Here is a 144179-nt window from a genome sequence, read left to right on the forward strand (position 1 = left end):
TCGCAAAGATTCATGCTGACTTTCATCTGCCTACGTGGCCGCTGCCCAGTAGATCGTTGCTGACCACAAACAGAATATGTGCAGAAGATAATTTTGGCCGATCGCTGGAATCGGCCTCCACATTGCTTGTTCGATGAAGGTTTTGTAATGTCCCTCCATAAATTTTGGGGCCGATCACAAGGATCAGCCTCGTCTGGTTTGCTCATTAGCTTAATCTTGCTACTCGGTCAGGCTGGATAAAACCAACCCAACCTCTGACTTGATGCGCCTGCTGTCGTCCACCTTGAGTGCATCATAGACTCGTGGAGTACTAAGCTCTGTCGGCAAGACGAGCACCATGTTTGTGCCAGCCGATGTTTCATCATCGGCTTTCTTTTGCTTGGGACGCCACTCCATTCTCCGTGGACGACCCTCTTCATCCAGGGCTCGCTGAACCTTTGCAGCCAGATCAGGCCGTGCCTTTCTTAGCGTATGCAGGTATAACCTTTCGGCCTCCTCCAGGCCGCGCAACCGCTGGACCCTGCGTTTCTGTGAACGGCTGAGTCCGTCAGGGCACCACCTTGGACGGTGGTACCTGTCTTCTTCTTCTTCTAGTCCCTCGTCTTCGGAATCCTCAAGATCTGCCCAACGAGGTGACTCAGCACGTTTGCTCTGTAGCGGGAGAGGCCCTAAGCGCTTGAACACAGACACATTGGCTGCCTCCTTCTTCTTCTGGTTACATTCTGGGCAATTGCCGATTGTGGGCAATCGGCTCATTCCTGAATCCCAGCAGTGTCTGAAGAAAGGGCAGTCCCAGTGTCTGGCGTTGTCATCCTGCTCCCTTGATGTGTCCGTGGCACGGCGCTCGTGCTCCTCCTCATCGCGATCCTGCCGACGATGTCTTCTGGCTTCTCTAGCCAGACGATCTCCTTCATCATCATAGTTGGACCGTCGGCGTTGGTCGTACTGATTCACATATTTGTTGAGGAGGTGATCAGAGAGAGGTCGTTGATATCTTATGTTCTTCACTTCTCCCTCTGTGACGTAGCGCTTGCCATCATGATGGAGCCGATCGCGTGGAGCGGCCTCCTCTGTGTCCTTGCTATGAGAGCAGCTGCCCTCATCCCCATCTTTGCCAGAGTGGTTCCCAGGCCCTACCATGTTGATGCTGAACGTGGGACCTGGCTGGCAACCCTCAGGGTAGGTGACTTCCACCATGTTAACGGCGGGGAAGGGTTGGGTGTCGACCTTCATGGCGTACTGGTTGAAAATTAAACGTCCCTTCTCTATCGCCGCTTGGATGTGCTGACGCCACACCCTGCAGTCGTTGGTGGCATGGGAGAGCGAGTTGTGGAACTTGCAGTACGGCTTTCCGTTTAGCTCTTGCGCCGTGGGGAACTTGAGACCTTCAGGAATCGTCAACTGTTTCTCCTTGAGCAGGAGGTCGAAGATTTGTTCAGTCTTGGTCACGTCAAAATCAAATCCCCTGGGCGGCCCTGGTGGCTTTACCCATTTGCAGGATACGGGGGTTCCTCCCCGAGTCCACTCAGCCACTGCTACTTCTTGGTCTCCCGCAGGCACTTCATCTTCCTCTGTATCGACCATGACTACTGCACGCTTGAACTTGTCTTGGTACAGGTCTGGGTGGCACTGTTCATATGCTGATAATTTCTGAACCATGTGCGCCAGCGAGGGATAATCTGCTTGGGAGGCCATGTCCTTGAGCTGTGCTGCAAGGCCTGCTACTGCCAACTCGACTGCTTCCTTTTCAGTTATACGAACCGAATAACATCGGTTCCTAAGATTTCTGAAGCGCTGGATGAATTCTGTCACCGTTTCTCCGCGCTTCTGGCGTAATTGTGCTAGATCGGCAATGCTGGACTCGGAAGCTTCTGAATGATATTGCGTATGGAACTGTTCTTCCAATTGCTTCCAAGACTGGATGGAGTTTGCTGGCAAAGAGGTGTACCATCCAAAAGCCGATCCCGTGAGGGACTGCGAAAAGAGCCTCACGCGTAGCTGATCCGACACTGAAGCCGGTCCTAGTTGCGCCAAATATCGGCCGACGTGCTCGATGGAGCTGGAGCCATCTGATCCACTGAATTTGGAGAAGTCAGGGAGCCGATATTTAGGTGGCAGCGGGATCATCTCGTACTCGTCGGGGTACGGCTTAGAATAGCCGATTGCCCTTCTTTTCGGCACCATGCCGAACTGGTCTCTCAGTATGGTACTGATCTGATCCGCTGTGCTGGCTGCAGGAGTTGCACTCTGAAGATTCGCCGGGGTGGCGTACTTAGCCAGCCATGTTTGCTTTTCCAGCTCTGAGCCAACTGCAAGAGCTGGGCTCGGGAGTTTCGTCGGGGTGGCGTACTTAGTTAGCCACGTCTGCTTCTCAAGCTCTGCTGCCGACGTTCCTCCTGTTTGCGCCGGAGTCCCTGACGTTGTGGCCTGGTTTGAGAGTGCCCAGTTGCCACAATCTGGCACATACGTGCACGCGTATCCTTGAGGGATCTCCTTAGGCGCCTCAGTCAAGAACTGGTAGTCAATAGGGTCACCACCAATCTTGTAGACGACGAATGCCGGTGTAGCCGGCACTTCAGGTGGCGCTGCCAACGCATATGGCAGCGGTGGACGGGACTGGAGTGGCAACTCTCCTTGATGCGTCCCGAGAGCTGGTCCTGACGGCGAGTACTGGTGGCTCATGATCTCCTGGATCACGCGCAGAGCGAGACGCTCCAACACGTTGACCAAGTTTTCAGAGTGGCGGTGTAGCGAGTGAGCCACCAAGTAGTTGATCTCCTGCCGCAGGCCCCTGGTGCGTTCCTCCGACGGGGCAGAGAGATCTATCCCATCGAGTGCACCTTGCGGTGAGAATCCCTTCCATCCGATGCCATGGGAACGGGTTCTTCGAAAAGAGCCGATGAGGTCGGCTTCGAGGGTGACCTTGATCTCGTCATATCTCTTCTTGAGCTCGTCGAGCAGCTCCTCGTAGGTGATCAAGGCGTGCCGTCCGCCATCTCGTATGTAGATGGCGATGTGGTTGATGTAGATGATAGTCCCACCGGCGTGCTGAATGTGTTGACTGCCAAAACCCACCGGCGGGCAGCGGCTGTCAACACTAGTAGAGCCGGGAAGAGCCTAGAGCTGCGGCTGGCCGAGACCCTCCGCGCGACGGCCCGCAATGCTCTTCTGGTCACACGCGGCGATGCGAAGTGCAAGGGCGTGCCACCTGACCTATACCGGGTCAGGAAGGTGATGGGGAGGCCTCGCTTAGTTCCTGCATGGCATACACGTAAACAGTAATTAAGAGCGTCGATCGGCTCGCGGGGTTTCCTGTGAATCGGCTCAAAGAGCCGATCCACCCATGATTCGTACGGGGTGCACGAATACTTGGTGATCCTGCTTGATCAAGATATAGCTAATGAGATCTACGACGATTTAGGGTTTTCACCGCATAATCGGATCATCCTACTCCAGGTTGGGCCTCGCGGCCACGCACGGTGCTCATAAGCCGATCCTAAACAAGGCCTAAAAACCAACATGACGTTGATCCTCGGAACATCCTGTTTAGGACTTGCGAACGCCACCCTACGTGCCGCTGGATCCTCCCCCCCTTTGTAAGGCCTAACTATTGCAGATATTAAACTAATCCTTGCAGAACAAGGAGCAATCGTAACGGATCAGATCTACTAGATGATGAACAAGCAGGGTGCCGCCCCCACACCTGAGATAGGCGTGAGGGCGGCTAGACATGCAAGGGTTGCACTACGTAAGCATGTTATACGAAGAACTATGCTAACCCTAACACATCTATGATAACTACGTTGCTCGCCATCAAAGACGCTTCAGTACGAGCAACGCATGAACAACGTGGAGCTTGTGCTGCCTAGATGCGATCTAGGCAGCATGTCGCTTACCTGATTGAAACCCTCGAGATGAAGGAGTTGGCGATGCGCCGAGATTGGTTTGTTTTGGGTTGAACGTGAGTTGTTGTTTATTCCATAAACCCTAGATACATATTTATAGTCCAGCGGACTTTCTAATTGTGGGAATAGTCCCCACCGGGCACGGGCCCAATTAACTAACCGACACGTATCCTACTATGTTACAGATACAAGGGCAAACTAGCCCAAACTTGCTAAGCAAGGCCGATTCACGTATATTCTTCAACATAAAATCTTCAAGTCCACCTTGATCGCGGTCCACCTCTGACTTGGTCAAATCCTGGTGATAACAATGTGGTCGGCTAATCGATGAGTTATGCATGACGTACTGTGCATGTATCGTGTCCGCAGGTTCCACTGGATTCTGCTAGTAATTAAAGTTGACAAATCAGAATGTCTCGTCCACGACTCTCTGAATATGGATAAGGCGCTTTGGGCCGACATGAGACAAATGATTCAAAAGTAATTGTTTTCATTCATTTGCGCTCTATATCGATCGGCCTATTTCGCTCATTTTCTAATTAAGCTTCAAGTAATTAACTAATAACTCTCTTGTTCATTTAATTTTCTTTGCCTCGTAGGGTTTGGAGACGGTTCTCAGATACAAAGGTCGGTGAATTCAAAAAAGAGCTACATTTCATGCGGTCAAAGGCTAAGAATGGTGGCGATATTCAGCCACCGGGAACCAATCTGTGTGGATACTATGTCTGTGAGTGATCCGGAGATACACCTCTGAGCGCGTTCCGAGTGATCTCAATGCTCAGAGGAATAACCTCCGGATGATGCTTAGTCCAGAAGCTCGCTTCCGACCACTTCAAGAGGAACTAGCTGGATGGTTCAGGAGGGAAATCCTCGATCCTAAAGGAGAACACCATTGCGAGGACGTAGAACTATACATGCATTAAATTATGTATGGAAACTTGTTCAAACTTGTATATGGTCATCCGATGATATTAAATATATATTGTATATTCCTCTTGAATTCTTTTTGGTTCTAATTTCAAATTTGTTTGAAATTGTACATTCATATGCATGTATATATGTAGTACCGTAGAATATGTGAAACTCCTTCAAAATTACAATAAAGCACAAAAGAAATAAAACAATACAAATTAAACAGAAAACAGGTTTAGGGGGGGGCAGGTTTAGGGGGGGCCTAAAACCCTAAACCTGCGGCGGCCTTTAGTCGCGGTTGGCCAGAAGAACCGCGACTAAAGGTCCTCCGCCCCGACGGTCGCCTGGCGCCCACGTGGACGGGCCTTTAGTCGCGGTTCGTAAGCAACCGCGACTAAAGGGGGGGCCTTTAGTCGCGCTAATTTGGTCGCGGTTGCGCAACCGCGACTAATGGCAGTTGCGAACCGCGACCAAAGGCCCTTTTTCCACCAGTGCACCGGGCGTTCTGCCTGCAGCCGTGAGCTTAGCCAAAGCAGCTAGAAATTGGCAGCTGGAGGCGGTTGTACGGACGACAGCGCTGGAAGAGTGGTGAGAATTCCGTTCATTTTTGGGCTGTACTGCCCTTCGGTATTAATAGGGGTCTAGTGTGAAGTTTCCCCGAGAAAAAATTTCGGCCAAGCAGCGAGTTCAGTTGTTCTGCGCCACTTTCTATCCGAAACCGTAAATCGGCCAGAAAAATACGGTTCCGGTTTGATTTACGGACTCTGTTAGAGTTGCTCTTACAACAGTGCTGCCATCAAACAGGTAACGAAAACAAGTGACATGGCTAACCCAGTATACAGAATCATCTGGATAATATTTACGACATACAATACAGCTTAAGCACAATTCAAATGCTATTACAGCACACGGCACAGCCCAGGCCACACTAGATGTTGTGACAAATTAACAAGTCAGGCACAAAACAGATAATACTACATGACTAGACAATGGGTCGTTCAAGGGGGGGAAAGCACCATACATGCAGCGAACAGATCAGCTCTCACCGTTACAAGTCAACTCAAACATGTTAATAAACTAAGACAGGATATCTTCTGCACGTACATTGATAGTCAAGTTCATTCAGATTCAGACAGTCAGAGTCAGAGTCCCACTCAAATTCAATCAGATAGCCGGGGCTCTTGGTTGAGCTTCAGTCTCAACCTTTTCCAAAACATCAGGATCATACCAACATGGACTCGGTACATACCAGCTGTCATTCAGTAATTTTCCAGCAATGTAAAGTGATTCCCAATTTAATACGAAATATTTAAGTTGATACTAATGAGATGTATCAGGAATTCAGGATACCTATTGCAGAAAACACTGTTATCTCCTTCCTTTGTCCAGTCAGGCTTATCAGATGGATTACCACAATCATCACCTTCAGCAACAGCCATATGATGGACAATAAAGAATACATCAAACTGAGGCTACGCATGACAGAACCTGCTTCAGTACGACTATAAGACCCTTTAATTGAAACCTAAATACATCACACGACACGGGCACTTGAATACCCAAAAGGAAATCTAGACCATACCCTTTTGTCTTGAAATATTCCAAGAGAGGTAGAATTTCCCACCATGACAGGTATTGTGTGTGACCTACCTACTTGTCGTAGAAGTTCATGCCAACAAATTTCCCGTCAAGATCAAGAAGGGGACCTCCAATCCCAGCCTAACCAGGAGACATGGAGAACTTGTCAGTCATTGGTAACGCCAAACAGGTATGGTAGTTTAACCCATACTCTGATCGAACTATTTAGTTCAACCGTGTAGAACTAGGTGAGAGAAATAGAAGCCATACCATAGTGATTTTGCAAGTGGAGTATCCAAGATATTTGCAATCAAAGCTGCCGTCCAGCCTGCTATACCTTTGCCCTTTTTGCAGCCATCAGTCTGCCCGAACTGAAACAGCGTCCTACAGCTAGCACTTCACCAGAATCAGGCCGCCGATGTTGAACTTTTACTGGTTGGCAATCACAGAAGTCCTTGACGCTGACAAGAGCGACATTGATGTAAATTAACATGTTCTAATTTCCCTTCTGCGCGATCGTTGTTTGGAAGCAACACTTCAATCTGTGAATGACACAGTTGTCACTTAAACATCACACTAAAACAATAGGGGTCACCGAAAAATTAGAAGCACCAACCCTCAAGTTTTTAACAATCTTCTGATCTTTATAACCAGATTCTCTAAGCAAACTCGCTTAAGTCAAGATTGTTGTACACCCATTCCATTCAATAAAAATACCCGTGGATGCAAAAAAACCTTTTCTTTCCTGAATGTCATAATTTTCATCATTGTTATGATCAGATACAAATATGAAAAGTAGTAACTAGTAAACATCACAGTACTGTAGAATCACCAAGGAATGAAGCAAGTGCAACAATATTTCTCTTTATTATGTCAGAAGTGGTTTCACTTAGTTTTCTCCAGACTCGTCCACCACATTCAGCGCCAAAAGGCTCTTCAAAAGTATTAACCAAGATCATGCCACCTGGTTGAACATACAATGTAAACAGTTTGTTAGTTGTACAGAAGAATTGTAAAAGGGCGCAATACATGAAAAGCCACAATATTTACAGGCCACTCACCACTTGGAGGCTTGGGATAACCCAAGGGTTCTAGATCCCCAAGTTGATCCTTGTTGAGACCATCTCTGTGTACAAAGGTCAACATGAGTACTAACCCAAAAGTACAAAGGATGAGCAATATAGAGACAAGAGGACCTGAAGAAGTATGTATTTAAGTATTTGAAGAAAAAAACAAACAAATTGAGCAAATATAATAAAACCTATAGTCAGGAGACATCATAATACATTCTATTGTGCACATTATATCTGGACAAAAAAAACCTTATTAAACTAGATAAATACATTGCTTCAACACTGAAACAATATGACTAAACTAGTCCAGGGCTGCAGTGGTGCCACTAGAACAGCAAATATCTTCGTACAAGAACATTAAATTGTTATTAAGGGTAAACCATTGAAACTTTACGAATGAAGCAACTGCCTAAGCTCTAGATTATTGCAAAACCCATATGCATCGTAAATTGTTCAGCATACAAAACAGCTAACCTTATTAAATCGCTTATAGGAGGGAAGAGTGGGATATGGGAATATAAGTCTCCCATTGGAAATGTATGACATACCTTACTCGAAATTTAATATTTTTCAGGGGTCCACACTTCATCAACCATGGAAAAGCTACAATCATTGGAAGGTAAAGGGCTGTTTCCGTATCCAAACAAAGGTTTATGCCAACAAAGTTCCCATCAAAATCAAAAAGTAGCCCACCTTCGCAGACCTAACACCCAAAAAAAGTTAGTGTCAATAAAAGGATATCAAACAAGAAGTGCATAGAAAAAAATCATTTTTTATTTCCTCCGAGTTACACTTTACTGCATATAGTAACAAAAACAGATTAAAACACTCATATGCAATGCAAGTGTACCTCGGAGATTTTACAAGTGGACGACATGTACCAAGATCCGCATGAACCATTATTCAGTATCCCGCATGTGGATCGTCACGGCCTACAGCTACTACGCTACTATTCGGCAGAAATTTCACACCACGACTGAAAACTACAGTGTGAAGATCAGGCAAGTCCATGACGTTGACAGCAACAACGTTGAGATGCGGATCACATTTATCCAAAAATCCAATGACGACATTGTCTCCATGGCGCACCAACACCTTGAGTGATAAAGAAGGAAAAAGTAAACAATCATCACAGTTTTTTTTGTGAAAATAAAAAGTAAAGTATGATTAGCACCATATCAACCTTCAAGTCATAATGGTATATTTTTTGATCATTGAAAGCTTTAACCAAGCTTGCTGAAGTCACAAACCTAGTAACATTCCCCACACATTGTACAGGTATGCCCGAGCATGCAAAAAACATAGTCTCTCCTACACAAAAACGTCACAGAAATGGATTGTAAATTTGTAATTAGTAGTCTTAGATGTATATTTCGGAAAGTGAGAAGAGTATGAATGCACATATAATCACCATCGCACAGAGCAATCGAAACAACACTTTTAGACATATTTGATGCAACTTCTTCGCTGAGCTCACTCCAGACAACTTAAATTGGGTTTCGGTGCAAGCGGCCTTGTTAAAATAACATGATACACCGCAACTATGAGTCAATGAGTGCTCAGATAAAGCTAAATATGAGAAACATGTACAGAAAAGAGGAAGGACGATCAGACCTGCAGTCACAGATTCGGTTGGTTCTACTTCATTGCAAATTCTATTTTTCGTAGTGGATGTTCTTGTGAGATCATCAGTTCTTTCATTCCTCTTCGAGCTTGTTGGGAGATTCTCCCCACCCTTATTACTTCCCAGCATGTTTTCAACACTGAAGCAGATGCTCTTTAACCAAAAAAAAAAGGTGCAAAATGTGAGTCACAGCTCCAAAAAACTAACACTACATGTCTACTGAAACAAAGATCGCAAATATAGGTTTACTGTCAAGGCTGATGGCTCATGATAATCAATTCAAAAGTGGTAGATCTATCAGATATGCACAAACACAAAATTTGCCAACATTGATAAAATTGGTAGGTTCCCAAAAGTACGTGGATGTGCAAGCTCCTTTCTCACCTCAACTTTACCATTGATGAAAGGTCTGAAATTGCAGCCAGCATAGTTTAGAGTACAAATACAAACAACCATAGAAGCATCAAAAGATGGGAGTGATGTTTTGCCTCATCGGAGCATATGCATGTTTTATTTTGAAATGCATCTTAGACACATTTTGAAATATCTATTAAACTGAAATAAAAAATTCACATGTACATCTTCACGTGGTACAAGCCCACAAAGTTGTTTCATAAAAGAATTGACTTTTCATGTGGCGTGTGTAAAAAAGTCAAAATTCGATGCTTAAAATAAGGCTTTTCAGAAAATAAATTTTCTCTTTTTTACATAGACCATAATAGATATTGGCTTTTGTGAACCTTGACGAACGCCATATATTGTGGAGATGTACATGTAGAACTTTTTTGCAAAACTTTTATACACTTCAAAATACGGAGTATGTTTTTTCGGTAGAGGGAGCATATGCACACATGAGCCGAATTGAATTTCCGCAAAAGATGCATTGATCTTTCTCATATACTATTACTCAATCGAGTGTGTCAGCATTGTATATGAGTGTCGAGAGGTTCCAGCTCCTAATTCTAAACCAGGTCAGTATAAATAAATTACCAAAAGGAACAGTATGGAGTTCTCTGTATAATCTGAAAGTGCACAAGGATACGTCAGCTGCGCTGCTGCTAATTGTTTCATACTACTAAATAACATTAGATATCATTCATGCCAGATTACTTAAGCAGATTACTAAATAACATCCAATGGAGCGATCATTTCCAAAGTGAGTAGAACTGCTAACCAGATCTATTCAATTTGACCTACCTAGAACAAACGCCACCCAACCTTCATTTGCACCAAAAATTGAAGGGGATTTTATTTAGGGTTTCAGGTGCAGGGCGTATGTCGCAGGGCGGGGGCGGATGTGGAGCTGTGTACGTACCTATTGTCCCGCCGCCAGTGAAGGATCCGGCTGACGGCGTCGCCGTGGTATCGCCGGCGGTGGCTTCCGGGAGAAAGGCACGATAGATTGTGGTCGTGTAACTACACACACACCAGGTACATGAATATGTACCGCCCATAGAGCTATGTTTGGAAAGGGAAACTGCCCAGCTAGTCTTATGGCAGGGATCGAGCGCACCCATCCCGCATGCACGCTCAGTACTACACACACCTCTCTTTCTAGATGTATTTTCAAATTCTGGGTATATCTGAACCAACTTTCTGACGGCAAGCCCGTGCTGCCGTTCGCGCCTTCCTGCTCCACTACAGATAACTACACCGACGGCAGCCAGTACAAGAAGAACCTAGATCAGCTCCTCGCCGGCCTCCCCGTGGCCGCCGCCTTTAACGGCTGGTTCTACAACGGCACGGCGGGAGCGCCGGGGACACCCGATCAGGTCTTTGGTCTCACCATGTGCTACGCGGACCGTAACGCGAAGGAGTGCCAGGAATGCCTCGCCGGAGAAGCGGCAGGGATCAAGTCCATGTGCCCGGGAAGCCGGAACGTGGGCGCGGCCTACGACGCATGCGTGCTCCGGTACTCGCCGACACCCTCCTTCTCCGTTGCCGACCTCGACGTGGCCTTCTACGTGACCGTTGCAGGCACAGCCATCGACCCGGAGAGGATGCGCAACGCGTGGCTCCCGCTCATGACCAACCTCGCAGGGCGCGCCGCGAGCTCGCCGTCCCGTGTGGCGAACGCGACCACGCCTTACGACGCGGCGTCGCTGGTCTACGGGCTGGCGCAGTGCACGAGGGACCTCAACGGGACGGAGTGCAGCAGGTGCCTCTCCTCCCTGGTCGGGCAGCTCAGAACACGCTTCACCAACGAGGCAGGCGGCGCCGTCAAGGCGTACAGCTGCTACGTGAGGTACCAGCTTGGCGCCTTCGACGTCACCCTCCCGCCGGAACCACTTTGGTGATTTAGACCAAGCTTCTACAGCTGAGAGACGGACGTTACGTTCGCGCCAATTAATGAGTTCAAATTTTGACAACAGAAATTTCCTTATCGCCTGTCTTCAAAATTTGCTCATTTTTGTTTATTTCTATTGCCCTTGTAACTTGTAAGCTTATATTTGTTTGATTGTCCACAGAAATAAGAACATTGTTCAATAATTTATTGAGTTGAGTTTGTAACAGAATATTGTTGATTAATTAATCAATTATGAGCCCGTCTAAACCCATATGCAAACTTATTGTATCTACATATCTGTATACCGTATACCGCTTCATATCGTCTACGTTCTCCTGCCGATCGTGGTACTGGTACATCACCGCCACGATCTCATTTCAAGTTAACCAAAAACCCAAATCAGATACATGTTTGTGAATCCACTCACCATAACCAAACCATAATAAATTATCCGGGTTAGGTTACGCGTAGAATGATTACATCTCATACTTATGCATAATAGCATGTTTATCAATCCTTTAAACATTATCTTTACCAGCCGATAATGCTATTTTTAGAATTTGAAGTTATATCACGTTTCGAAGTCTTAGGCTGCATAATTGCAGTCAACTACGCAAGTTCGTCCTTGCTTATGCCATTGAGTATTCATATCATTCCTTCATTTAAAACCAAAGCATTACTTTTCCAATTATGAACATGACTATTTTAAAAGCTAGCAAAGTCAATGGACTTAATAGAGCCCGCATGTGTCCTGGTAGCGACCACATGAGGTTTGCACTGACTTAAGTTTTCTGTTATGTAGAAGAAGGGTGCTCCGTTGTCTACGAAATATAAGTAAATAAAGAGGAAACATCATGATCTGAAGAAGGAAATAATCACCAATGAAGGAACATCGATCAATCCACCTGTTTGCCCTCAGATCCTTTCCTCTTCGCGGCCGGCCAGCCATCACGGATCGTCAAACACACAACACAAGCTGCTGGGCGACAGAGCTCTCCTCTCCTCTCCTCGACGAGTAAAGAGTCTAAGTCTAAGTCGTCACACACGACGCACGCGTTAAGCTCCACCCCTCCTACTATTTATAGAGTGTGACTCAGAGGTTTTCGTGTGATTCGAATTTTGTGGAGGGAAAATGGTGGGGCAGGAACAAGACTACTGGTTTCGTAATTAATCCAATCCTCCTTGGTTGCTGGGAGAAATGGAGCGCTAGGATTAGTTTCTACTGCAGTAGATCAGTGCCCCCGGCAAGCACGGGTGGAAGCCAAACGTCCTCAGATTAATGCGCGTGCGTGCATGCCGGCCGGCCGGCTTCGGTGCTGATTTTTTTACATACTAACGCATGCATAAGAGCAATTTCAATAGTGTAGTCAGCTACTGACTATAAGGCTGGTCATAGTGGGGAGTAACTTAGAATAGTAACATATGCCATGTTACTAGTCTAGGTTACTACCTTCATAAGCATTGTGTCATTTATTATGTTGTAGACTCATTTTGCCTTGAGATGTGTGATGTTATGGTAACATAGCTAGTTACCACATCACTCTCTTTCTTCATTTATTGGCATGTCATGTCACCAAAATGTCTTGGGATGTGTGATGTTACTAGCTATGTTACTTTCACTATGAGCAGTCTAAAGACTGCTCTGTGTGATGTTACTAGCTATGTTACTTCCACTATGAGCAGTCTAAGACTGCTCATAGTGGAAGTAACATAGCTAGTAACATCACACATCCCAAGACATTTTGGTGACATGGCATGCCAATAAATGAAGAAAGAGAGTGAGGTGGTAACTAGCTATGTTACCATAAGACTACCCACAATGGGAGTATCATAGGTAGTATCATGCATTCCATGCATGCAAAATACTGATGTGGCAGTGCAATTAAGGATGAGAGAGAGGGTACTAGTATCATAGGTAGATACTGTATCATAGCACATACTACTAAAAAAATTAATGTCAAGTAAATCTTGTACATATATTTGCATTGAGATTCTACAAAACAATTAATATATGGAGACTATGATACTAGTATATGATACCATGCATTGTGGAGATAGTAACATGTAGTAGTATCATACGCATGATACTTCTATATGATACTATGCATTGTGACTAGTCTAACATCACACATCTCAAGACAAGATGAGTCTACAAATCTAATAAATATAACATGCATGATACCACATATAAGCAACTATCCACTATGGAGGTAGTAACATAGAGTGGTAACATGCACCATGTTACTACTCTATGTTACTCCCCACTATGACTAGTCTAAGTCAAGTGTCATGTCATCTATAGCCAATTTAAAGTCAACATATACAATAGTGAGCTATAAAAATGTAGTACGTAGTAATACTTAATCAATGTGTGACCCACCTTTCACTCTCACAAAGTGCCTAGGAGCACGTGCTAGAGCTGGCTCTTGCATAAGAGCCCACTCTCCTTCTCTCTCCTCCTCTCTCTCCTCCAACTAAGCAATAATATACTATTTTAATCCTTATAGTCAGCTGACTAGGACTTATTGTACTTGCTCTAACTGGCGGAGGACTCTCCAACTAGTATATAGATTAAATTACCGGGAATCACAGCCAGCAATTAAATTCGCATCACCCTACCATATGTGATATAATACATTATAACTCTGCTGGATTTAAATCCCGAAATTGTAGGATCGTGAATCACTCATTCCCTGACTATTATTATCACAGACCGGAATCGTTGATTATTGGGCACAAGATTCATCCACTTACTCTACATTTTTTTCTTAATATGTGCATTTCACGCTGAGGGGGTACTAGCTTTTTTGTACAAGATTGGTACCAGTAGGAAGAAGATGCCGTTTGTTTTAATTTTATGGTTCACTCTACCAAGTTATGTTTAAAATACATATATAGTTACACCGTTTTCCGATTGATCCGCGAGGCACTATTGCACGCACTAAACCATATGGTTCCAAATATCTGAACCTTTGTCCAACATTAGTCTAGCGCGGCTTCTTGCTTCAGGAAAGAAAGAAAAAAAAAGACAACTTTAATACTTTGACATGCATCGGAACACAAACAGGAAGTAGGGAAATTTCCTCTCACAGCATACTTAGCTTGGATATGACTCATAGGTGAAAAAAATTCTATTATCCGTAGCAAACTTTAAAACAAGATTCATCTTGGATCGATACAAATAATAACGACAATTCATCCTATGCTAGCAACAACATCTAACACAATGGCTAAGATATTTTTTTTTTTTAAAAGCATCACCTCCTACCTTCCTACACAGACCCTCTTCCCACCTTGCCACGATACCAGCCTCCAACTCCATCAGTGACAGGATGTAGCCTCCGTCGCCTTCAGCGCTGACAAAAGGCCATCGGCCATGCCTAGCCACCAGGCAAACCATACATCAGCATTTCCCCCACGCACCAGACTTGGGGACACCTAATAGCTTGAACGTAGTCGTTCAAAGTACCACTGGTCTCCCTGTTACCTCCTTCCCTTGCACTTACCTAGGGATGCCCCTAGCGTTGAAACAACTGAATAAAGCTGATTGGCAAGCGCTTCTTGACAAAGTCGACAGATACCTCGCCACTTGGAAGGCTAGGCTTTTGAGCAAGGCCGGACGCCTTGAGATGCTTAACTCAGTGCTTTCTTCTCTGCCGGTCTACCTCATGACGATCAACGATATGCCGGCATGGGTTAGAAAGGAGTTCGACCGCCGCCGTAGGGCATGGCTGTGGGCGGGAGAGGCAAACTGCAATGGAGGGAAGTGCCGTGTCAGCTGGAAACAGGTTTGCAGGCCCAAAGCTTTGGGTGGCCTGGGGGTCCACTGCATAAAAGACTTTGGCTCGGCACTCAGACTTAGGTGGCTATGGCAGAAGTGGAAGAAGCCCAACAAGCCTTGGGCCCATCTACAGATTCCGGCTTCTACAAAGGACAAGGCCTTATTTGCTGCTGCAACCAAAATCTCCTTGGAAGACGGTGCGAAAGCAACCTTCTGGACTGATAGGTGGCTGTTCGATCTTATTCCTGCTGAGATTGCTCCAGACTTATTCAAAATCTCGGTGAGAAAGAACCGAACGGTCAAGGATGCCCTCACAAATGAAAAATGGATGATTGATCTTCGCCACCACCTGGATGTGCAACATCTGCCGCAGCTCATCAGGCTTGCACAACTGGTTGAATCGGTCAGTCTCACAAACGTGCCTGACGATATTTTGTGGAGATTCGGGAACAAGCCGGAATACACTGCCAAGTCGGCCTACAGGTTGCATTTTCTGGGTGCAGTCGGCTCTGATTTTAGCAAGCTAATCTGGAAGGGCTGGGCCCCTGCTAGGTGTAAGTTTTTCATATGGACACTGCTGCTAAACAGAGTTCTCACAGCGGACAAGTTGCTTCTGAGACAGTGGGACAACGAGTACTTCTGCCCTCTCTGCCGGCGTAACCTTGAAACGGCCAACCATCTCTTCATGGATTGCCCGTACAGTACTAAGGTTTGGGACCACATGGCGCGTCTTCTTGACCTTGATTCCCTAAATCCCTCACAGTGGATCGGCAAGGACATCACCATTCATGACTGGTATAAGGGCATGGTGGGCAATCATCCCAAAGCCCAAAGGAAGAAGATCTTCCCAGCCTCCAATCTAATCTGCTGGGAATTGTGGAAGGAAAGAAACAGACGGATTTTTGAGAAGAAGGAGATGCCGGTGGGTGCGTTCATATCCCGGCTAGAGGATGAAGCTGCAACCTGGAGAATGGCGGGTGCGCCAATCCCGCTTGTCGACCTGTCCGGTGGGACTCCCTTTGACCCGGGTTGATTGTTCCTTCTTTTTTGCTTTTTAGGAGGACCATTCTTTGGGTCTTCCTTCTCTTTTGTATCTCTTCTACTATTGCAATGAAATAGCAGCTCTCCTGCTGTCATTCAAAAAAAAAAAAAAGTACCACTAATGATTAATGCAGCTAGCATGCCACAAACCTGCAGGAATAAATATCTTCGCAATACAAAAATGCATTTTACAGGTTGATGAAACTACCAGTTCAGCTAGCCATTAGGCCTTTTTTTTCCTTGAAGCGCCCATCTCTCGACTTGGTCATCCATTGTTTCCACCATCTCAACTCAGTGAGAAGGAAACATGTATATCGAGGGCGAGTTGGAAAACTGGTGATTAGAGAAATGGATTGTTCTTACCTGAGGTGAACGCTTGGACAACATGTCGATGTGACGCCTCTGTGACAAGTTTACACAGGGGAGGGGAGGAGTCATCGGCCTCCCAACCATAGCCCAACAGTGATCTTATAATCAGGGTCCCAACACTAGAGGTCGTAGCAGATGTCCTCGATGATGAGTTGCACAGAAAATTCGGCAGATAATCAGATAAGGTTTCTTGAATTTCGGCACAAAAAAATAGATCACCCAATGGTAACAGAAAACGAGTGTTGGTTCACTTCTGCCATGATGACCAAGTGAACCAAGAATATATGTGAGTAGCAAAGTACTACTGAAATTGATCTGTAGAATGAGAGATTGGGCAGGTAAAGTGTTTTTCTTTCTTACATCAGCGGTTCTTCAGAGTACTTGGTATGGAGCTTGTGGCGCTTATTCCAGGACTTGAAACCTTTGATGGTGCACTGGGCAGTGTATATTGCATCCACAACATACATCGACGTCCTTAACTTCGTCATCACATAGTCGCCGAGGCTCAGCTAGGTGATGAAGAAACACGGGAGCTCCAGCTGATGATTCAGAATCCAAGATCCATGTATATACAAGTATAATGTGAAATATAAACTTACGTTATTGTAAAATTTGGGTGCCTTGAGGAACCTTCTCATGAAGGAGTATGGGGTTGGAACGAACATGTGGAACTCAAGAATGTCCACAATTTCTCTCTCCTGTATATTCCTATTGTTAGTTCTCTGAAGATGCAAGATATTATTGGGGCTGAATCGAGGATGTGTAGTAGTAGGACTATTAGCATTTCAAGGATATCTTCCCAGGTTAGGCGCGGTCGCAGATCAGGATCAGATCCACCACCTCAGGGACATTCACTTCCTCTTATTTTGCACGCGACCAGCATGACAGTCATACCAACCAGCTGGATTTCTCCCTCAATCTATTTCCATGAGCTAGATATCTGTCTAGGATGTTTCAGTATGAGGAATAGGGTCTCTCCAAGAAGCTCAAGTTTATAGTGAATCTGCATGGGACAAACAACATTGAGGTATGTAAGAACTTCACAAAGCATGTTAATATTACTTCCTGAATCCACCAAACAACAAGTAAAATTCTTACCTCTATCAGCCTATTGATAAGAATGCCGCGAGTCTTCTCATTGATGTCAGTCTGATGAGACATGTACCTAGGAGAGACACAACTCAAATCCTACAGAGACAAAATCACAATGAAATTTTCATTGCCATAGCAGGTCATATACAGACCTTTGTACCAACAGTAAAACATCACAGGAGTTTGCAGAATAGTTACCTTGCTGGAGATGCATCGGCCTGCTGGAGATGCCCTCATTGAAATTTGTTCCACATTTTTTTTGTAAGGGTAAACGTGAATCTACCCAGCTTATAACGGCGATTTTTTTAATAATATTATTTTTTTCGTTAATTTTATAAATAATACTTAATTTTGAACTTTTTCAAAAATAATACACCGTCGGGTGAACTAATCGGGGAACACTAACCGATTAGCATCAAGCACATGCATGCATGCACATGCAGGCTAGGGGCCGACTAGTACTAATGGGGTTTCTTTAACCCGATTAGTATTAATCGGGTTTCCCTAACCCGATGGTGTATTATTTTTGAAAAAGAATAAAATCGAGTATTATTTGTAGAATTAATGGGAAAAAATATTATTAAAAAATCGCCTTATAACGGAACACTAGGAGAGGGTGTGACGCCATTGCTTTTCAGTGAACAAGCGCTGCTGACCTGCTGTTGGTCGGTGCTTGATTGCTGGTAAAATATTCCTAATATACCCTTTGGTTTGGATCAGACAAGTTGAGAAGGATAGAAGTAATCTGTTGTGCACGTGCTGCGTCAATTTGTCAATTCCTTCACTGGGGAGAAGCAAAGCTTCGAACGCTGATGACACAGTCAGTCAAGCATGACGGCGTCCAAAACTTTCCCCAACCAATACACTCGTCCACGCTGCTGCTTTGACCATATCTCGAAGCTCTAAGCTGATGAGCTCTCATTTTATCTGAACTTTGTATAGTTAAATGCTTTGCAGCAGTGATGGTGATTGGATCCAGAACTGGACTTGTTCTGACTTGTGCATCATTCAATCAAATGAGACGAGTTGACACGGTCCAGAGTCTAAAATTCTAAGTTAGTACGTATCTGCTGCTTAAGACAGATTCTAAGCAATCGGAGTTTATAAATCTACTGTATTTAAGTAGCAGCCGAGCCGTCAATCTTGATCACCTGCTCATAACAAAATTCTGCGGCCAAGGAGACAGAGAGGTAGGTGAAGACTTTCACCTATGCAACAAATTGGTCGATCGGAGAGGCGCGTCAAGACATTCAGAAACCAAACACCTCGATCATCCTGGCCGCGACCGTCCATGGCATCTTCCCGGCGTGTTCCTCCACTCCTCGCCCTCCTCGTCGCCTCGCTCTGCGCCGCCGCGGCGGTTGCTCAGAAGAACAGCAGCATCCTGCAGCCGGCCAATCCTACCTGCTCCACGGCCGCCAACTACACCGACGGCAGCCAGTACAAGAAGAACCTCGACCAGCTCCTCGCCGGCCTCCCCGCGGCATCACTAAGCAACGGCTGGTTCTACAACGGCACGGCCGGCGAAGCGCCCGACCAGGCCTTCGGCCTCATCATGTGCTACGCCGACCGCAGCGCGGCGCGGTGCCGGGAGTGCCTCGCCGGAGCTCCCGCCGGGATCACCACCGTGTGCCCCGGAAGCCGGAACGTGCGCGCGGCCTACGACGCGTGCGTGCTCCGGTACTCGCCGGCGCCGCCCTTCGCTGGGACCGCCGACCTCGCCGTTCCTTTCCTCGTGCGCGCCAGCGGGCCCGGCGTCACCGTCGACCCGGACAAGATGCTCAACGCGTGGCTCACGCTCATGACCGGCCTCACCGGGCAGGCTGCGAGCTCGCCGTCGCGGGTGGCCAACTCATCCACGCCGTACGACGGCAACGCCACGATGCCGGTGTACGGGCTGGCGCAGTGCACGAGGGACCTCAACTCGTCCGAATGCAGCAGGTGCCTCTCCTCCCTGGTCGGCCAGCTCAGGACACGCTTCACCAACGATACTGGCGGCGCCATCAAGGCCTACAGCTGCTACGTCAGGTACGAGCTTGGCGCATTCGACATCACCCTGCCGCCTGAGCCGCCGCTGCCTCCGCCGCCACCGACGTCGTCCTCCTCAAGGACAGGGCTTGTGGTCGGCATCTCCGTCGGCTCTGTGGCGTTCTTGGTCATTCTAGGCTCCTTGAGCTGCATTTCCTTACGACGGCGGCGGCGGCGAAAGCAGGCTAAACTCCTCGAGGAGGCAAGGGTGCAGCAGCTGGAAGAGGGCAGCTTCTTCGACGGTGACGATCCTGCCATGGAAGACGACTTCGAGAAAGGGACAGGCCCAAAGCGGTTTCGCTATGGCGAGCTCGCCATCGCCACCGACAACTTCTCCGACGAGAACAAACTCGGCGAAGGAGGATTCGGCTCGGTGTACAGAGGACACCTCAAGGACATGAACCTTGATGTGGCCATCAAGAGAGTGTCCAAGGGCTCCAAGCAGGGGAGGAAGGAGTACGCGTCCGAGGTGAGGATCATAAGCCGGCTCCGGCACCGGAACCTCGTGCAGCTCATCGGTTGGTGCCATGGCGGCGGTGAGCTCCTCCTCGTCTACGAGCTCATGCCCAACGGCAGCCTCGACACGCACCTCTACGGCGGCAACAACGCCGCCGTGCTGCCATGGCCGGTCAGGCATGAGATTGTGCTGGGACTGGCCTCTGCACTTTTGTACCTTCACCAAGAGTGGGAGCAGTGCGTCCTGCACAGGGACATCAAGCCAAGTAACGTAATGCTGGATGGCTCATTCGCCGCCAAGCTCGGTGACTTCGGACTCGCCAGGCTCGTCGACCACGGCCGTGGATCGCACACCACGGTGCTCGCCGGAACCATGGGGTACATGGACCCGGAATGCATGATGTCGGGCAAGAGCAGTGCTGAGTCGGACGTCTACAGCTTTGGTGTCGTCCTCCTGGAGATCGCCTGCGGCAGGCGGCCTCTGGTGATGGCGCAGCACGAGGACGACGCGGTCCACCTAACACAATGGGTTTGGGACTTGTACAGCAAGGGAAGGATCCTTGACGCTGCCGATGAGCGGCTTCAAGGAGAATTCAGTGGCGAGGAGATGGACTGTGTGTTGATCGTTGGGCTCTGGTGCGCTCACCCCGATCGGAGCCTGAGGCCGTCGATCAGGCAGGCCGTCAACGTGCTGCGCTTCGAGGCGCCGTTGCCGAGCCTCCCGGCGAGGATGCCCGTGGCGACTTTCATGCCACAGGTTGGTGCTTTCACTTCCACATCTTCGGCTGTGACAGGCAGCACCAGCAGCAGCACTGGAACATCTTCGGCTGCAACAGGCGTCAGCAGCAGCACTTCAGTTGTAACAGGCGTCAGCAGCAGCAGCAGCGCCGGCACCAATGTATCAGCAACCGAAACATCCTCCTTGCTGAAATGAGAAGCAGAACAGTGGGTCTTTTTTTGGGACCAGATTAGGTGTAGCACTAGACTGATTTTTGACTACCTATAGAGGCAAAAGTGATACAGAATTTGATTCATAGAAGTTACAGAATACAACAGCAGAGACTCCAAAATACGTGTATAAACATTCATGGTGTAATAATTCATCTGGAATACCAGTGAATTTCACCCAAATGGAGTGTAGGTTTGCTTTTGCCCTTGCACATGAATCCCGCATGGAAACCTCCAATCATATGTCATTGCCTTGGTTGAATTTGGCAAAGATCTGCAATTCCTTAATTATCTCTACTGTTGGAAATTTCACCAAGAATCTGTGTTCAGATATTGCCTTGGCACTCCACTTCCTTCCAATGTTGAAAAACCTTATCAAAAACATGTTCCAGTCCTTCAGCAGTCACCTTTTGTTTCTTGATTTCCACCAAATCAATTCCATTAATAGCTGAATTCTGAGTTGGTTTATTGACACACCGAGCCATTTTGTAGCAAACCCCACCATCTTCAGCACTGGCTTGGGCTGATTAGCATGCACACATCGTTCAGTAATGTGCTTAGCACTATCACAGTATTGCAATCTTTGGCAGCATGGTTTGGATCATTACATTTCTAGCACGGAGAGATCTTCTGAAAAGGAGCCCCTTGATTCGAATTGGAAGCCACATGCGGCTGTGGCTGCATAACCTCTCTGATTCGAAGTTGGGGATGCAGTTGCATTAAGTGTTAGCCCCTCTCCCAGAAGCATCACATCTCTGGTTGTTGTTGTTGTTGTTGTTGTTGTTGTTGTTGTTGTTGTTGTTGTTGTTGTTGTTGTTGTTGTTGTTGTTCCCATGTCAGCAAAATAGTCCAGGTTCCCATCCCAAGCAACCACAAAGACTTGAACCCCTTCTTTTACAAGTACAAAACTTGGGTAGCTAGCAACATCTTCCACATTGATAAGTACATCGCCATCTCATGTGGTTGCTTTTTATCTGGACAGTCATGTATTCATGATCTGGTTTCTTGCAAATAAAACAGGCTTTTGGCATGGGGCAGCCCTGCTTAAGATGTCCAGGATTCCCACAATTGTAGCAAGTTATCTCTGCATATTCCATAGCATTGTTCCTCAGATCAGTCCCAGAATCACCAGTTGTTGTTGAGCCTTGCCCAGATTTCGCAATATATTTGCCCTTATTTTGTTTCTTCCCAGGGCGAGTGTTCTGAGTTGCAATAAAATCAGAATTTGTTTCGGCCAGATTGCACTCGCCTGGAAGTGCAGGACGAGAATCACGACAAAGGATCTCATGCAGTCATCCTCAAAACTCGTCAAACCAATGTCTCCATCTAGCCGCCTGGAGCATATGCTCATCCACGGTGGAACATGAACCGGCGTGTGCGGCAGCCATGGATGGCGACGACCAAACTCTTCTGCCACCAACGGCGAGTAGGGGGAGAAATTCAATGTTCTACCTTTTAGGGTGAAAAATTAAGGTCCAGCCTTAGCTGGCAATTAATGAGCCGTAGGTAACCACCAAACTAAATAAGTTTTTTTAAAAGGAACACCTAACTAAATAAGTGGCGGCCGCAAAATCCATGAAATTAATATGTGGCTGAAGCGGGGTATGCAAATTTTCTAGCGGACGGCCCATTTACATTCTGAAAAACATGACCACCTAATCAAGCGTTGGGAGGAAACTGTCACTTCACCTGAACTTCGTAGTTTAATGCTTTGCATGGTGAACCCGCAAAAACTAAATGTTGAGAGATGGCGATAGGAGCAAAGACTGGACTTGTTCTAACCTCTCAGCACAACAAGAATTGACGGGCAAGTGAATCACTAAAATGAGATGAGTTGATACGGTCTACAGACTTGCTCTCGTTTTATCCGAACTGGTTACTACATCCACAAAAAGTGTTTTCTACTTTTGCCTACATTTTTTTATAAAAAAAGGACCAACTTTGTAAAAAGTTATAGCAACACATATGACGTTAAATTGGTCTATTACTCTTGGACTTCTATAAAACAAGATACTCCTTATAAAACAACATCTATAAAACTGCATTCAAAACGAATCTGGTGATACTAGCTAGTGTCATAAATGTTGCTACTTTTCCTTATAAATTGATAGAATTTTTAAAATAATTAATTAGGATAAACATTAGAAATATACTTATTAGTAGATAGAGGTAGTAGATAGGGAAAAAATGTTTTGCAGCAGCACTAATAGTGATTGGAGCAGAGACTTGGCTTTTTCTGACTTGTGAGCATAAGAATTGGCCCGAGTCGTTAAAGCGGGATGATTTGACACGGTCCGTAGTCTAAATCTATTTACATGTCTGCTGAAGACAGATCCTGAGCAACGGATGATCTAACTTTTCCAATCGTCAATCTTGATTTGCACCTGCTGCTAAGAAAAATCTGCAACCAAGACGACAGAGAGGTAGGTGACGACGTGAAGTCACCTATGCAACAAATTGGTCGGAAAGGCGCGCGAGATATTCAGAAAGCAAGCACGTTCGTCCTGGCAAGGGCGTCCGATCCCCGGCCAGTCACCGTTGATGGCTTCCTCCCGGCGTGTCCTTCTGCTCCTCGCCGTCGTCGCCTCGCTGTGTGCCACGGTGGTCGGTCAGGGCGTGCTTCCGTTTGCGCCTTCTTGCTCGACTGCAGATAACTACACCGCTGGCAGCCAGTACAAGAAGAACCTGGACCAGCTCCTCGCCGGCCTCCCCGCAGCAGCAGGAAGCAACGGCTGGTTCTACAACGCCACGGCCGGGGCGCCGGGGACGGCCGACCAGGTCTTCGGCCTCATCATGTGCTACGCCGACCGCAATGCGTCGCAGTGCCAGGAGTGTCTCGCCGGTGCTCGCGCCGGGATCATGACGGTGTGCCCCGGAAGCCGGACCGTGCGCGCCGCATACGACGCGTGCGTGCTCCAGTACAAGCCGGCGCCGCCCTTCGCCGGGACAGCCAACCTCGACGTGGCCTTCTACGTGACCTTCACCGTGCCCTTCCCGATCAACCCGGACACCATGGCCGGGGCGTGGCTACGGCTGACGTCCGACCTCACGGGGCGCGCTGCCGGGACACCGTCGCGGATCGCCAACGGGAGCACGGCGTACGACGCGTCGTGGCAGGTGTACGGGCTGGGGCAGTGCACGAGGGACCTCAACGCTAGCGAGTGCAGCCGGTGCCTCTCCTCCGTGGTTGGCAAGCTGCCGGAGCTGTTCCAGAACCAGTCCGCCGGCGCCGTCAAGGCATACAGCTGCTATCTGCGCTACCAGATTGGCGCCTTCGACATCACCCTGCCGCCTGAACCGTTGCAGCCACCACCACCGCCGTCGTCATCTTCACAGCCTGAAACGCCACCGCCACCGCCCCCATCGTCAAGAACAGGGCTTGTGATTGGCCTCTCTGTCGGCTCTGTAGCGTTCATGATTCTACTGGGCTCCTTGACTTGTATTTCCCTACGACGGCGGCGCCGAAAGCAAGCTAGAATCCTTGAGGGGGAAAGGGAGCAGCAGCTGGAAGAGGGCAGCTTCTTCGATGGCGACGATCCAACCATGGAGGACGACTTCGAGAAAGGGACTGGGCCCAAGCGCTTTCGCTACGGCGAGCTCGCCATCGCTACCGACAACTTCTCCGACGAGAAGAAGCTCGGGGAAGGAGGATTCGGCTCGGTGTACAGAGGACACCTCAAGGAATCCAACCTCGAGGTGGCAATCAAGAGAGTCTCAAAGGGCTCCAAGCAGGGGAGGAAGGAGTACGCCTCCGAGGTGAGGATCATAAGCCGGCTCCGGCACAGGAACCTGGTGCAGCTCATCGGCTGGTGCCACGGCGGCGGCGAGCTTCTCCTCGTCTACGAGCTGATGCCCAACGGCAGCCTCGACACGCACCTCTACGGTGGCAACAATGCTCCCGTGCTGCCATGGCCGGCTAGGCATGAGATTGTGCTGGGACTGGGCTCTGCCCTTCTGTACCTTCACCAGGAGTGGGAGCAGTGCGTCCTGCACAGGGACATCAAACCTAGCAACATCATGCTGGACAGCTCCTTCGCCGCCAAGCTTGGTGACTTTGGGCTCGCCAGGCTCGTCGACCATGGCCGAGTTTCGCACACCACGGTGCTCGCCGGCACCATGGGGTACATGGACCCGGAATGCATGATGACTGGCAAGACAAACGCCGAATCAGATGTCTACGGCTTCGGTGTGGTCCTCCTTGAGATTGCCTGCGGCAAGCCGCCTCTGGTGAAGGCTCAGCACAAGGACGACGACACCATCCACCTGGCTCAATGGGTTTGGGACTGGTACGGTAGGGGAAAGATCCTTGAGGTCGCCGATGAGCGGCTGGAAGGGGAGTTCATGGGCAAGGAGATGGAGTGTGTGTTGATCGTCGGGCTCTGGTGCGCTCACCCTGATCGGAGCTTGAGACCGTCGATCAGGCAGGCCATCAATGTGCTGCGTTTTGAGGCACCGCTGCCAAGCCTACCGGAGAGGATGCCGGTAGCAACCTTCATGCCACAGGTTGGTGCTTTCACTTACACATCCTCGGCTGTGACCGGTGGCAGCAGCACCACTGGCACATCTTCGGCTGCAACAGGCGTCAGTAGCAGCAGCGCCGGTACCAATGTATCAGCAAGCTCGACTGAAACGTCCTCCTTGCTGAAATGAGAAGCTGATCAATGGGACTTTTCTTTTTAGACCAGATTAGCGGTAGCATCAAATTGATTTTTGACTATCTGTACAGAATACAACACCAGAAATTCCAAAATATGTGTATATAAACATTGAAAGTGGAACGTTATGTCATATATTATTGCCTGGGCACAGAGAGGAGACCCTAAGAGAGTCAAGCATTGAGTATTGATTTACATAGCATATATTCGACATTTCTCTGTTTCGATAATTTACATTGAAAACGCCGAACGCGTTGTTTCCCCAGCATACCTCTTCAGTTTACCTGCCTTCTGCCTTCTTCCATAGAATCGCGGTAAAGCGCAAGTACATTAGATGGTCCTCCATGAACTGCACATAAGGCTAAACAGCGGTAGCAACCGGAGTGTCAGGGTGAGCACCCCATTCAGTCCATGATCCATCATATACTGCAACATCTGTTCTGCCAAGGCGATGAAGACCCTGACATGACATCATAGGATTTACTGGTTTAGCAAAACAATTAAGCATCAGCAAAGGAAATCCCGCTTCTGAAGTTCCAGAGATAGCCTTACCAGAGCTAATACACATGCTGTCACACCAGTTCCACAAGAGGTCACAAGGGGTTGATCAAGTGATATACCTGATTTCAAATCACACCAGAGTAATGATTAGAAATATTGGAATGGCTACAACCATAGTTCTATTTCTACATTAAATACCGCTAGGAAAATAAATAAGGGTGGCAGTAAGACCATATTCAATTATATAACAAATCTTCCTGGTCTTATTAATTTGAGAAACATGAAGTTATTAGATTTTACTGGGTGGGCCTCGATCCCCATCAGCAAGCTTTATATTCCAATCAAAACAAACACGGCCTTACTACTGGAGAGCATTCAGCAGGAAAAAAAAATTCAGAAAATCTCCATGGATAACGAAGTACCTTCTTGTTCAAATCGTTTACGGAGCTCATCTGCAGGTAATAGCTTTTGTGAACTGTCAAGCACCTGAGAAAAGTCAAACAAGACTTAGCAACCCTTCATTGCCCCACCAACCAAATCTAACATGCTAGGTAATAGACTTAGGCTTGTACAACATTAATACTGTGTCATAATACAAGTCAATTTGGACATAGATACTTCGACCAACAGTTTCATTGAAAATATGTTGCCATACACAAAAGTTTTATACATTATGGAAGTGTACTTTTCTTTATCGATGGTCAAACCTTAACAATATTTGACTGGTACAGACTCTAAGAAGGCATACAGTAACTAGAAGTAAACAAACATTTACTTTAATAAATCATATTCAAAATAAGCTAAACTGTATCATATATTAGGTAGAATAATGTGAAATATGTACAAGATATACCAATTACCATATTTGTAAGCACAGACAACAAATAACAACATCGCAAGTTGTACCAAAACATCACGTTCTAAAGAACAGCACAAAACGGACTACATAATTGCAAATTTCAACCTGAGGAAAAGGAACGCATTTGCTCCCAGGCACATGCCCACTTCTTATTCCCTTACGTGGCTCTGGAACTGCACCATCAAATCTGATGTACAAGTTAAGTGTCAGAATATAAAAAACCAGTAAACCACTGATAGGAATTGCACACAGCTCAATGAAGCATTGAACTTCTGCAGAAAATATTAAACCAAATCTAGCACAATTAGTAAACTAAAACCACCAGTTCATAAAACAAAAACTTGAACCAACTTAACATTGCCTATAATTTTATTAGGCTAGCGCTACATTGAGTATCATGGTTGAACAGATTGATAGAACATATACTAAAAACGCAAAAGCTGCACTGACTAATTGGCAAATGATATTGTAGATGGATAGTACGATGAATCCTATGCCTATAGAGATTATCTTGTGCTTAATATAACCACTTGGACCACTTTGGCATATCTATGAGGTGCATTGCAGTGATGCAGTATGCAACTTATTTAGCTACTGAAATGTTTACCAAATTCAAAGATTTTTCTGCTGTAGCTAAAAATATCCATGCTACCAGTTGTTAGCAACTCTGGGTAGGATAAACTATAAGTATCTTAGAAGACACCGCGATAGGGATAAAGGAGAAGGCATTATAAACAGCCTACATGTATGACATGGTTTTCCAGCATAAGATATTAGCAGTACCTAGGCTTCCCTCGAGCATCTATAACTTGATGTGTCTGGGTATCGATGTTCTCTTTCACCTGAGTAAATTGTGTATATCGGTTATATCCAACATGCAGAATGAATTTAGTGAATAGTGGGGGAACTTCATAAACATTTTTTGCCAGGCTGAACACCTCTAACCTGATCAAGATTCCATAGAAGATGAGGCTGCAACTTTGCTTCAAATGTGGAGGGACCAACCTACACAGAATATATAAATGATAATATAAATTCTTCCATCAGATGTTGAAGTACACACCCATTACAACTGAAAATTATTTAGATATAACAATTAAGATGTTGGTAAGTCCGTACTCGGTAGTGCTAGTAAGGCTCACTGAGGTTCCTGATGAAGAATTGGTAAAAACAAAAAGAGGAAGATTAAAAGCAATTTACCGATTGTCCCTGGTAAACCTTCTCGATTGCTTCGCTAGCAGCACTAGCTTTTAAGATAGCATCGCTGGAGGCGCTTGATTCGACGTCATACCCAGAAGCACGCCATTGGGGCAAACCACCATCCAAAACCCAAACTTTGTCATGTCCATAAGCACGAAACATCCTGGTATCGAGGAAACAAGCATCAGGGACGTGTAGTTAAGTATCAAAGCCAGTACAAATGAACCATATTGCAAATGTACTGGTAATGAACCTCTAATCATTTAAGAACAGATAAGAATAATTGTTTCTTGTTTCTGCCATACTACTGCTCTAGCTTCTTTTACTTAGTTCCTTGGAAGGAAAGTAATAAAGAAACTTACCACCAAACACGAGCAGCGCTAAATAGCCCCTTCCCATCGTAAACTACTATTCCATCTTTGTTGTAGATGCCAAGGGAAGATACAGCAGCAGAAAATGCTTTTTCAGATGGCAGCATGTGTGGCAACTGAATCAAAAAAGAATACATTAAGTTAATGTGACTGTTGAAAATAGCAAGTAAGAAGACTAACATAGGGAATAGGAAGTTAGGAACTGAGAAACTTTTCTACCACCAAACCAATTAGTGCTATTGCTTAGTTAGCCCATGTAGCTACAAGACAACGAACTTCAGTAACTCTGGCTTTGAATTAACAAATAAGGGACTGCTAAAACAGGAATCGCCATATCACCACACAAACAAAAGAAGGCTATCTGGATGTATTCACTACGTATCATATGGCGGTTGCAGTTTCGGTTTGCCTGTTCTGAATTTTCATTATCCGGAGTTGGCTAAGGCTATTGCTGCTGGTCTGCAAAAGAATAGCACTTAGGGTGTAAGTCTCTAAAATGTTACCTATGCACATGGATTGATGTATGGGGCCATGTGTTTTGGACATTTGGTTTCACTACCAATGGAAATGGGGCTGTTACAATGTCTTTGTAAAAATGCACAAAGTAGACTACATTATTTCATCAGTTAGTGTCCATGCCTACTATTGAAGTGCATAAATGCCATAATATAGTTATGATTTACAGCAGAATATACCGCTAAACCAAGTATCGAGAAAAACAAGGATGTCAGAAGTAAAGAAAAGCAGAACTGCAGAGTGACGTAACCAAGAACTGCCTCCGTCGTTTAGCTTTTCTTTGAGTCAAATTTTTCAAATTTGACCAACTTATACATAAAAGCAGCAACATATGTGACATCAAATTAGTATATTATAAAACTAAATGTCAAGATGAATCTAGTGATACTAATTGGTGAAACAAATTTTTGTAGGGAGTTGGTCAAATTTAACAAAGATGGACTCAAGACAAAGCTAAACGTACACTTAATTGTGAACGGAGGGAGTAGTGCACTTATAAATTTCATGCAACTAATTAGTTATCCGCGAGAAGAACTTACACTAGATGCTCTGTCAGATATCCCATCAACATCGAAGAATAAGGCGCCAGGGATATGAGCCACCTAGGAACAAGATTAAAGTAAAAACTTGAGGATTAGGATTCATAAATAAACAATACGATAAAACATATAAAACCCTCAAATAGCTGTAACGGCATAATAGCGTGCTTGAGAATTTTTCAAACTTCAGAACATGAATGAGAGACATGGTTTTTTAATCCTTGCCTGGTACTCCTGAAGTGGATTCCTTTGCTCCGCAGGCATGTACCAAGAGGCGTCAAGAACCTTGACAAACAATAAGAGAGTAAGATGCAGTTCATGCCAATGGAGATATTTAACAGCGAGAGGACTATCCCATGAATGCTATAGTTATATGTTAGTCCTGCTTGCAGTGAGTATCTGTTTTATTATTCCTGCTGCTGACTTCCTTAGTCTATATGTCAGCAATGATGACTAATTAGAAAGAAAAGCTCCACGATCGGACTTCCTTTTCAAGTAACACAGCTTGTCTTTTCGGAAGCAGATTCAAACTGTAATGTAAATGCGGTCTAAATTGCGCAGAGCCGCAGACCAAGCATCGGAAAAGGGGTCCCTGACTTTTTTAATGTGTATATGCACTTGAACTGTTTTTTTTCCTTTGATGAATAATTGAGATCAGCTAAAACGAAACAAATCCCCACGAGTTCTCGCACACCTAAAATACCAATTCACGTATGTAGGACTATCTTTTTCAACGTCACAAGCTGAACAGCTAGATTTATTGTCCCTACTACTATCAACGACGACTCAAATTGCACACTCCCTCGAGCAAAACAGACACGCTCCAGCGGCCAGTACCTTGACATCGGGGTCCCTGAGGTTGGCGTGCAGCCACTCGGCGGACACGACGGGCTCGTTCCGTGGCACCGTGTGGAGACACGAGGTGGCGGCGGAGGCGGCCTCCGACACGGCGGACGACGACGTGGCGTTGCAGCGCGCGGCGACCCCGAAGGCGGCCATCGGCGACGGCCCGCACCCGAACCCCGCGCCATCCGCCGCGGCGCGCGCCCATCCGACCCTGCCCTGCACGAGACCAAAAAACGAAGTCAGATGGGAGGGATCGAGGCGGGGGGTGCGGCGGCGGGGATTACGACCGCGGGGGGCGTGCCGGCGAGGACGAGGAGTAGGAGGAGGGAGGGAAGGAGGGTTTCCTTGGGGAGGAGGCGCGCGCCGCGGGCGGCGTAGGCGGCGGCGGCGGCGCGCGAGAGGAGCGAGGCCGCCATGGTGGTGGGGTTCTGGAAGGTTCTGTGGGGGAGTGGTGTGGCCTGGTAGGTAGGTTGAAGACGGCGATGTGTTGCCGTGGTGTGGTGGAGTGGGGTTTTGAGGTGGACTCACGCGCAGGTGTAATACTGTGGTCTATTCTATCCAGCGGCCGACCCCAATGCCGCGGTGGACTGCGGTTTTTCCTCCCTTTCCTGTCCTGTGGTTTTTCATCTTCTTTCCATGGGCTCTGCCTTCTTGAGTTCTTGTATATAATTTTTTTTTAAAGTTCAAGCTGATATAAGTTCTGAAATGTTACCCAATACAAGAAAGTATTCGGCAGAAGCCTACAATGAAAACTCCGCGCAAAGTTTTCCAACAAAATTTCGAAGGGTTAAGTGCATTTTTGGTCCCTCATGTCTTGCAAAAGTCTAACTTTCATCCCTCAACTCTTATTTTGCCTAAACCTGCTCTTAAACTCTTAATTAAGTCCAATTTTGGTCTCTCGTAGCGGTTTAACGATGGTTGACCGGTTTTTCACTCTACTTTTTCGCCAACGTGGACTGATTTCGACAGGTTTAGTTCATGTAGGACCATCTCACCTCGAGATCAGTTATGCAATCAACATTATGAACGTTTGTCGGCAAGGTCATGATTATTATTCGTTTGGCGTAGTAACGCTAACTCTTCCCCAACACCTAGCGGCGGTACCTGGCACTACGAGCGGGGATAAGCCGAGCGAGAAAAGCAGAGTCGGCGGACATGCGAGGGCTTTACGTCAGGAGGAAAGGCGGAGGCGGCTGAAGTGGCGAGGACGCCTGCACCAACACACATGTGTGTTAGGAAAAGAGGATTTCTTCTATTTGTTGACTGAGGATAAATGATCCCATGTACACTAAAATCGACTAATTTTGTTCACAATGGCAAAAAAGAGAGACAAAAATCGGTCAACCATCATTATTAAATCGTTGTCAAGGATAAAAATTAATTAAAAGTTTGAGGACAGATTTTGACCAAAACAGAGTTGAGGGGCCAAAATTAGACTTTTGCAAAACTTGAGAGACCAAAAGGGCACTTAACCCAATTTCAAAAACATGCTACTACCTCTGGACGCATTTAATTGACGCACTCACCAGCTAATGGCATACATGAGCAGGTCTCCCTCCGCGTCGATTAAATCCGACCGGAGGGAGTATATGTTACAAAGGTGATGTTCTATAGCCATATGTAAGAACAGAACAAATTATGTATAAATAGTGATGATGTATTGTTTGTCACTATTAATCACCAAATTGGGTTAACACTTTCACACTTCTAAACGAATTTGATGTAGAATTTCAAAAAAAAAATATATATATAACCTGGTCTCCCCAAAATTCTATATTTTTTTCCCGAAAGTTTAGGAAAGTTTGTACTTGGTGTTCACCATTGTCCTCGTGCCGTTGGAATATACTTTGTTTATTATAATTTGTAAAAGTTGACTTCAAGGAGAAATCAAAGTTTCAGGAGAATTGAGAATCAAAGAGAAAGGTGCTACAGTCAATTTTATATAACAAACAGGAGAATGGAGAATCAAAGTTTCAGGAGAATGGAGACTTCAAAACAACACAATACACTGCATCCAGTCAATTTTATATAACAAACAGATGCTACACAAGTCTTATTTGTTGAACCCACTTTATATATCTCATCTGCTTGTCTCTCCCTCTATGTCACAAGAAACAATTACGATGCCCCGCGGAGACAAGATGTAGCCTAGTCATTATGCTGGAAACCAGGAAGAAGTGACGCGACGAACCCTACAACAACCAGCTGGATCTCTTTCAAGATGCCGCCGAGCCAGCTGCGCCGGTTCGCTTCTCCTTCTGCCCCTTGCTGGTTCTCGTCGCCCACTGCTGCTCCCGGTTCTTGGTTCTCCACAGCTTGGTCAGGGTTTGCAGGATCTGCAACATTTCCACCTAGGAAGCAGAAAGTGAATAGATGCAAGAATTAGTTGCATTGATACTGCCTGCTAACTGAGGAATGCAGATAATTGGTGCCCCTTGTTAAAACAAAATATACTAGTAATTAGAGTAAAAGTTTGACAAACAGAAAATATTTAACATATTACAGCAGCAAATATCATTTCATGAGCCAAAGTGTCAGCATGACAAGACAGCTTACACATCTATCATATTTATTGGTGCTACCGGTGGCCACTTTATTATGGTATAATTTATACAAGTTTAGATCGTGCAAGTGCTAGGAAAGTTTCTGCCTTGTAAACCATAAAGAACCAAGCGTCGAACTCCGCTCAAGTGATGGTAGCGAAAAGGATAATGATAACATTTTCATCGTGTTTATAGATTCAAGAGGAATGATTCTAGTCACTGAAATACAAGACACAAACAGGGCAAAACAAACACAACACACAGTGCATAACGCAGATTACGGAGTGCAGTAACAGAGAGCTACCAGGTTGTTGATTATTGCCATCATTCTGGGCAGCCAGAGGAGCGCGGTTAGCAGGAGCCTGTGGTGGACGAGCGGCCACACCTCCCGCTCGCTGGAGCCATCTTAAGAATGGTGTAATCGCTCCAGTCTGATATCTGGAAGAGATGAAACTCCATCGTTATCTAGCAACATAAGAGAGGCTATACTATAGAACTGAAGAGCAAACTGCAGAAAGACAACAGGCAATGAAGCATCGCAATCGAAGCAAGCCAGGAACTCACAGGTAAATCAAGGACGCAAACAGTATGAGAAGAAACAGCCTCTGTTTTGATCCTTCCTGGCTAAACAAGAAGACCACTGCTGCTAACTTGATGATCAGGGCCAGGTCAAGCTGAAAAGCAAAGTGAAACCTCCTCACTACAACTTGTCTTTGGGGGCCATTTTGCTGCCTAGCATCCTGTCCTTGCTCTTCACCAGCCAATGCACCGACGCTTTCACTTGTAACAAAAAAGGATGGAAGAAATAAGTAAAGATCGTACAACCATAAGTCTTTCCACTTTTTGCAGATATTCCTGGATGAAAAGGCAGTTTAACATAGTAGAAAAATGCACAGGCTTTGCAAATTTATCAACAACTGAGAACATGAAACTTATCGCATTTGCAAGTGTGTATAACTGTTCTACGTGGATTCACTTAAACAGTTAAACTTACAGCATCAAAAACAGTACCTAAGCAACGTTCAAGTAAATTTACTTGAGCAAATAGGATAATGTGGTGCTACTGGAGTACTCAAGCAAATTACTCAGTTATTAACAACATGACTGTAATAAGGCAGAAGATGTCTGCTATTTTTCTAGTGAAGTTATTATGCCTAATGTCTTTCCTTAGATGTATTATGACTCATTTCTATCATACACTGATATATGTGCTACTGAAGAACAGAACATTGTCTTAGTGCCCCTAGAAAAAATAAGAAAGACCACTAAAATTTGCACCCTGCCTCTGATTTCTTTTATCACAACTTCAAGAGATTTTGACAAAGCTTGAATAAAGCAGAAGAAAATGTAACGATTTCATGAAAAAACATCACAGTTAAAAGTCCAAAAAGTAATCAATTATTTCATGAATCTCTCAGCTCGTCATTGTTGAATAACAGACCCAAACAGTAGCAGAACTCACTGGAGATCTGGATATACTGTCACACTTAAACATAACATTTTATTCTATACTTTTGTCACAGATCTACTTTTGTTCTGAAAAGAGCTATCAAAGTCAATGGACTGAGCATATGGATCTTCAGATAGATCTTACAAACCCTTAAATCGCACTAGTTGCACATTCTGATCTCCTACCATGTTCAAATTTTTCAACAGCATGACCCTTCTCAAGTTATATGACCACACAAGGCATTTTCATAGAAATTACTACCCTCAGGAGCAAACAACTCACGTTGGAATATTGTAAGTGAGCGGTACGAATGTCTTTGCAGCGTAGCCTCCCATGAACTGATTCTCCTGTATGGCATATATCCCTGGACCCTGAGCCAGATCATCCGCACCCTGCTGGGAGTACATCATCCCTGGCACGAGCATCGGGTACATGAGCGGAAACATCGGAGAAGCAGCATTTGGAGCGCCAACCTGCATTACAACAGGAGGAGACAGCGCACATGTCATCATCACAAGGTAGTATTACTGTCGGGCGCATGGTATTTCCAAAAACTAAAACTGAACAGTGTGGATAAAGTCATGTTAAAGCATTCAGTACAACTAATTCAACCAAATTCACTGAAACTACATAGCGTTCCCTTATCATGAGATCTCAATCGTCCCGATGTACCCAGTGAAACGATCGAAGCAAACATGAAGACCAGAAGGAGCTTAGCTCGTGCATCAGCTGCGACGAAATCTTGGTCGAATCGCCACGGAGACAGACCCAAAAGGGACGGAGATTCCGCCAAGGGCCAAGGCGCCGCCTTCCCGCCCGGCAAGGAAGCAACGGAATCTATACCTCGGAACTCCCTAATTCCACCTCCAGAACACGAACGTACACCGAATCTGAGCGCCGTGGAGCAGGAGCCGATCTCCCGCTACGCCATGGCGCTACTCGTTGGGGACGGACGGGGAGCAGACAAATCGAAGGGCCGGGGAGGAGTTTACTGACCTGGGGAGACCGGATCGGCTCGCCCGTCGCCTCCGCCGCCGGCGGGGCCGCCGGCGGCGAGGTGTGGGCGCGGCTCTGGGTTTGCGCGTCGGCTTCCGCCATGGGAGAGGTCTGTCTCTGGCTCTCTGTGTGTGGGGCCTGGCTACCTGGCGAAGACTCGGGTTCCTCCTCTTCTTGGTGGGTGGATGGACGGTCCAGATCTATTAGAGCATCTCCAGCCGCGTCCCCCAAACCGTCCCCCAAACCGCGCCGGATTGAGCGTTTGGGGGACGTGTTTTGTTCGTGCCGCGTTTGGGGGACGTCGCTCCCCAGCCGCGTCCCCCAAACGCCGCCCCCAAACATTTAAAATAATTTTTTTAGCACATAAACCATTTATATCAAATGTAGCATATGAAAAAAAATGTTTTCGAGGATTGTTTTCAAATTAAATTACAACAAACAATAAAACAAGTAATCAAATATAATAAAAAAGGCTAGATGATACATCAAGGTGCCACGGTATTTCCTTTGATCCTCCACAAATGCTCAACGAGATCAGCTTGAAGTTGCTCATGCACATTGCTGTCACGGATCTCTGCGTGCATGGCGAGAAAATCAGCAAAATCTGCAGGCAACTCATGATCAACCTCCGCGAGAGGGTCTTGACACTCATAGGGACCAACATGTGACCTAACATGATTCTTGCGGTCATCCTCGATGATCATGTTGTGCATGATCACACAAGCCTGCATCACCTCCCACATTTGGTCGTGAGACCAGCTTAGAGCAGGGTACCGGACAATGGCAAATTGTGCTTGAAGCACACCAAATGCCCGCTCGACATCCTTCCTGCAAGCCTCCTGTCGTGTAGCAAAGTGAGAATTCTTCAGACCTGATGGATTCGAGATTGTTTTGACAAAAGTGGCCCATTTTGGATATATACCATCGGCTAGATAATAGCCTTTGGTATATTGGTGGCCATTGATCTCATAGTTGCATGGTGGAGCATGCCCTTCCACTAGTCCGCCGAACACCGGAGACCGCCGCAACACGTTGATGTCATTGTGTGATCCCGCCATGCCAAAGAAAGAATGCCAAATCCACAGTCATAATCTGCCATGCCTTCAAGCACCACACCGCAATATCCATGACGCCCTTTGTATATACCTTGCCAAGCAAACGGGCAGTTCTTCCATGGCCTGCATGCAATCGATGCTTCCAAGCATTCCAGAAATCCTCTCGCAGCATTTTGTGCCATGATCCTTGCGCCTCTTCCTCGCTTGGCCCTCTCAAGTAGTATTTGCCAAACTTTCCCACCACAATTTCTGCAAAACTTGTACATGCACTCAATGGCAGAGACTCACTCATGCGAAGGTAGTCGTCCCGTGTATCGGCAGTGCTCCGTATGCAAGCATCCTCATGGCGGCGGTGCACTTCGAATGGATGAGAACCCGAGAACGCCTACAGCGTCGACCTTGAGCTTGAAGTAGGGGTCGAACTCTCGAACGCCGTGGAGGATATTCATGAACAGGCCCTTGCTCATCCTGTACCGGCGCCGAAAATTGTCGGCATGTGCTGCCCCGTCTGGCGAAGTAGTCGTTTCCGCAAAGCATGGCATGCCCCTCCATCCTCTCGCCGGCTTCGACTTCCTTCTTCCCGGCCTTGATCCTCGCGGCGCGGCCTCTTCCTCTTCTCCTCCGCCTCAGCGTCAAGCATGTCCCGGAGGGACGCGATGATCAGCAAATGCTCCCGCAGGTCGCCGTCGAACGCTTGCTCGTCCTCCGCAGCAGGGCAACCATCTCATCATCGCCGTCCATGGCTAAAGCAAAATCAATGGTTAAAATTGCGCCGAGGCAGACGACGCAACAAACAGCCGACCAATCGCGCCTACTCGGCAAGTCGTCGAGCACCTTCGTGCGCGGAGGTGGGGCGGATTTGACGGCGCGTTCGGGAGGCGCCGGCGACGCGGCGGCGGCGGCACGACGGCGGGAGCCCCGCCACGACAACGGTGCCGACTCGCAGATGCATCGTACGCCCAAACGGCCGGGAAATCCAGCGGCGGCGGTGGGGTGGGAGGCGCGGGAAGGAAGGAGCGACGAGAAAAGAGGCGCGAACCAACGGTTTATGCAAATAGTCGCCGACATGTGGGAGCCCGCCTCGCTTTTCGTTGTGTCCGGCGTCCCCGGAGCGTCCCCTGTGGGACGGGGACGGGCTCGGGGCGCCGGACACCGTATAGGGGCGCGCCGGACAAAAAAGGGCTTTGGGGGACGCGGCTGGAACGCATTTTCTGTCCGGCGCGCCCCAAATCCCTTTGGGGGACGGTTTGGGGGACGCGACTGGAGATGCTCTTAGTGCACGTCACAGAAGCTGTGCGCACCGTCCGTTCGCGTTCCGATGTATAAAGTTTAGAGTTGGGGTATGTTATATGTGGGACTAAAAACTTACAAAGGACTTGAATAGACAAAAAATCGTCCACAAGGTGGGGTAGCCCCTCGTGCAAAAGAAATCCATTTTTCTTCAAATACAATGTTATAGTTATAAAATAAAATTAGTCTTCATTGTAGGAACCAACACTTTTTATTTGCTCACACATCATGATAAAAGTTGTTTTCTCCCTATAAAAGTTAGAGATAGCATGGGCTAGCGAGTAGTCCCTTGGCCGGGTGGGTTGGAGTAAATAACTTCCGTGCATCTCCCTTTTGTCCGAAATTGGAATCTTTCTCCCCACCTCTATCCTCGTACGAAAGGTCTTAACCGTGAGAAAGGGGTAGCCTAAAATGATGAAAGACACTTTCTTTATACTGGATTTATTCCCCGACCAATGTCCTCATGCCACATTTCAATTCAAAAGTATGTCACCTATGTCGTGGTCGAAATTGCCTGTTGAGACCCATCGAGCAAGGCTCGTGGCAAATAGAGTTTACCACTATCTATATTGCAAAAGCATACCTTAAGGTAGACCCACACGCCATAAAAGTTGCCAAAAGATTTATAGTGAAGAGTACTATTTTATCACTTTATATACTGCACTTGGAAACGTATGAGCATTAGTTTATTCTTTGCCGGTAACGTACAAATTTCTGGGCTTCCCACAAGCTTCTGAGCTTGTGGATTGCTCATAGATAGCCTTCACTTTTATGTTATGTGGATTACATTTTGCTTCTAGATAGCCTTGTGGATAACATAGCGATGACCTTGGACCGATTACTTCCTTTAGTGCCATGTCTTTCGCTATCTTTTTTTTGTTGTCAGACCATACAAATATACAATGATCCATATGACACTAAGATAGTCCCTATGATCATGGACATGGTGTTTTGGCTTAGGTGTAGATGCACCTATTATAAAAATTATATTTTAAACAAATTTTAGGATGTCAAAAAAATCTGACAAAAATCAATGGTGTACATCGGAACATTCTTTTGCTTGCACACAAAGGTTCGTAGAAAAAGAACATTTTTTTGGCCTATGTAAAAAAAGATAAATATATCTCGAGAAAAAACTATTTCCGTGCTTCCAAAATTGTGTTTTTTTACCCAAAAGCTGCAAAAATAAACTTTTTCCGCATATTTGATTGTAGCAAAGGAATTTTCATGAGATATGAGCTAATGTTTTTTTTTCTATAGGTGTTCGACGTGATTTTGTATAAGTTACAGCAGTGCTTCATTGCTTGGCAAATTGGCGTGAAAATAAAATAGTTGATCGATTCATGTACTGGTATGCGAAACATGCAAGCTAAGCTAGTATTGAACAACAAGCAATATGCGTAGAGCTGGCCATTTCAGTGGATACGTGAAGATAGTAATTTAGCAATTGATGGATCCATCGAGCTTCATGAGGCTATGACACAGGCAGCTTTCACCTTCACGAGCGCCTAAGCTAGCAACGTGAAGCGACTAACTCATCAATTATGTTTATTATTTTGATTTCTACAGGCATACGAGTACAAGCACAAAAGTAAATACGTACATCCGTGCATATACACCGGCCAGTTCGTGTATACGCGTGCGGGCCGGTACACTGATCGGTTTGCCTCACAAGATATTTTGGCCAGCTGAGAGCGATCTGATAAACATCAAAAACAAGATCGCTATTAGCGTGGGCGTGCGAGCGTAAGATAAACATTGCTGCCGCCATACTCGCGGAAGGAGACTCCGCGCAGCTATCCATCGCCGGCTGCCTATAAAAGGAAGACACAGCTCGTTCTTTGGGGAGGAGAAAAACACACAAGACGTAGCAGCCGGAGGCGCAGCTCGGGGGGTCAGCGACGCACCTGAAGAAAAGGAGCACCATACATCCACGCCATACACGCGCAGATCACACCAACACCCATCCATTGACATCAAACAAGCACTATACACACACGTTATCGATCAGGAGAAGGAAGAAGCGATGGATATGAAGGTGACGTCTCCAAACGGTGAGAATCACGGTTGAATATTTCTCCTCCCTCTATCTCTCTTTCTCTCCAAGCACACGCATACGGCTGCACGGTGACGTCGGAGCTGACGGCCGACGACGGCCACGTCGGGGCTGCCGGCGTACAGCCCGGCGCCATCCGCCACGGCGAGGACGACGACGTCAAGGCTGGCGGTGTGCACATCCGGGCTCCATCTCCGACTCTACACCATGCCACCGACGACGACGTTGGGCTGCCGGCGAACAGCCCGGCGCCATCCGCCATGGCGAGGACGACGCCAACCTTGATGAGGCTGCCGGCGAACAGCCCGGCGTAATCCGCCATAGCGAGGACGACGCCAACCTTGATGAGGCTGCCGGCGAACAGCCCGGCGCCATCCGCCATGGCGAGGACGACGACGTTGGGCTGCCGGCGAACAGCCCGGCGCCATCCGCCATGGCGAGGACGACACCAACCTTGATGAGGCTGCCGGCGAACAGCCTGGCGCCATCCGCCACGGCGCAGCGACAACATCCGTGCCGGGGCTGCCGGCGGACAGCGCGGCGCCATCTCCACGGCGCCCACGAGTTGGACGACGACGACCTTGATGGGGCTGCCGGTGTGCAGCGTGGCGCCATCTTCATCACCCGTGAGGCACGGCGACGACGTCCGTACCAAGGCTGTCGGCGTGCAGCGCGGCGCCATCTCCACATTGCCTGTGGGGCGCGACGACGTCCGTGCCGAGGCTGTCGGCGCGCAGCGTGGCGCCATCTCCACCACCTATGGGACGCAACGACGACGTCCAGGCCGGTCCGCCGACGTGGAGCGTGGAGCCATGAGGCGCGATGACGACAAGTATGTGCCATGGCTGCCGGCGTGCAGCGGGCGCCATCTCCATCACCCGCAAGGAACGACAACGACAACCATCCTGTGAGGCGCGACGATAGCAAGTACGTGACACGGCTGCTGGCATGCAGCGCGGCGCCATCTCCATCACGTCGCCTGTGGGGCGCGACGACGACGTCCGTGCCGCGGCTATCGGCATTCAGCGCGGCGACGGCATCCGTGTAGGGGCTGCCGGCGTGTAGCCCGGTGTCATCTCCAACTCTACAAGCGACGTCCAAGGAACGACATCGCGTAGCCCAGCGACATCTTCACCGCCCATGAGACGCGGCAGTGACGTCCTTGACGAGGCGTCCGGCATGCAGCGCGGCGCCATCTCCACCACCCGCGAGGCGCGCCGACGACGACGAGCCCGCACCGAGACTGCCGGCGTGCAGCGTGGCGCCATCTCCACCACCCGCGAGGAGCGCCGATGATGACGAGTCCTTACCGAGGCTGCCGGCGTGCAGCGTGGCACCATCTTCACCACACCACGAGACGTTGCGATGACGTCCTTGGCGAGGCTGCTGGCGTGCAGCTCTGCAACGACAGCCGTGTAGGGGCTGCCGGCGTGTAGCCCGGTGTCATCTCCAACTCCACAAGCGACGTCAAAGGAAACGACATCATGGCGGCGGGGCTGCAGCCACGTAGCCCAGTGACATCTTCACCGCCCGCGAGACGCGGCGATGACGTCCCTGACGTGGCGGCCGGCGTGCAGCGCGGCGCCATCTCCACCACCTATGGGACGTGATAACGACGTCCGTTCCAAGGCTGCCGGTGTGCAGCGTGGCGCCATCTTCATCACCGATGAGGCGCGACGACAACAAGTCCGTGCCACGGCTGCCGGTGTGTAGCGTGGCGCCATCTCCATCATACCACAAGGCGCGACGATGACGAGTCCGTGCCCAGCATGTCAGCAGGCAGCCTGGCATCATCTCCACTACCAAGACGGCGCCAAAAAGATGGCGCGGCATGATGAGCTTCCAGCTTTTACCTTCTTCACCATGGCGAAACGGGCCAAGGACATGGGCACGGACGTTGTTGCCGCTCGAATCCTGACCACCACATCTACACATAAAGCTATGCATGTTAGTATTAGTATGTACGCGCATGGCAGGTTATATACATTGGCCATGTATGGTACGTACTAGCTAGCTAGTTGTGGCCGGCCAAGCCATGGTCATGTGCCACAACATTCACCTATCTGGAAGCCATCGGAGACGAGCCAAGAACCAATGTTCACACTGTTGGCCACACGGCGATGGCCCTCGACGGGCAGGTGCTCTCTCTGAGGGTGACGATGCTTTCGGCACGCCATCGACTCCCCTCCCTCGGCGGCCGTACCTTCCGACACGCGATGGTTCCTCGGCGCGCCATCGACTCCACTTCCCTGCGAGCCCGTGAGACGACGTCCTTGACTACGCCGACAGCCATAAACTTGGCGTCAGGCTAAGGACGAGGCGCCGACCATATCGGCTACACCGACTTACGTGCGTGCGTTGGTTTTCACACCGACGCTGGTCTCCTCCATCATTTTTTACTCCCGCGAGGCATACCCCTTGCACATCCCGACGAGGCTACTAGTCGTCGAGAAGTCCCAGCTGAGCGGACTCATGCTACTTCAACTCCAACTACATCAACACCGTCAAGACCGACGAGGCGCGACGGCGAGGGCGGGCTTGGCCGGAGCAAAGGCCATGCTACATGCGGCGCGTGTACCGACGAGGACACGGGCTCTGCCGCCGCCCACACACACCACCATCACATCATGCATGCAGGACGTGAAGCGAAGACGACGAAGACGACCACACGGCTTAATCGGAGGTGTCTCGCGGCGTAACCCGCGGGAGTAATTAACCGGGAGTCTTCCGAGGCCCCGAGAACCAGGAGATCGCAATCGCCATAGTCACGCTGGCCGCGCGAGCAGGCCACGGAGCGCTTTGTATTCGGGAACTTGTACTTTGTTTCTCCAAGAGAGATTAATGAAATGCATGCTTCCCTATCTTTTTCTTGTGTACTACGGTACACTGGCACGCCCGCACCTATTTTCTTTACCCGGCGCATAAGGGAAACACGCTACCATCCTTCCCCTCAACGTAGCGCCTATGTCTTTCACAGACGTTTTTCTCGTGTCAAACAAATTGGCACGCCCGGTGGGACCTGGTTCTCCTCCCATCTTCGCTTCGCTGTGGTCGTCAAAGTCGTCTTCGCGAGTACATCCAATCCACGATATCCTGCTTGAGAAGCCACCAGCGTGGAGTTCTGCTAATCAAGAATCTTATTCATCTTGGGGGACTCTCCTGCACCAACGCCTTAGGGCCTTGGGTGTGATCACTTTGGAGCCATGCTGCCGCCCATGGTCGTCATCACGCATGATGCCAAGATGTACATGCACCAGGCCCAGGAGCCAACGCAGTTCCAAACTGCGTGATCCAAAAAGGCACAAAGGCGGGCATCCGCCATGGCATAGAAGGAGCGCCGCGAGCTAATGCTCGGGACACGTGCCCTGTTGAAGGAGTCAACGAGGGCCGGCATCAATGGCAGCGGAGGCCTCTCAACACCTCCATGCTAAGGCCGCAAGCAAGAATGCGGGTGCGGCGTCACTTCGCGCCCCTACGACGACTTGTTGCACCGAAGTGGAGCTCCTCAAAGGCTTGGAGGATGCTTCGAAGAATTTGCGGAGGCTTGTGACGAACGCACGTTCGTCTGATAGCCCGCATCCACTATGCAACTACAGGAGGAAGTACCGCAAGGTGCGATGACTCCACCAACAAATGAGTTCCCGCATCGCTCGGAGCGTGGTGCAAGAGGAGGATTGGTCCTTCGGCGCTAAGGATCTCGCGGACAAGGAGTTCACACGTGACTCTTCCCCCCCGGCGACGGGGCGAGTGGGTCATCAAGAGCAAAGGAGGCGGTGAGACGAGCCGTCATGAAGGAGTTCTGGAAACGGTGCTCCCACAAAGAGCCAGTTCTGGCAGGCTATACGGCCTCCGCCAGATCCGAAGATGCTCGGAGAGGCATGTGTGCGCCATGCTTCCACACTTCGGAGGTAGGCGGATGCTCCATCCGCAACGACAACAGGTTCACCATTCTTCGGAGCGAGGCACCCGCACCACGCGGAGAGGACCTGCGGCAGGAGTTCCATCGGCTACAGGAGCATATGGACCATATTCAAAGGCGGCTCCGCGAACAAGGAGCGCCAAGTTCTTCATCAGCGGAAGCTGGGGGAAGGATGAGGCGCCAGGCCCCTAACCATCGTCCTCAGCACGAGCGCCAAACATTGGGGCCTCGACGACAAGCTTCACCCACTCGACACGTTCAGCGGGGGCATCCTTACATGCCCCCACGTTGGAACCGGTGGTCACGTCACCAAGAGGACGAGAGGAACCCTCGTCCCGCTCAACAGTGGAGACCCCGGGATCCTCCACGAGTTCCACTTCCTCCTCGAGCTTCTTCACCTGCTAGGCGTGGGGACCAACTTCAGGTGCAACTTTTGAGGGAAGCACCCACCTCATCCAAGAGGCGAACTGCACCGCCGCATCCACCTACGGCGTTGGTGCCTCCAAGAACCCATGGGAGATAGAAGAGGCCGCAAGGGGAGCTCGAGACATGCAACCCCCATCCCTCGACGTATATGTGGCTTCTCCATTGGAGAAGAGGCTTCATCAACAATGAAGGCCGAGCCCAAGGTGGCTCGCCTGCTAGAGAAGGCTGGGTTTACCCTTCGGCGAAACAAGAGGATCCCTCCGCCCCCCGTAGTGTGCGAGGCATGGTGGAGGTAATCCGAGGATCTCATCAAGAAGAGGCACAAGGCTCGACCCAAGTTCGGGCTCGGGTACATCGACCTTGGCGACTCCGACGAGGAAGAAGAGGGGTCATCCTACGTCCCACGAGCTATGTGCCATGCTACGTCTGTCTCTTCAGGATACGACACCGAAACTTCACGTCACGGTCTCCAGCGACGGAACTACAACGACAACAACCAAACCAAGGTGGGGGAGCTTGACTCAACATCAGCCCCGCAAGAGCTAGAAGACGGTGGTCAGCCCACAATCGACGAGCTCGTGGAGGTCAACCTTGGGACAGAGGAAGATCCACACCCCACTTTTGTCAGCGCCACACTGACGGAAGAGGAGAGTGAAGGCTATCGACGCTTCTTGATGGAGTATCGAGATTGCTTCGCCTGGAACTACAAGGAGATGCCGGGGCTGGACCCTCGTGTTGCCACTCACAAGATGGCGATTGATCCACGTCATCGTCCGGTCAAGCACCCTTGAAAGATCGAGATGTCGCCTAGAGGGGGGGTGAATAGGCAATTACAAACTCTTGCGGATTTGTCTTGTATGAATGCGGAATTAAACTATCGTTTAGTTTACAAGCACAAACCCTAAATATGCTAAGCTCAACTAAGTGTAACAATAGCAACTAGAGCTAAGCAAGATAGGCACAAGATATATGTAGCACAAGTGATAGCAAGATATATGTACTTCAAGCACGATGGCTATCACAAGGAAAGAGAGCTCGGGTATAGAAATAACCGAGGCACGCGGAGACGAGGATGTATTCCCGTGTTCCCTTGCTTTGCAACAAGGTACGTCACGTTTGGAGGAGTGGAGGTCCCACGAAGGATTCCCCGCGCCACGAAGGCTCACCCTATTCTCCGAACCACACCCACGAAGGATAATGGCCCTTTCCTTATGGTTAGCTTTTCCTCCGCTCCGGAGATGGCAAGCTCCACAACCACTTCACAAGCTCCACGAAGGAGAAGCCCGGGCCTCTTCACAATCTTCTTGAAGAGATCACCGGAGCACCAATCACCAAGCCAACTAGGAGGTCACCCTCCAAGAGTAACAAGCTCACGGTCTCTCACTCGAACAAATCGTGGTGGAGAGCTCAACACTATGCAATGATGCAAAGCAAGAACACCGGAGGTGTTCAAGTCCTTCACACTCAAATCCCACCAAAGCAACGAATGCTAGGATGAGATTGGAGAGGAAGAACAAGGGGGAAAGTCAACCAAAGACTCCAAGATCTAGATCCCAAGAGATTCCCTCACTTAGAGAAGAAATGGTTTGGTGGAAGTGTAGATCTAGATCTCCTCTCTCAAATCCTCAAATATGAGCAAGAATGGTTGGAGGAATCAAGGGGGAGAGCAAGTTCTTCAAATAGCAACAATGGAGGTGAGAGAATGGGAAGAACTAGTTTGGCTCAAGGTGGAAGAAGCCTATTTATAGCTAAGGGGGAAATAGAACCGTTGGGGGAAAAAACAAGTGAAAAACGCATAAAAAACGGCCCAAAAAGGTGCCCCAGCCGGCTGCCAGGCCGGCCGACCGGAGCTGGCGCTGACCAGCCCAGCTGGGCGCCCGGTCGGGCTGGCCCACTGGCCGGCGGGGCGGCAGCAGCGCCGGGCGGCGGATAACGAATGGGCGCGCGGTCCGAGGGGAATCCGGCTGGGCCGGTGGCAGCCCGGGCGGCCCGGTAGGGAAACCGGCGCCTGGGCCGAGTAGGCTGCCAGCCCACGGGATCCGCCCGGATGGCACAAGCCGCCAGGCCGGATTCGGCCGGGTGGGCCGACGCGCGGCCCGGCAGGCCGGGCGGCCGACCGGCTGCCTCTCCTCTTTTTTTTTTCTTTTCTTTTTATTCTTTTCTCTTTTTCCCTTTTTCTTTAATAACAAATGCTCCCGAACTCCGATTCGAATGAAACCAATTTTGTTTGGAAGATAACAACAAATGCTATCTTATAGAAAGTGAAAACCCAAGAATATGTAGGAGGGGATTTTATCATGAATATAAAAGGTAGAACCTTATATCATGAATAACCGGTAAAATCACCCAACCTCGAAAACGCACTAGAAGATGCATGCGAACTCCGTTTTCGATGAACTTGGGCTTGTTGTAAAGCTAACAACAAGCTCAAGAACCTCACACCGAGAAATACCAAGAAGCAATAAGAATATGCAACGCATGCAAGGATTGAGCTCCCTAAGACAATGTGATCAAGTTAACCAACCGAAAGCCCCTCTTAATAGTGCGGCTATCTATCCTATAATCCGGTCTCCCATCAACCACCTCGAGACCGGCAAAAGGAAAACCTATCAAGGTCATACCTTTGCCTTGCGCATCCCATCACTTGATCATTGTCGCTTCGTGAATACTCACAAATGCTCCCCCATACACTATGATGGAAAAGGTTCATTGATGCACATCTTCACTATCACCAAATGGACGGCAAGCTTCAAGCATGTGATCCACACAAGATGCTCATCTTGAACTTGCCCAACTCAACCTTGTATCTTCTCATACTCACTTAAGATAGAGCATGGCTAATATTGAGTTCCACATAAGAACTCCATCTTCATTTCTTCTTCTTGATCATATCACATATATATCTTCATACCGATGATCTTGATGCCAATACACAAGGTATATCTTTATCTTCATGGCATCCATACTTGAATCCAACACATGGAGAGCAAGTAGTACCTATGGAATATTCCTTCATATAAACTCAATGAAAACATTAGTCCATAGGGGTTGTCATTAATTACCAAAACCACACATAGGGGCAATGTACCCTTACAATCTCCCCCATTTTGGTAATTGATGACAACCACAATAAGAGGGTTTATATAATGAATATTAGTGACAAGTACGCAACTTATCCGAGAATAAGTTGTATACAAGAGGTTGTATTTGATATGGTCAAGTAACACAAAGCAACTAGTCCATATCAAAACCGACTCTACTCACACAACTACAACAAATGCAATGGATGTGAGTAGAACCAATATATATAGAGAAAACTCCCCCACAATGTATGCACGTGTGATGAACATGAATTCATTGCATACATTGTCAAGATTAACCTTTGGGATAGTTTCCACTATATATATACAACCATGCAAGACATATAAATATGGAATGCATGAGAGGCAAAACACTTAAGCACAAACCAAGCTTAAGTATAAACCATTCCCTTAAACCCTCTAAACTTCTCCCCCATTGGCATCGATTGTCAAAATGGGTGAAAAATTTAGAAGGCCAATATAATGTGAGTTCCTCCCCAAAGTGTGCACTTCTCATAATTTGAGTGGAATCAAGTGCACATATCCAATGATGAATACTTGAAGGAAATCAAACTATATTGAGGATCAAAGATTGCATAAAGATAACATGGTGAAGTGAGCTTCAACAAATAAAGCAAGCAATCAAAGATCCAACTGGACAAACAAAGATATCATGATAAGAAAGATATAGTGCTCTAAAAATAAGAAGGCTCCCCAAGGTTCGTGCACAATTTATAATGTTTGCATTTGAATACAATATGCACAAACATGGAATCCTCACTCCCTATATATCATTTAGAACACAACTAAGATAAAGAGAGTATGCTTATCAAGAACAACTTGAGTCCAACAATTACGAGATATGAGTGCATGAAGAAAATAAATAAACCAAGCACTCATAAATTTTCTTTACCAACCCACTAAAAACAAAAGGGGTAAAAGATGGCCGGCAAAGATCAAGGATATCAAGGTGATGGATTAACACTCTTATGTATATGAGTTTATAAAGTGGACAAAGTGATCCATAAAGAAACATGCACACACAAGAGGTTAACAAAATAGATAAAACAAGATATCCAAGATGAAGTCATAAAATATACCAAAGGATGTTTGCTTAAGAAGCATATATAGCCAATGGCTCCAATTTTCACTTATGGTATATATGAATGAATTTCAACCAAGTTAAACCTCAAAAGCATTACAACTAACAATAAGGGAAGTAGAGCTAGTTGGAGTGTTTTGAGAAAGGCAACAAGTATCACAAATACGGATTTATTTCACAAATTCATCAATATTGCACACAAGAGCTCTTTGAGGAATTGATATGCAATAAATTGCTAGAGGGCATATTTGTGATAGGTGAATCATAAAATATGATATATATATAACCTATCATATGCATCTTCTCAAATTACTCAAATGTTCAATAAGAAGTTTTACTTTAAAAGGGTTTTTCAAGAACCGCAATATTTTCGAAATAAATAATTTCATGCCAAGATACAACCTACAAGAGGTTGGATGCTATATGAGAGAGCATGAATAAGATACTTGTTACCGAGATGGCAAAGGCTTGATGTAGTAGATAAGAGTTCATCGATCATCCTAGCTTGACTCCAATCCTCATATGGTGACAACACCTTCCTTATAGATGAGACAAGCCTCCATTGCATCTCCAATGTACCTAAAACATCATTCAAGTACATCTTGGTCCCCAAACTCATTGGGTCCAACATGGTTAGACTAACCACAATATATAGGACACACTCCATATAAACATGTGCATATTTAGATGAAGTTTGAATTTCATGCACATCTTAGCCATTTAGGATTTGATGGAGTATATCCTACATAATGGATCGAAAGAAAGCAAGCATGCTACAAGAATAAACACTTTACATATAAGCATGCACCAAAACTTTTAAAGACCCAAGAAAGATATACTTTGGACAAAACACCAAAGGAATTAAATAAGGCATAGAGGTGTCACAAAACAAATTTGTTGTCCAAATTATATCTAAGAAGCAAATCACAAAAGATTTGTTCAACAAAGTTCAACAAGTGAACTAAGAAGAAACCATCGAGCACAAAGGATGAAATAAAGCAAACATGCTCAAAGATATATCTCATTCAAGCAAATAGAATATGTAAGAAGGAATGAGATAGCAGACTCCCCAAAAGAGCAAGGTTCAAACAAATAAACCAAACCCTCTACACTTTTCACAATGGCACAATGTACCGTAAGGAAAAGGTTCATCTTTCAAAACAAACACTTGATATGAATCAAGAGAATTTATCAAAAGGTTTTTCAAAGGGACAAGGAAGACACATGGGAGCAACAAAGATTTCTTGGAAATAAAGTAAGGAAATAGGAAGCAATCCAAGATGAAGATGATCCATAAATTCAACCACATACAAGGTTATCAATTGTCAAAGACAATGAGAATATTGGAATTAACTTCCGGTGGTATATAACAAGGATAGTAAGGATCAACTTCACAATAAAAGGCATAGGATAAGTATATAGAATTAAGCACTATGCATGGATGAAGATTCTTGATAGCTTCAATTAGTCAAACAATCACGCACGGCAATGATTAGAATAACTTGAAGCAAATGGTGTCCCAAATAAGATATAGAGATATGTATTTGAGGAAAACCGTACCAAGAATCTCTTACTCAAACAAGAACCAAAAGATGAGCAATAAAAGCTTTTTTTTTACTACAAGTGGAGCTTGTTTGAGCAAACATGCCACCTAGGAGCAAGATAATTAAGAGCATCAACTCTAAGTGGCAAAACCTCATATGTTCACATTTTCTAGGCTTGTGATATGTACAAAACATATTACTCCCCCATAATGTGATAAAACATTTCTTCTAAACACGAGGCAACTAAAAATCGATTAGAGATGATTAATGGACATTTAGAATTTGAATTTCTCATGAGTATGACACACCACATAGTGACTAGATAATCTTGCAATATCAATACTAAGTGGTGCTACCCATATACACACATTTTATAGAAAGAGAGATGCACAAAGCATATCACTCCCCCAAAATGGGATGCTCCATTAATCACTCAAAGAGAGCCAAATAAGATATCATCAAGATGCATTAGGCTCAAAACAATACATAAGTATATGACGAGTCAAACAAACATACTTGAATACACAAGATAAGCAAGTAAGACACAACACATACATACACATATTTGGTACAAAACCAAACATGCAAAGGGGCAAGTAACTTACAATAAACATGAAGAGTTGAAGTATAAGTTACCGCAAAGAGGAACATTGGATATAAGATATAGATGATAATCCATACGACTTGACTTGGTAAAAATACAATATATGAAGATCCCTTAATTCTTCATGAAGTAGCCAAATCTCCAATGCCCTCCACATGCACCTATTGATCAAGTTTGAGATTGTTGGTCCCCAACCAAGTTGGGTCCTAAGAGATTAGTCACAATAGGCTTGGCAACCCAAATGGTTCTTTTCTTGAAACCACTTTGAGTTCCAACAAACTTGGCAAACACATTGCCATCCTTATCCTTCCCTAGAGAATAATCATTATCAACAATTATAGGGTTAGATAAGGTACCACCTAAGCAAGAAGAAGCAAAGTGCCCCTTCTCATGACATAAGTAGCAAGTGTTCCCCTTTCTCTTCTTTATTGATTTCTTCTCTTGGGGAACAATATCTTGATTCTTCTTGGGAAGTGCCCTATCTTCAACTTGAGGTCGAGCATGAGCTTGACCTTGACCTTGTGGCCGTTTCCCTTGTTGTTTCTCACTCAAGTGCTTCTTCTTCTTCAACGGGCATGATCTAACATGATGCCCTTCAACCTTGCACTTGAAGCAAACCAACTTGGCCGGATCCTTGACTTTGTCTTGGCCCTTCTTCTTGTTGCTCTTGCTCTTGGACTTGTTCTTGTTATTGGACTTGAATCCAAGTCCACTTTTATCATTGGGGGATTGTTGCACACTTAGCATCTTGTCAAGTGCGGATTTCCCTTCATGACGCTTTTCCAAGTCGAGCCTCGAGCTCTTTTATTTCCTCTACATGGTTAGTAGAAATACAAGTACTAGAGGAAGTAGAAGCTTCATTGTTAGAGCAACAAGGCAAAGTGAGTAATCCAACACAAGGTGTATCACTAGTTTGACTAGATGGATTACAAGGACTAGCACATGGCAATATAACATTTGTAGTATAGATTGTGCTAACATCCATATGAGGCTCACAAGATGTTACCTTAGTGATACTTGCCTCATGAGCTAACTTTAGCCCATCATAGGAAATTAGAAGTTCATCATGAGAGCTTGAGAGCTTTTTATGACTTTCTTCCAATTCCCTATAATTGCTAGTTAGCAACTCAAGTTGAGCCCTTAGCTCAACATTCTCCTTTAAGGTCGATGCTTCACAAGAATTAGAGTTAGTAGCACAAGCATCAACAATAGTTTTCTCATTTTCATGCATATAGGATTCAATTTTTTGTGTAAGCATGAAATTAGCATGCTTCTCATCTTTTAGCTCATGCTTGAGGAGAGTGAATCTCATTTCCCCATTTTCAACATGGGACTCCAACTCCACTATGGTTTCCCTATATTTATTCAAGGTATCCATAGAGTGTTTGAGATAAGCACGAGCTTCTTTATTACCACGAAGAGAAGCATATACCATTGCCATATCATGCACCAAGATATTATGTTCTTCATCATTATCATCATCATCACTCTCATCATTAGAGGGTGTGTTAGGAGTCAAAGTAGGAGATACCTTTGGTCCATTTGCCATAAGGCACATGTGCATACCGGAGGATGAAGATGAAGATATTCTTGAATCCTCATTTGAAATCATGTCTTGATCCATAGAGTGTTCGGTTTCCTCTACAATGTTAGTCAACAAGCAACTAGAGGAAATAGAAACATTTTGATTATGGGAGCAAGACAAGGCAAGCATATCCTCATGAGATCTATGTAAGCAATTTACACATGATATGCAAGGACTATCAACACAAGCATGTAGATTATTTTCAATGCAAGATGTGTTTAAGTCCAAAGAGGAAACATTGCAATGAGATAGAGATGAAGAGTCATCACTATTGAGCACAATATCAACATTGCAACTTCCCTCACCACTCACCATATCATTACCTTGTGTCTTGCAACACGTTGGTGAAGTGAAAGAAGATGATATATCATCACGACCGGAGGTGGAAGCAACTTGGAGCTCTTCATGATGTGAAGGGGAAGAGAGCTCCTCGGAGTCACCACCGACCAATTGAGAAGTGGATCCACCAAACATTTCCTTAAGCTTGATCCACATCTCATGAGACGATTTTCGCTTTATATATATCAAGAACCTACGAAAATCGGGTCTCAAAGAGAATAAAAGCTCATTAGATACTTGAGCTTCAAGATGTAAGTTTTTCTCATCCTCTAAAGATAGATTTTGAGAATCCATCGGAGGAGAAAAACCGACATCTAGAAATTGCTCTATATGTGGACACAAGGTCCGAAGCTTACAAAGCAAGCAATTTCTCCACAAAAGATAATTTGTGCCATTAAAGACAATTGTGTCATTGTGCACTATACTAGCCGACATCTTTACTCTCAAGGCGGTGAAGCCTTAAACAAGGAGAGACCTTGCTCTGATACCAATTGAAAGATCGAGATGTCGCCTAGAGGGGGGGGGGGGTGAATAGGCAATTACAAACTCTTGCGGATTTGTCTTGTATGAATGCGGAATTAAACTATCGTTTAGTTTACAAGCACAAACCCTAAATATGCTAAGCTCAACTAAGTGTAACAATAGCAACTAGAGCTAAGCAAGATAGGCACAAGATATATGTAGCACAAGTGATAGCAAGATATATGTACTTCAAGCACGATGGCTATCACAAGGAAAGAGAGCTCGGGTATAGAAATAACCGAGGCACGCGGAGACGAGGATGTATTCATGTGTTCCCTTGCTTTGCAACAAGGTACGTCACGTTTGGAGGAGTGGAGGTCCCACGAAGGATTCCCCGCGCCACGAAGGCTCACCCTATTCTCCGAACCACACCCACGAAGGATAATGGCCCTTTTCTTATGGTTAGCTTTTCCTCCGCTCCGGAGATGGCAAGCTCCACAACCACTTCACAAGCTCCACGAAGGAGAAGCCCGGGCCTCTTCACAATCTTCTTGAAGAGATCACCGGAGCACTGATACGTCCAATTTGCATCACTATTTTATATCATAATTTGCTGTTATTCATTGATATATTTCATATTGGGACACAATACTTATGTTATTTCATCTATTTTGCATGTTTCATCATTATTGGAGGATCAAGCACCGGAGCTAGAATTCTGCTGGAAAAAGCACCGTCAGAACGCAATATTTCGGAAGATCAACTATGGAAGGAAATTATACCAAAAATCCTATTTTTCAAGATGACGAAGGAAGCCAGAAGGAGGAGCCAGCTGGACCCAGGGTGGGCCCACACCATAGGGCGGCGCGGCCCATGGCCTGGCCGCGCCACCATGTGGTGTGGGGGGCCCACAGCCCCTTTCGCCTCCTTTTCTTCGCGAAATCCTTCGTCCCGAAAACCTAAGCCACAGGGGGTACCTCACGAAGAGTTACAGCCGCCTCTGCGGGGCGGAGAACACTAGAGAGAAAAGAGCTCTCCGGCGGGCTGAGATCCGCCGGGGAAATTCCCTCCCGGAGGGGGAAATCGACGCCATCGTCACCGTCATCGAGCTGGACATCATCTCCATCACCATCATCATCATCTCCACCATCATCACCGCCATCTCCACCGCTAGACATCGTCATCGCCGTAGCAATTTGGGTTTGATCTTGATTGTTTGATAGGGGAAACTCTCCCGGTATCGATCTCTACTTGTTGTTGATGCTATTGAGTGAAACCATTGAACCAAGTTTATGTTCAGATTGTTATTCATCATCATATCACCTCTGATCATGTTCCATATGATGTCTCGTGAGTAGTTCGTTTAGTTCTTGAGGACATGGGTGAAGTCTAAATGTTAGTAGTGAACTATGGTTGAGTAATATTCAATGCTATGATATTTAAGTTGTGGTGTTATTCTTCTAGTGGTGTCATGTGAACGTCGACTACATGACACTTCACCTTTATGGGCCTAGGGGAATGCATCTTGTACTTGTTTGCCAATTGCGGGGTTGCCGGAGTGACAGAAACCTAAACCCCCGTTGGTATATCGATGCAGGAGGGATAGCAGGATCTCAGAGTTTAAGGCTGTGGTTAGATTTATTCTTAATTACTTTCTTGTAGTTGCGGATGCTTGCAAGGGGTATAATCACAAGTATGTATTATTCCTAGGAAGGGCGGTACATTAGCATAGGTTCACCCACACAACACTTATCATAACAATGAAGATTATTTAGCCGTATGTAGCGAAAGCACTAGACTAAAATCCCGTGTGTCCTCGAGAACGTTTGGTCATTATAAGTAAACAACCCGGCTTGTCCTTTGTGCTAAAAAGGATTGGGCCACTCGCTGCAATTGTTACTCTCGCACTTTACTTACTCGTACTTTATTCATCTGTTACATCAAAACCCCCTGAATACTTGTCTGTGAGCATTTACAGTGAATCCTTCATCGAAACTGCTTGTCAACACCTTCTGCTCCTCGTTGGGATCGACATTCTTACTTATCGAAAATACTACGATACACCCCCTATACTTGTGGGTCATCAAGATTATTTTTCTGGCGCCGTTGCCGGGGAGTGAAGCGCTATTGGTAAGTGGAATTGGTAAGGAAAACCTTTACCGTTTGTGCTGATTTTATTTCTCGCTCGCTGCTATAAGTCATTATGGAGAGATCTTCTCTTCAATTTCTATTTGGGAAATCTACTACTACTGCAACGGTAGTGGATGAGGCGCCAGGTGAGGAAGTGATACCATATAAAATACCTATGAAAATTATTGAACGTGTTATGGATAACCGCTATGAAGGGGATGGAACTGTCCACCCTGGAGATCATTTATTGTTCTTGCATGAATTATGCGGTTTATTCAAGTGTGCAGGTATTGCTATGGATGAAGTGAGGAAGAAACTATTCTCTTTATCACTGTCTGGTAAAGCGGCGCATTGGTATAGATTACTGGATAATGGGGATTCTCTTGAATGGAATGATATTGTGCCCCGGTTTTATTCTAAGTTCTATCCTCCAAGTGAAATTCACAAGGATCGGAATCGCATATATAATTTTTGGCCTCATGATGGAGAGAGTATTGCCCAAGTTTGGGGGAGATTGAAGTCTTTAATGCTCAAATGCCCCATTCATGAGCTTCCTGGTAATGTTATTATTGATAATTTCTATGCAAGACTTTCTTTTCAAGACAAGACCTTGCTGGATACTTCTTGTTCTGGATCATTTACACGCAACAAAGAAGAGTTTAAAAGGGACCTTCTTGATCGGATCCAAGAAAATACTGAAGGTTGGGAGAACGACAAGGATAGAGAATCAGGTATAATTTATGATTATAAATGCATTGAAGCTTTTATGGATACTGATAAATTTCATAATATGAGTGCTACATATGGTCTTGATTCTCAAGTTGCTGCAAATCTTTATAAAGCTTTTGCCTCTCATTATGAATTGCCAAAGAAGAATTTTGATAAGTATCATGAACCGTATAAAGATAAAATTGATTCATCTATTAATAAATGCGTTGTAGTTGAAACTGCTGATCATGTTATTCCTGAAGCTTATATTGAAAAAACTCCTTTCCCTGCTAAAATGAAGGAGTACTCTGTTATAAATAGTGTGGTTCATAAAAGTGAAAAGAAACCTGTAGAACCTGAAGAACAAATAAAAGTTGAACCTGCTGTTGCAATAGTTAAAGATCTTGTGACCGAAAATGTGGAGGATGGTCATATTATTTTCTCGTGAAGATGCTTCTAATATTGTTTCACATCCTAATAAACCCAAACAAGCTAGTGTTCCTATGCTATCTCGTTAGAATTGGTGATCATTGCTATTATGGATTATGTGATATTGGTGCAAGTGTTAGTGCTATTCCTTATGAGCTTTACACGGAGATTATGCACGAAATTGATTCTTGTGAACTTGAAGATATTGATGTGGTTATTCAGCTGGCTAATAGAGAAACTATTTCTCCAATTGGTATTGTTCGAGATGTGGAAGTTTTATGCGGTAAGATTAAATATCCTGCTCGACTTTTTGGTACTTGGTTCTCACTGCTAGTGATTATTGTCCTATTATTTTTGGTAGACCTTTTCTAAATACTTGTGGAGCTATTATAGATTGCAAGAAAGAGAAAATTTTGACTAAATTTGCTGGTGAATCTTATGAGTTTAACTTCTCTAAATTTACCAAAACTCCTTATAAAGCTGATTTGCCTAGTGATGATTTTAAAATGGAACAGTGTGCATCTATTGTTCTTGTTCCTAACAATCCTTTGCAGCAACATTTGGAGGATAGCGAGAGTGAAGTTTTTAGGAAAGAAAGAGATGAGCTTGAGGAAATTTTTCTTCGCCAACCTATTCTTAAGCATGATTTACCGGTGGAAGATTTGGGTACAACACCGCCACCAAAGGAAGATCCTGTTTTTGAATTAAAGCCTTTGCCTGATAATCTTAAATATGCTCATATTGATGATAAGAAAATATATCCTGTTATTATTAGTTCTAAGCTTTCAGAGATTGAGGAAGAAAGGTTATTGGAAATATTGAAGAAGCACCGAGGCGCTATTGGCTACACTCTTGATGATTTGAAAGGGATTTCTCCTTCTATTTGCCAACATGCTATTAATATGGAAGATGATGCAAAGCCTGTTGTTGAACATCAGCGTCGTCTAATTCCGAAGATGAAGGAAGTGGTAAGGAATGAGGTATTAAGACTTCTTGAAGCTGGTATTATATATCCTATTGCTGATAGTAGATGGGTTAGTCCTGTGCATTGCGTTCCCAAGAAAGGAGGAATGACTGTTGTGCCTAATGATAATGATGAGCTCATCCCTCAAAGAGTAGTTGTAGGGTATAGAATGTGCATTGATTTTCGAAAAGTTAATAAAGTTACTAAGAAAGATCATTACCCTTTACCATTTATTGATCAAATGCTAGAAAGATTGTCTAAAAATACTCATTTTTGTTTTCTTGATGGTTATTCTGGGTTTTCACAAATTGCTGTTAAAGCTAAAGATCAAGAGAAAACTACTTTCACTTGTCCCTATGGAACTTATGCTTATAGACGCATGCCTTTTGGTTTATGTAATGCTCCTGCTACTTTTCAAAGATGCATGTCTGCTATTTTTCATGGTTTTTGTGAGAGTATTGTAGAGGTATTCATGGATGATTTTTCCGTCTATGGGAATTCTTTTGATAGTTGCTTGCGAAACCTTGATAAAGTTTTGCAGAGATGTGAAGAAACTAACCTTGTTCTTAATTGGGAGAAATGCCACTTTATGGTTAATGAAGGAATTGTATTGGGACATAAAATTTCTGAGAGAGGTATTGAAGTTGATAGAGCTAAAGTTGAAACAATTGAGAAGATGCCCTATCCAAGGGATGTTAAAGGTATTCGTAGTGTTCTTGGTCATGCTGGGTTTTATAGGAGATTTATTAAAGACTTCTCCAAGATTTCAAAGCCTCTTACTAATCTTCTTCAAAAAGATGTACCTTTTGTTTTTGATGATGATTGTAAGGAAGCTTTTGAAACTCTAAAGAAAGCCTTAACAACTGCTCCTATAGTTGAACCTCCTGATTGGAACTTACCATTTGAAATTATGTGTGATGCTAGTGATTTTGTCAGAGGCGCTGTTCTTGGACAGCGAGTAGATAAAAAACTGAATGTTATTCATTATGCTAGTAAAACTCTTGATGCTGCTCAAAGAAATTATGCTACAACTGAAAAAGAATTATTAGCTGTAGTCTTTGCCTACGATAAATTTAGATCTTATATTGTTGATTCAAAAGTTACTATTCATACTGATCATGCTGCAATTAGATACCTTATGACAAAGAAAGATGCTAAGACGAGGCTTATTAGATGGGTACTTCTTTTGCAAGAATTTGATTTACATATTGTAGATAGGAAAGGTGCTGATAATCCTGTTGCTGATAATTTGTCTAGATTGGAAAATATTGCTTATGATCCTGTTCCTGTTAATGATAGTTTTCCAAATGAACAATTAGCTGTAATAAAGGTGAGCTCGCGAGACAGTCCTTGGTATGCTGATTACGCTAACTTTATTGTTTCCAAGTACTTGCCTCCAACCTTTTCAGCTCAGCAAAGGAGGAAATTCTTTTATGACTTGAGGCACTATTTCTGGGATGACCCACACTTATATAAAGAAGGAGTGGATGGTATTATGCGAAGATGTGTTCCCGAATATGAACAACAAGAGATATTGAGTAAATATCATGGTAGTGCTTATGGAGGACATCACGCCGGAGAAAGAACCGCGCAAAAGGTTCTACAATCAGGTTTTTATTGGCCAACTCTCTTCAAAGATGCAAGGAAGTTTATTTTATCTTGTGATGAATGCCAAAGGGTTGGTAATATCTCCAGACGTAATGAAATGCCTATGAATTATACTCTTGTTATTGAACCGTTTGATTGTTGGGGATTTGACTTCATGGGACCTTTTCCGTCTTCAGAAGGTAACACTCACATACTTGTTGCTGTTGATTATGTTACTAAATGGGTGGAAGCCATACCTACAAAAAGTGCTGATGGTGAGACCTCTTTAAGAATGCTTTTAGACATTATTTTTCCTAGATTTGGAGTGCCTAGATATATTATAACTGATGGAGGTTCTCATTTTATTCATGGAGGTTTTAGAAAAACTCTTGCTAAGTATGGTATTAATCATAGAATTGCTTCCGCTTATCATCCTCAAACTAGTGGTCAAGTGGAATTATCAAATAGAGAGATTAAATCTATTTTGGGAAAGACCGTTAATAAAACTAGAAAGAATTGGGCTAGTAAATTGAAGGATGCACTATGGGCTTATAGAACTGCTTATAAAAATCCCATGGGAATGTCACCTTATAAAATGGTTTATGGGAAAGCTTGTCATTTACCTTTAGAACTAGAGCACAAAGCTTATTGGGCTGTTAGAGAATTAAATAAAGATCCTAAACTTGCCGGTGATAAGAGGTTGTTGCAATTAAGTTCTCTAGATGAATGGAGAAGTGAAGCTTATGAAAATGCTAAACTCTTTAAAGAGAAAGTTAAAAAATGGCATGATAGAAGGATTATCAAAAGAGAATTTAATATTGGGGATAAAGTCCTATTGTATCGGTCTCGTCTCAGATTCTTTGCAGGGAAATTACTCTCGAAATGGGAAGGACCATATGTTGTCGAGGAGGTGTATCGTTCAGGAGCAATCAAAATTAGCTCTCTCCAAGGCAATGCTACGCAAGTGGTGAATGGACAAAGACTCAAGCATTATGTCTCAGGTGATTCTTATAATGTTGATGTTGATATTATTCAAGTGGAAACACCGGAGGCTTTCATCAAAGGGCAAATTGACAGTCCGCCAGAACTCGACTTTGAATAGGTAACAGTACTGGTAATGAAAAGTACGCAATTTACCTTCCGAACAATATTTTTGCTGTTTTTGGAAAATATGAAAAATTACGAGTTCGAAACGGAGTGGAAAGGACGCACGAGGGGGTGCCACCATAGGCCGGCGTGGCCTGACCTGGGCCCGCACCGACCTATGGTCTGGCCGCCCCATCGCCCCTTTCCGACTCTGGTTCGATCTGGTACTTTCCTTTTGTCGTGAAAATATTTGCTATATAATCCCCCGGACCCCTGGAGGTCCGTATATCGTTTTCTCGACGTGTTTTGTTTCGAGCTGTTTCTGCCAGGATTTGCTTCGGATCTAGAGCCATCATGTCTTCGTCGGAAACTCCGAAGGACAGCTCCTGCAAGGATGTTGGCAACTTGTACATGGAGGAGCTGAGGATGCACCCCAAGGAGTTGCTGCTTGTTGAAGGAGAACTGCAGGTCAAGGATGTCCAGGGTCCTAAAGGAGAAGGAAGCTTGGAAGATAGGATGGAGAAGCTAGAACAGGAGGTTTTCAAATACAAGAAGATGGCTGAGCGTGAGGCGGATATCTTCCACAGGATTGTGTCTGAACTCATTGCTGAACATGAGAAGGAAACTGCAAAGCTTTGGAGCGACATCCTCTCACTTCACGACACCACCAACAAGCTCCAAGCACAACTCTATGATGTTCAGAATCAGAACTGTGAGTATGAAAATAGGTTTAAATACATAAGCCGTGCTGCCAGTTTCAGTATTCCCGAGACCAAGATGTCGTTTCTTGATGGAGAGCCTCTTCCTTGGAAGTTTGATGACGGGAGTTCATCACCACCATCACCGAAGGAGTAATTCATCATCGGTATTGGCATCCCCTTGGTTTGTTCCAAGCTTGGGGGAGTGACGCGGTATCACATCATCACTACCTTTTACTTTTTATTGTCAAGTAGTGTCATATCATGAGTAGGGAAGTTATCATATAAGATGGGTTGCAGTTTGGAAGTATCTCTCCTTTAGTTGGTTATCTATGTATCCCTTGGTGTGAGTTATCGTTATGGAATATTAATGAGAAGTCTTATCATTTACATATTGCACATCTTATTCTAGTTTGCAATCTCTATCATATGATTTACCTTGTTGTTAGTATTGGTATCACTTTGGGAGCATTGAATAAATCTATTTGGTTTTGGCAAACTTAGCATTGGTCAATAGCAACAACACTTTGAGGTTTAAGTAGAAAAGAGAAATACATGTAGATGTTTCATTGTCTTTCTTTCTTGTTAGCTCATAGCTTTTTATTCTGAAGTTAAAACTGTTTGTGCTTACAAGGAAGATGCATGATTGTTTCTATCACATGTATATTTGTTTGTTTCCCTCGACTCTTATGCTTGCTAATTAACCTTGCTAGCCAAAGACCTGTACTGAGGGGGAATACTTCCCGTGCATCCAAACCTTAGCCCAAACCTATGCCATTTGTGTCCACCATACCTACCTACTACATGGTATTTTCTGCCATTCCAAGTAAATACTTCATGTGCTACCTTTAAACAATTCAAAACTTAGTATCTCTTATTTGTGTCAATGTTTTATAGCTCATGAGGAAGTATGTGGTGTTTTATCTTTCAATCTTCTTGGGCAACTTTCACCAATGGACTAGTGGCTTCATCCGCTTATCCAATAATTTTGCAAAAAGAGCTGGCAATGGGATTCCCAGTCCCAAATTAATTAAACTAAATAGACACTCCTCCATGGTATGTGATTGATGGACGGCACCCGAAGGATTCGGTTAGCCATGGCTTGTGTAAGCAAAGGTTGGGGGGAGTGTCATCATCATAATAAAACTAAAATAAAAAAGGCACTCCTTCATGGTATGAGATTGTTGGCAGGCACCCGAGGATTCGGTTAGCCATGGTTTGTGAAAGAAAGGTTGGAAGGAGTGCCACACAAAATAAAAATAAAATGGGAGCCGCTCTTTGAAGGTTGTCTGGCAAGGGGGTTAGAGTACCCGCTACCAGTCGTTGACAACAACAAACACCTCTCAAAATGTTACTTTTATTCTCTTTATATGATTTCAAAACTGAAAAAAGCTCTAGCACATGATTTAATCCCTGCTTCCCTCTGCGAAGGGCCTGTCTTTTACTTTATGCTGAGTCAAGAACCTATTTCCCTCCATCTCAAGCAAGCATTTGAGTAGTTGTGATCAAACCATTATATTGTGATTTGCTTCATCATGTCTTTTATTCTTCTTAGTTTAGTACAAGTTTTATCTGAATGAATATAGCTTTGCAAGTTATCAATGATCATGAAGGGACCTTTATGATTGAGTATGCAAGTTGTGCCTTATAAACTTTAACATGAGAGCGCTGCTCAATGAGATAAGTATAATCTGTTAATTGTTCTCTGACCAAGAACGAAGTTTGCCATCACCAATTATGATTTCTTATGCACCTTTGTTTGTGATTACCTTATACTTGTTTCAAGTTGAGTTGTAAGAGGAAGTTGTCCACTATAATGTCTTGTGCGAATGAATATGATGCTTCTTGTCCGTATTTTATTTATCGACTCTTCACTCCATAAACATGTGGTCCTGTTTATCAAGCTCAGTTTCGCTTGGGGACAAGCGAAGTCTAAGCTTGGGGGGAGTTGATACGTCCAATTTGCATCACTATTTTATATCATAATTTGCTGTTATTCATTGATATATTTCATATTGGGACACAATACTTATGTTATTTCATCTATTTTGCATGTTTCATCATTATTGGAGGATCAAGCACGGAGCCGAATTCTGGAAAAGCACCGTCGTAACGCAATATTTCGGAAGATCAACTGTGGAAGGAAATTATACCAAAAATCCTATTTTTCAAGATGACGAAGGAAGCCGTAAGGAGGAGCCAGCTGGACTCAGGTGGGCCCACACCATAGGGCGGCGCGGCCCATGGCCTGGCCGCGCCACCATGTGGTGTGGGGGCCCCACAGCCCCTTTCGCCTCCTTTTCTTCGCGAAATCCTTCGTCCCGAAAACCTAAGCCACAGGGGGTACCTCACGAAGAGTTACAGCCACCTCTGCGGGGCGGAGAACACCAGAGAGAAAAGAGCTCTCCGGCGGGCTGAGATCCGCCGGGGAAATTCCCTCCCGAAGGGGGAAATCGACGCCATCGTCACCGTCATCGAGCTGGACATCATCTCCATCACCATCATCATCATCTCCACCATCATCACCGCCGTCTCCACCGCTGGACATCGTCACCGCCTGTTGTGGGTATACTTCATGGGTGTACCATCGACAGTGCCTAGATCCGGCAAGCCCGGGTGGCCCACAGATGGTGATGAGGCATGTGGCCCATCGGGCAGCCCAGTTGCTGTTGATCATGAAGGAAGAAGTCCGGCCCAGGATTAGTAAGCCGGATCCGTACCGACATTAGGAGTAACCCGGATCCGCGGAGGCCCATGAGGAACTCGGATCCAGTACGACGTGTATGGAAGGCGGATCCGTGACGTGCACGGCAAGATATTGTACCGTAGCTAGGCTATCTGTAATCCGGCTAGGACTCTCCATGTAAACCCTAGATCCGTGCGCCTTTATAAGCCGGATCCTGGGAGCCCTAGAGGTACAACCACAACTCATTGTAACACGCGAAAGCGCCCAGATAATTCCAGACAAGCAGCAGTAGGCCCTGTCATCGTGCAGGTGTTCCGAAGCTGGGTAACTCGCGTACCACCGTCCCGTGTGCACTCCGCCCTATGGCCCCTACTTCTTCTCCCCCTCGTGAGGATCCCTCCTCCGAGGCACCGTCGATTAGGCAACGACAGTTGGCGCCCACCGTGGGGCCTGTGGCGTCTGGAGGCCGGAACCGGGAGGGTTCCGCCATGGGAAGCTACGACGACACCATCGTTGTGGGACGCGTCCTCTACGCCGGAAGTCTGCCGATCATCCCTCCGGATGAGTGTTGGATTTCGGCTAGGACAAACCCCGTCAAGCTCTCCATCGTCCCAATTGGCGGCATACACATCTTCATCGGGGAAACCGTCGATTCCGACAGAAACCCACTGGTAAGTAACGCTGACGCGACCGCCGCAGAGCTGGACGCTGTCGCGAAGATCCGATCTGAGACGCAGGAGCTTCCTAAGGAAGATTCCACCTCGGATCTGAAATTTTCAAAGCCCACCCAATCCGCCCCTGTGCAGGAAACAACGGTGGAAGACCAATGCAGATCCGCCTGGGTCTCCCAGGTGTTAGAAAAGCAGAGGTGCCACTTCGTACACTTCTTGGCCCATACCGCCGGAACCGCCCCTCGGGAAGACGGAGCTGGTCCTGAGCAGGTAGAGGCACCGGAAAACGGCGCAGATCCGGATCAGGCTGAGCCTGTCGGAGAAAGCGAAGCTCCGGTTGAAGAGTCGATTTTGGGCAATCTGAGCCCAATTTCCGGAGATACCCCCTCCATGGATACTGACGAGTTCAACCGCAAGCTAGGGGAGTACGGTTTCGGTGATCAGCCTGAAGTCGACTCCGCCCAGCCTAAGCAGGTTCTCGCAACGGTAGCAGCGCTGGGACAAACTGGATCTGAAGAACCAACCAGCCAATCCGACCCTCAACCATCCCACCAAGGATCTCCAATGTCTCGGGAGCGACCCCGTAGGGATTCTTCCTCGGAGGAACTCCTGTCAGCTGAGGAGATGGTGGCGCGAGCAGTTCTTAACAAACCTATAACTCCGGGCGACGCCGCAGATCTGGAGGCTCTAGAGGCCACCAGACAGGAAATGCTGGCCACAGCCAAGAAGCTCGCCGATACCGAAGCCGCATTAAGGGAAGAAAGGGAGCAAGCTGCAGGTTTGGCGGACCAATTTGACAGACAGGATCGCGAAATTACTGCCACACTCGAGCAAGTCAAGAGCATGGCGAAAGAGTGGGAAGTAAAGATGACCTATGCGCAGGCGGAGACCGATCGAATTGTTAGAGAAGCAATTCCGCCTCGCAGGATCAACTTCGCCACGCCCGCAGAGCACCGGCCGCTGGAAACCCCAAAGGACAACATGCTAAAAGCCGCGGAGCTGCTGAAGAAGAAGGACGAAGAGGTTGATATCAACTACCTCCGCACACTTGTCGCTTCAGCAATGCAGCAGCAAAGCAAGGCGGATACTTCGCGCAGGTTGGAATCCAATCCGGATAACTGTGTATCTACCGCGCAGAAGGACGCCCGCGCCGATCGGCATCCCGATGACGAATCACATACCGGATCCTCGGAGCGCAGAAGAAGAACCAGGGAACACCCAAATCCAATCCCCGTTCCGTCAAAGACGCCTTCGTCAGATCCAAGGAAGGGAAAGGATGCAATGTATCCTGGATGAGATAAGTATCGCAACCCCTCTCCTCCGCCCAACGGTTACCAGCGACCCCCTCGCCACCGTAGTCCAGCCGGAAACACCAGGCCCCCAGGGCATGGTGGAATTATTATCCGCGACAATGTGCTGCCAAGAAACAGAAACAGGGAGCGCTCGCCGGAACCTCGCCGGAACCAGAACAATGTTCATGAGCCCGAGCCCAGGAGGAGTCGGAATGAGGAGCGCGGCCCAGAGCCTCGCCGGAGCCGCGACCCAGAGCCTCGCCGGAGCCGCGACCTGGAGCCTCACTGGAACGACCAGGGCAGCCAGCGCCATGGCGAAGGCAGCCACAGGAGCCGGAGCCAGCACCGGGAAGGCCGAGGAGAATCAGATGGCGGAAGCAAGAAATCGGACCGCCCACCTCGCAGGTCTCCCTCACCACCACCCAGCGGTGGCGGCGGAGGTGGAGGCGGAGGCAATGGCCGGAGATCTCGCTCTCGCTCAAAATCTCCTCGCCACGGCCCGCGCGACGCGCGGGATCGCCTTAACGAATACAGAACCGACTACATTGGTCCGAAGTGCTTTGGCAGGATGATTCGAGAGGAACCAAAGCCAAGGATGAACCTCAAGCTACCCGGAAATCTGAAGCATTATGATGGCACCGAAAGGCCGGATACCTGGATTGAGGACTACTATAATGCAGTAACCTTTGCCGGAGGAACCCCTAACATCGCCTGCCGCATGCTCCAGTTGTACCTTGTAGGTCCAGCCCGGATCTGGCTCAGTGACCTCGAAACGAATTCCATCTTTTGCTGGTTTGACCTGAAGAACGCTTTCGAGAAACACTTCAGGGGCACCTACAAGAGACCTGCCACAACAAGCGACCTGCAGGCATGTATCCAGAAGAAGGGCGAAACATCGAGGAATTTCCTCACCCGATGGTTGGCATGCAGAAACGAGTGCGAGAACGTCGACAACCGCACAGCAATGCACGCCTTCATTGGGGGCTTGCAGCGAGGAGGATTGCTGCGACACAAGCTAACTTGCTTGGTCAATGCAAACAAACTGACGTTGGACGACATGATCACCATCGCCAGCGATCACACTGCCGCCGATGACGACGCAGGCGGAGATCTAGCAGCAACGGCAATTCCCCTGCATCAACAAAAGAAGAACCGTGACAACGGTAGCAGCAGCAGCCATAAGCGCAAGAACCCTGATGACCAGAAGAGTGGCGGATCCGAGATGGTCGCCATGGCGTTTCAACGTGGAGGTTCAGGAGGCGGAAAAGGACGCGGACGTGGAGGCGGAGCCGGCAGGGGTCAGCAGCATACCTCCGAGGTCACAGCTGGCGGATCCAGCGCCCCGCAAACCTACGAGGAGTACAGAGACATGCCCTACCTGGCCCACCTGGATCCGGTTACAGGGAAGTCCACTCACACCAACCGCAACTGCAAGTGGGTCAATGATCTAAAGAACGACCCGGAGGCAGGTTACAAGCGCGCCCGGAAGCACCGCCCACGCGGCAAAGGTGGCAAGGGCAAGAACAAGGACAAAGAGGAAGATAGTTCCGAGGCGATGGACGAGGATGATAACTCGCCGGATCCCAAGGTAGGATCCGCAGGTAAATCCAATCCATTCGATAAAAAGAGCGTGGGGGCTTACCACACTTTCCTCGGGACACCAACGGTACGCGCCTCCAAGTCAGACACCCGGATCCTGAACGCCATAGTTCCGGCTGTGCCGCAGTACGTCAGGTGGTCGGAAATCCCGTGCACATTTGATAGGAAGGATCACCCCGCAATTGTGCCAAAAGAATACTACGCCTTGGTTGTAAGTCCCCGCATAGACGGGTATGACTTCTCCAAGTGCCTCATGGATGGCGGAGCCAGCCTGAACATCATGTACCTGGAGACTCTAGAGCGGATGAACCTCACCAAGGAACAGCTCAAACACAGCAACACTGAGTTTCATGGCGTGGTCCCGGGTAAGAAGGCGAACTCCCTCGGCAGCATCACACTTCCCGTGGCTTTTGGCGATGTTCATAATTTCCGCGAAGAAAAGATCACGTTTGAAGTTGTGCCCTTCAAGAGCTCCTACCACGTCATCTTCGGCAGGCCCACCTACCACAAGTTCCACGCCAGAGCGTGCTACATCTACAACAAGCTCAAGATTCCGGGTCCTAAAGGTATGATTACCGTATCCGGCGACTACAAAAAGGCTCATGAGTGCGAGTTAGGCGAAGCCGCCTTCGCAGAGTCTGTGATATCTGGAGAAGAGCTGAAAGGCTACAGAGCCGCGGTGGATCCGACTGAGATGCAGACCACCAAGAAGCAGATCTCCGAGCAGAAAACCTCCTTCAAGGCCGCGATAGAAACCAAGAAGCACGACCTCATCAAAGGCGACTCTTCCGAGCAGGTTTCAGTCGGAGCCAACATGGACCCCAAATAGGAAGATGCGCTCGTCGAGTTCCTCCGCGCTAACATGGATATCTTCGCATGGCAACCTTCTGACATGTCTGGAGTACCTAGGGAACTCGCCGAGCACTACCTCAACATAAATCCGGGGGCTAAACCGGTGAAGCAAGCTATGCGACGCTTTGGAGATAAGAAGCGCCGCGCCATAGGAATGGAACTAGCAAAGTTACTAGAAGCAGGTTTTGTAATAGAAGTTATCCACACCGATTGGGTCGCGAATCCCGTCCTTGTACCCAAAAAGAACACTGAAATACTAAGAATGTGCATCGATTACTCTGGCTTGAACAAGCATTGCCCGAAGGATCCGTTCCCCTTGCCGCGCATTGACCAAGTCATTGATTCGACGGCGGGGGCGGAACTTCTGTGTTTTCTTGATGCGTATTCCAGGTATCATCAGATCCGGATGAAGGAATCCGACCAAAAGGCGACTTCATTCATTACCCCGTTTGGTACTTACTGCTATGTTACTATGCCTTTTGGTTTGAAAAATGCAGGTGCCACCTATCAACGTACGATGCAGCGGTGCCTGAAGGACCAAATTGGTCGGAACGTGCACGCTTACGTCGACGACATCGCGGTCATGACCCGGAAAGGATCCGACCTGATCAGCGACCTCACAGAAACCTTCGACAACCTCCGCAGGTACAAGATGATGTTGAATCCGCTGAAGTGCGTCTTTGGCGTGCCAGCCGGAAAACTCCTTGGCTTCATAGTCTCTCACAGAGGCATTGAGGTTAACCCGGAAAAGATCAAGGCAATCCTGTGTATCAAACGGCCAACTTGTCTCAAAGATGTGCAACGACTAACTGGTTGCGTCGCAGCAATCAGTAGGTTTGTTAGCCGTCTTGGCGAGAAGGCGCTACCTCTGTACAAGCTGCTGAAGAAAACAGACAAATTCGTCTGGGACGACGCAGCCGACGCAGCTCTTCGGGGATTGAAGGAAATACTCACCTCCCCACCTATCCTGGCAGCCCCAGCAGAGTCAGAGCCAATGCTCCTTTATCTGGCAGCTACCAACAAAGTCATCAGCCTCGTCATCGTGGTGGAGCGTAAGGAAGAAGGTCATGAATATGACGTCCAGAGACCTGTCTACTACATTAGCGAGGTGCTGACGGAGTCAAAGCAAAGATACCCTCACTTTCAGAAGCTAGCCTATGGAGTGTTCCTAGGCAGCCGGAAGCTGAGACACTACTTCCAAGAGCACCCAGTAACAGTTGTGAGCAAGGCTCCGCTGTCAACAATTCTCAACAACGCTGACGCAACTGGACGCACGGCTAAATGGGGCATCGAACTATCCGGAACCAGAAACATGGGTCATGCACTTCGATGGATCCAAGCAGCATCAAGGCTCAGGAGCCGGAGTCACCCTGAAGTCCCCTACCGGAGAAGAACTGCAGTACGTTCGGCAGATCCACTTCGAAGCTACAAACAACATGGCGGAATACGAGGCTCTACTACACGGTCTGCGCATCGCTAAGGAAATTGGGATCAATCACATCATATGCTGTGGAGATTCCGACCTGGTGGCACAACAAGTAGCCGGAACCTGGAACGCCAGAAATTCCGTCATGGCGGCCTACAGAGACGAAGTTGATGAGATCGCCAAGTGCTTCCTCGGATACGAAGTCAAGTACGTCAGAAGAGACGATAACACAGCGGCAGTCATGCTATCCAAGCTCGGATCCGGCAGGAAGCAAATTCCGCCTGGCATTTTCCTGGAGCACCTCCGGATACCCTCTGTGAAGGGCGCTAACCCGGAAAACCCAGAGGTGGCAGTGTCTCCGGCTAGGGAGGTGATGGCTATCATTCCGGCTTGGACACAGCCTTTCCTGGACTACCTCATCGACCAGAAGTTGCCAGAGGATGAGGTCCTTGCGCGACAGATCGTCAAACGAGTGACAAGGTATCAACTTGTCAATGCCTATGGATTATAGGCTAGGGTTTAGTTGGAAGTAGAGGGCAAGTAGATCTCGAAGGTTTCAGCCGAAAAGTACTCGACGATTATGAAAACTAGGGTTTGTAACAATGATTTTTCTCCCTTCTTCGTCCCTCGACTCCCCCTTTATATAGGAGGTGGAGCCGAGGGTTTCGTTTTGTACAAGTTACAGAGTCCGGGACGGTTTCTAACTCATCCCGCCAGATTTACAAATAACACTTCCTATTATAATTCTAACTTTCCTTAATATATCTTGAACTCCCGAATCTTATTATTCTTCGAGTATTGGGCCTTCAGTAAACCCCGGGTACTATCTTCAGCAGGCCCATTTGGGATGCCTATGTCAGTAGCCCCCGAGATTTTGCTTGAATCGTAGAGTCAGGGAAAATCTCTACTGTCTATTTTTATTCGAGAGCTTTCACTTTTTCTATATTTCTTCACACAAAATTCTATATTGTACAGGGATACTGGTAATTGGGGCTAGTTCATCTGACGGATCAGGTACTAGTTAACTGCTCTAGTGGCAATCCGCAAAAACCTACTTCAAGATCACGTCCCTGGACATGATCTCGGGATACTGGTGTAAACTTCGACAGGTGCCGCTTAAGGTCTTACCATTCTGTCGAGTCCCAGTCAAATTTATCGAGTACCTAACGCGTCCGTTAGGATTTTTCTTCGTATCTGTTGATACGGATAAAAAGTAGCAGAGCGCAGTCTTCGGCGATGCCACGCCCAGCAGAACGGATCTGGGGTCTTACCTTCGCAAATTTGCGGCATTCAGAAATTGATCGCAACTTTGGCGTTCTGAGAATATATTGTCGAGTACTTTTCCGGCTGTTGGAATGGCACATTTTATCGAGTCAAGTATGACTTATATTGCGCTCCCGATGGGAGTATATGTAGAGTTATTTAAAACTCGAAATATACTCTCTTGCTTTTCTATCTTTTTTTCTTTTTTAACTTCATCGGGCACGCGAACAGCGTTCCCGATGGGAGTAGCCCCCGAGGCTATAGCCAAGAACTTGTGCTTGGTTGTAGGCTCAACATTCTAGTCCACCTTGTCGCTATATTGTCATTATTTCCTAATATGATCTTCTCTTCATCTCTCGGGTGCGCGAACAGCGCTCCCGATGGGAGTAGCCCCCGAGGCTACAGCCAAGAACTTGTGCTTGGTTGTAGGCTCCCGCAATTTCTATACTGCCATACTCAAAATTTTACTTTTTGTCGAAGTAGCCCCCGAGCATTTGGGCAAAAACTTGTATTTGATCAAAGGCTCCCGAAGTATTTGATAACTTCTCCTGTCGCCAATCTTCTTTTATTTTTCTTTATCGAGATGCTTTACTTTATTTCTGTGAATAGTCGTGATTTTTCTGTATTGTGGGTCCATTGCTTCCACCACGTTGACACGTCGTGCAAGTGGGGGACACACGTCCTCCGCTTTTCCTGGCGCACGTACGGTAACGCCTATCTCAGTAAAAATACCTTTTTACCCTTTTATCTAGAAGATCTTTTTTCACCACACGATTTCTTCATCCAACGGTGCATTGCTTCGCCCGATTCTTATATAAACCTTTCTTCAACCTCCGTTCACTCCTTCGCTTGCGCCGCACATCTGTTCCTCTTCGCAAAAACTTCCCCTGCGCCCAACTCTCTCTGATCTTCCGCACTCACGAACATTGCTGTTTCCATTGCCGTTGATGCCACCGCGCACGCGACTCACTCGCCACAGCACTCCAGAATCCAAGATGGCCGCCGAAGATCTTGAGTGGGAGAGATCTAAAATCTCCAACCAGGACGTCAACACGCTAAAGAGGCTTGGCCTGATGAAGAAAGAAGACGCCATCCGCTTTCTCAGCGAAGAAAGCTACCCCAACCCTCCAATGGAGTATCGGGTTAGTTTTGTTGATCACCTCATCCGCGGCCTTTCGGCCCCAATTCACGATTTTCTCCGCGGCCTTCTGTTTGTTTACGGGATTCAATCGCACCGCTTGACCCCCAATTCCATCCTTCACATTTCCATTTTTATCACACTGTGCGAATGCTTCCTCGGAATCCCTCCTAATTGGGCTCTGTGGAAGCGCATTTTCTGCCTCCGCCGCAATGGCTCCCACAACGCCACTTATAACATAGGCGGCGTTGTTATCTGTGTCCGAACTGACGTTGATTATTTCGACGTCAAGTTTCCTGATTCTGTTCAAGGATGGCGCAAAAGATGGCTCTATATTCACGAAGAAAGTGCCAACTCTGTGGAACACAACATAATTCCTTTCGACGGAAGTGCCAGAATTCAGCGCCGCCGTTCCTGGGACGCTGAAGCTTCCGAAGAAGAAAGAAAGGCGACAGAAGCTCTTATGTCTCGTATTCATCAGCTTCAAAATACTCGAGGCAAAGAACTATCCGGTGTTCAAATCACTGCCTACTTCCTTAGGATTAGAGTGCAGCCTCTTCGTGCTCGCAAAAATCCCCTTTGGACGTATTCTGGTGAAAACGACGCCAATAGAATCTCCAGTGATCTTTCTGCAAAGGACTTGGAAAAATTGATTCGAAGAGTTTCTCGCCTGGCCAAGAAGGATCCTATTCCCTCCTCTTGCCGCGTGGTACCATACAGCTCCGCCAATCCTCTCCCCGAGGTATGTTGTCTTCTCGAGTTTCTGTCTTGTTCCGAACTTTCCCTGCATCTCATTGTATTGATATCTCCCTAATTTTCCTTTTGTCGCTATTTTCTTGCAGAACCATCCTACTATGGCTTCCCTTCCTCCTCTTCCTGAGGATGGAGAAGTCGAAGAAAGGGCCATTGTCACAGATGACAATCAGGAAGCCCCATCTTTTGTGAACGAACCCGTGGATTCTCGAAAATCTGCGGGTAATTCCGAAGATACTTTATCGGCACAATCTCCTCCTCCCGCTGTCTCCCCGAAAGGCAAAAGGAAAAGGAATGATGTCGAAGATTCCGGCACTTCCAAAGCCGAAGAAGTTGATCCTTCACATCAGAAGGCAGCTTACGATCCTTATCTTGGATCCCTCGTCAGCTCGTAAGTCCTTTTTACTTTTCTTCTTATTTCTGTACTCGAAATGTTTATCTTGTCTTGCTTTTTAAGCTGTCGATTTTTAACTAATAGTGATGACGAGGAAGAAATACCAACTGTTGATGTGGCTCCTCGAACAAGTACGTCACATACTGTACTTGCCTCAGACACGCTAGTTGAAGGAGAAGAATCCTCGCCTCCTCAACAAAACGTCGTCACCACAACTCCGCCAGCAAGCCCCCTTGCTCCTTCACCAAAAAGGACAAGGATTGAAACGTTTGTTGAATCTGCCCCTCAATTGGGCAGCTCGTCGACTCTGCTCTTAGATGATGTAAGTTTGTCGATATCTATATTTCCCCTATTTTGCTTTTTCATGCCTTCACTCTCTTTTTCATGCCGATGTTTCTCTTGCTGTGTTCTTCTTTAACAGCCCATGATCAAAGAGCTTCTCCGCATCGGATCCCAATTTATTGGGTACCGTGAATATGCTAGCAGAGCCGAAGGTAACAACTTTTATGCTTGCCGTTTTTCCTTGACTTTTTGCGCCTGTTGCTTGTCGTGATTTTTGATCTTTCTTCTCTTTTTTTTTTATATCTCGACAGAGAAACTTGCAGAGGCCAACAAACGTGCCGACGCACTTGCTCAGAAACTTGAGCAAAGTGAGGCGGCTCGCAAGAAAGCCGAACTTGTTGCTAGCGAAGCCAAAGCCGAGGCTGATGAAGCCAAAGCAAAAGCTGCTAGTGTCGAGGAACTGCAGAAAAAACTTGAGGATGCTGCATCTGCCTTAAACGAGCACAAAGCTGCACAAGCTTCTCGTGAACAGGGGATCCTCAAGCGCCTGAAATCACAAAGTCGACGCACTTACAGTAATATTATTGACCCCTTCTATTTTTATGAGAGCCGCTATTTCTTGTTGTTTGACCAACGTTTTGTTTTCTTGGCAGATCAAACAAGCCAAGATTTTGATCTGGAGAATCCTGTCGATGACCCTCTCCTTGACGCACTTTCCTATCTGGAGCTGCATGGGTCCGAAATTCATGAAGGCGTGGCGAATGCTAATGCAGGATTGTCGGCGCTGTTCCCCTACTTCTTCCCGAAGAAAGAGGAGCCCTCGACTTTCCTTACCCTTGCCAAGATGTTCAATTCACCAGAAGACCTTGGACTGAAGATGCGCCAAGAAAATATGAAGATTGCTGTCGAAAGCACTGTTGCTCTGGTTGCTGACAGCCAACAGACTGTTGATTGGACAAAAGTTGGCGGCACCGATCAGATAGAGCAATCAAGGTGGAGGTCCCTGATTAAGGCAGCCAAGCCCAATACGAAGAAAATCTTGGCTTATCTCGGGATCAAACCAGCTTCGACTCCTAGCTCATCAAGGCCGGAGGTCTAGTTGCATGCCTCTTTGTTTTTCTTTATCTGTTTCTTTTGCTCTTGTCGCCAAAGTAGTTATTTGGCGATACGTGCTCCGTTAGCTCCACTGTAGGGCCTTTGTAATTATTCCGAAAGATTAATGAAAACTCTATCTTTTGCTTGTTGATTGATGTTGTCTTTTAAATTTCAGTTGGTATTTGATAACTACACTCCATCTTCCACTCCTTCCAATGTTTCGCCTTCTCCTTCTCGCTCAAAGAGAACTCTTGCTGATGCTATACCTGTCGAAGATTCCTTGCCGCGAGAATTGGATGAACTTCGGCAGCAACTTCAATATGCAAAGAAACAAACACTTGTGATGATTGAGAAATCTCGCAAGTCATCTAATCGAAAAATTGCACTTCAGCAAGCTTGCGAGGCCGTGGCTGCTAAGGAAGTCGCTGCTTCCGAGGCTGAAAAGGCGACTACTCGAGAAAATTTCATGCTCGAGTTGATGAATGAAGCCAGTGCTGATATGTCGGGTATGCTTGTTTCATCCTCCAATATCTTCCGTCTTCATGCTATGTTTCTTGAAGTTTTCTGCTTTGTTACTTGAATAGGTTCCGTCGCTGATGCTGTTGCCGAAGAAGAGAGGGTAAATACTAGGACGAACTTCCTTGTTAACCTTTCCCTTGACCATGGTTCTCTGTTTTGGGCTACCCCAGAGAGGACTCGCCAGATTGTCAAATTTCAGGATCGCGTCTCTCAAACTCGCGACTTCCTTAACTTTTGTACCAAGACTCTGTTTATGGTTTACAACTCCATGTTTCCTCGGAACGTTCAACCAAAAACTCTTCCCGAGCTAATGGAGAAATTCAAGGATACCCACAGGATCCATGATTTTGTCAAAGCTCAACTGGTAGCTGGCGCCAGATTTGCTCTTATCATGCTTCAGATCTGCCACTCAAATTTTGACCTTCTTCGGATGGATGCCGACTTTTTTGCCGATGGTCATTATGCTGACTTTCTTGGCGCTGCTCCTGAAGAAAACAGAATTACCCTTGACGACATACTGAATCATGATTAATTATTTTCTTTTGTAGATAACTCTTCTTTGTGACCCATGACTGTGATTGTATTGTGAAGCAATCATTATATTTCTATATTTATCTAGCCCCCGAGTGTTTCGGTGGCTATTTACTGTATTTGTATATTGCGAGGTTTTGAACCAAGGCATTTATTTAATATGTATTTATGGCGAATATCAGCCCCCGAGCCTCTTTACTGAGTACTATTTTGTATTTTGACTGACTCACGAGGTATTTTTAATACCAAGGCGAGGCCTTTCTTTTTCGATGAACTATATTTGAAATTCGTCGGGTCGGAGACTTTGAACATGTCGATAAAGAAAAGTTATATTGACACTATCTTTATTATATTGCAGCACCGCGAGCCCGCCTCATTAAAAACCTTTCCCGGCCCCACTCGGTGCCCCGAAAAAGGAAAAGAGTGCGTCTGAAAACTCGCGGGCGTTTCAATACATTGAAGTTTTACAAGGACTATATTTCAACTCTAGGCGTAGAACCGCCTGAGTTGCGCCACGTTCCAGGGGTTTTGTTCCTCCACCCCTGTCTTCTTGTCCTTTATCCTGTATGCTCCTCCTCCGATTACTTCCGTGACGATGTAGGGGCCTAGCCATGGTGACTCGAGTTTTTCATGACTTTTTTGCGTGAGCCGAAGAACTAGGTCTCCCACCTGAGAGGATCTTGGCCGCAAACGTCGACTGTGGTAATTCTTCAAGTCCTGTTGGTATTTGGTTACTCGAGACAGTACTTCATCTCTAGCTTCATCAAGTGCATCGACGTCATCTTCTAGCGCTTTTCTTGACACCTCTTCATCATATTCTGCGACTATTGGAGAGTCATGCTCTATCTCGATTGGTAGTACTGCTTCTGCTCCATGAACCCAGAAAAACGGGGTTTCCTGTGTTGCTGTGTTTGGTGTTGTTCGTATGCTCCATAATACACTGGGCAGCTCCTCTGGCCAGGTGTGTCGAGCTTTCTCCAGTGGCGCTAATAAGCGTTTCTTAATGCCGTTGCAGATGATTCCGTTAGCTTTCTCGACTTGGCCATTGGTCTGCGGGTGCGCAACTGACGCAAAGTGTAATTTTATGCCCACTTCTTCGCAATAATCTTTGAACTCATGGGATGTGAAGTTACTGCCATTATCTGTGACAATGCTATGGGGCACTCCAAATCTGAAGACGAGGCCTTTTATAAATTTTACTGCAGATGCTCCGTCTGGTGAATTTATCGGCTTCGCTTCTATCCACTTTGTAAATTTGTCGACAGCTACTAGCATGTACTCCTTTCCTCCTGGCCAGGATTTGTGTAACTTGCCCACCATATCGAGTCCCCATTGGGCAAAAGGCCACGACAATGGTATTGGTGTTAATTCTGCTGCTGGAGAGTGAGGTTTTGCGGCAAACCTTTGACACGCGTCACAAGTTCTTACTATTTCCTTGGCGTCCTCGATTGCTGTCAACCAGTAGAATCCTACCCGAAATACCTTGGCTGCAATAGCTCGACTACTTGCGTGGTGGCCACATATTCCTTCGTGTACATCCTTCAGAATTATTCTTCCTTCTTCGGGTGTGACACACCTTTGCAGGACGCCTGAAATACTTCGCTTGTACAATTCTCCTTTGACCACCGTGAACGCTTTGGAGCGTCGAATTACTCGCCTTGCCTCAACTGGATCATCAGGTATTTCCTTCCTGAGGATGTATGATATGTACGTCTGCATCCATGGTATTTGTATCACCATGACCAGGTTCTGATCTTCTTCTTCTTCTTCTTCTTGCTCTTCCTTGGTAGCCCCCGAGGATTTCTTCTCCTTCTTTTTTGATTTTATCGACTTGGTGGATCTCTCTGTTATCTCTTCCCAGAATACGCCTGGCGGAACTGCAAGGCATTGCGACCCGATGTTTGCAAGAACGTCGGCTTCGTCGTTGCTCAATCTGCTAATATGATTTACTTCGCATCCATCGAATAACTTCTCGAGTTCGTTGTACACTTCCTTGTATGCCATCATGCTATCATTGACTGCATCACATTGGTTCATAACTTGTTGAGCCACCAATTGCGAGTCGCCAAAGATTTTTAGTCGAGTTGCACCACAAGCTTTCGCCATCTTCATCCCGTGTATGAGAGCTTCATATTCTGCTTCATTATTGGATGGGTTAAGGAACGTCATCCGAAGGACATATTTTAACTTGTCGCCTTCAGGTGATATAAGTATTACTCCTGCGCCAGCTCCTTCAAGTCTCTTGGACCCATCAAAGTTCATGGTCCATGTTCTCGACAAATCTGGGGGTCCTGTGTTTTGCAACTCCATCCACTCTGCGATGAAGTCTGGTAGAACTTGCGACTTGATTGCTTTTCTTTTTTCATACGTGATGTCCCGAGGGGAAAGTTCTATTCCCCAAAGGGAGACACGACCCGTAGCTTCTGGATTGTTTAGTATATTTGACAAAGGAGCTTCATTGACCACTACGATCGGATGTGCCGAAAAATAGTGGCACAATTTTCGTGCTGTTGTGAACACTCCATATGCTAGCTTTTGGTACTGAGGGTACCTTTGTTTTGAGGGCGACAGAACTTCGCTCACGAAGTATACTGGCCTTTGCACTCCATGGATTTTTCCTTCTTCTTCTCTTTCGACAACTAGCACCGTGCTAACCACTTGAGGTGTGGCGGCAATATACAGCAGGAGAGGTTCCTTTTCCTTTGGCGCCACCAAAATTGGTGGTATCGAAATTTTGCGCTTCAAATCCTCGAAAGCTCTATCGGCCTCTTCGTTCCATTGGAATTTTTCTCCTTGCTTTATCAAAGCGTAAAATGGTAACGCTTTTTCTCCCAGCCTGGCGACGAATCTGCTCAAAGCTGCGACTCGCCCGATTAGTCTTTGTATCTCTTTCAACTTTGTTGGCTTCCTCATTGTTACTATAGCTTGTATTTTGTCGGGATTTGCTTCAATCCCTCTTGCTGAGACCAGAAACCCAAGAAGTTCTCCTGCTGGAACGCCAAAAGAACACTTCGTCGGGTTCAGCTTGAGGCAGAATTTGTCAAGGTTGTCAAAAGTTTCCTTGAGATCCTCGATCAGTGTTGCCCCCTTTTTTGACGTTATGACGACATCATCGATGTATACTTGCACGTTTTTCCCAATCTGTGTCGCCAAACACTTCTGCATCATCCTCTGATATGTTGCTCCCGCATTTTTTAGACCAAAGGGCATTGTTCTGTAGCAGAACACGCCGTACGGTGTAATAAACGCGGTCTTTACTTCATCTTCTTCTTTCAATCTGATTTGGTTATAACTAGAATATGCGTCCAGGAAGGAAAGACGTTCACATCCAGCCGTGGAATCGATAATTTGATCGATCCTCGGGAGGGGAAAGTGATCCTTTGGACAATGTTTATTGAGACACGTAAAGTCGACGCACATGCGAAGGACCGTCGTGTGTTTCTTCGGCACCATCACTGGGTTAGCTACCCATGTGGCTTCTGTAGATATCTCTTTGATAAAACCAGCATCCTTGAGTCGATTTATTTCTGATAGCATAGATTTGCGGTTTGGTTCCGAAAAACGCCGCAAAGGTTGTTTGATTGGTCTCGCGAGAGGATCTAAGTTGAGGTGATGCTCGGCAAGTTCCCTGGGTACTCCTGGCATGTCAGCTGGACACCATGCGAAGATTTTCCAGTGCTCACGGAGGAACTTGACGAGCGCGCTTTCCTATGCGATATCCATATTTGTTGCAATGGACGTCATCTTTTTCGGGTCTGTCGGGTGAATCTGCACCTCCTTAGAATTTTTCTCGGTATTGAAGGTTGAGTCTCTATTTGGCCTTCCAACATCTGGCAGCACGTCGTAGTCAGTCATACTTTTTGACGCCAAATACTCAGCTTGCATCCCGAAAGTTTCTGATAGCCGATGAAAATCCTTATCGCATTTATCGGCTAAGGCGAAGCTTCCTTTGACTGTGATTGGTCCCCTTGGTCCAGGCAATCTCCATAACAGGTATGTATAGTGTGGCACCGCCATGAATCTAGCATATGCTGGTCGTCCCAACAAAGCGTGGTACTGCGACGGAAAATCTACGACTGCAAATTCCAGCCTCTCGATTCTATAATTCTCTCGGGTTCCAAACTGAACGTCGAGATTAATTTTCTCCAATGGATAATTTGGCTTCTCTGGTGTGATACCGTGGAACCTTGTGTCTGTTGGCTTCAGGTTTGCTAAGGATATGTTCATCTTCCTCAGTGTGTCTGCATACATGAGGTTTAAGCTGCTGCCGCCGTCTGTGAACACCCGAGAGACATCAAACCCCGCAATAACTGCTGGCAGAATAAGTGCTGACTGCCCTGGTCGAGGAACTTGTTGCGGATGATCTGCTATTGTAAAGCCAATATCTTGCCCTGACCAATTAAGATACTCGACAGTTGGTGGAGGCATTTTTTCTGCCATAAACACTTGTCGTGAGATTACTTTCTGAGCTCTATTTGACGGCCTTGCCTTCTGAATCATTGACACCGCTCCGTGAGAGTTGGGATCAACATAAGGTGGTGGTGGGGGTGCTGCCGCTATTCTGAGCTGGTGTCGATTGTCGTCTGTAATCGCGGGAGGTGGTGGCAGGTGAATCTCGCTCCTGGGTTCCCGAGGATTTCTCTGTGTTGCCCGCGCTGTAGCGTGCTCTGCATATCTTAACATTGCATGAAAATTTCAACAGTCTTTCTGCAGGTGCCCTGACTGTCTTTTATCGTTGCTGTCGAGGAAAAAGTGCATCTGACACGGCCCGTTCATCATCTCTTCAGGGGACACGAAAGGCCTTGGGAACCTAGGCCCGCTATTTTGCCTGTTGTTGCGAGAATCATCCCTATTATCACCTCGCTGTTCACTGCTTCTCTGATAATCATCTCTGTTGTTTCCTCCTGTGTTTGCTCGAAAACCTGCTGAAATTTGTCCTGGAGTGTCATAATTCGGGTACTGTCGAGGAAATCGTCGCCTCGGTTGATTATTTCGACCACGGTCCTCCTCTGGCGACCTGTGCCGTTTGTTGTAGACAGCATCTTCTCCATCTGCCCATTTGTTTGCTATCTCCATTAACGCAGATACTGTCTTTGGGTTGGTCCTTCCCAAGTCCTCGACAAAATCTCCACGCCTGATTCCTGCGACAAACGCATCTATTGCTCTCTCGTCAGATATATTTTCTGCCGAGTTTTTGATGATATTCCACCTTTGGATGTACTTTCTCATTGGCTCATCTGGCTTTTGTCGACATGCTCTCAACTCCTCTAACGACGCAGGTTTTTTGCACGTGGATCTGAAGTTCTTGACGAATACGTCCTCGAAACTTTCCCAGCTGTCGATAGATCCCGGAGTGAGTTTCTTTATCCACGATCGTGCGGCTCCACTCAAATGCACCTGAATGCTTTGCATAGCTGTTGCCCTGGTTCCTCCTGTGAGCTTCACTGTCTCGAGATAATCAACTAGCCAATCCTCTGGATCTTGAAGGCCGTCGAACTTCTTGAAGTTGTCGGGTAATTTGAATCCTGAAGGGACTCGAGTTTTTCGGACTCTCCTCGTGAAGCATGGCAAGCCGCACATATCTTCATCGTTAAGCTCCGGAGATTGCCGATGATCCCTTCTGCTTTGCCGCGCTCTGTCGACCCTTGTTTGTGCTGCTGTGTCTCTGGCTCCACTTGGTCCTTCAGGTGCTGCCGCCGTTGCTGCTGCAGGTCGTGGACTATTTTGTCTTGCCGTTCCTTCGGGAGGCGTTGATACAAATGCTGTTCCCATAGCTCCAACCCCTGCTATCGCCATATTGTATAATGTTTCCCTTGGATCACCTGGAGGTGGTTTAGATGCAAGGATAAAGGCTTGTGTCGCCATATACCCAGCTTCTGGTGTCTTCGGGATAATGTTCCCTCTTGTGTCTATCGACATAAAGGACATGTCGAGATTTTGAACCAAGTGCTCTCTTTCAGCTTCGGGTATGTGTTGTAACCTTGATCTTCCTCTGTTCCGAGCCTCCCTGTGGCTATCACCCGAAGTTCTAGATTGTCGACTTAGATCTGCCCTTCTCCTGCTGGATGCAGAAGCTGCCTCCTTTCTTCTGTTTAACTCGACTGTTTGTTTTTCCAACTCTCTGGCAGCTCGTGCGAGCCTATATTGATATGCTTGTAATTCCTCTGGTGTGGCCGTGGTAGCCATTGGTTCTGTACCGTTCATAGCTCTCGCGGCTCTGTCCCATGCTGCTTGTGAAAGTTGAACTCTGTCTCGTGGCTCTGGTCCGACGTATTTGTTGCCCAGGCCTTGTCGCAGATTGGAGGGATCGACGTATGGATTTCCCAAATCGTCGAAAGCCTCAGATGTTTCCTCTTGATCTTCAATGGCATAAATCTGATGATGCTTTGTACTCAGATCTATGTTGGGTTTGGTGACATCATCATTGAGATTAATGAAGACCTTGCCCACTGTGATAGATTTGTCGATGAAGTCGTAACTGTCGACATCGCTTGAGCCATCGCTTATATATGAGTCCGCAGATGACTCAAACGACATGTCGTTGAAGATCTTGGCGAGTTTCTCTCTTGCTCTGGTGCTGACGTAGCGTGTCGCCGAAGTTTCTTCTTCTCCTGACTCGGTTGGCGATGTATAGCTTGAAAAATCGGAATCGACCGCCGATGATCCCGACGAAATCGGAATTTCGACACGATACGATCCTTCTTTCTCGACGCGAAAACGAAACCTTCCGAACGTCATCTCCATAGGCTCCGCCAGGTACGCATATGCATCCAAACGGGAGGTCGGGTGAGGAACAAAATCGACAAGACCAGCAGCGATCTGTTTACCTCGATCCATTATGTTGCTTGCGGTTGATGATGTCGAAGATCTTGAACGTGCCATCGAGATCAGATCCTTACGCCTATAGTTCCCACAGACGGCGCCAATTGACAAGGTATCAACTTGTCAATGCCTATGGATTATAGGCTAGGGTTTAGTTGGAAGTAGAGGGCAAGTAGATCTCGAAGGTTTCAGCCGAAAAGTACTCGACGATTATGAAAACTAGGGTTTGTAACAATGATTTTTCTCCCTTCTTCGTCCCTCGACTCCCCCTTTATATAGGAGGTGGAGCCGAGGGTTTCGTTTTGTACAAGTTACAGAGTCCGGGACGGTTTCTAACTCATCCCGCCAGATTTACAAATAACACTTCCTATTATAATTCTAACTTTCCTTAATATATCTTGAACTCCCGAATCTTCTTATTCTTCGAGTATTGGGCCTTCAGTAAACCCCGGGTACTATCTTCGGCAGGCCCATTTGGGATGCCTATGTCAACGAGCGAGATCCTACACAATCGTTGATGGACAGCTCTACAAACGAAGTGCAGCAGGGGTATTTCTCAAATGCGTCTCCAATCAAGATGGCATTGAGATCCTCAGAGAGATCCACGCAGGGGATTGCGGGCATCATGCCGCTCCCAGGTCACTCGTTGCTAAAGCTTTTCGGTTAGGGTTCTACTGGCTCACAGCTAAAGAAGATGCTGACAAAATAGTCAAGACCTGCCGAGGTTGTCAGTACTACGCTACTCAACCAAACGCTCCAGCACAAGAGCTGAAGACCATACCTATCACCTGGCCATTTGCGGTCTGGGGGCTCGATATGGTTGGTAAGTTAAAAAGATCATCTCCTGGCGGTTTTGAATACCTCCTGGTCGCTGTTGACAAGTTCAGCAAATGGATCGAGGCTAAGCCAGTGAGAAAAGCCGATGGTGCTACGGCACTAAAATTCGTCTGCAGCCTCGTGATGAGATTCAGCATCCCACACAGCATAATCACAGATAATGGCACAAACTTCGCTCAAGGAGAATTGAGGGATTATTGTGACACAGTAGGGATTCGACTGGACCTTGCATCTGTGGCTCATCCACAATCTAACGGCCAGGTTGAAAGGGCTAACGGTCTAATATTATCAGGAATTAAGCCGCGCCTTGAAGAACCGCTGCGACGAGCAGCCGGAGCTTGGGCTGACGAGTTGGAAGCTGTTTTGTGGAGTTTACGAACTACCCCTAACAGATCAACAGGGTTCACCCCATTTTTCCTGGTATACGGATCCGAAGCCGTGCTTCCCTCGAACATCATCCACGATTCACCGCGAGTTTCCGCCTACAAGGAAGAAACAGCTGACGAGGCCAGACAGCTATCTGTGGATCTGATCGAGGAAGCTCGGAACTTAGCTGACCAGCGCTCCGCCATCTACCAGCAGAAGCTCCGACGTTATCACAGTCGTCGAGTTCGGAATCGCTCCTTCATGGCAGGAGACCTGGTCCTCCGCCTTCGACAGGTGAAAGACCATAAGCTGCAATCTCCATGGGAAGGACCCTTCGTCGTTAGCAAAGTGCTTCATAACGGGTCGTACTACCTTGTTGATTTCCGTGAGCTGAAGGATAGACCTGCTAATTGGCACCGGAAACGCAAGCGTGAGGATCCGGATGACATCTACGACGAGACAGATCGCCCATGGAACATCGCACAGCTACGTCCTTTCTACACTTAGCATATCTTTTCCGAGTTACAAACTCTGTAATAGTTATACATGATCAATGAAATAAAGCTTATGGTTCACTCTTTGAGTCTTTTACCTTCTTTACTTGTTCATTTTTAGATCATGTATGTTTTCTGACTAAAACCGCAGAGCTGGATTTTTCCGCCTAGGCGTGTATAAAAGTTGTGATTTTCAAAAATCGTCCTTTAGGACGTAAGCTTAAGTTTTCTGATTAAGTTGTTGTCTGTTGCGAACTCGTGGATTCCTAGTAGCGATTTCCGGCACCTATGCTTGGGGGCTTGTTTCCGCGGTTATTGACGGATTGCCATTGGGCTTCGTCGCCGCTGGCGAGCGTTTCTGGCTAAGGTCTTCCGGCTCGCGGAAGGTCAAGCGGGCAAGCCGGAAAACAACGAAGTCAGCACTTGCTTTCCGACAAAAAACAAAACATGCACATAACATTAACGGATAGCAGGATAAGTGTTTCCGCCCCATGCATAATTGTTTCGTTCCTAGCTACTTAAGAATTTAAAGTCTTATTACAAACCCGCTCTGGGGCCAAAATGATGCAACTTGTTTCATTGTTTAAACAGGAACTCTACTCGGAGTCCTCTTCTTCAGATTCCTGGTAGGTGGAGCCGTCGTCGCTGTCACCAGATCCGGCTTCGGAGTCGTCACCAGAGTTCCCCCCGAAATGCTCGCCGCTTGACCCGGAGCCTTCTCCATAATACTCCGGCTCACCTGCCTCCTCCTCCTCTGCATCGGAAAATCCCTTGGGCAGATCGTGTTTGTTATACCAGAACGAGTGATCCACTCGCCTGACAAACAACTGCTCATAACCTTGGGTTTCCGCGAGGAGGGCACCCATGTCGGAACCCTTGGGGGCTCTGCGTGCAACATCCGCCAGGTTAAGCGAGGGGAAGTGAGCCTTGCAGGTGGCCAGGACTAGGGAGGCGACTCCGCGTGCTGAAGATTTCTGCCAGGCCTTGATGAAATCCGGCACTTGCTCCATAAGTTTGGTCATCGTATCGATGATCGTGGTTTTGGCCTTCTTCAGAGACAGAGTCTTGGCAATTCCGCGACAGGCTTCAAATAACGCGTCAATTGAAATCCGCGCTTCATCGTATGCCTCCGTCCTCTTCAGGTTCGACTCTTTTGACCACTCGAAGCCAAGGCTTGCTGTGGAAGAAGGTCCAGTTCCGTTAGAGAGAAAGCATATAAGATGGTCGGAGCAGCGACACGGAAAAATGCTTACGGAAGATAAGTTTGTCGATGGCCTCCGCTTCCGCTTCCAGAACTTTGTTCTTGGCTACCACGGAGATCACGCGACCCTGGCTTCTCTCCAATTTTCATTCAGCTCCGCCAGGTCGCGGGCATGCTTCTCGGAGAGTTCTTTCCTCGCCTCAGTCTCCTTACTGGATGATTCTTGGATGAAGGCTTTGAGGGACTCGTTCTCCGCCTCAAGCACCTTGACCTTGGCGGAAAGCTCATCAAACGAGGAGTGCTTGGCAGTTTCTTCTGAAGGCAGAAAGTTGCACATATTATGCATCCTGAACAACTATGTCAGCACAAAAAGTAAAGACCCGGATCTCATACCTTGAAGGCGGGTCTCAAGCAGCTGGATAACTTTGTTGCTATTTTCCGCGTGCTGGCGTAGCCCCTCGATTTCTGTGATTTGCTCCAGCACGTGCACGCGCAGGTCTTCGTGCAATTTCCGTGTGGTCTGCGAAGCAGCAAGGAGTTAGTCGGATATTAAAATCTGGGGGGCTAGCGAAGAATTCAAAGTCTTGGGATAAAAATTTCAAATTTCCGCCTAAAGGTACATTTTGGGAAAGCATCGGCTAATACATGTTACACGGAAATATATCACCCAATGCTTGGGGGCTAGTATCACCTGCCGCACTTCCTTGTGCTTGGCGAAAAACTCCTTCAGGCTGTCCTCCAGGTTGGCGAGCTCTCGCATCTCCTCGTCCGGCTTTCCCCACACTTTGTTCAGCATGGCGGAAACTTCCGCGTGACGTTGTGCAAGGGTAAGCTTTTGAAGGGACGGAGTTGGTTGGAGGTTGACTCGAGTCGCGTTGGTAACTTGAAGGAGCTTTGCCTTTTGCTCCTGTTCTTCTCCTGAGGGCCCCGCGAAAGCGGAGCTTGGCTGATCTTGCGGAGGAACGGGTGAGGAGGTCCCCTTGGCGGAGTCGCCATGGTGAGCGGGATCCTCAGGAAGGTCATCAAGGTCGATGACATCTTTCGGATCCGGCTTGGTGGCGGATGAAGCCTTGGGCGGAACTTCAACCTCAGGAGTAATAGGAATGGAAGCCGGAGATGGCTTGGCTCTTTTCTTCGGGACCCTTGGGGCCTTGGGGGGCTGGCTTCCGGAGCTTCAGAAAAAACATAAAAGTATAAGAGTTTGAGCGTAAAACCGGAACTTGGATCTCGGAAGTACGCGCTTACCCGGAGGGCTTGAAGAAATGCTGGAAGGCAGGCTGCCCCTTGTTGCTCGTATTGATCAGTGAAAGGCGCTTCTTTTCCGCCTCCGCTTTCCGGGTGGCCGCAGTGCTAAGCACTTCGCGGGCGCGTTTCGCATAGGGGCTGGAAGGAGCTGGCTTCTTCCTCTTAGCAGGGCGTGGGGCCTCGGGAGCTTCCGCCTCCGATGCAGCTTCCGGATCCGTGTGGCCGGTGGAAGGAACCCGGAGGAGAGTTCCGAGTTCGTTTTCCTCAAGCGCCTCGAGCTAATGCAAAGTTAAACACTTAGACAAAAAAGTTTGAAGAAAAGCAATAGACTAAAGTCAAGACGACGTACCGCGGTTCCGGATCCATTCGTGTGGATGTCTTTGTTGCACACGTGAACATGGAGTTCACGTGGGATTTTGATGAGGACCCGGATCCTCTTGTCGATGGCGTCAGCGGAGAGATTGTCTTTGGTGGCGCGCATTGGGTCGTCGTGCCCCGTGTAGTGGAACATCAAGCGGTCTCGATGCTGCAGCGGCTGGATCCGCTTGGTGAACCAGGAAAGGGTTAAGTCCTTCCCTGTCAGCCCCTCCTCCGTGAGCTTGCAGATCCGTCTAACAGCGCGGGTCAGCTGAGGCGAGTCGGAGAAGTGGGGGCACTGTGTCCATGCCGGAGTTTCACTGGCGGGGCTGTTCTTGAATAATGGAAGTCTCCTGTTGCCCGCCTGGTCGGAGACGTCCTTCAGGTAGAAGAAGCCTCCGGACCAATACCGCGCGGATTCGTGGCGGTCGGTATGGGGGTAGACGCGGCCGGGGCGGAGCATGAAGGTGATGGATCCGCAAGTCGCCAACTCAGAGGTCTGGCGGATCTTCTCCTTCTTGACAGTAAAGTAATATTGGAACAGAGAGAGCTCGGGGGTTACCCGGAGATGGCCTTCGCAGAGGGTGACGTGGTTGCAGATTGCCAGCACGCTGTTCGGAGAAATGTTGTGGGGTTGGAGCCCATAAGTCTTCAGAATCTCTAAGAAGAAGTCTGAAGGCGGAAATGAAAAACCGCGCTCCACCAGTGCTTTCGTCAGCACCATCTCGTTGTCCCTCGGAGCTGGAGCTAGTTCATTTGGAACTGACCTCCAGCTTCCGGGTTGCAGGAAACCCTGCGCCTCGAGGTTCTTCAGCTCCATCTCGGTGGTGGTGCAGGGCCACCACTTCCCTTTGGCTTCGGAGTCTCGTTGGCGAGCTTTCGACTTTTTGATGACCTCCTCCGCCTGGTGCTCCGTTTGATCCGCCTCGGAGGTTTTCTCTGGGTGAGCAGAGGTCCCTTCAGCCTCCTTGCTGGAATCCTTTGAAGGATCCAGCCGGATTGGAATGAAGGGTGGAGGGGCGGAGGAGATCGGGGTCGCCATGATAGGATCTGAGGTCGGAGGCGGAGTCGTTGAAGACATCTGAAGAAAAGGTTTTAGCGGAAACATTTTTTAGTCGGATCCGGCATCGTCAACCTAGCGATCATCCCTACCAACTACGGCAAAGGGTCGAAGCTCGGAGAACTTACCTTAATGGATTCCGCGGTGGTCGGAGTCGCCGGCGACGAGGTTTACGTGCGGTGGCTCGCCGGAGTTAAGAACACGAAGAACACCGCGGTGGTGAACTCGCTCCGGCGATGCTCCGGCGAAAATTCCGGCGGGTTCCGGCACGGCGGAGGAAGAGCTCGCGAGTGGCGCTGTGTGGAGAGGTGAGAAAGGGGGGTGAATGAGGAGTTAGGGTTGACGGTGGATATTTATAGGCTGAGGGACGAGATTCGTGCTCCGCATCCTGTGGTTGGAACGCAAGCGTCGCGCCGTTGGATGCGTGACACGTGTCCCAAACCCTAACGGTAAAAATGGCTAGAGATAAGTTACCGCACAAATCGCGCGAAAATGGCGCCAGAATTGGCGGAACCGTTTGAATCTATTAAGATTCCGGGTAAAAGCGTGAAGATAAGTAATTCTCATTCACAAGCAGGGGAGTAACCCGGAGACATGTTTGAAACTGTCGATGGATGAAGTCCCGCAGGATGGGGGATTTTCTGACTAAAGGTTAGGAAAGAAGAAAATGTGAAGTTGGAGTTCTTCAAATTTCTCCGCGTTGCCAACGATGCCGGAAACCTAAGGTGCAAGCATGGCGGAAACTGCAGGCGAAACTCGGAGAACTCTGGGGGCTACTGTTGTGGGTATACTTCATGGGTGTACCATCGACAGTGCCTAGATCCGGCAAGCCCGGGTGGCCCACAGATGGTGATGAGGCATGTGGCCCATCGGGCAGCCCAGTTGCTGTTGATCATGAAGGAAGAAGTCCGTCCCAGGATCAGTAAGCCGGATCCGTACCGACATTAGGAGTAACCCGGATCTGCGGAGGCCCATGAGGAACTCGGATCCAGTACGACATGTATGGAAGGCGGATCCGTGACGTGCACGGCAAGATATTGTACCGTAGCTAGGCTATCTGTAATCCGGCTAGGACTCTCCATGTAAACCCTAGATCCGTGCGCCTTTATAAGCCGGATCCTGGGAGCCCTAGAGGTACAACCACAACTCATTGTAACACGCGAAAGCGCCCAGATAATTCCAGACAAGCAGCAGTAGGCCCTGTCATCGTGCAGGTGTTCCGAAGCTGGGTAACTCGCATACCACCGTCCCGTGTGCACTCCGCCCTATGGCCCCTACTACTTCTCCCCCTCGTGAGGATCCCTCCTCCGAGGCACCGTCGATTAGGCAACGACACCGCCGTAGCAATTTGGGTTTGATCTTGATTGTTTGATAGGGGAAACTCTCCCGGTATCGATCTCTACTTGTTGTTGATGCTATTGAGTGAAACCATTGAACCAAGTTTATGTTCAGATTGTTATTCATCATCATATCACCTCTGATCATGTTCCATATGATGTCTCGTGAGTAGTTCGTTTAGTTCTTGAGGACATGGGTGAAGTCTAAATGTTAGTAGTGAACTATGGTTGAGTAATATTCAATGCTATGATATTTAAGTTGTGGTGTTATTCTTCTAGTGGTGTCATGTGAACGTCGACTACATGACACTTCACCTTTATGGGCCTAGGGGAATGCATCTTGTACTCGTTTGCCAATTGCGGGGTTGCCGGAGTGACAGAAACCTAAACCCCCGTTGGTATATCGATGCAGGAGGGATAGCAGGATCTCAGAGTTTAAGGCTGTGGTTAGATTTATTCTTAATTACTTTCTTGTAGTTGCGGATGCTTGCAAGGGGTATAATCACAAGTATGTATTAGTCCTAGGAAGGGCGGTACATTAGCATAGGTTCACCCACACAACACTTATCATAACAATGAAGATTATTTAGCCGTATGTAGCGAAAGCACTAGACTAAAATCCCGTGTGTCCTCGAGAACGTTTGGTCATTATAAGTAAACAACCCGGCTTGTCCTTTGTGCTAAAAAGGATTGGGCCACTCACTGCAATTGTTACTCTCGCACTTTACTTACTCGTACTTTATTCATCTGTTACATCAAAACCCCCTGAATACTTGTCTGTGAGCATTTACAGTGAATCCTTCATCGAAACTGCTTATCAACACCTTCTGCTCCTCGTTGGGATCGACATTCTTACTTATCGAAAATACTACGATACACCCCCTATACTTGTGGGTCATCAAGCACTAATCACCAAGCCAACTAGGAGGTCACCCTCCAAGAGTAACAAGCTCACGGTCTCTCACTCGAACAAATCGTGGTGGAGAGCTCAACACTATGCAATGATGCAAAGCAAGAACACCGGAGGTGTTCAAGTCCTTCACACTCAAATCCCACCAAAGCAACGAATGCTAGGATGAGATTGGAGAGGAAGAACAAGGGGGAAAGTCAACCAAAGACTCCAAGATCTAGATCCCAAGAGATTCCCTCACTTAGAGAAGAAATGGTTTGGTGGAAGTGTAGATCTAGATCTCCTCTCTCAAATCCTCAAATATGAGCAAGAATGGTTGGAGGAATCAAGGGGGAGAGCAAGTTCTTCAAATATCAACAATGGAGGTGAGAGAATGGGAAGAACTAGTTTGGCTCAAGGTGGAAGAAGCCTATTTATAGCTAAGGGGGAAATAGAACAGTTGGGGGAAAAACAAGTGAAAAACGCATAAAATCGGCCCAAAAAGGTGCCCCAGCCGGCTGCCAGGCCGGCCGACCGGAGCTGGCGCTGACCAGCCCAGCTGGGCGCCCGGTCGGGCCGGCCCACTGGCCGGGCGGGGCGGCAGCAGCCGCTGGGCGGCGGATAACGAATGGGCGCGCGGTCCGGAGGGGAATCCGGCTGGGCCGGGGTGGCAGCCGGGCGGCCCGGTAGGGAAACCGGCGCCTGGGCCGGAGTAGGCTGCCAGGCCCACGGGATCCGCCCCCGGATGGCACAAGCTGCCAGGCCGGATTCGGCCGGGTGGGCCGGCGCGCGGCCCGGCAGGCCGGGCGGCCGACCGGCTGCCTCTCCTCTTTTTTTTTTCTTTTCTTTTTATTCTTTTCTCTTTTTCCCTTTTTCTTTAATAACAAATGCTCCCGAACTCCGATTCGAATGAAACCAATTTTGTTTGGAAGATAACAACAAATGCTATCTTATAGAAAGTGAAAACCCAAGAATATGTAGGAGGGGATTTTATCATGAATATAAAAGGTAGAACCTTATATCATGAATAACCGGTAAAATCACCCAACCTCGAAAACGCACTAGAAGATGCATGCGAACTCCGTTTTCGATGAACTTGGGCTTGTTGTAAAGCTAACAACAAGCTCAAGAACCTCACACCGAGAAATACCAAGAAGCAATAAGAATATGCAATGCATGCAAGGATTGAGCTCCCTAAGACGATGTGATCAAGTTAACCAACCGAAAGCCCCTCTTAATAGTGCGGCTATCTATCCTATAATCCGGTCTCCCATCAACCACCTCGAGACCGGCAAAAGGAAAACCTATCAAGGTCATACCTTTGCCTTGCGCATCCCATCACTTGATCATTGTCGCTTCGTGAATACTCACAAATGCTCCCCCATACACTATGATGGGAAAGGTTCATTGATGCACATCTTCACTATCACCAAATGGACGGCAAGCTTCAAGCATGTGATCCACACAAGATGCTCATCTTGAACTTGCCCAACTCAACCTTGTATCTTCTCATACTCACTTAAGATAGAGCATGGCTAATATTGAGTTCCACATAAGAACTCCATCTTCATTTCTTCTTCTTGATCATATCACATATATATCTTCATACCGATGATCTTGATGCCAATACACAAGGTATATCTTTATCTTCATGGCATCCATACTTGAATCCAACACATGGAGAGCAAGTAGTACCTATGGAATATTCCTTCATATAAACTCAATGAAAACATTAGTCCATAGGGGTTGTCATTAATTACCAAAACCACACATAGGGGCAATGTACCCTTACAAGCCTCCACGACGCTTACGACCTGAATTTGATGACCAAGTCATCGCCGAGGTAGATAAACTTATCCTTGCAGGTTTCATCAAGGAGGCCAAATACACTCGGTGCTCGCGAACATCGTGCCCGTAGAGAAGAAGAACGGCCAGGTACGGGTCTGCCAGAACTTTCGCGACCTAAACCGAGCATGCTCCAAGGACGACTTTCCCTTGCCCATCACGGAGATGGTCGTCGACTCCACCACGGGTCATGGCGCGCTATCCTTCATGGATGGTTCATCCGTCTACAACCAAATCAAGATGGACCCAGATGACGCCATCGACACCGCGTTTAGGACCCCGAAGGGCAACTTCTACTACACCGTCATGTCGTTCGGCTTGAAGAATGCAAGTGCAACGTATCAGCGGGCCATGACCTGCATCCTCGGCGACCTGATCCACCGTTAGGTGGAGTGCTACGTTGACGACATGGTGGTCAAGACCAAGGACCGCCAGGATCATCACAGGGACCTTCGGGTTGTCTTTGAGCATCTACGACAACACCAGCTCAAGATGAACCCGTTAAAGTGCGCCTTCGTCGTACAATCAGGCCTCTTCCTAGGATTTGTTGTCCACCGTCAAGGCATAGAGATCGAGCCTAAGAAGATCAAGGCCTTCCTCAACATGCCACCGCCTTGTAACCTCAAGGAGTTGAGGGCATTGCAAGGGAAGTTGGCATACATCCGCCACTTCATCTCCAACCTCTCCGGACGTATCCAGCCCTTCTCGTGTCTCATGAAGAAAGGAGCTCCGTTCGTGTGGGATGAAGGGTGTCAAAGAGGCTTCGACGACATCAAGAATGCAGCCTACCTCGATTGGTGCCCTACTCACTCAACACAATGATGAAGGAAAGGAGGTGGCTTGCTACTACTTGAGCCGCACCATGGTGGGTGCTGAGCGCAACTACTCTCCAATAGAGAAGTTATGCTTGACGCTCATATTCGCACTAAAGAAGTTGAGGCACTACATGCTAGCACTCCAAATCCAGCTCGTGGCAAGAGCGGATCCTATAAGGCAGTCAAGGGTCAAGCCTTGGCGGAGTTCCTCGCGGCGCACCCCGTCCCCGATGATTCCCCGCTCATTACCAACCTTCCAGACGAGGAGGTGTTCGCCGTCGAGTTGGAAGTGCCATGGGAGCTCTACTTCGACGGTGCTTCCCGCATGGAGGTTGACCCCGACGGAACTCCTAGGCGGAGAGCAGGGGCAGGACTGGTGTTTAAGACACCACAAGGAGGGGTGATGTACCACTCATTCTCTCTCCTCAAGGAAGAGTGCTCCAACAACAAGGCGGAGTACGAGGCGCTCATCTTCGGCATTCTCCTAGCGTTCTCCATGGAAGTCTGTTCCTTACGGGCCTATGGAGATTCTCAACTCATTGTTCGGCAAGTCAACGACATCTACGAGGTACGCAAGCCTGAACTGGTGACGTACTACAACGCGGCCCGGAAGCTCATGGAGAAATTTCAACAAGTCGAAGTGCTCCATGTTCCGCGAAGCAGGAATGCACCTGCCGACGCGTTGGCAAAACTGGCATCGGCGCTGGTTGTCCCAAGTGACAAATCCACGCAATTGATGGTTGAAGAACGGTGGCTTCTTCCCGCTGTCTTGGAGCTCGTACCGGGGGAAGGTGAAGTCAATACCATCACGACAAATGTCGTGGAGGAGGACGAGTGGCTGCAACCTTCCTCGACTACTTCAAGCACGGCAGCCTCCCCGACGACCCCGTCAAGAGGCGCCAACTGCAGCGACGACTCCCGTTCTATGTCTATAAGGCCGGCGTCTTGTACAGACGGTCTCATGGGCAGGAGGTTTTACTTCGGTGTGTCAACCGAGGTGAAGCTGAGAAGATCCTGCAGGAGATGCACCACGGACTTTGCGGTGGCCACCAAGGTGGGGCCAAAATGTGCCATGGCATACGCCTAGCTGGGTACTATTGGCCCGGCATCATGACCGACTGTCTCCGGGTGGTCAAGTCATGCCATGGTTGCCAAATCCATGGTGACTCCAAGCATCAGCCGCCAGCTCCTCTACACCCCACCATTCCCGCATGGCCATTCGATGCTTGGGGCATCGACGTCATCGGCCCTATTGACCCACCATCTTCCGGGGGACATCGCTTCATCCTTGCAGCAACCGACTACTTCTCCAAGTGGGTAGAGGCTGTCCCGCTGCGGGAGGTGAAGAGCGACAACGTCATCAACTTCCTAGAGCGAAATATCATATATCGCTTTGGGATTCTACACCGCATCACCTCCGACAACGCCAAGGCTTTCAAGTCCAATAAGATGCACAGGTTCATGGCGAAGTACAAGATCAAGTGGAACTACTCCACCGGCTACTACCCTCAAGCAAACGGAGCCATTGAAGCCTTCAACAAGACGCTTGGCAAGATACTCAAGAAGACGGTGACAAGACATAGAAGAGACTGGCCTGACCGTCTCTTCGAGTCTTTATGGGCGTACCGCGTTACGGTCCGTACCCCAACTCAAGCTACTCCCTACTCCCTGGTCTATGGGAGTGAAGCGGTTCTTCCATTGGAGGTCCAGCTACCCTCTCTACGGGTGGCTATCCAAGACGAACTCACCAAAGACGAACAGGTACACTTGCGGTTTCAGGACCTCGACGCCCTGGAAGAGGAGCGACTTCATGCCCTACAAAATCTATAGCTTTATCGCCAGAACATGGTGAGAGCTTATGACAAGCTCGTCAAGCGGCGCGTCTTCCGGAAAGGCGAGCTGGTCCTTGTGCTCAGGCGCCCCATCGTCGTCACACACAAGACGAAGGGGAAGTTCGAGCCGAAGTGGGAAGGACCATACGCCATCGAGCAAGTCTACGACGGGGGTGCATACCAGCTGGTCGATCCCCAGGGAGCTCGACCCATGCCTCCAATCAATGGAAGGTTCCTCAAAAAATATTTTTGCTAAACATTTGCCTCTTCCATCGCTTTTTTTTGTTTTTTTAATAACGGGGAATCCTCGGTCGGCTCGATCCATGGTGCATTCTTATATGCATGGCATGGATATTTATTTCCCCCATTTTAAAACGGACCATGTCCAACAAAAAAATGGCTTTCCCCCAACACACCATTCTTGTGATTGAAGATTTGGCTACCCTGGGGCTTGTCGGAGGGTGGCACAATGTGTCAAGCTGCAAGTTGAGCGGCTCTCACACCCATAAAGCACGACACGTACCAAGTGTATGCTTCTGGAGGCAGTGGAGAAGATTACTTGGGCACTTCATCGTACTGAGGCTCCGCGCCCCATGCTTCCCGGCGTGCCACTCTCTCACAGAGGCTCACGCTCCGGGGAAGACCTTAGGAGAAAGATCATAAAAGGCCCGCCCAACTCAGCACAAGTTGGACTAGGTGTGGATCCATGTGACAACCCTGGGGCGTGCCACCATAAGCTCCAAATAAAGTGCCGGAGGGTTTTGTAGTCCACCAAGGTGAATGGTTGCCTTCCAAGTTCTCAAGATGGGGTCCCCAAGCAAGCGAAAAATAGTCCCAAAAGTTCAAGCAAAGAAGAATTACAAAGGAGCTCAAGCAAACAAAAACTCCAAAAGAAGTACAAGCAATCTCATGAAGTCAATGGTCATTCAAATGGCCCGTATAGGCAGCCCTCACAAGACGGCAAAAATCCAGAAAATCCAAGAATCAAGTATAAAGGTCCCGAAGATCGAGGGAACCCATTGGAAAGAAGGCGGAAGGTAGCTGTTCACCACCCCTCAAGAAGGCATGGAAACTCTCAAGTAATTGTCCCAAAGCCATTCAACCCCGTCCTACCATGCCCAAGTCTCTGGGTCCGTGGGGCATCATGCAGGGGGCATGCTGAGCTGTGGGGTTCCTCGGTACCATGATGGGCTAGGGCATGACTCTCTACTGCCTCTCGGAAGCATCTCCGAATACGGTGCCTCCACACACACTTACACGCAAGGACAAGATATAATCGTCATGGTCTTTCAACGGTTCCCAATGACAAGTCCTTCGGCGGCCTTCTCGGATATCACACATATAGCTAGTGTATAACGGGAAAGCCAACATTTTAGAAAAAAATCCCAAATCAAACCCGTTCTTTTTGTTACTCTCTACCTTGCTTCGTGTTTCCTTGCTCTTGTTTCCTCGAACCCGAGAAAGTACAGGAACACACTTTCAAAAGTTGAGTTGCGACTCGGCGCCCATGATGATTGGCTCGCCACGACCTTCAAATGTCTACAATGACCTACTTCGGCAATACCGGGATGGTGTTGACGCCGATGACTTTCCGGCAGCACATCTACATCAACACATGAAGATATGGGAGCAGTGCAGCGCGCCAGTGCGGCTAGCGCGAATCTGTGTAACCCTTCAATCTAGTCGGCTGGCACCATGATGGCTACATGGTCCCGGCTGGATTGATAAAATTTCTCCATGACACGGCATGTTATTTCGTCGTGGAATGAAGATGAAGGAATACTAGCCGGTTGGTCGGCATCGCACACGATCCCAACCGGTCTTCTTCAAAATGTGTACGCGGACGTACCTTCCCGCACCAATGTACATCAACACTCGGCTCTCGCGACTCTGCCTCTACATCAACACTTGGCACTCGCGACACTACATCAACACTTAGCACTCGCGACACCACCTCTACATCAACACTCGGTGGTAGCTACACTGCATCTACATCAACACTCAGCAGTAGCGACACTACCTCTACATCAACGCTCGGCACTCGCGACCCTGCCTCTACGTCAACACTCTAGTGCCGTGACACTTCCTCGAGCTGGAAGTTCATCTGCATCAACCATCCTGACCCTTAGCACTGGGTTAAAAATAAAACAAGCCCTATGCAAGGAGCTGTGCTTGGAAGCTCATCATCAACACAACACTTACGGCAGTAGGCGCCAGCGACCGGCAGCCGCGCAAAGGCCCGTGGAATACACGCGTGCGCTGCATGCACGTGTGTACTTCTTCAGCTCAATGCCTTCACTTGAAGGCCTGGAGGAATGGCGGAACATGCACGCATACATGCATGTCCTGACTCCATTAATACGATCCCTTAACCCCGCGATGCCCTGGCAGAACAGCGGCGGCAAACCATGGTGCTCCGGGGCGGCCGGTGGTTACCGGGCTGACGTCGGGATAGGCGCGCCACGATGAGTCACGGAGCGCGCCCTCTTACATTCTTACCGACACGCCCGCCTCCTTTTGTTCAAGTGGTGCCCTTACTCCTGATGCTAATTCTCATGTCCTAATATATGATCATGCACGGGTGTGTCTCTGAAGAAACATATGGTTAAAAGACCTCTTTTGGGCTGCACATACACACTAGTTGCGCCGGATGTTTCGCCAAGCCAAGGCCGACTTGCTTCTCGCGCGGCCTTACCTTGGCGAGGGGCATTTGTTCGACGTGATTTTGTATAAGTTACAGCAGTGCTTCATTGCTTGGCAAATTGGCGTGAAAATAAAATAGTTGATCGATTCATGTACTGGTATGCGAAACATGCAAGCTAAGCTAGTATTGAACAACAAGCAATATGCGTAGAGCTGGCCATTTCAGTGGATACGTGAAGATAGTAATTTAGCAATTGATGGATCCATCGAGCTTCATGAGGCTATGACACAGGCAGCTTTCACCTTCACGAGCGCCTAAGCTAGCAACGTGAAGCGACTAACTCATCAATTATGTTTATTATTTTGATTTCTACAGGCATACGAGTACAAGCACAAAAGTAAATACGTACATCCGTGCATATACACCGGCCAGTTCGTGTATACGCGTGCGGGCCGGTACACTGATCGGTTTGCCTCACAAGATATTTTGGCCAGCTGAGAGCGATCTGATAAACATCAAAAACAAGATCGCTATTAGCGTGGGCGTGCGAGCGTAAGATAAACATTGCTGCCGCCATACTCGCGGAAGGAGACTCCGCGCAGCTATCCATCGCCGGCTGCCTATAAAAGGAAGACACAGCTCGTTCTTTGGGGAGGAGAAAAACACACAAGACGTAGCAGCCGGAGGCGCAGCTCGGGGGGTCAGCGACGCACCTGAAGAAAAGGAGCACCATACATCCACGCCATACACGCGCAGATCACACCAACACCCATCCATTGACATCAAACAAGCACTATACACACACGTTATCGATCAGGAGAAGGAAGAAGCGATGGATATGAAGGTGACGTCTCCAAACGGTGAGAATCACGGTTGAATATTTCTCCTCCCTCTATCTCTCTTTCTCTCCAAGCACACGCATACGGCTGCACGGTGACGTCGGAGCTGACGGCCGACGACGGCCACGTCGGGGCTGCCGGCGTACAGCCCGGCGCCATCCGCCACGGCGAGGACGACGACGTCAAGGCTGGCGGTGTGCACATCCGGGCTCCATCTCCGACTCTACACCATGCCACCGACGACGACGTTGGGCTGCCGGCGAACAGCCCGGCGCCATCCGCCATGGCGAGGACGACGCCAACCTTGATGAGGCTGCCGGCGAACAGCCCGGCGTAATCCGCCATAGCGAGGACGACGCCAACCTTGATGAGGCTGCCGGCGAACAGCCCGGCGCCATCCGCCATGGCGAGGACGACGACGTTGGGCTGCCGGCGAACAGCCCGGCGCCATCCGCCATGGCGAGGACGACACCAACCTTGATGAGGCTGCCGGCGAACAGCCTGGCGCCATCCGCCACGGCGCAGCGACAACATCCGTGCCGGGGCTGCCGGCGGACAGCGCGGCGCCATCTCCACGGCGCCCACGAGTTGGACGACGACGACCTTGATGGGGCTGCCGGTGTGCAGCGTGGCGCCATCTTCATCACCCGTGAGGCACGGCGACGACGTCCGTACCAAGGCTGTCGGCGTGCAGCGCGGCGGCATCTCCACATTGCCTGTGGGGCGCGACGACGTCCGTGCCGAGGCTGTCGGCGCGCAGCGTGGCGCCATCTCCACCACCTATGGGACGCAACGACGACGTCCAGGCCGGTCCGCCGACATGCAGCGTGGAGCCATGAGGCACGATGACGACAAGTATGTGCCATGGCTGCCGGCGTGCAGCGGGCGCCATCTCCATCACCCGCAAGGAACGACAACGACAACCATCCTGTGAGGCGCGACGATAGCAAGTACGTGACACGGCTGCTGGCATGCAGCGCGGCGCCATCTCCATCACGTCGCCTGTGGGGCGCAACGACGACGTCCGTGCCGCGGCTACCGGCATTCAGCGCGGCGACGGCATCCGTGTAGGGGCTGCCGGCGTGTAGCCCGGTGTCATCTCCAACTCTACAAGCGACGTCCAAGGAACGACATCGCGTAGCCCAGCGACATCTTCACCGCCCATGAGACGCGGCAGTGACGTCCTTGACGAGGCGTCCGGCATGCAGCGCGGCACCATCTCCACCACCCGCGAGGCGCGCCGACGACGACGAGCCCGCACCGAGGCTGCCGGCGTGCAACGTGGCGCCATCTCCACCACCCGCGAGGAGCGCCGATGATGACGAGTCCTTACCGAGGCTGCCGGCGTGCAGCGTGGCACCATCTTCACCACACCACGAGACGTTGCGATGACGTCCTTGGCGAGGCTGCTGGCGTGCAGCTCTGCGACGACAGCCGTGTAGGGGCTGCCGGCGTGTAGCCCGGTGTCATCTCCAACTCCACAAGCGACGTCAAAGGAAACGACATCATGGCGGCGGGGCTGCAGCCACGTAGCCCAGTGACATCTTCACCGCCCGCGAGACGCGGCGATGACGTCCCTGACGTGGCGGCCGGCGTGCAGCGCGGCGCCATCTCCACCACCTATGGGACGTGATAACGACGTCCGTTCCAAGGCTGCCGGTGTGCAGCGTGGCGCCATCTTCATCACCGATGAGGCGCGACGACAACAAGTCCGTGCCACGGCTGCCGGTGTGTAGCGTGGCGCCATCTCCATCATACCACAAGGCGCGACGATGACGAGTCCGTGCCCAGCATGTCGGCAGGCAGCCTGGCATCATCTCCACTACCAAGACGGCGCCAAAAAGATGGCGCGGCATGATGAGCTTCCAGCTTGCAGCTCTCTACCTTCTTCACCATGGCGAAACGGGCCAAGGACATGGGCACGGACGTTGTTGCCGCTCGAATCCTGACCACCACATCTACACATAAAGCTATGCATGTTAGTATTAGTATGTACGCGCATGGCAGGTTATATACATTGGCCATGTATGGTACGTACTAGCTAGCTAGTTGTGGCCGGCCAAGCCATGGTCATGTGCCACAACATTCACCTATCTGGAAGCCATCGGAGACGAGCCAAGAACCAATGTTCACACTGTTGGCCACACGGCGATGGCCCTCGACGGGCAGGTGCTCTCTCTGAGGGTGACGATGCTTTCGGCACGCCATCGACTCCCCTCCCTCGGCGGCCGTACCTTCCGACACGCGATGGTTCCTCGGCGCGCCATCGACTCCACTTCCCTGCGAGCCCGTGAGACGGCGTCCTTGACTACGCCGACAGCCATAAACTTGGCGTCAGGCTAAGGACGAGGCGCCGACCATATCGGCTACACCGACTTACGTGCGTGCGTTGGTTTTCACACCGACGCTGGTCTCCTCCATCATTTTTTACTCCCGCGAGGCATACCCCTTGCACATCCCGACGAGGCTACTGGTCGTCGAGAAGTCCCAGCTGAGCGGACTCATGCTACTTCAACTCCAACTACATCAACACCGTCAAGACCGACGAGGCGCGACGGCGAGGGCGGGCTTGGCCGGAGCAAAGGCCATGCTACATGCGGCGCGTGTACCGACGAGGACACGGGCTCTGCCGCCGCCCACACACACCACCATCACATCATGCATGCAGGACGTGAAGCGAAGACGACGAAGACGACCACACGGCTTAATCGGAGGTGTCTCGCGGCGTAACCCGCGGGAGTAATTAACCGGGAGTCTTCCGAGGCCCCGAGAACCAGGAGATCGCAATCGCCATAGTCACGCTGGCCGCGCGAGCAGGCCACGGAGCGCTTTGTATTCGGGAACTTGTACTTTGTTTCTCCAAGAGAGATTAATGAAATGCATGCTTCCCTATCTTTTTCTTGTGTACTACGGTACACTGGCACGCCCGCACCTATTTTCTTTACCCGGCGCATAAGGGAAACATGCTACCATCCTTCCCCTCAACGTAGCGCCTATGTCTTTCACAGACGTTTTTCTCGTGTCAAACAATAGGATTTACACAACAAGATTTTTTTAGGATTATTTTCTATAGGATATGTTCCTATGAATCAAACAACTTGTGTAAGAATTTTTCCAATAGGATCCTAATCCTACACAATTCTTACACAAATCGTATGAATCAAACGAGCCCTATACGTGTGTAGGGTACCGCAAAAGTTGAAAAGTAAACCAAATCTATTCGTTGAGGATAAAAAGACAAATTAAGCAACAGTACTATTCACGACAATTTGTATGAGAAAGTACTTTTTTCTTTGAAGTGTAGGTTGAATTCAAATTAGAATTTTTGTTCTATGGTACATAAATATTACATCAATGTAGCAAATAAAAGTTACGAAAAATGACTTCACTTCTTATTAACTTTTTTTGTTGTCAGACCATAGAAAATCTGAACCATAGATACTCTCAGTGGCATGGCTGTTTGCTCGATGACACTATGCTGTTCATGCGAAGGCTAATTGTAATTCTAAGACTATATCCAGTTTCTCTTTGAGACCAAGATTAATCCTGTTGTGAAAAGTAGCAAACCCAAGATGTGAATAGTAGATATTCCGTACTGTTCACGGTCAGAAAATGACTTTGTGGACATTTGCAACTTGCAAGTAGAAAAACAGGGTTCCCTTTAAGCTGTCAAGTCCCGGCACAAAATGAAGCATATTTCCCAGTCAAGCCACCGTGACCAGGAAATCAAATTTGAAGGTACAGTACAGGCAGTTCATTACAGCGAAATGAAGCATGTTTCTCTAGTCCAAGGCAGTGGCGTAGCCACATTGAGACCTGTGTGGTCAATTGACCACACAGGTTTTTAGCAAATTCTTTGTATGCTAGTATAAAATCATGATAAAATATATTAAAATAAATAAAAACACATGTATTTGACATCACAGATTACAAATGACAACACAGACTTCAAGTTCTGGCTCCGCCACTCCAAGGATGCCTTAACTCTGCCTAAAGTTGCCAACTCAATCATGTCATCTTAAGTTACATGCCACAGTACCCCTTACACACCGCACACAACTCTCTCTCATGCAAAACAGAGTAGCAACTTACACACAACCACAGAACTAGATCACTACAAGAGCCGTGGACAGCAACCAGACCAGGCTAGTTATGCAGATTAAACACGCCAGCCCGTGGTGCATACTCCACGCTCCATTGCTCCGGGCGCCGAGGATTTCAGTTGCAAGGAATGCCAGCTTTCTGCTTCTGCTGCCGAGTCTTGGCAGCTTTCGGCTTCTCCTGCCGAGTCTTGGCAGCTTTCGGCTTCTCCTGCCGAGTCTTGGCAGCTTTCGGCTTCTGCTGCCGAGTCTTGGCAGCTTGCGGCTTCTGCTGGCTAGTCTTGCCAGCTTGAGGCTTCTGCTGGTGAGTCTCCGGACCTGCAGCTGCATAACAGAAGACAGCCTGATTAGGATGAATGAAGTAGACAAGTGATCTAGCAACATAGTAGAACAGAAGGGGCTGAGTCAGGGTGAAGGCTCTATATTTTACTGCACATCCAAGGTCTTGGCTATGTATGGATTTTGCCACGCAAGATAACAGGATAACAGTAAATATATGAAATGTGAGATAGTGTAGTGGCTCACAGACATGGCATGAATGTGATCTGAAATGTGAGATAGTGTGCTAAGGGCATACTAAGAGTTCAGATGTGTGTGGGATCTTATATTGATTGACAAGGTATGTACACAACATGAAGCAAGTAAGTTAAATATAACAAGGTGCTTGAATATACTGCAACAAAAATTAGGGTGGCACCAAGAAAATAGAGCATGCAAGGAACAAAGTGATACTACCTCCGTTTCAAGGAATAAGGCGCCCTCGTTTTACGAGCTTTTTGTTTGACCAAGAATTACTTTAAATAGATAAAGATTGTTTGTATGAAATTAGTATCATTAAAAAATGCTTTTCAATACGAATCCAACGATGCTATATACATATAATATAATCAAGATTTTGTTGCTCAATTTTTATGATCAAAGTTCATCTTGGAATACGCGTGCGCCTTATTCCTTGAAACGGAGGTAGTATAATTCTACTGCATGCATTATAGCTTTGTGCAAAATCAATTACTGGGGAACAGACAACCTCCAAGTCCTGAAAGTCAAGGCTTTTTGTTTAAGGAACAGTTGGCTAATGAAGTCTAGTGGAAATACAGCTGAGAGATAAATCATTGCTGAAATGCATGCCTAAAGTAATCGACCTAGCTCGCGGTAGCTGAACATAAAGATTCATGTTTCATACTGGAATAACATTGCAATGAGATACTATAGTGATGATTAATGTTGTATGAGCAATTGGGATTACAGGATGATGCAATCTGCAACCAATAGATATGGCGCTAGACAGTCATATTAGCACCACCAAATTAAATTAATTCACACATATACTTAGGATAATCATGCTGGTTAAATCTAACAAGGTGCTTGAATGCGGCAATAGAAGTAGTGCATCACCAAGAAAACAGAAAATATAACAAGAAAGGTGCAAAGTGATGTAATTCAACAGCATGCATCATATGTACTTATATGAGAATCATGCGACCACTAAGTCCTGAAAGTTGAGGTTTGGCCTTGAAGGGACAATTGGCTGACTATATATGTCTACTGGACATGCTGTTCAAAGATAAATTTTCACAGAAATGCATACCTAAAGTAAGAGAAGTAATCGACCTAGCTCACATAGTTGTACATAAAGATTTGCATTTCATACTGGAATAACTTTGCTACTACAGTGATGAGTAATTTAGATACTACGAAACAATACTAACCCCTTATGATGAATTTGACCGGTGCCAAAGGGTCGCTGTCTGAAAAGTCTGCTCCTCGTCGGAAAGTCCAGGGTTCACCTCCTTCCGGACCATGAGTCCCACCAATAGCAAAAGAGAACTTGCTGAGCCATAAATCATCGCTCAAACCGTACAAGGTGTTGAACATGTCATCTGCGGACAGTGCAGTGTATCTTGGATTGACCGCCGAAACCAGCACATACTTGAGCACCTGCGCATTCTGGAAGATGTACTGGAGGAAGGCAATCTCATCTTGCTGCGCATGGTAGTCGAGGAATGTCATCACCTTCATGCGCAACCGCACGCCTACGATGGGGCCAACCTCTTCCCAGAAGTCCAGGTTGAGCTTGCCAGCGGGATGGTCACATTTTCCAGACTGCAATTATCATTTGTTTTAAGAAACCAGTGAACGTTTCATCAAGTAATGGATCATGCAGCAGAAGCAACAATATGAGAATGCAACAATTTTCAGACTGCAATTATCAATTTTTAAAACTAGCTAGTGAGCATTTCAGCAAGTAATGGATCATGCAGCTGCAGAAGCAACAATATGAGAATACAAAAAAAAAGGATGAAAAGCTAGGGGTACCATAATGTGCAGAGCCTCAAGACAGGGAAAGCATTTGAGGAAGGCGGGCACCATCTTGATGTCGCTGTGGACTCCGAAGCGCACCTTCAAGCTAAGTGTCTTGACGCTGGTGACCATCATGCTTGGACCTGTCTTAATCCCAGCCTGAAATGGACCCAATTCAGCCATAAAGTTGGCACATTGCAATAGCAAATTGAAGAGAATTGAAAGATATTCGAGGCTGGACTGGAAGTGTACCATGATGACAGTGTCTTGGATCTCTAGCGCATATTTTCCAGTCTCGAGCTTTCCGAACAAGCTCAGCTTGGGGGCATTGCCAATCTTCACGGTGGTACATGACCCACCGGCAGGGCCGAGGCATTCCGACAGGATGAGGCGCTCGAGGCACGGGGCGCTGACCACCTCGACGCTCTCCAGGACGAAGGCGCAGATCTGCACGCACCGGAGGCTCTTGCTGATGAGGCGGAGGTGCACCCCGTTCATGGTCCCCTGGATGTTGAGGATCTCCAGGGCGGGGCTCCTGGCGACGACGAGGTCGATGTCGCCGGTCTCGACGGCGACGCTGCAGATGCCGAGCTCCCGGAGGTGGGGGAAGGAGGCGGCGGCGAGGCCGGCCGCGTCCGGGAACTTCCAGACGCCGATGTAGAGGCGGGTGAGGGTGGAGATGGCGAAGAGCGTCCTGGGGAGGGGCACGTCGCCGCTGGGCGAGGGGCGGTTGACGAGGACGAGCTCCTGGACGCCCCTGGCGGCGAGGAGCCGGAGCCAGAGCCTGAGGTGGGCCGGGTGCTCGCCCATGCGGCCGCGGGTGAGGTGGACGCAGCGGAAGGGCCCCGGGTGCGCGGCGAGGATTTGGGAGACGGCGGCTGTGACGTCCAGCGAGCTCGCGCTGGCGCCGCTGGGGAGCAGGTGGGTGTCGACGAGGGCTATCGGCGTGGAGCGCCAGACCCCGCGCCAGCGCGCGGCGAGCGCGGCGGTGCGGGCGGCGTCCTTGGCGGGGAGGCGGGAGACGATCTCGCGGAGGAGGGCGTCGGGGAGGTGGCTGATGCGGTCGACGCCGCCGGAGGTGCGGGCGGCGCGGAGGCGGGCCGTGGTGGTGACAGGCGGGTCCGGGAGGTTGCTGTGGATGAACGACGGGAGCCGCTCAGTGCGTCGGAACTGCAGGTGCGGGTCGGCGCTGGAGGGCGGTCTGGCCATGGCCCGCGCCGGCGGAAGGTCAGCACGGGCGCGGCGAGCTAGGGTTTTGTCTGAGATTGGATTGGAGGCGAGTGGAGTGGCGAGCAGCGAGTGATCAGTTTTGTTGCGTTCGGTCGGGGTGGTGGTGTGTTTATCGATGGGCCAAATGTCGGAACCTAGTTGCTCGCGGGCCCATGAGTAGATATTAAATGGGATTAATGGAAACTACTCCTACTACCCAAATTAGCATGCATGCATATTAGTTTTGGTGAAACTCAAATTTTATAAAATTCAATAAAATATGTAGAAAATAATATCAGCCTCTATTATATCAATTCGGTCTTATCAGAATCATGAAATATATTTTCAAAGTATATACATGTATTATGAGTTAATATATTTATTTATATATATATATAGTTGATCAAACTTTATAAGCTTTGACTGTAACCAAATCTAATTTAAGGAGTGAGTATAAGGGAAAGAGGACCACTAGAGTATTAAATACTATATCTTTTCCATAATATAAGATGTTTTTGTAGCGGACGGAAAGTGCCTTGTGCACGTGAGCACTAGTGCCCCGGAGTTTTTTTTATGTAGCTTAAAATACAATGTAATTTCTATCAAAATTTCGCACGAGTATTCGGGATATTTGTATGTATTAATGGAACAAATTTGATAAATTTTTTAAATAGAGAAATACAATTTTCAAATATTTAAAAAGACAAGAACACTTGTTCATGTGCACCAAATTTGCTTCTGCTTTGGTAAGCTATTTTAGCCTATCGAACCATGTATATTTAAGAACGAACCTAGTAGTAACTTACTTGTGGATGTTTTTTGCAGTTAAGGGATTTGTGTTCCCGTGTTTCTTAATCTGAGGTTGAAAAATCCACCAACACTGTAGTATATCAAATCCATACCAATATATTCACCATGGATATATTTTCATAATAGGTTAAGCACAGTGCACGTGCATTGCTACAAAGTCAGAAAAAATTAAGTCAGACAACTGCTATATGAGATCGAAATGAGACATCCTTGTTTCAATAGTTATGGCAAAGAAAAAAGAGTGGACAGGGAGTTGAGGAGTGCTACCATCCTGAGAACAACTCTAGCAGACCTATTAAAAGAGAAACTATGAAAACGTGTTTAAATACACCTTGAATTGAATATACAGGCTTAAAATGTGTCATGCGGATTAAGCACCTTATACGAACCTTTAAATTTGTAAAGTGCATTCGCGGGAGAAAGATCACATTCAGATACCGCATTTCATACATATTCAGTTCGTACAGAAACATTGCAACATTGAGCAAAATAAGCACTCAATATTATTTGAGAATGATTTGTTTGTTATGACTTCTGTAAAAGGTTAATGCCAGCACATGTAAGAGTGGAGAAACTGAACTCACGTCCCAGTTCAAACTTTATATGGAATGAAACAGTAAAGATACAGAAATCTCCATATTTGACTTTTAGTCTAATCATTTGAGCTTGCATGATAGGCATTAATTATTGTGCACGTGTGCACAATGATCTTTCACAATATATGTCTCACAAGTCACAACATATATGCCACTATTCAAGTTTTTGGAATTGTAATGCCACACCTAGACTAGAGGAATTAGAGATCAGAAGAATTAGCAAATTAATGTGATCCATAGTTTAACTTCACAGCATCTACCGTCCAGTGACCTGTCCTTCAACTAGCGTCTTGCTTCGCATCGACACCGACTTCCCAGTCGTGGTGTCCATCCGGCTGCTGCCGCCAGCGCCGGTGACACCATAAGAACCCCAACTGGAGGCATCAACCTGCAGCGGCACGTACACGAAGGTCGCCACCGGCATCCTTGACGGGAGGATCGGCAAGGGCTGCTCGCACCGCAGTACGCTGACGGCCTGCCTGATCGATGGCCTCAAGGTCCTGTCAGGGTGCGCACACCAGAGCCCGACAATTATGACGCGCTCCATCTCGCCAACGTCGAACTCCCCCTCCAGCCGCATGTCGGCGGCTTCCAGAACCCTTCCATCGCCGTACGTTGCCAGACCCGCTGGGCGAGGTGCACCATGTACTCTCCTGCCAGTGCAAGAGCCCGCTTGCCGCAGGCGATCTCGAGGAGCATGACACCAAAGCTGTACACGTCTGACTCGGCGCTGGTCCGGCCGGTGCTCATGCACTCCGGGTCCATGTACCCCATCGTGCCAGCAAGCACCGTCGTGTGCGCCCCCCGGCCGTGGTCGACGAGCCTCGCAAGGCCGAAGTCGCCAAGCTTGGCGGTGAAGGAGGCGTCCAACATGACATTGCTGGGCTTGATATCCCTGTGGAGCACGCACTGCTCCCACTCCTGGTGCAGGTACAGAAGCGCGGAGCCCACTCCCAGCACAATCTCGTGCCTCACCTGCCATGGCAGCACGGGGCCGTTCTTGCCACCATAGTAGAGGTGTGCGTCCAAGCTGCCGTTGGGCATGAGCTCGTAGACGAGGAGCAGCTCACCTCCGCCATGGCACCAGCCAATGAGCTGCACGAGGTTCCGGTGCCGGAGCCGGCTTATGATGGTCACCTCCGAGGCGTACTCCTTCTTCCCCTGTTTGGACCCCTTGGAGACTCTCTTGATGGCCACCTCAAGGTTGGATTCCTTGAGAAGTCCTCTGTATACGGAGCCGAAGCCTCCTTCCCCAAGCTTCATCTCGTCGGAGAAGTTGTCGGTGGCGATGGCCAGCTCGCTGTATCGAAACCGCTTGGGCCCGGTTCCTTTCTCAAAGACGTCTTCCATGGCAGGATCATCGTTGGACAAACTGACATCTTCCTGCTTTTGCCTCCTTGCCTCACCGGTAACATGGACTTTAGGTTCCTTTGGCCGTCGCCGGAGAAGGAGACAGACCAAGAAGCCGACCAGAATGACGAAGAATGACACTGTACCGACGGCGATGCCAATCAGAAGCCCTGTCCTCGAAGAAGACCTTGAAGAAGACGATGAATCTGTGGTGAAATTTCAGCAACAATGCTGTATTAGCACTTCATTGCAAGAACGCTGCTTAAAATCTACTCATAAAATTTAAGATGGTACTATTCTGGGACTAGCTATCTTGGATGCCATGCCAGACTGCTACTGAGTACTGACCTCTCAGCTGTGGAGCCCCCAGCTGTGGAGACATTGGCTGCGAGGGCGGCGGGGCCTCTGGTAGAGGCGGCAGGGTTATGTCGAAGGGATCAAGCTCGTAGTGCACGTAGCAGCTGTACGCCTTGACGGCCCCGACGGACTCATTCTGGAACAGCTCCGGCAGTTGGCCGACCAAGGAGGAGAGGCACCGGCTGCATTCACTGGCGTTGAGGTCCCTTGTGCACTGCACCAGCCCGTACACTTGCGACGACTCATCGTACGGCGTGCTCCCGCTCGCCACCCGCGAAGGTGTCCCAGCAGCGCGCCACGTGAGGTCGGCCATCAGCCGGAGCCACGCCTTGGCCATGGTAGTCGGGTCAACCGTGAATGGCACGTCGAGGGTCACGTAGAAAGGGACGTCGAGGTTGGCCGTGGAGGTGAACGGTGGCGCCGGCGAGTACCCGAGCACGCACGCATCATAGGCCGCACGCACCACTCGGCTGCCTGGGCACACAGTCGTGATCCCCGCTGACGCTCCGGCGAGGCACTCCAGGCACTGGGCCGCGTCACGGTCGGCGTAGCACATGATGAGGCCGAAGACCTGGTCCAGTGATCCCGGGTCCCCCACCGTGTTGTCGTAGAACCAGCCGTTGCCGCCTGCGGCCGCAGGGAGGGCGGCGAGGAGCTCATCAAGGTTCTTCTTGAACTGGCTGCCGTCGGTGTAGTTGCCAGTGGTCGAGCACGAAGGGTTTAGTGGAGTCATGACCTTGACCTCCTGGCCAACTGTGGCAGCATCGCCGAGAGATGCAACCAGGGCGAGGACGAGGATAACAAGTCTGAAAGCCATGGAGGACGGCCAGCCAGGAGGGATGGCGAGATGCTTGGGAGTTGGGATCCAAAGAAAGGTAACTTCCATGTGATGCTCTCATGCCTAACTGATTAGTTTATGCTTGTGCACCTATCTGATCAAGACTAAGCTTATGTGCACCATATTATTTTTGCTGATTATGACGGAGTAGAAAATCTGTCTGAAGAAGAAACACAAATTGGAGCTTGGATGATGCCAAATGGCATTTGAACGAATTGCCGGCCTGTTTTTGGCTTACATGTTTACTATTTGCCCCACTCAGTGTCAGAAATATTAGTATTTCCCCCCAGTCACTATCCCTTCAGTGATGTCAAACTAGGCAGAAGACCTGGGGTCTTGGGGAGTGGCAATTTCAGTTTGAAAGCATTTTCGTTGTTTGACAGTTCTCCACTGCTCAAACTGCTCGACAAAACCATGCATGATGAGCTTCTGCTCTATGCATGTCTCCAGAACCACATGTATCCATCCCTGAAGTGATGAAATCATGTGTTATGTGATAAATAAATAAATAAGGGCACAAATTGTTAGGAATATACTGCAATACTGTGTGAAGGAATTGTTTCTGCATATAAATGAGTACACATATGACAAAAACTAGATCATCTATGAATTGGCCATTTGTACACCAAACAAATTCGTAGAACATTATGCCTCAATCTGTAAAGTTCCTAGTAGATGTGTACTAAAGAGACATTCTTCAGACTGAAGATGGCCAGATTGTGGTACGTGTAAGCTATGCAATCAAGTGCAAGAAACCGCTTCCCATCTGCTCTTCAAATGCCGTTTCACCATCCGGATATGGTCCAAAATTAAGTCTTGGCTCGGGTTAAACGAGGTGACCATAAGTGATTGGCATGCATTGCGCTCCGTCAAAGAGTGGTGGATGGAGGGGGTGCACAAGCATGGACAATCAAAGAAGGCCGTGACATCGCTTGCTATGTTGATCTCATGGGAAATTTGGAAGGAAAGAAATGCACGCGTATTCCGAAATGAAACTTCTACCTCAAATATGCTAGTTATCAAAATAAAGGAAGAGGTGGCCATGTGGAGTCTTGCCGGGGCTAAGGCTTTGAGTATTGTCATGCCGCGAGAGTAGGCTAGGTTCTTTTGCGCTTGACTCTTAGTCAAGTTTGTTTGGTTTGTAAGACTTCTAATAACGTCTCCTTAATCAATGAAAATGGCAAATATTTTGCCTCGTTTCAAAAAATTCTTCAGACTAAAAGTTCTCCATCTTCTTAAAGAAGGCGCGAAAATAGATATAACATGAAATATAAATGACTTCCAGAAACCATCCCGACCGCCTGGTCTGGAAGTGATCTGAGAACTGCATCTACACAGTGCGATCTTGCTACAAAGCCAGTTTCAAGAGCTCCCTAAGATGCCCGGCATGGAAGCTAACTTGGCTTACCTGGGCTTCTCGCAAAGTCAAGATGTTCTCCTGGCTGGCTGGGCTGAACCGTTGTTGGACTGCATACTACCTTCAAAGCCGTGGCTTCTCACATGATCAGACTTGTCATCTCTGCAATCAAGCTACAAAGACCATGGTGCCATCTTGCTGAGCTGACCATTCACCAGGCAAGTCTGGGCTGTAATTCTCTCATGATTAGGCTCCCCTTTAGGCTCCCAGACCGTGACACTCCCTTGATTGAATGATGGCTTTCGACTAAAGGCTGCGTTCCGAAGGATCGACAGAAGGGCACTGCTTCCCTCATCCTGCTCACTGTGTGGATGCTTTGGAAGCACCAAAACACGTCTGTCCTTTATGGTGCTCGTGCAAACGCCATGATGCTCCTTGCTCAGATTAAAGAGGAAGCTACCCTCAGGTCCCGAGCTGGTGCACTGCCCACATCCTGGGATGTTCATTAATTTGCACCATCGTGCTGATGCAGTGTGTGTGTTTCCTAGGCCTTACTTTAGTCTTGTAAAAGTTTTCTACCTTTTCGATTTATAAAAATGAAAGTTCTGTGTTTGCTAAAAAAAAAGAACACCTAAAGATAATAATACCAAACCAGAAAAATTATGTGTAAAACTAAGAATTCACACATTGTTTAAGTGAACTGGAGAACAGAATGATGGTGTATCAGCAAGCTACCATGCAACAGCTATAAATGTCTCTCCGTAGGGAACAAATAAAATGATCTTAGGCCAACTAGACCAAAAACAAGGCAATGCAGGAAATAATAATCCCTCTCTTAGTACAACTATAAGGAGGAGCAAGGTTTTACCAGAGATAAGATGAATTTGTAAATAACTTAAGAGGACCCCTTTCACTATGTGGAACTGATTGTTCTAGAAAATATTATGAAGTTTGTATGCATGCATAAACAACCTAAGGAAGTCTTTAAGCAGTGTGTATAGGTTTACCTTTTCCTTTTTTGGAGGGATGTCACAACAACATTAAAGGGCTTTCTGATTCTCAGGATACCAAAAAAGCATGAATATGAAAAACACAGGACTGCAATTCATGCTCCTACAGGATTACATTTGCACCGAAGTTTGTTTGAGTGTATCATAGACTGAGTCAATAGAAAATGTTCCTATGAAATATAGTGAATGGAGTCCTTGGGAAGAATTTCAATGCGATACGTAATCCCACAATTCCTCAGGATTCCAGTCATCGAAAATTCCTATGAAGATACTTCGAATAAAAAAAACCTTGTTTGCGGGGAAAATAGACCCTTAACTAGCATCACCAGGAACACACCAGGAAGGATATAAATAGACGCTTCAGTTGTTACTTACATGTATGCCGGACAGCTCGTGTGTGCTCAAGCCACACTTTGACCAGTTTGCTAGAAATTATCCATTCAAGCATGTCCCCTGCTTCTGAGAATCACTCATGGAGGAGAGGAAGTAACCAAAGATGATTAGAGTTTACAGTCTCTTGTTTCTTCTTGAAGATCCCAAGGGAAATCAATCATGTGAAGTATGAGTTGCTTGATCGATTTCTAAATCCCCGAACATGCAATCAATCTTAATGATTCGATTTTGCCAACTCGCTGTTCAAGGAAGAGTCCTAGAGACGCCACCATATACTCTTTTTCTAATGCTGGCTACTAACCTATCTGCAAGCTGGACATCAGTTTCTTCATCATCTTTTAGCTTGTGCAACTCCTTGGGATCTTTACACTCCTTGAGAACATTGGAAACAGCCTGAGCTTTCTCCAATATCAGTTTTCTCTTGGCTTTAGCATCATCGCCTTCCTTTTCTCTGTAGCTGCCAGGCAACTTTGTAGAATGTGGTACTGAGCGCATCAGATCAGTCAACTTATCGACCAGTTGAACCGAGCCAAGCCGCTTGAGCTCTTTCATAAGCATCCGGTAAGTGATATACTGGGGCACAAGCCCTCTCCGGAACGTGTCCTCAAACTCAGCACATGCTTCCTCGAACCGATGAGTCCGGCAAAGCAAATGTACCAGCATGGTGCTTGTCGCCAGATCAGACTCAAAACCATTAGCTTTCATCTCCTTTATCATCTGCACCACTAGTTCCACCCGATTCGCCTCGCTCAACAAAAATCCTTTGAATCAAAAGAACCTTTTTTGTGGGGAAAAGAAGATCCTTATCTGGCATCACTACATCCAAAATGGCAAGTATCATCATTTTCTACCTAGAAGAATCAGAAGTACATCACATATGCATTATTAAGAATCACGTCTAGGACTCCATTCATCAGCTGATCTAACATAACCTGGTGGTCTGTTCTTTTACATCCAGGTTACTTAACACTGGCATCATGTAGAAATGACAGCTATGGAACACACCAGGAAGGATATAAATAGATGCTTAATTATTACTTACATGTATGCCGGAGAGCTCGTGTGCGCTCAAGCCACATTTTGACCAGTTTGCTAGAAATAATCCATTCAAACGTGTCCGCTGCTTCTGTGAATCAATAATGGAAGAGAGGAAAGAACCAAACAGGACTAGAGTTTACAATCTCTTCTTTGTTCTTGAAGATCCCAAGGGCAATCAACCATGTGAAGTATGAGTTACTTATGTGATCAACTTCTAAGTCCCCGATCATGCAACCAATCTTCATGGTTTGATTTTGCCAACTCAATGTTCAAGGAAGAGCCCTAGAGACACCACCATATACTCTCTTTCTAATGCTGGCTACTAACCTATCTGCAAGCTGGACATCAGTTTCTTCATCATCTTTTAGCTTGTGCAACTCCTTGGGATCTTTACACTCCTTGAGAACATTGGAAACAGCCTGAGCTTTCTCCAATATCAGTTTTCGCTTGGCTTTAGCATCATCGCCTTCCTTTTCTCTGTAGCTGCCAGGCAACTTTGTGGAATGTGGTACTGAGCGCATTAGGTCAGTCAACTTATCGACCAGTTCAACCGAGCCGAGCCGCTTGAGCTCCTTCATAAGCATCCGGTAAGTGATATACTGGGGCACAAGCCCTCTCCGGAACATGTCCTCAAACTCAGCACATGCTTCCTCGAACCGATGAGTCCGGCAAAGCAAATGTACCAGCATGGTGCTTGTCGCTAGATCAGACTCAAAACCACCAGCTTTCATCTCCTTTATCATCTGCACCACTAGTTCAACCCGATTCGCCTCGCTCAGCAACTTGATCAATAGGTTGTAAGTTACCTGGTCTGGCGCATACCCATTGCTGATCATCTTGCTATAAAGGTTCATCCCCAGCTCGACACTGCCGGTCTTGGCAAAGAAGATGAAGAAGTAATTGTACGTTTTCGCGGTCGGCAAGATGCCCCTCCCCAGCATGGCCTTGAGCACACCGCTAGCCCCGGCGAGGTCCCCATACTTGCAGTAACCCAGCACGAGCGAGTTGAATGTGGAGATATTCGGCGCGACGCCATACAGAGGAAATCTCTCGAGCAGCTTGTACGCGTCCCGGAACCGGCCAGCGTGCGCGAGGGCGTTCACGATGGGGTTGCAGGTGAGCAGATTGGCGTCGATCCCGTCCCCCCGCATCTCGTCGAGGAGACACGCCGCCTGGTCCGGCTGCTGCATCAGGCAGAGCGCCTTGATGAGCGTCCCGTAGGAGACCACCGTGGGGCGAACGCCGGCCTGACGCATCTCCAACCAGAGCTTCCTGACCTTGTCGAGCCGGCGCGCGCCGGACCAGCCGTCGAGGAGCATGTTGTAGGTGCGGTCGTCGGGGGACGCCTCGCCCTCGCGCCGGCACCGCTCGACGAGCCGGGCGGCCGCGCGCGGGTGGCCCTCCTTGCAGAGCGCCCCGACCGCCATGTTCAGGAGGGAGGTCGCGGCGGGGGAGGCGGGGGAGTCATCTAGAGTGAAGCGGTTGGGGTGGCGGCGGAGGAAGTGGAACGCGCGGAGGGCGGCGGGGGCGCGGCCGAGGCGGGCGTAGCGGCGGACGAGCGGGGCGAAGGCGGAGAGGGGAGGGGGCGGGGAGGCCGGCGAGAGGAGCAGGCGCCAGGAGGCGGCGAAGAGGCCCCGGGAGGCGAGGAGGGATACGGCGGCGGCGGCGCCGGCCCAGCGAGCGAGCGCGGGGAACGCGGACTCGGGGAGGGCGGTGAGCGACCGTCGGAGGTGCGGGAACAGGGCCGGGTCCGGGCTGATGCCGGACGCGCGGAGGCGGTCTTCAGGGTCCTCCGCGTCGCTGAGTATGGAGACTACGGCGGCGGCGGCGGCGGCGGAAGCGTCGGGAGGAACAGAAGCGGCGACGGGCCTAGCCTGCATTTCGTTTTCAGATGTGTGCCGAGGGAGAGGGAGGCTTTGCTCCCTGTCCCTGGCCTGGGCTGGCCTCTTCTCCCATGCCCGGCGCGAATGCGTTTGACAGCAGCCGTCCGATTACAACATGTACGGTCATGGTGCCTGTATAAAAATTTGATATGCAAGACTCGTCGCTAGAGAATTTAGGGCGCGGCCTCCTTGATGCAAATTTGTACCTAGTGTATGCTACTAGTCTAAATTCTACCAGCTTAAAGTGTACAATCGGTGTAAATTACCCTCGCCGTCCTTAGGAAGAGGAGCTCGAATCTCCGACAGTAGGCCTGCGTCACCGTGCGTAGCTAAGACAGAGGCTGATCTCCTCCTTCTCCGACTTCTGCTCTCACTATCGTCGGGGTGGCAGGGGTAAGCGGCAATCTTCTGGTCTAGTAGTAGATCTATTTACCTATAACTATGCAGCATCGATTTGGCCGTGAGTAGAACGACCACATCAAGCTTCTAAATCACGTCACTTGTCGTTGTCATTCAGGCCTGGATCCTGCTGCTGCATAAGAGAGCTGTCAGAGGTGATGCATTTCCTCCTACGACCTATTGTCCAATGATACCACAAGATCCGGAAAGGATTGTTAACCTGAACTACATCTACAATTGCAATGATGTAGAGGCAATCCAAATGCTTCAGATGAGAAGAGTCTCTTTCTATGCACTTGTCAAAACGTTCAGGGAGAGAGGGTTGCAAGATAGCATCAACACCTCTATGGATGAGTAACCAGATGTTCAGAGTGATCCATATCACATTCATACGATCTAAGGAGACTATTTCTCGCTACTTCCAACAGGTGGTGTTTGCAGTTGGGCAGCTCAGATGCGAAATGATGAAGCCGCCATCAAAGAACACATCACCCAAGATCAAAGACATCTACAGGTGGCTTCCGTATTTCAGGGTGAGCACACTTCATGTTCGTGCAATTCTTCATACGTGTCATATGATCATAGACATGGTTGTCTATTCATTGATTCACATGATTGTATTGGGGCTATCGATGGTACTCATGTGATTGTACTTCGAATGGTTTAGATTTTACATCACCCGATTCAGCTATGTGTTGATTTTGACACTCTTTTTCCCGTGTCTTTGAATAAGTTGTCATGCTATCATCGGCTTTCTCATAAGACACTAGCGCTGGCTTTGAATTTCTGAAACCAAAATAGTTATAACACCCATGTCTCACTTGAGACCAAATGTAAGCCAAGTATGAAGTAAGCAAAGCTACCCATGTAGATGTAAAATTCAAATGAAAGAATGTAGAAAGCCTTGACTGTAATATTTTTTACTATCGGTCTTTCTAAACGGTACAACATGTTGACCGATATGTGGTGTAGCAACTTCATTACTAACAAATGAATTACCTTTCACAATTGGTCTTTGAAAGTTCCTTATGAAAATCTTGCTAATAGATGCATCAACAATATAGTTTTGACCAAATTGGAAAATAAGTAAAATATTTACTGGATATACATCTTTGAAGACGTTGGGAGAGTATGATAGTCGCGTGACCTGAACAATATATTCTCCCACCTTTAGATTATTCTCCAACGTCTTGTCTTCTAGTTGTTCTGAGTTTTGTACCTCTTCACTTTGATGCTCTTCATCAACCGAACATTGTTCGGCTTTATTTTGTTGCTCTTTATGATCATCGGTTTGTTTGGCACAAAATTCATAGGGCAGCATGTAAGCTCCCTTACATTCAGAAAAATCAAGCACAGTTGTATTGCATTCACCATGCTTTGCTTTTTCTCAACGAAGCTTGCATCTTTTGATTCAATAGAATCAGCGCATATACTTTTTGATTCGGTTTCTTCAATAACCGAATTAATCTTTGAGTCATTCTTATTTTCTTCATGGAATTTATCACTTTGCAAAGCTGCATCTTCTTGCCTCGATATTGCAGAGGATTCGACCTGATTTTTGCCTGGAGAAGAGGACTTGATATATCCAACTTGAGTAATATTATCTTGAGGATTATTCTTGAGCTTTGCATGGAACACATGCAAATCTTCCTCTTCGAGTTTTTTCTTGTATGCTTCATATTCCTCTCTCAAGCGCCTCAAATTCCTCCCCGCGCTTCGTTTTGAGTGTCTCAAATATTTGGAGATGTTCCTCCGATAAATCATCAAACGTAATATCATTATCGGTGTTAATATCTGTTGGATATGATTGCCCCTGATGCTTTTTTTCTCTTTCGGCAATGAAGTATTACCAAAACTTTGTAGTTGTGAAGGACAAAACCTGATATTGAATGTTTGGCGCTCTTCTTCACACTTCTTCTTGAAAGATTTATAATCATTTATTGTTGCAAGATCATTTGGATTTTCTTCTAGTTCCCGATTAAGAGCATTGAGCTTCTTGAACTCAGCTACAAGTTGTTTTGCTTCCAATCATTGTTTCCATACGCTACAGTACTAGATGAGGGCACATGATTTTCTATCGAATTTCCACTTATTCTGTTGTAACCATTGTGAAGATGTGTAGCCGAATTATGAATATCTCTAGTTGCATATGGTGCTGAAAAGTTAGTAACATAAGATGTAGCATATGATGGTTTAAGGTAATTGCCAAATATCTAGTAGTAGCATGCCCAATTTTCCTATCCATTGGCCTGTTTGAAGATGAAACCATATGTTGTGAATTATTTACCGATGATGAAACACTATCATGCATGCTAGTGAAACTTCTAACATTGGGTGTTTCATATTGATTAACTGAACTCATCATGTTGTTCATCGATATATAATTTTCTGGGGTTGCCGATGCATGAGACAATAACTGTTGCAAGTTGCTAAAAGTATGGATATTATTTTGCATCGGCTTTTGCACATAGTAAGATCTAGGCTAGCCGATACAATATATATATCAGAGGATCTAGCAACATAAATATAAGAGATATTTGCATCTACATAAGAAAATTGAGAATTCATGATACTGTTGTAGATTGCATCCTCTTGATGACGTTCTCTTCGTAGCAAGAATAGGCTAGAGACCGCTCGAATCTTCGTCCCCAGTGGAGTCGTCAAAAAGTGTGTTCGCACACGAACACGTCACTGTATACCCTGAACACCAAGTGCGATGCATGGCAGCATGCACCGAGGGAGGCTTGATGACCCACAAGTATAGGGGGTGTATCGTAGTATTTTCGATAAGTAAGAATGTCGATCCCAACGAGGAGCAGAAGGTGTTGACAAGCAGTTTCGATGAAGGATTCCCTGTAAATGCTCACAGACAAGTATTCAGGGGGTTTTGATGTAACAGTTGAATAAAGTACGAGTAAGTAAAGTGCGAGAGTAACAATTGCAGCGAGTGGCCCAATCCTTTTTAGCACAAAGGACAAGCCGGTTTGTTTACTTATAATGACCAAACGTTCTCGAGGACACACGAGATTTTAGTCTAGTGCTTTCGCTACATACGGCTAAATAATCTTCATTGTTATGATAAGTGTTGTGTGGGTGAACCTATGCTAATGTACCGCCCTTCCTAGGACTAATACATACTTGTGATTATACCCCTTGCAAGCATCCGCAACTACAAGAAAGTAATTAAGATAAATCTAACCACAGCCTTAAACTCTGAGATCCTGCGATCCCTCCTGCATCGATATACCAACGGGGGTTTAGGTTTCTGTCACTCCGGCAACCCCGCAATTGGCAAACGAATACAAGATGCATTCCCCTAGGCCCATAAATGGTGAAGTGTCATGTAGTCGACGTTCACATGACACCACTAGAAGAATAACACCACAACTTAAATATCATACCATTGAATATTACTCAACCATAGTTCACTACTAACATTTAGACTTCACCCATGTCCTCAAGAACTAAACGAACTACTCACAAGACATCATATGGAACATGATCAGAGGTGATATGATGATGAATAACAATCTGAACATAAACTTGGTTCAATGATTTCACTCAATAGCATCAACAACAAGTAGAAATCGATACCGGGAGAGTTTCCCCTATCAAACAATCAAGATCAAATCCAAATTGCTACAGCGGTGACGAGGTGCTGCGGTGGAGACGGTGGTGATGATGGTGGAGATGATGATGATGGTGATGGAGATGATGTCCAGCTCGATGACGGTGACGATGGCGTCGATTTCCCCCTCCGGGAGGGAATTTCCCCGGCGGATCTCAGCCGCCGGAGAGCTCTTTTCTCTCTGGTGTTCTCCGCCCCGCAGAGGCGGCTGTAACTCTTCGTGAGGTACCCTCTGTGGCTTAGGTTTTCGGGACGAAGGGTTTCGCGAAGAAAAGGAGGCGAAAGGGGCTGTGGGGCCCCCACACCACATGGTGGCGCGGCCAGGCCATGGGCCGCGCCGCCCTATGGTCTGGGCCCACCTTGGGTCCAGCTGGCTCCTCCTTCTGGCTTCCTTCGTCATCTTGAAAAATAGGATTTTTGGTATAATTTCCTTCCACAGTTGATCTTCCGAAATATTGCGTTCTGACGGTGCTTTTTCCAGCAGAATCCTGGCTCCGGTGTTTGATCCTCCAATAATGATGAAACATGCAAAATAGATGAAATAACATAAGTATTGTGTCCCAATATGAAATATATCAATGAATAACAGCAAATTATGATATAAAATAGTGATGCAAATTGGACGTATCAACTCCCCCCAAGCTTAGACTTCGCTTGTCCCCAAGCGAAACTGAACTCGATAAACAGGACCATATGTTTATGGAGTGAAGAGTCGATAAATAAAATACGGACAAGAAGCATCATATTCATTCACAGAAGACATTCTAGTAAACAACTTCCTCATATAACTCAACTTGAAACAAGTATAAAGTAATCACAAATAAAGGTGCATAAGAAATCATAGTTGGTGATGGCAAACTTCGTTCTTGGTCAGAGAACAATTAACAGGTTATATTTATCTATTGAGCAGCGCTCTCATGTTAAAGTTTATATTGCTCAACTTGCATACTCAATCATAATGGTCTCCTCATGATCATTGATAACTTGCAAAGCTATATTCATTCAGATAAAACTTGTACTAAACAAGGAAGAATAAATGACACGATGAAGCAAATCACAATATAATGGTTTGATCACAACTACTCAAATGCTTCATTGAGATGGAGGGAAATAGGTTTACTGACTCAACATAAAGTAAAAGACATGCCCTTCGCAGAGGGAAGCAGTGATTAAATCATGTGCTAGATCTTTTTCAGTTTTGAAATCATATAAAGAGAATAAAAGTAACATTTTGAGAGGTGTTTGTTGTTGTCAACGACTGGTAGCGGGTACTCTAACCCCCTTGCCAGACAAACCTTCAAAGATCGGATCCCATTTTATTTTCATTTTATGTGGCACTCCTTCCAACCTTTCTTTCACAAACCATGGCTAACCGAATCCTCGGGTGCCTGCCAACAATCTCATACCATGAAGGAGTGCCTTTTTATTTTAGTTTTATTATGATGACACTCCCCCCAACCTTTGCTTACACAAGCCATGGCTAACCGAATCCTTCGGGTGCCGTCCATCAATCACATACCATGGAGGAGTGTCTATTTAGTTTAATTAATTTGGGACTGGGAATCCCATTGCCAGCTCTTTTTGCAAGTTTACTGGATAAGCGGATGAAGCCACTAGTCCATTGGTGAAAGTTGCCCAACAAGATTGAAAGATAAAACACCACATACTTCCTCATGAGCTATAAAACATTGACACAAATAAGAGATAATAAGTTTTGAATTGTTTAAAGGTAGCACAAGAAGTATTTACTTGGAATGGCAGAAAATACCATGTAGTAGGTAGGTATGGTGGACACAAATGACATAGGTTTGGACTAAGGTTTGGATGCACGAGAAGTATTCCCTCTCAGTACAGGTTTTTGGCTAGCAAGGTTAATTAGCAAGCATAAGAGTTGAGGGAAACAAACAAATATACATGTGATAGAAACAATCATGCATCTTCCTTGTAAGCACAAACAATTTTAAATTCAGAATAATAAGCTATGAGCTAACAAGAAAGAAAGACAATGAAATAACTACATGTATTTCTCTTTTCTACTTAAACCTCAAAGTGTTGTTGCTATTGACCAATGCTAAGTTTGCCAAAACCAAATAGATTTATTCAATGCTCCCAAAGTGATACCAATACTAACAACAAGGTAAATCATATAGTAGAGATTGCAAACTAAAATAAGATGTGCAATATGTAAATGATAAGACTTCTCATTAATATTCCATAACGATAACTCACACCAAGGGATACATAGATAACCAACTAAAGGAGAGATACTTCCAAACTGCAACCCATCTTATATGATAACTTCCCTACTCATGATATGACACTACTTGACAGTAGAAAGTAAAAGGTAGTGATAATGTGATACCGCGGCACTCCCCCAAGCTTGGAACAAACCAAGGGGATGCCAATACCGATGATGAATTACTCCTGCGGCGATGGTGGTGATGAACTCCTCCCACGCTTCTTACAGATCTCCTTCAGCTTCAGTTTCTCAGCTTGGCAATTCTGCACTAAGACTCGAAGAGATTCATTGTTATCTGAAGTTGGCGATGATGACCTTGTGATGTGAATCGAGTGGTATTCCAGCATTCTTCGGAGACGGCAGTTCTCCTCCTGGAGTATCTCCACTTCTCTTCTTAGAGCCCGATATTGATCACAAAACTTATCGGTAGTCCGTAGAGCTTCTTCCAACACAGGGAAGGAGTCGAGGCTAAGAGCGGGTGGTAAAGGTCCCTGCAAGTTATGAGAAAAAGAACGTCGAGTGTCAACAGATCCCACCAAGATTTGCTTGCTCCCAACGGCTTGCTGCTCTTGTCTTGATGGCACCCTCTTCACTTCTTCCTCCGAAAGCCCCTTGCCCTTGTTGTTGGAGGCCATGGTGCTTCTAGACCGAAAACAGATCCTGGCAGAAACAGCTCGAAACAAAACACGTCGAGAAAACGATATACGGACCTCCAGGGGTCCGGGGGATTATATAGCAAAAATATTCACGACAAAAGGAAAGTACCAGATCGAACCAGAGTCGGAAAGGAGCGACGAGGCGGCCAGACCATAGGTCGGCGCGGGCCCAGGCCAGGCCGCGCCGGCCTATGGTGGCACTGTAGGATAACGTTGCATAGAAAACAAAAAATTTCCTACGGCGAACACGCAATCCAAGCCAAGATGCAATCTAGAAGACGGTAGCAACGAGGGGGTATCGAGTCTCACCCTTGAAGAGATTCCAAAGCCTACAAGATGAGGCTCTTGTTGCTGTGGTAGACGATCACTTGCCGCTTGCAAAAGCGCGTAGAAGATCTTGCCGACTGCGATCACATTGACCTTGGATCCGTTTCCAACGCGCATCGTCACTTCATCTTTCAGCAGTTGTCGTTTATTCTTTAGTTCCTGTTTCGAGTTACAAATATGAGCAACCGAACCAGTATCAAATACCCAGGTACTAGAACGAGAACCAGTGAAATGAACATCTATAACATGTATATCAGATATACCTTCTTTCTTCTTCTTGACAAGGCCGCTCTTCAGATCTGCCAGATACTTGGAGCAATTACGCTTCCAGTGTCCCTTCTCCTTGCAGTAATAGCACTCAGCATCAGGCTTAGGACCGTTCTTAGGTTTCATAGGAGGCGTGGCAGCTTTCTTGCCACCCTTCTTGAATTTTCCCTTAGACTTGCCCTGTTTCTTGAAACTGGTGGTCTTGTTGACCATCAACACTTGGTGCTCTTTCTTGATCTCAATCTCAGTAGCTTTTAGCATGCCAAAGAGTTCAGGTAACTCCTTGTTCATGTTCTGCATATTGTAGTTCATCACAAAGTTCTTGTAACTTGGTGGCAGTGATTGAAGGACACGATTAATCCCCAGTCTGTTAGGAATCACTATTCCCAAGTCACTGAGTTTCTTCGCATGCCCGGTCATGGCGAGCATGTGCTCACTAACGGAGCTGCCTTCTTCCATCATACAGCTGAAGAAATGTTTCGATGCTTCATAGCATTCCACGGCCGCATGAGTCTCGAATATAGCTTTCAGCTCATTCATCAACTCATGAGGATCGTGGTGCTCAAAACGTTTTTGAAGATCGGATTCCAGACTGCACAGGATGGCACACTGAACTTGAGAGTACCGAGTTTTCCGAGTCGCGTAAACAGCTTTTACTTCATCGGTTTCATCTTCTGCAGGAGGGTCACCTAGCGGTGCATCAAGCACAAATTGCAGATTTCCGCCAGAGAGGAAGATCCTCACATGACGGAACCGATCGGTGAAGTTGCTACCGTTGCTCTTAAGTTTCTCTTTCTCTAGGAACTGATTAAAATTGATTGGGGATGCCATCTCTACAACATATATTTGCAATAGTTTAGACTAAGTTTATGACAAATTGAGTTCAAATTTTAATTCAACATAATTAAAAACCTAAGTGAACTCCCACTCAAAACAATATCCCTCGCATTGTCTTAGTGATCACACGAACCAAATCCACCGCACCTTAACCCGATCATCACGAGAAAAGGTGTGATTTCAATGGCGAACACTCAAAGTGTTCATCATATCAACCATATGATTCATGCTCTACCTTTCGGTATCACGTGTTCCGAGACCATGTCTGTACATGCTAGGCTCGTCAAGACCACCTTAGTATCCGCATGTGCAAAACTGTCTTGCACCCGTTGTATGTACTTATTGAATCTATCACACCCGATCATCACGAGATGCTTCGAAACGACAAGACTTGGTAACGGTGCTACTAAGGATGAACACTTTATTATCTTGAGATTTTAGTGAGGGATCATCTTATAATGCTACCGTCGCGATCTAAGCAAAATAAGATGCATAAAAAGGATTAACATCACATGCAGTTCATATGTGATATGATATGGCCCTTTTGTCTTTGCGCCTTTGATCTTCATCTCCAAAGCACGGACATGATCTCCATCATCTTCGGGCATGATCTCCATCATCGTCGGCGTAGCGTCAAGATCAATGACGCCGTCTTCATGATTGTTCTCCATGTAGCAACTATAACAACTACTTTGAAATACTACTCAACATGAAATTTAAAGACAACCATAAGGCTCCTGCCGGTTGCCACAATACAATAATGATCATCTCATACATATTCATCATCACATTATGGCCATATCACATCACCAAACCCTGCAAAAACAAGTTAGACGTCTCTAATTTGGTTTGCATATTTTACGTGGTTTAGGGTTTTCGAGAGAGATCTAATCTACCTACGAACATGAACCACAACGTTGATACTAATGTTTTCAATAGAAGAGTAAATTGAATCTTTACTATAGTAGGAGAGACAGACACCCGCAAAGCCTCTTATGCAATACAAGTTGCATGTCGAACGAGGAACAAGTCTCATGAACGCGGTCATGTAAAGTTAGTCCGAGCCGCTTCATCCCACTATGCCATAAAGATGCAAAGTACTCGAACTAAAGATAACAAGAGCATCAACGCCCACAAACCATTGTGTTCTACTCGTGCAACCATCTATGCATAGACACGGCTCACGATACCCTTTGTAGGATAACGTTGCATAGAAAACAAAAATTTCCTACGGCGAACACGCAATCCAAGCCAAGATGCAATCTAGAAGACGGTAGCAACGAGGGGGTATCGAGTCTCACCCTTGAAGAGATTCCAAAGCCTACAAGATGAGGCTCTTGTTGCTGTGGTAGATGATCACTTGCCGCTTGCAAAAGCGCGTAGAAGATCTTGATCACGATCGGTTCCGGCGCCACGAACGGGCAGCACCTCCGTACTCGGTCACACGTTCGGTTGTTGATGAAGACGACGTCCACCTCCCGTTCCAGCGGGCAGCGGAAGTAGTAGCTCCTCTTGAATCCGACAGCACGACGGCGTGGTGTCGGTGGCGGTGAAGAAGTCCGGCGGAGCTTCGCTAAGCTACGCGGGCTATATGGAGGAGAGGGGGGCGGCTAGGGTTTGGGAGGGGGTGGCCGGCCACTTCAAGGGGGGCGGCCAGCTTGTGGTCTTAGGGTGGCCGGCCCCCTCCCTTGGCCCCTCATTATATAGGTGGATCCCCAAGTGTTGGTGTCCAAGTCTTCGAATAAGACCCGAACCAAAAACCTTCCATAAGAGGGGAAACCTAGCCCAACTAGGACTCCCACCAAAAGGTGGGATTTCCACCTCCCATGTGGGGGTGGCCGGCCCCCTAAGGGGAGTCCACTTGGGACTCCTCCCCACCTAGGGCTGGCCGGCCATGGAGGTGGAGTCCCATGTGGACTCCACCTTCCTTGGTGGTTTCTTCCGGACTTTTCTAGAACCTTCTAGAACCTTCCATAGAACCTTCCGCGACATTTTAATTCACATAAAATGACATCCTATATATGAATCTTATTCTCCGGACCATTCCGGAACTCCTCGTGATGTCCGGATCTCATCCGGACTCAGAACAAATATTCGAACTCCATTCCATATTCAAGTACTACCATTTCAACATCCAACTTTAAGTGTGTCACCCTACGGTTCGTGAACTATGCGGACATGGTTGAGTACTCACTCCGACCAATAACCAATAGCGGGATCTGGAGATCCATAATGGCTCCCACATATTCAACGATGACTTTAGTGATCGAATGAACCATATACATATAATACCAATTCCCTTTGTCTCGCGATATTTTACTTGTCCGAGGTTTGATCTTCGGTATCACTCTATACCTTGTTCAACCTCGTCTCCTGACAAGTACTCTTTACTCGTACCGTGGTATGTGGTCTCTTATGAACTCATTCATATGCTTGCAAGACATTAGACGACATTCCACCGAGAGGGCCCAGAGTATATCTATCCGTCATCGGGATGGACAAATCCCTTTGTTGATCCATATGCCTCAACTCATACTTTCCGGATACTTAATCCCACCTTTATAGCCACCCATTTACGCAGTGGTGTATGGTGTAATCAAAGTACCTTTCCGGTATAAGTGATTTACATGATCTCATGGTCATAAGGACTAGGTAACTATGTATCGAAAGCTTATAGCAAATAACTTAATGACGAGATCTTATGCTACGCTTAATGGGTGTGTCCATTACATCATTCATACAATGACATAACCTTGTTATTAATAACATCCAATGTTCATGATTATGAAACTAATCATCCATTAATCAACAAGCTAGTTTAAGAGGCATACTAGGGACTTCTTGTTTGTCTACATATCACACATGTACTAATGTTTCAGTTAATACAATTATAGCATGATATATAAACATTTATCATAAACATAAAGATATAAATAATAACCACTTTATTATTGCCTCTAGGGCATATCTCCTTGATCTCCCACTTGCACTAGAGTCAATAATCTAGATTACATTGTAATATACCTAACACCCATGGCATTAATTGTTGGTCATGCTTTGCCCTAGGGAGAGCTTTAGTCAACGGATCTGCTACATTCGGATCGGTGTGTACTTTGCAAATCTTTACTTCTCCATCTTCGATGTACTCGCGAATCGAGTGGTAACGCAGCTTGATATGCTTCACCTCTTGTGTGACCTTGGTTCTTGTGCATTGGCGATGGCACCCATGTTATCACGGTAAATGATTAATGGGTCCGATTGCACTAGGAACCACACCGAGCTCTACAATGAACCTCTTCATCCATACCGCTTCGATGAAGCCTCTGAAGCCGCTATGTACTCTGATTCTGTTGAAGACTTCGCCACCGTGCATGCTTCGAGCTTGCCCGACTTCTGCAGCACCATTCAATATAAACACGTACCCAGATTGTGACTTAGAGTCATCGGGATCGGTGTTCCAACTTGCATCGGTGTAACCGTTTACAACGAGCTCTTGGTCACCTCCATAACAAAGAAACATATCCTTAGTTCTTTTCAAGTACTTCGGGATATTCTTGACCGCTGTCCGATGCTCCATACCTGGATCACTTTGATATCTGCTAGTCAAACTAACAGCATGTGCTATATCCGGTCTAGTACATAGCATGGCATACATGATAGATCCTACTGCCGAGGCAAAGGGGATATTACTCATCCTTTCTCTTTCTTCTGCCGTAGCCGGTCCTTGAGTTTTACTCAATACCTTGCACAGTAACATAGGTAAGAACCCTTTCTTACTTTCGTCCATTCTAAACTTCTTTAGAATCTTGTCCAGATATGTACTCTGTGATAGCCCTATTAGGCGTCTTGATCTATCTCTATAGATCTTGATGCCTAATATGTATGATGCTTCACCAAGGTCTTTCATTGAAAAACTATTATTCAAATAACCTTTAACACTGCTTAATAGTTCTATATCATTCCCGATCAATAATATGTCATCTACATATAATATCGGGAATGCTACGAGCTCCCACTCACTTTCTTGTAAATACGAGCCTCTCCATGACACTTTGTATAAACCCGAAGTCTTTGATCACCTTATCAAAGCGTCGGTTCCAACTTCTCGATGCTTGCTTCAGTCCATAGATTGAACGCTGAAGTTTGCATACTTTGTCAGCATTTTTAGGATCAACAAAACCTTTGGGTTGTACCATATACAACTCTTCCTCAATGTCTCCATTAAGGAACGCCGTTTTGACATCCATACGCCAAATCTCATAATCGAAAAATGCAGCTATTGCTAACAAAATCCTCACAGATTTTAGCTTCGCTACGTGAGAAAGTCTCATCGTAGTCAACTCCTTGAATTTGTCGGAAACCCTTTGCGACAAGTCGAGCTTTATAGACGATAATATTACCATCGGCATCTGTTTTTCTCTTGAAGATCCATTTATTTTCGACAGCCTTTCGGCTATCAGGTAAGTCTACCAAAGTCCATACTTTGTTATCATACATGGATCCCATTTCGGATTTCATGGCTTCTTGCCATTTGTTGGAATCTGGGCTCATCATCGCTTCTTCATACGTCGCAGGGTCCTTATCATTGTTATCCACAATCATGACATTTAGACAAGGATCATACCAATCAGGAGTGGCACGTTCCCTTGTCGATCTGCGAGGTTCGATGGTTTCCTCGTTCGAAGTTTCATGATCATTATCATTAGCTTCCTCTGTTGCTGGTGTAGGCGGTACAGTACAACTTCGTCTTGTGCTACTGCGATCAACGAGTATAGATTCATCAATCTCATCGAGTTCTACTTTTCTTCTAGTCACTTCTTTAGTGAGAAATTCTTTCTCAAGAAAGGTTCCGTTCTTAGCAACAAAGATTTTGCCTTCGGATCTGTGATAGAAAGTGTACCCTATAGTTTCCTTAGGGTATCCTATGAAGACGCATTTCTCAGCTTTTGGTTCTAGCTTGTCCGGTTGTAACTTCTTTACATAGGCTTCGCAACCCCAAACTTTCGAGGAACGACAGCTTAGGTTTCTTATTAAACCATAATTCATACGGTGTCGTTTCTACGGATTTTGATGGTGCTCTATTTAAAGTGAATGCGGCTGTCTCTAATGCATAACTCCAAAATGATAACGGCAAATCAGTAAGAGACATCATACTACGAACCATATCTTAGAGAGTTCGATTACGACGTTCGGACACACCGTTTCGTTGAGGTGTTCCCGGCGGTGTCAATTGTGAAAGTATTCCGCATTTCTTTAAATGCATGCCAAACTCATAACTCAGATATTCACCTCCACGATCAGATCGTAGAAATTTAATCTTCTTGTTACGTTGATTTTCTACTTCACTTTGAAATTCCTTAAACTTCTCGAAAGTTTCGGATTTATGTTTCATGAAATAGATATACCCATATCTACTCAGATCATCTGTGAAGGTTAGAACATAACGATAACCACCGCGCGATGCTACACTCATTGGTCCACATACATCGGTATGTATGATTTCCAATAAGTCAGTAGCTCGCTCCATCATACCAGAAAATGGAGTCTTTGTCATTTTTCCCATTAGACATGCTTCGCATCTATCAAGTGACTCAAAGTCAAGTGATTCAAGTAATCCATCGGTATGGAGTTTCTTCATGCGTTTCACTCCAATATGACCAAGGCAGCGATTGCCACATATAAGTAGAATTATCATTCAATTTAATTCGCTTAGCATCAATGTTATGTATATGCGTATCACTACTATCGAGATCTAACGAAATAAGCCATTCTTTTGTGGTGCTCGACCATAAAAGATATTATTCATAAAAATAGAACAACCATTATTCTCAGACTTGAATGAATAACCGTCTTGCATTAAACAAGATCCAGATATAATGTTCATGCTCAACGCAGTACATAATAGCAATTATTTAGGCTTAAAACTAATCCCGAAGGTAGATGTAGAGGAAGTGTCTTGACTGCGATCACATTGACCTTGGATCCGTTTCCAACGCGCATCGTCACTTCATCTTTCAGCGGTTGTCGTTTATTCTTTAGTTCCTGTTTGAGTTACAAATATGAGCAACCGAACCAGTATCAAATACCAGTGTACTAGAACGAGAACCGGTGAAATGAACATCTATAACATGTATATCGGATATACCTTCTTTCTTCTTCTTGACAAGGCCGCTCTTCGGATCTGCCAGATACTTGGAGCAATTACGCTTCCGGTGTCCCTTCTCCTTGCGATAATAGCACTCAGCATCAGGCTTAGGGCCGTTCTTAGGTTTCATAGGAGGCGTGGCAGCTTTCTTGCCACCCTTCTTGAATTTTCCCTTAGACTTGCCCTGTTTCTTGAAACTGGTGGTCTTGTTGACCATCAACACTTGGTGCTCTTTCTTGATCTCAAGCTGAGTAGCTGTTAGCCTGCCACAGAGTTCAGGTAACTCCTTGTTCATGTTACGCATATTGTAGTTCATCACAAAGTTCTTGTAACTTGGTGGCGGTGATTGAAGGACACGATTAATCCCCAGTCTGTTAGGAATCACTATTCCCAAGTCAACGAGTTTCTTCGCATGCCGGTCATGGCGAGCATGTGCTCACTAACGGAGCTGCCTTCTTCCATCATACAGCTGAAGAAATGTTTCGATGCTTCATAGCATTCCACGGCCGCATGAGTCTCGAATATAGCTTTCAGCTCATTCATCAACTCATGAGGATCGTGGTGCTCAAAACGTTTTTGAAGATCGGATTCCAGAGCACGGGATGGCACACCGAACTTGAGAGTACCGAGTTTTCCGAGTCGCGTAAACAGCTTTTACTTCATCGGTTTCATCTTCTGCGGGAGGGTCACCTAGCGGTGCATCAAGCACAAATTGCAGATTTCCGCCGAGAGAGGAAGATCCTCACATGACGGAACCGATCGGTGAAGTTGCTACCGTTGCTCTTAAGTTTCTCTTTCTCTAGAAACTGATTAAAATTGATTGGGGACGCCATCTCTACAACATATATTTGCAATAGTTTAGACTAAGTTTATGACAAATTGAGTTCAAATTTTAATTCAACATAATTAAAAACCTTAGTGAACTCCCACTCAAAACAATATCCCTCGCATTGTCTTAGTGATCACACGAACCAAATCCACCGCACCTTAACCCGATCATCACGAGAAAAGGTGTGATTTCAATGGCGAACACTCAAAGTGTTCATCATATCAACCATATGATTCATGCTCTACCTTTCGGTATCACGTGTTCCGAGACCATGTCTGTACATGCTAGGCTCGTCAAGACCACCTTAGTATCCGCATGTGCAAAACTGTCTTGCACCCGTTGTATGTACTTATTGAATCTATCACACCCGATCATCACGAGATGCTTCGAAACGACAAGACTTGGTAACGGTGCTACTAAGGATGAACACTTTATTATCTTGAGATTTTAGTGAGGGATCATCTTATAATGCTACCGTCGCGATCTAAGCAAAATAAGATGCATAAAAAGGATTAACATCACATGCAGTTCATATGTGATATGATATGGCCCTTTTGTCTTTGCGCCTTTGATCTTCATCTCCAAAGCACGGACATGATCTCCATCATCTTCGGGCATGATCTCCATCATCGTCGGCGTAGCGTCAAGATCAATGACGCCGTCTTCATGATTGTTCTCCATGTAGCAACTATAACAACTACTTTGAAATACTACTCAACATGAAATTTAAAGACAACCATAAGGCTCCTGCCGGTTGCCACAATACAATAATGATCATCTCATACATATTCATCATCACATTATGGCCATATCACATCACCAAACCCTGCAAAAACAAGTTAGACGTCTCTAATTTGGTTTGCATATTTTACGTGGTTTAGGGTTTTCGAGAGAGATCTAATCTACCTACGAACATGAACCACAACGTTGATACTAATGTTTTCAATAGAAGAGTAAATTGAATCTTTACTATAGTAGGAGAGACAGACACCCGCAAAGCCTCTTATGCAATACAAGTTGCATGTCGAACGAGGAACAAGTCTCATGAACGCGGTCATGTAAAGTTAGTCCGAGCCGCTTCATCCCACTATGCCATAAAGATGCAAAGTACTCAAACTAAAGATAACAAGAGCATCAACGCCCACAAACCATTGTGTTCTACTCGTGCAACCATCTATGCATAGACACGGCTCTGATACCACTGTAGGATAACGTTGCATAGAAAACAAAAAATTTCCTACGGCGAACACGCAATCCAAGCCAAGATGCAATCTAGAAGACGGTAGCAACGAGGGGGTATCGAGTCTCACCCTTGAAGAGATTCCAAAGCCTACAAGATGAGGCTCTTGTTGCTGCGGTAGACGATCACTTACCGCTTGCAAAAGCGCGTAGAAGATCTTGATCACGATCGGTTCCGGCGCCACGAACGGGCAGCACCTCCGTACTCGGTCACACGTTCGGTTGTTGATGAAGACGATGTCCACCTCCCGTTCCAGCGGGCAGCGGAAGTAGTAGCTCCTCTTGAATCCGACAGCACGACGGCGTGGTGTCGGTGGCGGTGAAGAAGTCCGGCGGAGCTTCGCTAAGCTACGCGGGCTATATGGAGGAGAGGGGGGCGGCTAGGGTTTGGGAGGGGGTGGCCGGCCACTTCAAGGGGGGCGGCCAGCTTGTGGTCTTAGGGTGGCTGGCCCCCTCCCTTGGCCCCTCATTATATAGGTGGATCCCCAAGTGTTGGTGTCCAAGTCTTCGAATAAGACCCGAACCAAAAACCTTCCATAAGAGGGGGAAACCTAGCCCAACTAGGACTCCCACCAAAAGGTGGGATTTCCACCTCCCATGTGGGGGGGTGGCCGGCCCCCTAAGGGGGAGTCCACTTGGGACTCCTCCCCACCTAGGGCTGGCCGGCCATGGAGGTGGAGTCCCATGTGGACTCCACCTTCCTTGGTGGTTTCTTCCGGACTTTTCTAGAACCTTCTAGAACCTTCCATAGAACCTTCCGCGACATTTTAATTCACATAAAATGACATCCTATATATGAATCTTATTCTCCGGACCATTCCGGAACTCCTCGTGATGTCCGGGATCTCATCCGGGACTCCGAACAAATATTCGAACTCCATTCCATATTCAAGTACTACCATTTCAACATCCAACTTTAAGTGTGTCACCCTACGGTTCGTGAACTATGCGGACATGGTTGAGTACTCACTCCGACCAATAACCAATAGCGGGATCTGGAGATCCATAATGGCTCCCACATATTCAACGATGACTTTAGTGATCGAATGAACCATATACATATAATACCAATTCCCTTTGTCTCGCGATATTTTACTTGTCCGAGGTTTGATCTTCGGTATCACTCTATACCTTGTTCAACCTCGTCTCCTGACAAGTACTCTTTACTCGTACCGTGGTATGTGGTCTCTTATGAACTCATTCATATGCTTGCAAGACATTAGACGACATTCCACCGAGAGGGCCCAGAGTATATCTATCCGTCATCGGGATGGACAAATCCCACTGTTGATCCATATGCCTCAACTCATACTTTCAGGATACTTAATCCCACCTTTATAGCCACCCATTTACGCAGTGGTGTATGGTGTAATCAAAGTACCTTTCCGGTATAAGTGATTTACATGATCTCATGGTCATAAGGACTAGGTAACTATGTATCGAAAGCTTATAGCAAATAACTTAATGACGAGATCTTATGCTACGCTTAATGGGTGTGTCCATTACATCATTCATACAATGACATAACCTTGTTATTAATAACATCCAATGTTCATGATTATGAAACTAATCATCCATTAATCAACAAGCTAGTTTAAGAGGCATACTAGGGACTTCTTATTTGTCTACATATCACACATGTACTAATGTTTCAGTTAATACAATTATAGCATGATATATAAACATTTATCATAAACATAAAGATATAAATAATAACCACTTTATTATTGCCTCTAGGGCATATCTCCTTCAGGCACGCCCTCGTGCGTCTTTTCCACTCCGTTTCGAACTCGTAATTTTTCATATTTTCCAAAAACAGCAAAAATATTGTTCGGAAAGTAAATTGCGAACTTTTCATTACCAGTACTGTTACCTATTCAAAGTCGAGTTCTGGCGGACTGTCAGCTTGTCCTTTGATGAAAGCCTCCAGCGTTTCCACTCGAATAATATCAACATCAACATTATAAGAATCACCTGAGATATAATGCTTGAGTCTTTGTCCATTCACCACTTGCGTGGCATTGCCTTGGAGAGAGCTAATTTTGATTGCTCCTGAACGATACACCTCCTCGACAACATATGGTCCTTCCCATTTCGAGAGTAATTTCCCTGCAAAGAATCTGAGGCGAGACCGATACAATAGGACTTTATCCCCAACATTAAATTCTCTTTTGATAATCCTTCTATCATGCCATTTTTTAACTTTTTCTTTAAAGAGTTTAGCATTTTCATAAGCTTCACTTCTCCATTCATCTAGAGAACTTAATTGCAACAACCTCTTATCACCGGCCAGTTTAGGATCTTTATTTAATTCTCTAACAGCCCAATAAGCTTTGTGCTCTAGTTCTAAAGGTAAATGACAAGCTTTCCCATAAACCATTTTATAAGGTGACATTCCCATGGGATTTTTATAAGCAGTTCTATAAGCCCATAGTGCATCCTTCAATTTACTAGCCCAATTCTTTCTAGTTTTATTAACAGTCTTTTGCAAGATAGATTTAATCTCTCTATTTGATAATTCTACTTGACCGCTAGTTTGAGGATGATAAGCGGAAGCAATTCTATGATTAATACCATACCTAGCAAGAGTTTTTCTAAAACCTCCATGAATAAAATGAGAACCTCCATCAGTCATAATATATCTAGGCACTCCAAATCTAGGAAAAATAATGTCTAGAAGCATTCTTAAAGAGGTCTCACCATCAGCACTTTTTGTAGGTATATGAGTGTTACCTTCTGAAGACGGAAAAGGTCCCATGAAGTCAAATCCCCAACAATCAAACGGTTCAATAACAAGAGTATAATTCATAGGCATTTCATTACGTCTGGAGATATTACCAACCCTTTGGCATTCATCACAAGATAAAATAAACTTTCTCGCATCCTTGAAGAGAGTTGGCCAATAAAAACCTGATTGTAGAACCTTTTGCGCGGTTCTTTCTCCGGCGTGATGTCCTCCATAAGCACTACCATGACATTTACTCAATATCTCTTGTTGTTCATATTCGGGAACACATCTTCGCATAATACCATCCACTCCTTCTTTATATAAGTGTGGGTCATCCCAGAAATAGTGCCTCAAGTCATAAAAGAATTTCCTCCTTTGCTGAGCTGAAAAGGTTGGAGGCAAGTACTTGGAAACAATAAAGTTAGCATAATCAGCATACCAAGGACTGTCTCGCGAGCTCACCTTTATTACAGCCAATTGTTCATTTGGAAAACTATCATTAACAGGAACAGGATCATAAGCAATATTTTCCAATCTAGACAAATTATCAGCAACCGGATTATCAGCACCTTTCCTATCTACAATATGTAAATCGAATTCTTGCAAAAGAAGTACCCATCTAATAAGCCTCGGCTTAGCATCTTTCTTTGTCATAAGGTATCTAATTGCAGCATGATCAGTATGAATCGTAACTTTTGAATCAACAATATAAGATCTAAATTTATCACAAGCAAAGACTACAGCTAATAATTCTTTTTCAGTTGTAGCATAATTTCTTTGAGCAGCATCAAGAGTTTTACTAGCATAATGAATAACATTCAGTTTTTTATCTACTCGCTGTCCAAGAACAGCGCCTACAGCAAAATCACTAGCATCACACATAATTTCAAAAGGCAAATTCCAATCAGGAGGTTCAACTACATGAGCAGTTGTTAAGGCTTTCTTTAGAGTTTCAAAAGCTTCCTTACAATCATCATCAAAAACAAAAGGTACATCTTTTTGAAGAAGATTAGTAAGAGGCTTTGAAATCTTGGAGAAATCTTTAATAAATCTCCTATAAAACCCAGCATGACCAAGAACACTACGAATACCTTTAACATCCCTTGGATAGGGCATCTTCTCAATTGCTTCAACTTTAGCTCTATCAACTTCAATACCTCTCTCAGAAATTTTATGTCCCAATACAATTCCTTCATTAATCATAAAGTGGCATTTCTCCCAATTAAGAACAAGGTTAGTTTCTTCACATCTCTGCAAAACTTTATCAAGGTTTCGCAAGCAACTATCAAAAGAATTCCCATAGACGGAAAAATCATCCATGAATACCTCTACAATACTCTCGCAAAAACCATGAAAAATAGCAGACATGCATCTTTGAAAAGTAGCAGGAGCATTACATAAACCAAAAGGCATACGTCTATAAGCATAAGTTCCGTAGGGACAAGTAAAAGTGGTTTTCTCTTGATCTTTAGTTTTAACAGCAATTTGTGAAAACCCAGAATAACCATCAAGAAAGCAAAAATGAGTATTTTTAGACAATCTTTCTAGCATTTGATCAATAAATGGTAAAGGGTAATGATCTTTCTTAGTAACTTTATTAACTTTTCAAAAATCAATGCACATTCTATACCCTACAACTACTCTTTGAGGGATGAGCTCATCATTATCATTAGGCACAACAGTCATTCCTCCTTTCTTGGGAACGCAATGCACAGGACTAACCCATCTACTATCAGCAATAGGATATATAATACCAGCTTCAAGAAGTTTTAATACCTCATTCCTTACCACCTCCTTCATCTTCGGAATTAGACGACGCTGATGTTCAACAACAGGCTTTGCATCATCTTCCATATTAATAGCATGTTGGCAAATAGAAGGAGAAATCCCCTTCAAATCATCAAGAGTGTAGCCAATAGCTCCTCGGTGTTTCTTCAATATTTCCAATAACCTTTCTTCTTCAAACTCTGTAAGCTTAGAACTAATAATAACAGGATATATTTTCTTATCATCAATATGAGCATATTTAAGATTATCAGGCAAAGGCTTTAAATCAAAGACAGGATCTTCCTTTGGTGGCGGTGTTGTACCCAGATCTTCCACCGGTAAATCATGCTTAAGAATAGGTTGGCGAAGAAAAATTTCCTCAAGCTCATCTCTTTCTTTCCTAAAAACTTCACTCTCGCTATCCTCCAAATGTTGCTGCAAAGGATTGTTAGGAACAAGAACAATAGATGCACACTGCTCCATTTTTAAATCATCACTAGGTAAATCAGCTTTATAAGGAGTTTTGGTAAATTTAGAGAAGTTAAACGCATAAGATTCACCAGCAAATTTAGTCAAAATTTTCTATTTCTTGCAATCTATAATAGCTCCACAAGTATTTAGAAAAGGTCTACCAAAAATGATAGGACAATAATCACTAGCAGCAGAACCAAGTACCAAAAAGTCAGCAGGATATTTAATCTTACCACATAGAACTTCCACATCTCGAACAATACCAATTGGAGAAATAGTTTCTCTATTAGCCAGCTGAATAACCACATCAATATCTTCAAGTTCACAAGAATCAATTTCGTGCATAATCTCCGTGTAAAGCTCATAAGGAATAGCACTAACACTTGCACCAATATCACATAATCCATAATAGCAATGATCACCAATTCTAACAGATAGCATAGGAACACTAACTTGTTTGGGTTTATTAGGATGTGAAACAATATTAGAAGCATCTTCACAGAAAATAATATGACCATCCTCCACATTTTCAGTCACAAGATCTTTAACTATTGCAACAGCAGGTTCAACTTTTATTTGTTCTTCAGGTTCTACAGGTTTCTTTTCACTTTTATGAACCGCACTATTTATAACAGAGTACTCCTTCATTTTAGCAGGGAAAGGAGTTTTTTCAATATAAGCTTCAGGAATAACATGATCAGCAGTTTCAACTACAACGCATTTATTAATAGATGAATCAATTTTATCTTTATATGGTTCATGATACTTATCAAAATTCTTCTTTGGCAATTCATAATGAGAGGCAAAAGCTTTATAAAGATTTGCAGCAACTTGAGAATCAAGACCATATGTAGCACTCATATTACGAAATTTATCAGTATCCATAAAAGCTTCAATGCATTTATAATCATAAATTATACCTGATTCTCTATCCTTGTCGTTCTCCCAACCTTCAGTATTTTCTTGGATCCGATCAAGAAGGTCCCTTTTAAACTCTTCTTTGTTGCGTGTAAATGATCCGAGCAGGAAGTATCCAGCAAGGTCTTGTCTTGAAAAGAAAGTCTTGCATAGAAATTATCAATAATAACATTACCAGGAAGCTCATGAATGGGGCATTTGAGCATTAAAGACTTCAATCTCCCCCAAGCTTGGGCAATACTCTCTCCATCATGAGGCCAAAAATTATATATGCGATTCCGATCCTTGTGAATTTCACTTGGAGGATAGAACTTAGAATAAAACCTGGGCACAATATCATTCCATTCAAGAGAATCCCCATTATCCAGTAATTTATACCAATGCGCCGCCTTACCTGACAGCGATATAGAGAATAGTTTCTTCCTCACTTCATCCATAGCAATACCTGCACATTTGAATAACCCGCATAATTCATGCAAAAACAGTAAATGATCACCGGGATGGACAGTTCCATCCCCTTCATAGCGGTTATCCATAACACGTTCAATAATTTTCATAGGTATTTTATATGGTATCACTTCCTCACCTGGCGCCTCATCCACTACCGTTGCAGTAGTAGTAGATTTCCCAAATAGAAATTGAAGAGAAGATCTCTCCATAATGACTTATAGCAGCAGGCAGAAATAAAATCAGCACAAACAGTAAAGGTTTTCCTTACCAGTTCCACTTACCAATAGCGCTTCACTCCCCGGCGACGGCGCCAGAAAATAGTCTTGATGACCCACAAGTATAGGGGGTGTATCGTAGTATTTTCGATAAGTAAGAATGTCGATCCCAACGAGGAGCAGAAGGTGTTGACAAGCAGTTTCGATGAAGGATTCCCTGTAAATGCTCACAGACAAGTATTCAGGGGGTTTTGATGTAACAGTTGAATAAAGTACGAGTAAGTAAAGTGCGAGAGTAACAATTGCAGCGAGTGGCCCAATCCTTTTTAGCACAAAGGACAAGCCGGTTTGTTTACTTATAATGACCAAACGTTCTCGAGGACACACGGGATTTTAGTCTAGTGCTTTCGCTACATACGGCTAAATAATCTTCATTGTTATGATAAGTGTTGTGTGGGTGAACCTATGCTAATGTACCGCCCTTCCTAGGACTAATACATACTTGTGATTATACCCCTTGCAAGCATCCGCAACTACAAGAAAGTAATTAAGATAAATCTAACCACAGCCTTAAACTCTGAGATCCTGCGATCCCTCCTGCATCGATATACCAACGGGGGTTTAGTTTTCTGTCACTCCGGCAACCCCGCAATTGGCAAACGAATACAAGATGCATTCCCCTAGGCCCATAAATGGTGAAGTGTCATGTAGTCGACGTTCACATGACACCACTAGAAGAATAACACCACAACTTAAATATCATACCATTGAATATTACTCAACCATAGTTCACTACTAACATTTAGACTTCACCCATGTCCTCAAGAACTAAATGAACTACTCACAAGACATCATATGGAACATGATCAGAGGTGATATGATGATGAATAACAATCTGAACATAAACTTGGTTCAATGGTTTCACTCAATAGCATCAACAACAAGTAGAAATCGATACCGGGAGAGTTTCCCCTATCAAACAATCAAGATCAAACCCAAATTGCTACAGCGGTGATGAGGTGCTGCGGTGGAGACGGCGGTGATGATGGTGGAGATGATGATGATGATGGTGATGGAGATGATGTCCAGCTCGATGACGGTGACGATGGCGTCGATTTCCCCCTCCGGGAGGGAATTTCCCCGGCGGATCTCAGCCGCCGGAGAGCTCTTTTCTCTCTGGTGTTCTCCGCCCAGCAGAGGCGGCTGTAACTCTTCGTGAGGTACCCTCTATGGCTTAGGTTTTCGGGACGAAGGGTTTCGCGAAGAAAAGGAGGCGAAAGGGGCTGTGGGGCCCCCACACCACATGGTGGCGCGGCCAGGCCATGGGCCGCGCCGCCCTATGGTCTGGGCCCACCTTGGGTCCAGCTGGCTCCTCCTTCTGGCTTCCTTCGTCATCTTGAAAAATAGGATTTTTGGTATAATTTCCTTTCACAGTTGATCTTCCGAAATATTGCGTTCTGACGGTGCTTTTTCCAGCAGAATCCTGGCTCCGGTGCTTGATCCTCCAATAATGATGAAACATGCAAAATAGATGAAATAACATAAGTATTGTGTCCCAATATGAAATATATCAATGAATAACAGCAAATTATGATATAAAATAGTGATGCAAATTGGACGTATCAAGGCTCGCAGGAAGCGCGATACACAAGATAATCCAGCAAACTCTTTTGTAGACTCGAAATCCTGATCACCCGGGAGGGACCCCGTGAGGGCTTGCGGTGGCTATGTGCTTCCATAGGTCGGCCTGACCGCCATTAGGGCCTCGCGGATTCGCAACCTCCAATCCTGAAGAACAACGAAGAACGAGAAGAAAGATACAAGGGAGAGATAAAAGTAGATAAACACGAAAAATAGTAGATTGGTATGTTTGATTGGTGTTGGTTCAATCGGCCGTCACCCCTCATGTATATAAAAGGCGGTTGGACTTTCCGTGCACGATGGAGGGTTGGATCACATCCAAAACCCTAATTTGGGTCCAATTTGGATGGTTTAGCCCGAACTTTCCAAAACTGTTCGATTTAAAACTTATATGTACCTTGGCGGCCCTTTTTGAAGAAGTAAACAACCTTCGATTGAAGTCATGTAAAAAAGCAAAGTTGTTTGTCTCAAAAAAACGAAGAACATGTTGACCACTTTTTCATCCGAGATCATCTTGACCGCTTAATTTAGGATATAAGCAGACGGATCAATTCCGACGTTTTTATCTCTGCTCGGGATTTCCTCGCGCCTAACCTCAGACACCTCTATGGTCGGGCGCCTCAGCTCTGGTAATTCAGGTTTCAGTAGTATTTTAGCTTCACAAGTTGCATACTAATTCGGACCGCGATGACTCAAAAACGAAAGTTGCTTGTTTCAAAGAGACGCACAATTTTTGTTTATGTCGATTCTTCATTTGAGGTCATTTTAAAGGAGATATAGTGGAAGCCTTCATATCAATCCTCGAGATTACCAATGACTGCTAGCATAATCGGCTATCAAGCCGCATCATGGCACAACTTGACATGGTGAACATGGTGTCTCCTCAATGAGCAATAAGAACTCGCCGAGAGAATCTTTCCAATTGCGTCTTATCCATTTTCATCTGGCTGAATTATCTTCTTGATTAGCCATTGGCACAAAACGAGTGTCAACAGCTGGTGTGTACTGGTGTCGTTTGTTAATGTCACCATTGGTGTGACTATGTGCCCAGAAGCTTATGATAAAAGCAAGCAAACACGTACGGTATCATTGCATCGTCAAAGTCATTTCTCCTCACGTGGAGGCAACCAAAAGATAGGTATGAAATAACCTTGTGATGTAATTTGGGCAACAAAGCAGGATTCAAAACATGCCTTTGAGCTTGTTCTAGTCACACCATGCTCATGTGGGCTTGTTTGGACGGATGTGTGAAATGGTTGTAGGCAACCAAATACACCTTAGGGTATTGGGGCAATATTAATGTCTATGTTGCAGATCTACCAAAAAAATCATAGATTGTGCGCATGTATACCTAACATGATGTATACATGAGCGCAATCATAGACATACGCCCTGGCAGTGCATACCGATACTTTTCCGGGAACTATAGTCAGTCTCCCCACGATCAACATTGTGTCATTTAGTAAACGCCTAAGCAACGCCTAGGAGGATATTTAGCATCCGACTTGTCATGTATAGCAAAAGCAATATCCGTTTGGACATGGAACTTTTCGAGAAAAAAATCGATCTTGAGATGGAAGGGAAATTGATCGTTCAGATCATGATAGTGATCTCATAGTTCCAATCCGTTTAGTTTGATTCATTATGGATGCAGTGTAGTCATCGCCCCGACGAGACGGAGTCGCCACCGATTAGGGTGGGGCTAAGATTGTGGAGATCTGTATCGGCTAGGGTAGCATGCATCTAGCTTGGTGTTCTTCTCCTCCTCCTTGTGCGTCTCGATAAAAAATCGTGCTAATATCGTGTCGAGAATTCGATGAAACAAACACGAAAATAGGCACCAAATAGACATAACATGTAGTTAATTTGACTTCTCTGCTGGTGAGTGATACGCCTCCGACGTATCCATAATTTCTGTCATTCCATGCTTGTTTTATGACAATACTTACATGTTTTGCTTGCACTTTATGATGTTTTTATGCGTTTTCCGGAACTAACCTATTAACAAGATGCCACAGTGCCAGTTCCTGTTTTCTGCTGTTTTTGGTTCCAGAAAGGCTGTTCGGGCAATATTCTCGGAATTGGACGAAATCAACGCCAAACCTCCTATTTTCTCCGGAAGGCTCCAGAACACCGAAGAAGAGTCGGAGAGGGGCCAGGGGGCCACCACACCACATGGCGGCGCGGGCCAGGCCTAGGCCGCGCCGGCCTAGGGTGTGGCGCCCCCAGGTGCCCCCCTGCGCCGCCTCTTCGCCTATATAATCCCTTTCGACCTAAAAACGCATCACCAATTGACGAAACTCCAGAAAGACTCCAGGGGCGCCGCCACCGTCGCGAAACTCCAATTCGGGGGACAGAACTCTGTCCCGGCACCCTGCCGGGACGGGGAAGTGCCCCCGGAAGCCATCTCCATCAACGCCATCGCCTCCATCATGCTCCGTGAGTAGTTCCCCCATGGACTACGGGTTCTAGCAGTAGCTATGTCAGTATACTCTCCCCTATGTACTTCTATACAATGGTCTCATGAGCTGCCTTACATGATTGAGATTCATCTGATGTAATCGGTGTTGTGTTTGTTGGGATCCGATGGATGATACATTATGATTAGTCTATCTATAAAGTTTGTGAAGTTATTATTGCTGCAATCTTGTTATGCTTAATGCTTGTCACTAGGGCCCGAGTGGCATGATCTTAGATTTAAGCTCTATATGTATTGCTTAGATTGTATCTACAAGTTGTATGCACATGTCACTGTCCGGAACCAATGGCCCCGAAGTGACAGAAATCGGGACAACCGGAGGGGATGGTAGTGATGTGAGGATCACATGTTTTCACGGTGTGTTAATGCTTTGCTCCGGTACTCTATTAAAAGGAGTACCTTAATATCCAGTAGTTTCCCTTGAGGCCCGGCTGCCACCGGCTGGTAGGACAAAAGATGTTGTGCAAGTTTCTCATTGCGAGCACGTACGACTATATACGGAAAACATGCCTACATAATTAATAAGCCTGATGTTCTTTCTTAATGCTTTATCAATCCTATCAATTGCCCAACTGTAATTTATTCACCCAACACTTGTTATTGGAGAGTTGCCACTAGTGTAGATCGCTGGGAACCCCGGTCCATCTTTCATCATCATATACTCGTTCTACATGTCATTAGAAGTAGTATCAACTATCTTCTCGTGCCATTACCTCTGTGTTACTATTACTCTTTGTATTCTTTGTTACTCTTGCTCTCATATTCGCTACTTTCACATCACCCCTGTTACTAGTGCTTTTCCAGGTGCAGCTGAATTGACAACTCAGTTGTTAAGGCTTATAAGTATTCTTTACCTCCCCTTGTGTCGAATCAATAAATTTGGGTTATACTACCCTCGAAGACTGCCGCGATCCCCTATACTTGTGGGTTATCAAGACTGTTTTCTGGCGCCGTTGCCGGGGAGGCATAGCTCTACTCATAAGTTCACCTGGGGAGTACACTCTACCTCTCTCTCTGTTTTTAATTTGTTTTATTTTGTTTTGCTTAGTTTACTTTTGTCTAGTTTATTTGTGCTTAGTTTATTTCTGTCTAGTATTAGTTTGCGTAGTTTACTTTTGCTTAGTTTATTTTTGTCTTGTTTTATTTGTCTCATATACCCAAAAATCCATAAAAATTTGAAAAACCAAAAAATTAAAAACTGTTGTTATGGGAGAACCAACAACCTACTTGGAGCTTATGGAATGTTATAATTGTTATAGAGAATCAAGAACTGGTAAAATAATGAGTGCTATGATAGAAAAATTAAATACAATTGCTAGAATCTTGCTTAGACGCCATGATATAAACTGTTGCTCTCAACAGGATAAACATCTTAAATTTCAATGTGGCTTTAGTGAGGAATATTTTATTAAGAGCTATAATCGGAATTGCTATATTCATTATGGGTTCGAAGAGGTAGAACAATTTGTCTTATTTATGGGAGCCTCCGAGATAGAATCCTTCATGGTTGAGAATTATGAAACTTGTGCTATTTGTAAGGACCTTAAAGATTATGTCTCTACTATCCTTAATTCTTGCATAGAATGCTACAGTAGGAATCCTTATATCCTTGATTATAAAGAGAGACACATTAATGCACAAGAATGCACTCACAATTTGCAGGAACCTGTGGAAGAAGAAACTGATGAACCTCAAAGCTCATTGGATGAAAAAGAGGAGGAAATTGATGAAATTGAAAGCTCATTGGATGAAAAGGAAGAGGAGAGCGATGAACAAAAGGAGGAAGAGTGGATTAGCTACCCATGCCAACCTTCTAATGAGAGTAACTCTTCATCTCTTACACTATTTGATTGTCCTCCATGCTTACCGGAAGAGGTTGAATGTTATGTTCCTGCGGATTCTCTTGAAATAGTACCTATGAGTAATACTTGTGAGAATAATTATACTACTGTTATATATGATAATCCATGCTACTTTGATAAAT

The 144179-nt window shown here is 46.6% G+C and overlaps 7 protein-coding genes and 2 pseudogenes across 7 annotated transcripts; 3 read left to right on the plus strand and 6 right to left on the minus strand.

Annotated features, from left to right (window-relative positions):
* Positions 1-2619: 2619 nt before the first annotated feature.
* LOC127298726 (F-box/FBD/LRR-repeat protein At1g51370) lies at positions 2620-105414 on the minus strand. Its single transcript, XM_051328575.2, has 5 exons — positions 104372-105414; positions 104135-104278; positions 103528-103921; positions 101834-102142; positions 2620-2630 (listed from the first exon to the last, which is right to left on the minus strand). The coding sequence occupies exons 1-4, from the start codon at positions 105326-105328 to the stop codon at positions 101937-101939; spliced, it is 1701 nt and encodes a 566-aa protein (XP_051184535.1). The 5' UTR covers positions 105329-105414; the 3' UTR covers positions 2620-2630; positions 101834-101936.
* LOC127298731 (putative protease Do-like 14) lies at positions 5816-7541 on the minus strand (annotated as a pseudogene).
* On the plus strand, positions 10553-11568 carry LOC139831433 (antimicrobial ginkbilobin-2-like protein). Its single transcript, XM_071820708.1, has one exon. The coding sequence runs from the start codon at positions 10553-10555 to the stop codon at positions 11387-11389; it is 837 nt and encodes a 278-aa protein (XP_071676809.1). The 3' UTR covers positions 11390-11568.
* LOC139830061 (L-type lectin-domain containing receptor kinase IX.1-like) lies at positions 18786-21301 on the plus strand. Its single transcript, XM_051328580.2, has one exon. It carries the CDS (start codon positions 18873-18875, stop codon positions 21078-21080), a length of 2208 nt encoding a protein of 735 aa, XP_051184540.2. The 5' UTR covers positions 18786-18872; the 3' UTR covers positions 21081-21301.
* LOC127298729 (L-type lectin-domain containing receptor kinase IX.1-like) lies at positions 23636-26108 on the plus strand. The gene has a single exon (XM_051328581.2). It carries the CDS (start codon positions 23636-23638, stop codon positions 25742-25744), a length of 2109 nt encoding a protein of 702 aa, XP_051184541.1. The 3' UTR covers positions 25745-26108.
* Positions 25861-31048, minus strand: LOC127298730 (thiosulfate/3-mercaptopyruvate sulfurtransferase 2). Its single transcript, XM_051328582.2, has 12 exons — positions 30869-31048; positions 30573-30797; positions 29961-30020; positions 29736-29798; positions 28672-28796; positions 28310-28472; positions 28055-28114; positions 27893-27951; positions 27215-27296; positions 26673-26736; positions 26302-26369; positions 25861-26209 (listed from the first exon to the last, which is right to left on the minus strand). The coding sequence occupies exons 1-12, from the start codon at positions 30995-30997 to the stop codon at positions 26111-26113; spliced, it is 1197 nt and encodes a 398-aa protein (XP_051184542.1). The 5' UTR covers positions 30998-31048; the 3' UTR covers positions 25861-26110.
* On the minus strand, positions 32571-35729 carry LOC127298727 (uncharacterized). Its single transcript, XM_051328576.2, has 5 exons — positions 35571-35729; positions 34857-35047; positions 33689-33904; positions 33429-33562; positions 32571-32932 (listed from the first exon to the last, which is right to left on the minus strand). The coding sequence occupies exons 1-5, from the start codon at positions 35670-35672 to the stop codon at positions 32730-32732; spliced, it is 846 nt and encodes a 281-aa protein (XP_051184536.1). The 5' UTR covers positions 35673-35729; the 3' UTR covers positions 32571-32729.
* Positions 105415-106743: 1329 nt separating the features above from the next.
* On the minus strand, positions 106744-112281 carry LOC127298723 (L-type lectin-domain containing receptor kinase IX.2-like; annotated as a pseudogene).
* Positions 112282-112858: 577 nt separating this feature from the next.
* On the minus strand, positions 112859-114971 carry LOC127298724 (uncharacterized). The gene has a single exon (XM_051328573.2). The coding sequence runs from the start codon at positions 114955-114957 to the stop codon at positions 113347-113349; it is 1611 nt and encodes a 536-aa protein (XP_051184533.1). The 5' UTR covers positions 114958-114971; the 3' UTR covers positions 112859-113346.
* Between the last annotated feature and the right edge of the window lie 29208 nt (positions 114972-144179).

Source organism: Lolium perenne, chromosome 5 (assembly GCF_019359855.2).
Source record: "Lolium perenne isolate Kyuss_39 chromosome 5, Kyuss_2.0, whole genome shotgun sequence".
Classification (NCBI taxonomy): domain Eukaryota; kingdom Viridiplantae; phylum Streptophyta; class Magnoliopsida; order Poales; family Poaceae; genus Lolium; species Lolium perenne.

Excerpts from the sequence above, each read along its gene's own strand:
- LOC139831433 (XM_071820708.1), top strand. The coding sequence starts at position 10,553 with ATGTTTGGAAAGGGAAACTGCCCAGCTAGTCTTATGGCAGGGATCGAG.
- LOC139830061 (XM_051328580.2), top strand. The coding sequence starts at position 18,873 with ATGCAACAAATTGGTCGATCGGAGAGGCGCGTCAAGACATTCAGAAAC.
- LOC127298729 (XM_051328581.2), top strand. The coding sequence starts at position 23,636 with ATGGCTTCCTCCCGGCGTGTCCTTCTGCTCCTCGCCGTCGTCGCCTCG.
- LOC127298730 (XM_051328582.2), bottom strand. The coding sequence starts at position 30,997 with ATGGCGGCCTCGCTCCTCTCGCGCGCCGCCGCCGCCGCCTACGCCGCC. Across the intron at positions 27,297-27,892 it reads GATGCTCGAGGGAAGCCTAG|ATTTGATGGTGCAGTTCCAG; the intron begins GTACTGCTAATA and ends CTTGTACATCAG. Across the intron at positions 26,737-27,214 it reads AATGCGTTCCTTTTCCTCAG|GTGCTTGACAGTTCACAAAA; the intron begins GTTGAAATTTGC and ends GACTTTTCTCAG.
- LOC127298727 (XM_051328576.2), bottom strand. The coding sequence starts at position 35,672 with ATGGCGGAAGCCGACGCGCAAACCCAGAGCCGCGCCCACACCTCGCCG. Across the intron at positions 35,048-35,570 it reads AGCCGATCCGGTCTCCCCAG|GTTGGCGCTCCAAATGCTGC; the intron begins GTCAGTAAACTC and ends GTTGTAATGCAG. Across the intron at positions 32,933-33,428 it reads TGGCAATAATCAACAACCTG|GTGGAAATGTTGCAGATCCT; the intron begins GTAGCTCTCTGT and ends TCTGCTTCCTAG.
- LOC127298726 (XM_051328575.2), bottom strand. The coding sequence starts at position 105,328 with ATGGCCAGACCGCCCTCCAGCGCCGACCCGCACCTGCAGTTCCGACGC. Across the intron at positions 104,279-104,371 it reads TCCAAGACACTGTCATCATG|GCTGGGATTAAGACAGGTCC; the intron begins GTACACTTCCAG and ends GGTCCATTTCAG. Across the intron at positions 103,922-104,134 it reads TTGAGGCTCTGCACATTATG|TCTGGAAAATGTGACCATCC; the intron begins GTACCCCTAGCT and ends TGATAATTGCAG.
- LOC127298724 (XM_051328573.2), bottom strand. The coding sequence starts at position 114,957 with ATGCAGGCTAGGCCCGTCGCCGCTTCTGTTCCTCCCGACGCTTCCGCC.